Genomic DNA, 144,179 nt, shown 5'->3' on the forward strand with positions numbered 1-144,179 from the left:
ATGTGCTTTGGTACCCTCAAAAACCTTAGTTGCTATTCTTTACCTTTGAAAAGTAGTCCTCAAGCAGCCACACTCGTGGTTTAGACAATATTGATTGCAAAGACTAGTGGAGAGGGTCTAACATTGGTCAGTTGATTATGGTTCCTGTTGAGCTTGGTAGTAGCTCAAAAATGGTTAAGCCCCAAGAGAATACATTATTAAGACTATAGTTCCCAACGGTGTACCTCAAACTAAGTCCTTTTCAACCAAGATAATAGATCCCTATCCCACTTACCCTATTGCAATGAATAGGTCCAACCTTTCATGGACAACTTATGGACCTCTCTTCTTAAGCAAGAAAAGAGAAACTAATAGCTCTGATACCAATGTAATGGAAATTTCCTTTGAACATTGAGAATAGCAAAATTAAGAGAATTATAGTGAGCATTTTTATGAGACTACTTTGAGAACATAGAAGGTGAACTTAATTAGCGGTATCAACACAATCAATATACTTAATTAACTTCGCATGAACAATACTTTTGCAAGCAATGAGCTTATGATCCCTCTCTGGAAATGCCCGCAGATAGTCCTTTTGATCAGCATTACATTCGTTTGCACAATTCATCAACTCATCCCAAAGATGAGATGATACTAGTGCATGTGTATTTATACTAAACAAAACATAAGTGGATTATATGATGATATAACATCAAACATAAAAGCAATGAATAGACAAGGAAAATCCACTCACAAGTTCATGTGATACAAATTTGAAAGCAAACAATCTCAAAAACCTTAGTAAGGCTGATGATTGTGCATAGGATTTTACAATGCTTTACTTTGCGGGAACACTTTTTTTACTGTTTCTTGCCATGCCAATGCTTAGTGGTTCCCTTTCCGTACATAAAACATTTTTCCTAATAGTGACTCTAATTATGGTTGCAAGGTCAACTTATCTTCCTATTCTTTGTTAATATATTTCCACAAAGGATCTGATGTCTCAATAATGTCCTAAATGTCAAAAACAATGTTATTGAGAAAAATCACGATGCTCCAAATGATTAAAAAACTAATCAATATCATCTTAAGAACGTTATCATTTCAAGTAGTTTCATTTTTACTGATAGTAAACTTCCATGGGTGTGCTCTCTGCGTATGTGCATGTTGTCTCTGGAAAAGATTCCAAGGATTAAATGCTCACATCGGTAGTCGACTAATTGGGTTGCATTTGGGGAGGCATGTATACAAACAACAATTATGCTTGTATCAGAGTTGAATCTTTAGCAACCATAGAAGATAAACACAATTGTAAAAGGATAATTAGGCTACCTAGTGCAAGTCTGCAACCTCCCACGGCACTAATCTATCAAAATGAGGAGCATGGAAAATAAGTGCAAAATATAATTTCATGAAAAAATCCATAATTATCCGTGCCACATGCCATCACCCTCAAGCCATAGCACCCAATATAGTCAAAGAGAGTTGCATTCCATGACCTGAACCACTCTTTCTATAGCCGTACTCCTCTCTCTTTCCTCCTACTCCTGCATCAATAGAGATGAGAAATTAGCTCAAGCACCAAAAATAATTAAAAAAACCATGTTGCACAATCAACCCCAGTGACAATAATTGAACAATATGTATATCCACAAGGGTTGTCGTGTAATTTAAAAATGTCAACATATTAGAGAGACCAAGATAATGGTGAGATTCATGTGCCTAGGTGAGCGTAGAATGGGGTAGTACAAAGAGAGAGAGAGAGAGAGAGAGAGAGAGAGAGATTGATTTATCAGCCACGGAGGTCAGATATGACCTATGGGACCAAAGAAAAAATAGTACAATGATACCTTTTGAGCGAAGGTATGGGATACATATCAATTAAGGTCTGAGGCACCATTGATAGGGTAAAAAAAGATGAAAAGGAAAAACGCAACTAGAACTAAAACTAAGGAGTGTTAAGGGATGTAGTGTCGGTTTGGGAGTCCAAAACTCTTGGATGACCGCTTTACCATCTTGGTAGACTGCCCATGGTAAAGGGGACCTTTACCATAATTAATATGCAGTCAGGGAACTGTCAGGATGACTTCAGATTCCAATCAGGAAGTCATCAGGTCAGAGTCAACTCAGGAGATATTAGGAAGTAAGTAGGAAAAGACATTATGTGAAAGGATGTAACTTTTCGTAGGGGCTTTTGTATCTTTTGTGATCTTCGATGATGTAAGAAAGTAAGGGGATGACGCTGGTGTGTGATGATGATGGGAAATGGAAGGCGGCAGTTATATCTATCTGTCTATTGTCTGTTCTGATTCTGATCTATGTCTGATGAATAACTGATGAAATCCTGAGTATAAATATGAGATATATGTATTCCCTTTGATCTTGTCGAAGAAGTATCTGAAGGTTTGAAGTGCATACATACTGTGTAGTCCTGTATTGGTGGTTGGTTAAGTGTTAGGCAATTATCAAAGAATATGCAGAATCTGTCTAAGCCTTTCCTGATCAACCCCATTACACTTTGGCGATCCTGCAAAATGTTTCGGATCTGTTCCTTACCTGTGGCGTAGAGGACTGAAGTGTTTCTGATGACAGAGGAGGATGTTACAGACCTGCTATATGAATTTCGACATTGGGAGTCAGAAGAGGAAGAAGGAAATGATTTGCTAATCACATTTCGCAATTGGGTAACAGAGGAAGAAGAAAAGCAGGAGTACGACAGAATTTTTTTGCGGGAGTACTTTCCACAATTGCCTAGGGATGTGCAGAAGTGTATTAGAATCAAAGTGGTGATCCTCTTCCGGTGCATTCATCTGGTTGGCATATATGATCTCCCTGTAAGTTGGTCGTTTGTGAACATCCGGCAACTCAGGAGATACTTGGAACTTCGGAGGAAGTACGCTCTCAGCAGACAAGCAACTGGCAAGCCGACTTAATGTATGAGTGAAGAGGAGGATGGTCACCAGTCTGCACAACATCCTTATTGGACACGTTTTAGTAGCAGGCAAGGAGTAGATTCATCCGCAGCAATAGAAGAAGAGGAGGAAGGCAGTCAACTGTCAACTCCTGAAAGGCAAAGTAGTACTTCTTCTGGCAATACCGAAGATTTTGAGCAACAGAATGAGGATATTTTTAATCTGAACCTGTAAAGGTTTGTGGGAGCATTAGCAGTCAATCAGGTTTTTAGACCAAGAAGGCTGCAGTTTCAAACACACACACCACCATTACCATTTGACCCTTTGAGACAAATAAATCAAGGACAAGTACCGGTACCAGTACCGGTGAATCAACTCCAACCACAACCTGTAGTGATGCCAGCACCCAACCCGAAAGTGGGGGCGGCTAAGTTCAGCGGGAAATCCAAGGAGGATGCTGACAGTCATGTGGGGCAGTTTGAGACCAGGTGGATGGCAAGTGGATACAATGTGATCCATAATGATGCTACCTAGAAGGAGCATTTTGCTGCCACATTGCAGGGGAAGGCAATGGCTTGGTTTATGCAGTATGGTATTGCAGCTTTTCCAACATATGAAGCATTAAGAAACAGCATACATACTGTGTAGTCCTGTATTGGTGGTTGGTTAAGTGTTAGGCAATTATCAGAGAATATGCAGAATCTGTCTAAGCCTTTCCTGATCAACCCCATTACAGGCCATTTACCTTGTTTGTGGGCTTCATGTATCTTCTTGAGCTCATTTGCTTTGAGTTTCAACTAGTTGGTAGTCAATTCCTCTGCTATCCAAAACTTGGTTCCCTTGAGGAGGCGGCACTAGCACAATAGCTTCATCCGCTCCTCCTTTGTCTTGAAGTTGATGACCTAGTGTTCAAGTGGCACACGTCTATTTGTGTCGTTGATCCAAGAGACTGTGTTGGGCTCGATGGTGATTGATTAGAGGATGTCGTTGAGCTTTTCTATTCCATCCTCCAGTGTGTACTCGTCAATGCACCAAGGTGATGGAAGTCCCCCAATTCTCACTTTGAGACTGAGAGATTCACGTAGTTTGCGTTCTTGAAAGTCTGCCTGTATTTCCGTGTCGATATTCTTTGTGATTTCATGTGATACCTCTTGGACTTTCTCTTGAGCAATTGTGTGTGTGTGTGTGTGTGTGTGTGTGTGTGTGTGTGTGAGAGAGAGAGAGAGAGAGAGAGAGAGTAGGGGATTTAAAAGGCATCTTTAACCAATAGGCCTTCACAAACCCTACACTAGTCTAAACTCTAGTGGCTTCATCTAAAGAGAGAAAAGAGCAACCCTCCAAGGACTCCCTTAAGCTAGGGACAATTTTAAAAGCTTGCATTGCGGATGACCTAGCTTTCAAGGATTTTGTAATCAAATAAGATATTGCATTGTGGATTGAGATTTGAATTGGCTTCTGTAATTGCAATCATTACAAAGATAACTTTAACATTGCCCCTACCCCTAGTGCTTTTGGCTCTCCCACATTGCCCCATCTTGTCATCCCCAAAGGTGATTTTATAAATAAAAAATAAAAATTTCCGCAGCACTGCCCGAATCTGCCGCTATCAACCATGGCACTACTCTGTGTTGGAACCAGTCCATGCTCGTACTGATTAGTTTGGTGCTCGAAAAAAACATGGGTTTAGTGTAATCCCACCTACAAATTTTGAGATTTACATCTTAAGTTTATATTTGAAGGTGAGAAAACCTACAAAATTCAAAAAAAATTAGTGCAAAAACTTTCAAATTTAATCGGTTTACTTTTACTATTATTCTGCGAAGTTTTTGGGGAAAAAAATTTCTGAGCACTGGATTTTTTTTTTTTTCCAAGGCGTTCATGGTTTGCACAAGTTGATTATATAAAAAAAATAGTTCTTCGTATAACGTGCTCATAACCTTCATAAAGCATGTACAACGTGTTGAAATCAGTTCACACAGGCATCGACTGGTTTTGACAAGTTTCAACATGGCTAACCAATCCTCAAGCTCCTGTAGCATGGTGCAAATTCAGGTGTAGGGTGCGGGTGGTCTAGGGATGCTGTCCGTGTGACTGAGATCCTTGTGTGTGTGTAGGTTTGTCAGGTTTTTGGAAATAAAATATTTTGAGTATTGTAATGTTCTTTTCGAGCATTGGACATTTTTTTTGTTCTACCAAGGCGGCCATGGTCTGTGCGAGCTGATATTTAAAAAGAAATTTATTTTTATAGCGTGATCATAACCTTCGTAAAGCACGTTGAACCTGTTGGAACCTGTCCGCGCTAGTGCGGCCTAGTTTTGACAGGGTTCAACAAATCCTCAAGCTCCTATAGCATGGTGCAAATTCGTGCACAAGGAGAAGGTGATCTCTTGATGATGCGCTTGTGATTGAGATCCTTCTCTCTCTCTCTCTTCTCTCCCTCTCTCCCTCTCTCTCTCTCTCTCTCCTTCCTTCGTCCTTTCGCATCTCAAGCTGCCCAGCCTAAACTGCATGGGTTGTCTTACACACTATTGGCATAATTCCCTTCATGTTTGAGTGCTCTCTCTCTCTCTCTCTCTCTCTCTCTCTCTCTATATATATATATATATATATATATGTGTGTGTGTGTGTGTGTGTGTGTGTGTGTGTGTGTGTGTGTGTGTGTGTGTGTGTGTGTGTGTCTTCCTCTTTGTGGTGCACCCATTTGTCAAGGGTGTTGTTGTTTCTCTCTCTCTCTCTCTCTCTCTCTCTCTCTCTCTCTCTCTCTCTCTCTCTCTCTCTCTCTCTCTCTGTGTGTGTGTGTGTGTGTGTGTGTGTGTGGTGCATCGATTAGTTAAGGGTGTTGCTCATATTTACTCGGAAATTGGGTTTCCTCAGTTTTCTTTTCTCATTGAGTGGAAACCCTCAATAGGAAGAGGGTGGTGGACACACTCTATACCCTCAAAAAAGTAGGGGGACAAGGTAGCCTTACACCTCTTGATGGCCTCTTACCTAGTGAGAAGGTAGGGGAGGTGGGTAGGGGAAAGGGATGGGGGGGGGGGGGGGGGGGGGAACCATTTTGATCTCTTTTTCCCTACTTTTTGGCTCGGATTCAGAAGTACACTAAAAATTTGAATTTTTTTTAAATAAAATTTCAAATATTCAAATTTTCCCTCCTTAAAAGGCCCCCAAACCTATTTCATGGTCAAAAAAGCGTTTTTGACCTCCAAAAGTAAAAACGTGCACTAAAAAACCCAAAAAATTAAAATTTTTTATTATTTCAAAACAATCTTTCTAAACCTATTCTATAGGTAAAAAGTGATTTTTTCTCTCTACAAACCCTTTTCCAAGCTCTCCATTGCTGCAACAGCCACATGCACCACCTATAGTCCAACGATATCTCTCTGTTAGCTTTCTCTCACCTCCATTGTAGCGCCAAGAAATCTCCTCCCACGTCTCTTTCCCTTGCCCACCACATATTTACACACCAAGCTAGCTTCTCTCCCTTCTCTCACCTCCATTACATCATGAAACAATATTGTCCTTCTTCTACTTTCATTCACTCACACTACATGGAAACCTCTACTCCCAAAGGTAGCAAGAGTATGATCTCACATGACTTGCATACCATAACAACAGGAGGTGTGAATGGTGAGTGGGCATTGCAAGGGTTCACCTCCAACATAAAGATAGAATGGTAACAAAACTACCCTTGTATCTTACATTTAGAGCTTAACATCATCTCCATCTTTAAGTTTATCATACTAGAAACAACCAGCCTCTTTATGGCTTTCAATGTCTAGGGCTTCACACCTTATAACATTAGGGTGTGCTATTTTGTTGATGGCTTTGGTGTGCCATCCAAGGTTATTTAGCATGTGATTGAGTCTCACACTGCAAATAAGTTATGTTATCTATGGAGACTTATCAAATATTCTCCTTCTAATTTCTTCTTTGTATAGTTGTCATCAGATTATTAAAATGACACCATTTTGTACTTTATAACTTTGTGCTCACAAAATCTGGTGTTTACTTACAGAATCAACTTGTTTTGAGAGGACACGGACAAGCAACCATTTGAGAGATGGAAAACATTGTATTCTTGGTCCCATAGGAACTTTTCGCTACCATGTTAAAAGATTCTGATAAGAATGGTAGGATTTTTGTAGAATCTTGAACCAATATGTACTCTCTAGGAGCTCTTAGAAAAGCCCTCCATAAAGTACTACCATCTTCCCTAGTGTCATAGACATACAAATACTCTAAGTGTATATGAATCTCTAGATGAGGAATACAAAAACATCTAAGAGAAGCCAGACAACAACAACATTATCTCCCTTTGTAATTCTTTTATGAAGTTGGATCCCCGTATAAATTCTTTTGTATTTATACTCATTTAGGTGTACTGTAAATATGTTTTCTTGTTAAATGGTGTCATATTGGGTGAGAGTATTTAGTTTAGATTATATAGATTTGAGAAACATTTTTTTTTTCTTGTAAGATGTTTCAAGTCTCTGGCAACATTTTGATTTCAGTTTAATCATTAATGGTTGTTCTTATTAAAGTGGATCATAATCTTTTTCATGATGTCTTCTATCGGGGATGTTAAATATATCTTGCTTCATTAGCAACGCTTCACAAGTTGAGAAAGCTAAATTCTTGCTTTCCACCATGTTATTGTTTCCATACTATGCCTATGCCAAGGTTGACTTAGAGAAAGGACAGCTTGAGATGGAGGTGTCGATGCATAGCAGTGATTGATAGGTGAACAATTAGCTTATTATTGATTTGTGCTTCAGCATACATACATTGTAAAGCCTTTGAGTTTCCATCTTTTTGAGTAGTGTTGATAAACCTTCTTAAATATCCCTATTCATTAGTTATTTTTGTAGCTATTTCTTTGGTATTACTAAATATTCATTAGTTATTTTTGTAGCTATTTCTTTGGTATTACTAAATATGATACCAATAGCTATCACCTTGTGAAATTAATTGTTAAATTGTGGATTTGATATTTACTTTGTAGATCATTTGGATAGAGAAAGTGTAAACATAAATTATAGATGCATGCATTGTGAACATAGAAGATATGTACCACTCGAGCCTATGTAAACTACTATTCTAGAAACCTTTGGTTGGATACTATAACAATAGGGGTCACATGTGGTTTCAAGTACCAAAGAAATGGCTTTACCAAAACATTTCCAAGAACAGGGGGTGAACACAAGGAAGTAAAAGTAGGCTCCCTGTTTAGTCAATTTCTAGTGCTGAATGTTTAGTGCACAGGATTTGTGAGGCCTTTGACCCGAGGAGTTCACTAAAGTATGTAAAATGTAGCACAAGTGTTCAACAAAAGAGATTTAATATTCTTGTAGTGTTACAGAAACATGTGTAGATAAGGCCTATAAGGGGTACTTTTAATCCATTTTGGTGAACGCACATGATATAGAAAAAATTTACATAGTGAATGTTTTGGTGCCTTTGAACACAGAACAAAAAGAGGGGGGGGGGGGGGGTTGCTCTGAGTACATCAAACTGCACACTTCTATCTCATGGCCATGCATTAAAAAAAGGATGTATTTTCCATTTTAAGGCCCTAGGGACGCTCAACAAGAGGGGCCACAAGGGCGTGCAAAATGGCCAAACAGGAACCTGTTTGGCCATTTTGCACGCCCTTGTGGCCCCTCTTGCTGAGGGTCCTTGGGGCCTTAAGATGACAAATACATACAAAATTTTTCCAAAATCTCACCCTAGCAACTTCAAAAGTGGCTTCCAAAGAGTACCCTCGATCAAAATTTAAAACTGAAAAAAAAAAGAATCAGAATGAACTAAACTGTGTACAAACTTCAAAACAACAAAAATTTCTTTCAAACAAAGGTTATGGCTAAAAATTTGAAAATAGGTCCCCCTTGGACTCTCCACAATGATAGAAATCAAAGGGTTCAAGGAAAGATATGGTGTCATAAGTGCATGGTAGGAATCTCATCGAGGTTTATTCCTTAAAGATGTCTTTTACTTTATCATGTCTTCTTATGTGCAATGTTACCAAACAAAAATAAATTTACACTTTAAATGGCTACAAATCTTATTTAACTTATCAAACAATCTCAAAATATGGTAGACCTAGAGTACTCTTACACATCAACAAACACAAAAGTCAATTTTTTTTCTCAATGACTTTGATAAACATACATTCTTGAACAACTTCAAAGGGGTAGTGTGGTCATAGTTCCTGCATCCATTCCATGACATGGTATGCTCATGGGGTGACCTATCACATAAAAATATCTTTGGTGGGGATGCCCTCATGTTAGGAAAGGGTGTGTTGTTGATGGAAAGTTATTGTATTGTCCTACTAGGGATCTCTCCATGTTAGCATAATGGTTCTTGGTGTAGTGGGAGCCATATTGCTTGAGGAGAGCTTTGTGCGACCGTAAAAGATTCATGTTATGTCAGTTCCTTGATCCATTGTTGCAAACACCACCACTCAACTAGCATAGTAAGAGATTACCTTGTATCATGACGCGTTAGAGACCTGTTCTTCAAACAAAAACATGTATGAATTCAATATTTGCAAGATATATAGTAAAGATAATTGTTAAGTATATGTTGTACAAATTTGCAAGTATTTCCATTCAATTGGGAATAAATGGATTTGAAGCACCTACCTACAAGATGTAACAAAGAAGGTTGTTTTAGAGGAAAAGTGGTGACATCTAACCTCTCTAACCTTCAACCTTTCACTATTTAATACTCATCGAGTTTTAGCATAAAAGCAACCTTTGTGCCAAGAACTACAAAACAAGTAGAGGCAAGACCTTATACTTCATAGTCTATGATAAGAAGAACACAACCAAAAGTAAGAAATATAATGTTCCCTTGCACCAAGGGGTGTTTCTTTCAAATAAGTGATGGTGTTGGGAAGCTTTATAATGTGAACAACCTTTTCTTGCATTTGTTGTTGAAGAGTTTCAATCTCCCTCTCCAAAGAGGCAATACTTTCTTGTAATGTCACTATTTTGAGTTGAAGAGCTTGACATTCGTGTATCCAAGAATGTAAAAGAGCACGTGCACCCATACACAATTGCTTGCAATGCCTAACAAGCCATCTTCTCCCCTCCCAGATATTGACGGATTGTTAGGGTACAAATAGTCATTCACCCAAATGTCAACATTTGTCTCACCAACGGTACGACGTTCCTGGGATAACCTCTGCTCACCCTCATGTGCGGCCTTTGGTGCAAACATCGTGGAAAAGCGAATATTTACGCTTTTGGTGTGCAAAGTACATGGTGGTGGAGGCACACAATTTGTGATGGCCATGACCACCATGGTAGCTGCTTCTGTGTGAGGAAGCAAAGGATGAAAAGAGAGAGGGGGGACGGAGAGGGAGAAGATGGGAGGAGAGAAGGGGACAGAGGGGGAGAGAGGAGAGAACAAAGGGGTTTTTCTTTTGGGACAGGGGGGGGGTGTGAATTTTGAAAAAGTGAACTTTTAGTGCTTGTAGGTTTAAAAAAACGCAAAAAAATGTTTTTTATATGTATATATGTTGGGGGGGAGTTTTAAGTAAAAAATAAGTAAATATGATTTTTGTTTTTTTAAGTCAACTTTTGGCTCTTAGTGACCCACGTTTTTGCTGATGTGGCCACACTCCTTTACTCCCTTCACTTCCAAAAATCTAGAGAGAGAAAGCGACCTTCTACATCTTGTTGGGGTATAAAGCCCAATGTGGTCACCCAGGTAAGTGGGCGGGCCGCCAGGTATGTACACATATTATTTTGTAAAAACCTAATAAGAACTCACTATGCTCTACACATTACAGTAGAGCGAGTTTACCATATCGTCGTGCTCTTCTTCTCGCACTCTCTCTCGCGTCGCACTTCCGCTCGTACTCCTTCAACTGGTATCAGAGCTCAGATCGAGGCTCGGGGCAGCACTGCAGGAGGCTAGAGTCACCAACTCAGATTGGAGTGAAATTCGACAGGCGAAGACACGGCCCCAAATCCTGTGGGTAAGCCCGGAGGGCTTGGTGTTCTCAGAATTTCATTCTGAGGTCATCTCGGCCACCGTTCGGCTTCGACAAAGGTCTGCGCAGGCCATTTTCGACTACGTGGTCTCGACGAGTGCAGATCCGACTCTGGAAATTTGGGATTTTCGGCCTACGACTGCAGGTGCTGAGGATATCGACACTCCCAGAGTGTTGATTAGTGGCTGTGTCTACACATCGAAGGACGGCTCACAGTTCTTGGAGGCGTGTCACATAAGACACGGGCGCATCTACACACAGACTATAGGCGACATCCACTAGTTCATCAGGTTGATATTGGTTCAGAGGTCAGTTTACAGGGGAAACTCTGCCGAATTTTTCCCAGGAAAGTAAACCACTGTGAAGCGTAGCTATGGCTGGATCACAGGACACTGCTCTTTACAATATCAAGAAGCTGGATGGAACCAATTTCCCATTGTGGAAGAAGCAAATTTGGCACGTGTTGGTACAAAAGAAGCAGATAAAACCTATAAAGCTCAAGGGGATAAAACCAGAAGATATGGACAAAGATGAATGGAGCGAAATGGATGAATTGGCACTTTCTACCATTATGCTGACTTTGGCAGAAAGCGTTTACTTCAATGTAGCAGACGAGATGTCGGCTTATCAAGCATGGTTCAAGCTGAGTGATCTTTATGAGAAGCAGAGTGCAGCTTCACAGGTATACTGGCTTAAGAAGCTTGTTGACTTGAAGATGAAAGAAGGGACACCTATGTCCAATCATCTGAATGAATTCAACACAATCTATAGTCAGTTGTCAGCTCAAGGTGTCAAGTTTGATGAACCTGTTAGAGCTATGTTCCTGTTGATCACATTGCCGGAAAGTTGGGACACTTTTCGCACAGCTTTGAGTAATTCTGCACCTCCAGATGGTTTGAACATAGCAGGTGTAGAAGGAGGTCTGCTTACTGAAGAAACCAATAGAAAGACAATGGACAAAGGCAAAGGAACAGCCTTAGTTGTCAGGGGAAGGACCAAAGAAAAGTACAAAGGTGGAAAGAGGAATCAGTCTCGTAGCAAGTCCCGCAGTGCTAAAGGCAAGAGTGACATAGAATGCTACCATTGTGGCAAGAAGGGTCACATGAAAAGAGATTGCAAAGAATGGAAAGAAGAAAAAGGCAAAGAGAAAGCTGAAGACCATGGTGAGAAGAACAAGTCCTCAGTGAAGATTCAAGAAATAAATGTGACAAACACTGTTGCAGAGGATGACAGTCTAGTGTCAGGAGACATCTACTTCTTAAAGAATACAATGGACTCACCTCTTCTTACAGCATCTGATGGAAATGCACTGAGTGACTGGATTATAGACTCAGGGGCATCACTTCATGTGTCTCCAAACAAGGAGTGGTTTACTTCTTATGTGACCACTAAAGATCATGTTCGGCTAGGCAATGGGCAGACATGTGAGATCTTAGGTGTTGGAGATGTTCAATTGAAGTTTCAGAATGGCTCTTCTTTCACGCTGAAGAATGTGAGACATGTTCCCGCAATTACAAAGAGCTTGATCAGCACAGGTTTACTTGATGATGCTGGCTACGTCACCACTTTTGGACAGAACATGTGGAAGATATCCAAGGGTTCTATGACAGTAGCACATGGAGTAAAGTCTGGAGGACTTTACATGATTTATGTATTAATGTCTCTAAAAATGTAATCAATGTAACCGAGCAGCCGAACGTTTCTTTGTGGCATAGCCGGTTAGGACATATGTCCAAGAAGGGAATGGAAATCTTGTCTCGTTCTGGTTATTTGCCTGGCTTTTCATTTGATGATTTTGAATTCTGTGAACATTGTCTGTATGGTAAGCAAACACAGTAGCCACATAAGCATAGAAGCAGTAGAAGAGATACACAGTTGGCACTTGTTCATAGTGATTTGTGTGGACCTATGCCTAACCTATCTCTAGGGGAAGCTTCTTACTTTATGACATTTATAGATGATTACTCGAGGAAAGTATGGGTTTACTTTCTCAAGCACAAGGATGAAGCGTTTAGTGTTTTCAAAACGTTTGTGACACTTGTGGAGAATCAGAGTGGCAAGAAGCTTAAATGCTTACGCACTGACAATGGTGGAGAGTATGTTTCAAAGGCCTTTCAGGACTTTTGTGAGTCAAAAGGTATAAAACGTGAACTTACTGCTGCTTACAATCCTCCTCAAAATGGTGTTGCTGAGAGGATGAATAGGACCATACAAGAGAAGGTCAGAAGTATGTTGTCTAATGCACAGCTGCCAAATGGGTTTTGGGCTGAAGCTGTATCAACAGTTGTTCATCTTGTAAATAGATCTCCTAGCAAGGTTTTGCAGAAGGATTCAGTGCCAGAGATGGTATGGTCAGGCAAAATGCCCCCATACAAGCATCTCAAAGTCTTTGGCTGTGAGGCATATACTCACGTTCCAAAGGAATTTAGGAACAAACTTGAGCCAAAGAGTAGAAAGTGCATCTTTCTAGGCTATGGTAATTCTGGTGAGATGGGGTACAGACTTTGGGATCCCAAATCCAGAAAGGTTGTCCGCAGCAATGATGTTCACTTTAATGAATCCAAATATCATTCTAAACCAGAGAGGGTTGAGGAGATTAGAAGAGTTGTCTTCCAAGAAGATGGACCTGCACGTGCAAGACAAAATGTCAGGGCTCAAGAGGAGCAAGGACAGGATAGAGTGGAACCATAGGTTGTGGTTGAGCCTGAGCCACCTATTGTGCGTAGATCTGGACGTGTCACGCGACCTCCTGATAGGTTTGTTCCATCTATGAACTATGTCATGTTGACTGATTGCAATGAGCCTTCATGTTACAAGGAAGCAGTGCAAATGAAGGACTCCGGGAATTGGCAATTGGCCATGCAGTCAGAGATGACAGCTCTGCATAAAAACAAGACATGGAAGCTAGTTAAATTACCACAGGGCAAAAAGGCTCTACCTTGTAAATGGGTTTACAGGTATAAGATCACCGCTCATGATAGTCAGCCAAAGTACAAAGCAAGGCTTGTTGCCAAGGGCTTTAAGCGAGAACAAGGCATTGACTTTGATGAAGTCTTCTCTCCGGTGGTCAAGATGACTACATTGAGATGCTTTCTTGCATTGGTTGCCATATTAGATTTGGTGTTGCACCAAATGGATGTCAAGACAGCGTTCTTGCATGGTGATTTAGATGTGGAAATTTACATGCAGCAGCCAGAAGGGTTTGTTGAGAAAGGCAAGGAAGATTGGGTATGCCAGTTGTTAAAGAGTCTTTATGGCTTAAAACAATCACCGAGGGCATGGTACCATAAATTCCACAAGTTTATGCTTTCTCAAGGCTACAAACGTAGTGAGTTCGATCACTGTCTATATACAAAGAAGGCTAAGGATGGTAGTTGGCTGATCCTTATTTTGTATGTGGATGACATGTTGATCGCTGGCAAGCACTTGGAAGAAATTTCAGCTTTGAAGTCAAAGATGGCAAAATCGTTGGACATGAAAGACATGGGTGAGGCAAGTCATATACTTGGTATGTGCATTAAGAGAGACAGATCAAAGAAGTTGATTTGGTTATCTCAAACAGAGTATATTGACAAGGTTTTGCAACGTTTCAATATGGAGAAGGGAAAGGCATTGAGTGTTCCATTGCCACCATATGTGAAACTTAGCAAACAAGATTTTCCTGTGCCTGAGGAAGAACACGCTGAAATGGATAAGATTCCATATGCGTCTGCAATGGGTAGTTTGATGTATGCAATGATTGCTACTCGCCCAGACATTGCATTTGCAGTGGGAGTAGTAAGTCGATACATGTCAAACCCAGGCAAGAAACATTGGGAGGCAGTGAAAGGAATATTGAGATACCTGAAAGCTACAAAGAGTATGCGTATATGCTATGGGAGTCAGGAGCTAAGTGTAAAGGGTTTTACAGACTCAGATTATGCAGGTGACTTAGACAACCGAAGGTCTACGTCAGGGTATGTCTTTACATTGGCTGGTGGAGCAGTATCATGGCGTTCTAGATTACAAGATTGTGTTACTTAGTCTACTACAGAGGCTGAATATGTTGCAGCATCAGAGGCATGCAAAGAATCAATTTGGCTTAATCGACTAGTAACAGATTTGGGAATCAAAGAAGAGATGCATGTGTTATATTGTGATAGTCAAAGTGCTATACAATTGGCTCGCAATCCAGTTTATCACTCAAAGACAAAGCATGTGGATGTGAAGTATCATTTCATCAGGGAAATGCTCGAGGATAAGCAACTTCAGCTTGTCAAAGTTCACACCACAGAAAATCCTGCTGATCTACTTACAAAAGGACTTCCCTCAGAGAGCTTTGCGCATTTTCGCAAGCAGTTAGGTGTAGGGTAGTACATCACTTCTCTACATCTCTTTTATATTAGCTTGTATAGTAGCTTCTCTCACACTTAAAGTACCACATTGGACTTTAAGTGGGAGGTTGTTGGGGTATAAAGCCCAATGTGGTCACCCAGGTAAGTGGGCGGGCCGCTAGGTATGTACACATATTCTTTTGTAAAAACCTAATAAGAACTCACTATGCTCTACACATTACAGTAGAGCGAGTTCACCATATCGTCGTGCTCTTCTTCTCACACTCTCTCTCGCATCGCACTTCCGCTCGTACTCCTTCACATCTACATACTACATGTGCCTTAAAAAAAAGTTAGAAAAGCCTATTCAAAACTACCCTCTTTGAATGCCCTTGTCTCCTTAACCCTACACAACATTAGCTTTCCCTAAAATTAGGATTCCTTACAAGGCCCATGCAAAGTCCACATTTCTCCTAATGCACAATGAGAGTGTGTGTATGGGAGAGAGTATACATTGTAAGCAAGCCCCCTCCTTGATTGGATCAACCCCCTCTTCTAGCTCATGCCTCAAGCTCATTGTCTCTCACAAGCCTAGCCAATTACAAGCCTTGGTCTATTCAAGCAGTAGGGGTAGTCTTTGGACAAGTGTCCTCCTTTCCCCTTTGAGAGAGAGGACTTGATAAATGCTTAAATAATTAATTTAATTAGCTAAAAGATTATTGGACCCCTTTAGAGGCCAATAAATAGGCTTTAGGAACCTTATGAGGGCAACATGGTAAGGAGCTTGACATATGTCCTTGTTGCCTCTTTAGACTAGTCTTTCCTTGTGTGAGGGTGTGTGTGTTCTCTCTCATGCTCCTACAAGTAGGGCTCGCCCCCCATGTGTACGGATCCTTGTTGACTTTTGGAACACCTTAAGACCCTCAAGCACCTTAGTCATGGAGCACCTTAGTACCTCAGTCATTAAGCACCTCAAGCACCTTAGTCAGCAAGCACAACAATCACCTTAAGCTTGGGCTGGGTTCCCACCTCAAGCACAACCCTAGCTTTCCTAACGTCTAAGGACTTTTAACACTAACCTTTGGAGGTCTTTAATGAAGCTAACCCTAAGGTCTTTAAGATCCATTCTAGCATTGCTCTTTGACAAACCATCTCTCATTTGGACCCTTTGACTTTGGCCCCATGTTGAGATAGATCTATCAGCACATGTCTATATTCTAACCCTTGTTCCCATTTATTCTCCCACATGGACTGATCAGTATATTATGAGAAAATCATTTGGGCTAGTTAGATATTATATTTTATGACAACTATTGGGGTTAGACAAGGCTATCCGTTATCACCAACTCTCTTTGGTCTATGTATCAATCAATTGGACCAAGTGGTACTTGACTTTATGCAAGAAGAAGGCATGGAAGAGGTCACTATTTGCAATGCGGTAATCATGCTTTTGTTGTATGCGGATGATGTAGTGCTTCTAGCACACACTTTAGAAGATTCACAAAAGCTTATGGCTATCCTTGAGAACTTTTGCTTGCATAGTGGGCTGATTGTGAATGAATCCAATACAAAGATTATGCTTGTGAAAACCAACCATAAGGAGAAGCCATGCATTGTGTACAACCATGAGACACTTGAAGTTGTTGAGATATTTAAGTACCTTGGCCTTGAGGTTCCATCCAATCACAAGTGGCATGAATGTGCTATGTGTTGTTTGGAAGTGGGAAAGAGAGCATATCATGCATTTGAGATGTCATGTGTAATGCGGGAAACATCAAGTGTTGGGTTCTCAAGAAGTACCTTTTTGATGCATTCATGACACTGGTTCTTCTTTGTGGAGTTGCAGTGTGGGACAGGAGCATCTAAAAGTCAACTTGGAAAGAATTTGAGAATGTCCAAAAGTGTTTTCTTACAAACTTTCTCCAAGTTAAGACACAAACACCATATATGCTCCTACTTCTTCAGTTGGGATCTCTTCCAATTGAGGTTATGGGCATGGAAAGGGTTGTGGAGTACATGATATAGATGCTTCACAACCCCTCATATTGACTTCCAGCAAATGCATGGGAAGCAAGAAAAAAGTTCAGAAGACTCATAAAAGCAATATCTTGAGCACCGAATGGATGCAAGACATAAAGAAGTGGTTTGGGAGATGGGATGTATTACACTTGCTACATGATTCTTCAATTGAGTGCCAAGTGAATGAAGTTTTTCTACAACGCCAATGTATTACAGTTTGGGAGAAATCTGGTGGGTCATGCTTCATACATTACACCACCCATATTGCCCCAAACTATAGAACCATGTTCTTTGCAAAAAGAGGAAACCTTACTCACACTTACATGCTTGAGCCTATCCCCTTGTCAACGATACGCAACACTATCGCAACCATTCGGCTTTGCTCCCATTCCCTTCGATGCGAGACAAGGCATTGGGGCAATGGAGAAGTGTCTAATCGATTGTGCACATTAGGTTCAATGTAGGTTTGAGAGTCCGAGTACCACACACTACTAGTCTAAGAGTGCTCAACTTTTGGTCACATCCGAACATGCTTCTCTCACATTTTCAGCCATGACTTAGACCTACATACTTTCCTATCCTAGCCACAGTGTGGGCTCTCCATTGTAACTCTCATCACCACAATTTTGGAGCATCGAGAGTCACTCATCAGCCATACACATACTACATCACATGTAACTTTGATCCCATAGGCCATATTTGACCTTCGAGGACGATGATAAAATCTCTCTCTCTCTCTCTCTCTCTCTCTCTCTCTCTCTCTCTCTCTCTCTCTCTCTCTCTCTCTCTCTCTCTCTCTCTCTCTCTCTCTCTCTCTCTCTCTCTCTCTCTCTCTCTCTCTCTCTCTCTCTCAGCGAACCCTAAACAACAACCAAACAACCCCTGCAGTGGTTGGGTGTGAGAGTGGCACCTAGCCCTCCATGGCTGCTCCACAATCCTTGCCCTCCCAGCTGAGGAAACCCCCCACTCTGTAGCTCCATCCACCGGATCTGTCAGGTGCGCACCATCTCGCCTTCTCACAACCCAGATGCAGCCCCAAGCGCGTCTCTGTCGGCTCGCCATTGCTGCTTGCAGCGAAGGAGATGAGTAGTTGGCTAAAGTCGCGTCCAAAGGTTTGACTCCATGTCAGCTCGCCATTGCTGCTTGCAACGAAGAAGATGAGCAGCTGGCTAAAACCTGCATCCAAAGGTTCGACCCCATGGCTCATACACCTACAAGTCTTACTCGGATGCAGCAATCCAAATGATTTCTGAGCCTGCCTGCAAATATTACCGTCTAGGCCCTGTGTTCTAGGCTTGAGACAATGCTAGATTTTAGGCCTCGCCTGACAACATCTCCTACCCGAGAAAACGCACCCTCTCACCTGCTCACGACCCCACTCCTGAGCCCATCTCTTTTGACTTATACACCTGCAAGTCTCACTCGATAGCAGCAAGCCAATCGACTACCGAGCCCGCCTGCAAGTCTCACTGTCTAGGCCTATTTCACCCTCTATAGGGTTTAAAGAACGATGGCCAAAACCAACGATGTCAAGTACATTGGTGGTGCACCCTCAACACCGAGAAAGACCCGTTCGTTCGTGGCTACCCCCAAGATAGACCCGCTCGACCGTCTCCAAGCCCAAGTCAAGGAGTTGAAGAACGAGAATGATGAACTCAAAGCGCATCTGGCTGTCCTCGAAGCACGCCTCCAACTACTCAAATCTCAAAAGCTAGCAGACACTGACCTCATCTCAGCAAAGGCCAAAGAAGTAGAGCACACATTCACCCAGAATGTCGCTTCATTAGCCACCCAAATTCAAGCAAATGCTACTACCATCCCTTTCAAAGTGGAGGAGTGCCTACAAGAACATTGTCATAGGGAAGGCCTTGCATTGACCATACACATCGGTGGCTTACCCTCCTCTTGGTGGGAGGAGAATGACAATTTTCCTACTACCTTAACTGCTATCCAGCCAATCAAGTTTGACATTCCCACCATCAAATTTGTCGATCGAGATCCCCGCACCAACCAAGGGAGCCTTGTTTTCAAGACCAAAGAGGACCGAATGGCACTCTTGAAGCAAACGCATCTTCTTAAGGGCACAACCATAATGATTAGCGAGGCTCTAACCCCCACCCAACTCAAGATAAAGAAGCAAGAACTACAAAAGGTACAAGATGCACAGGTCGCAGGTAAGTATGTCGTCTATCGTGGTGGTAGAGGCATCATCGGGGAGTTTCGCGCACAGAAACCCACCTGACATCCACTCCCTCCCCCTTAGCCACCCCTATCCTCTTAAGCAACATTTGTTTCAATTTTGTTGTATCACCCTCCTAGCCCCCCACAACACATCTACATGTGTTATTGTAGCCATTGTACCCTCTTAGATAGAGGAGCCTCTATTGTACACGATTTATTGGTCCCATAGGTCATATTTGACCTCCAAGGATGATAATGGAATCTCTCTCTCTCTCTCTCTCTCTCTCTCTCTCTCTCTCTCTCTCTCTCTCGGAGTGGCCTTCACAGTGTGCGTGCTATGTGTGTGTGTGTGTGTGTGTGTGTGTGTGTGTGTGTGTGTGTGTGTGTGTGTGTGTGTGTGTGTGTGTGTGTGTGTGTGTGTGTGTGTGTGTGTAGAGAGAGAGAGAGAGAGAGAGAGAGAGATGGAATATCAAAGCAATGAAAGATCTTTGCTATCGTTTACAATGGTGGTGTGTATGAGGGAGCATTATATTTGGACCACCCCACAACCCCTCTCTCTCTTTGACATGGACATGGTAAATCAAGAGTATACAAAGATTCATTTATGAAGAATGGAGCTAGTAAAGTCAGCCTCAAGTAATTAATGTACTCTAGAAAATCTTGCACTATAACATCATTATCTACTTAATTGAACCATAATAAATAGTTTTTCCTCAAATCATAATTGATATCAAGCAAGGAGTTTGTCTATAGAGAGGGAGAGGGAGAGGGAGAGAGGAGTAGATTCCAATATGTGTGTCAAGCTACATAAATTCCAACAATCAATGTATGTCAAGCTACATAAACGACCATCATCATCAATGAAATAAGGTCATGGCAGCATCACTTGGTGTCCACACTATCCAAGGTCCAATGCAACACACATTTTGCCCAATGCAGCGAGGAGGGTATACATCTCTATCTTCCATCCGGGACAACTGTCACCATATGAATAACGTGTAGTAAGTGGGAGTTGGTCCCCACCTCATGAATACTCACATAGGCATGGCCATTATCATGGTCAATATTAACTTTAATGTGTATAATATCCCTGCAAGCCATCAAAATGATGGTAAACACCCAACAAAATATACTATCAATGATAATGGTTCAAATCTACAAAAACATACTCAACATTAAATAATAAACTACATAACAAAAAATATATAAACCATTTTCAATTAGTCTCATTTTGCCATACCAAACAACTTCAAAGTCTTCAATGATGCTTACAACATTATCAACATGTAAAAGGCCCTCTCCAAAACCAAGATTGATAACGCAATTTTATAACTCATGTGAACTTTTTTTGTGAAATAGTTGATGATCATATGCAAAATAGTCAAGTACCATAGACAAAGGTTGGTGGCTGAATATGCATCCATGTCACTGTAGAGTGGTAGGCCATCTTTAAGCCAAACAAAGATAATAAATTAATAAATTAAAAGTCTCTTAAAAACAAATTTATATTATTAAAAAATTGATAATGTGACATGCAATTAGCATAAACTTACCATAAATTTTTTTGACACACCACAACCCTTCCAAATTCCCATTGTTCCTTTTTGATGTGCAAGGGGTAAATTGATGAATATTTGAAAAGAAAAATAGAGAGTTAAAAGGGCTAAGGCCACACTTATTTACCAAAAATCAATCTCATTTAACATGTAATTTTTTTTAAGAAAGGTATAAAAGAGAGAGACATGTCACCCAACCTATACCTTGTGTTTGTTGGATGCTAGTCCAAAAAACATAGTGTTGAAGTCAAATGCAGATAAAAGTAGCTATTAGCTATTTGAGAACAAATATATATAAGGGTCAATCCCATTAAACAATTAGTTAGACCATCACATGAAACCGTGTATACTTACCTCTAGCCATTTGCAATGTAGCATATATAAGAATCCAATAGAGGCATTCTTTCACCTCTAAGGCATGGATAACCCAATGAGCTAAATTACAATCTCTTAAAGACGTTGAAACAAAATATTGGAGTCCCATTTTGGATAACCCAATGAGCTAGATTACAATTTCTTAAAGTCGTTGGATAACCCAATGAGCTAGATTACAATTTCTTAAAGTCGTTGAAACAAAATATTGGAGTCCCATTTTGAGAAAAATTGTTCCTAGAACCTTACATCATTTTGAGGAGAAATGATGTAAAAGAGGATGTCCAGTATATACAATTCAATATTCCATCTGTGCATGCTTTACCCCACTACATTAATAGCTTGCAACACTGCTTTGAATACAATGTTTGGAGTCCGAGTCAACTCTGCTCCATTATCATCCTTGACCACAACCTTTATAGAAACTGAGGTTCACACACGTGACCTTGCCACATATAACTAACCATGTGAAAAAATGGGTGCTGCCAAATGTAATAATGTCAATTCTTTTGCTTTATTTATAGTCATTCCAAATGACAGCCTTATAGGAAATTGTATATGCCTCATTGGGTAGGGTAGTCCTTGAGAATTCACGCAATGAAATCTATCCTTGGAACAAATACTCGGTCTCCAAATTTGGAACCTGTTATTATCTCTTCTTCTATGACTCAGCAATGAAACTGCCTACATATTAAACTCGTGCCATTACAATGAAATATATCCTTGAAAATACTCTACTCCAAAGTTGGAACATGGGATAATCTCTGATTCTATGACTCAGCGATGAAACCACCTACATATTAATCTTGTTCCATTACACAGTCTCCTTCTTGGATACAAATTGCACAATAGCATGACAAGAGCATTTTCTTTCAAACACAATACATGTGGTGGATAGCCTCCACCTAAATCCAAGCCATTCAAAAATTCAATTGTATACAAAAAAAGAATTATTCTCTTTTGATTCACATAGTGAATTTGCACTCAAATACTCCCTGTAATGTCCACATATCTTGCATAGAGAATAATCATTGGCCACATCAACATCCTTGTTGCAAGGTGCAAGGACTCCCTATCTTTAAAGAATCTTGCATGACCCTCGACTCTTTGAATATCTCCATAGATGCTCTCAATAAGATTTGACAAATGGTTTCTTTGAAGTAACATACTTGCAGGCAAAGTGACATTGTGGACAATTCCCCCATCATGTATATTCCCATTACTAATTATCAAGAACTCAATGTGAAATTGTTTCTCACCTGCATCCGTCATACAATTTTGCACACACATATTCTGAGTGAGCCTTAATATTATCATGGGTCTCCAAATGTACAAATGATACAATGCTGCATTCACAATATCTATTCGGCTACCTTTGCATACAACTAGTAAAATTTGCCTAAAGTCACCTCCAAGAAAAACTATTTTTCCACCAATAGGTTGTCTGTTTGTAAGATATCTTTGAGTATCCTATCTATTTCCTCAAAAGCATGGCAATGAGTCATGGGTGTTTCATTCCATATAATCAAAACTAATCTTCTTTGCAATTTAGCAAGCTGGGTATTCAATTTTATATTGCATGTTGACTCAAAATTTAATTCTAGAGGAACCTTAAATCTTGAATTTGCAAAATTTCCATTGTTAAGAAGCAAAGTTATAATACCAGATGATGCACATTCCAACGCTACCTTACATTCACCTTGGACCCATGCAAGCAATGCATTATTAAGGTAGGTTTTTCTAGAGCCTCTTGGACCATCTAGAAAGAAGATACCCCCTCCATTTTTCTCAACTGCTTGTAGCACACAATTGTAAGCATCACATTGGCCATTGTTTAAAGACCTTTCCATCTGTCCCACCACATTACATTGTTTGTACAATTTAATGCACTATTAACTTGTGTGTAGCGGAAATTGATAACATAGTGAGCATTTCATTAAGAACAAGTTCCTAATGAGCATAGAGAGAATTTGAGATAGTAACCTAGCTAATTTGGCATTGACAATACTTGAAAAAAGAGAGAAATAAAACAATTGACAACAGTTGAGGACCGGATTTACATGGAGCCGGTCCCCCCTCCATAAAGGCTTTGTATTATAGCTTCTCCCATCAAAGGAGACTTTTGGGTGAAATCATGTTAATGTGTCACACTTTTTCATGTCCCGGACAATGCTAGCTAGCACAATTTTGACATATGCTAACTAGTACAATAACATGAGCTACATCTCCAAGATCTATGACATATGATATATCGGTAGAAAGCTCCTAAAGCAAGGAATCCAAATATACAACCTCCGACAATTTTGATATTATTTGTAAAAATTTTACCGGACGCCCAAAATTTTAAAGATGTGCTAACTTGAAAATGCTAACTGGCACAAAAAGCGCAACATGTTAACATGCTTTCACCCTTTCGTACAATACAATTCTTCTGTTCCTCGACAAAACCCGTTGGTGCAATGAAGATGGAAGCTTCATGCACCAAGTTATGCTTGAAAAACACACCTAGTGTCCCTAGCCTCAGTCCCAAGACCTCCCATACCTTCAAAAATGATGAGAGCTAGCAGGGAATGAGGATAGATTGAGAGGAAGAAGAGGTATCTTACGAGAAAGAAGTATTCTCCTCACATAATCACTCTAATAACATAGCTTAGCTTAGTAATTAGCATGGTACAGGAGATGAGCATGCCATTGAAGCTTGGCTCTTAGTTGGATTTGCATTCCATAGCCAAGAGTTGTTGGTGTAGGCCTCTACTTCTCAATGCTTGGAGAAGGAGATGGAGTTCTTCTTGCACACATGAGTTGTGTGTGTATGTGGCAATGAGTTAGAGTAAAATGCAAGATTTTTCCTCATCTTGGTCGACCCCTCTTGCTATTTTCTCATGTTGGCATCCTATTGGCTCCTGCAAAGCTTAGCCAATGACAATTTAGAAGCATAATTGCTAGCCTTGTGACATGTGTCCCCCTTTCCCCTTTTGTGAGAGATTTAGGTAGTTAAATAATTCAATTAAAATCTCATTGGACCTCTTAGTCTTCTGGCCAATAGGAATTAGGCAAGCCATTGGGCTGTTGAATGCTCATTGGACCCCTTGGTAGACTGTCCAATAGTCTTCTAGGGAGCTTAATTTCAGTTGGTTCTTTATCAAGCATTTTTAAATTGATTAGACTAGTTTTACTCTAACCTATTTCTCATTGGTCCACCTCTATGGCCATCCAATAAGATTTGAGGGGAGGTTGGGGGCAACTGGCCTAGGAGCCTGACATGTGTCCACTATTCCCTTTGTGTAAAGGGGGAGCCTTGGAGTGTGTGTGTGTGTGTGTGTGTGTGTGTTCCTTTCTCATCCCCTACAATAAGGGCTCGCCCCCTCCTTCCTAGGGATGTGGGAAGACTTTTTAGTCTTCCCATGACCATCCAATTTCCCCTTGCTTTGGCATCGGATAAAAGAGTTAATTTTTGGAACCTTAGCCTATGGAAGTCTTAATGGAGCTGAACCTTAGGTCTTTTAAGCCCCATTGAAGCACATTGCTCTTTTGCAGGCTGTCCCCCTTTGGATCCTTGTTTTCCCTCCTTTGGATCCCTGACAGTGGCAGCCTAAGGTTCAGACAACCCCCTCAAGATGATTTTGGTTTACGACAAACCACTCAATGATGGTTGTCTTCTTAACATCATTGCTATTTACTAACTTTGCTAAATCATATGAATCTCAAAATTCACAATATTTTGATTGGAAAGATGAACTTTCAATTTCTAGATATCAGGCTTCTCTTCTTGCATGTCAAAACCATAAATTCACCAAATATCCTCAGATGCAGAAACATATCATGCATCAAGATAGCTCTTAATTTCATCAAAACCTTTCTCCTTGCCAAAAGAAAACTTTTGTGGCTGCTTTACCCAAATCTCAGTCTCAGATGCTTCAAGGGGTCATGGAACGCGATCCATGTTCCACCTCATCTGGTCATGAAATTTGGTTAGTTGTATGCCTTGACCCTGAAGAGGTAAAATTTTCACTTATTTTTGAGTTTGGACACCAAAAAATCAAAAAGGTGAAATTGCCCAATTTCCTTATTTGAGTGGGTTTTTAGTGTCAATTTTTTGTTAGAAGTGTATATCTAGAGATTGGGAACCCCACAAAACCCTCTGGTATTAGTTTCTACCCAATTTTTGTCAGGGGATCATGGATCGCGATCCATGTTCCTTTGCATTTTGGCCTGAAACTTTCTGGATCATCTCTCTTTAACTTGGTCAACCCCTTTAGCCACTTATTTTTGGGCTTAAACTTGCTGTCAAGCTCAAACTATCAGATTTCTAAAATCTCATAGTTTATGGTCTTGGCGACCAACGTAAAATTTTGATAGTTTTTTCCCTAATCCTTTTTGCTCAATTTGATGGTTATAGATGCTACCTAATCTACTCCTAATTGCAGAATTGAATCCTATGACCAAACAACAACAAAAGGTACAAAACTGAAAGAAAAACAAAATATGGAAAAGTACTTTCAAAGCATTAGAGAATTTGCAGAATGAAATTCTTTTGTATCTCACTCACAACTCCTAATACCTCTCAAGAGTAGACCTAGCAAGTCCTTGACTTCTAAACTTTACCAAGCACTAAACTCATGTCTAGCTACCTGACTGCTAAAGTGTAAATGAATTATAAATCAAAATGAAGAATCTATAAGTAAAAAGCTACGACTAGGTCATTCACCACCTAAGGATTGCTATCCCTGGCAACAATGCCAATGTTAGTGCGTCATCATGACAGATGTCTATAGCATAGATTTTTGGCACTAACATAATGTCAATACTCAGAAAAGCGACTCGCATGGGGCACAAAGACTTTTGAGGGTGTCAACCTCAAGAAGTGAACCTACAGAACGACAACATCTCTAGCACCTTTAAATTATCAGTCTTGGATCATCTCATACTTGCTAAATATTACTTTTTTTGACATTGTTTTTTGAGACATACTCCACATGTGGAGAATATGAGTCTTTGGGACTGACATCGGCGCGTGGATGTGTGCAACAAAGTCCCTAGGTGCTGGTCACATCCGTTTATTAGATCATTTTAAGCACATAGTATCAAGAGCAATTTTAGTGCCATAAATTATCGAGTACTAAGTACACACTTGTTGAGGTTACAAGTATTGCCAACAACATTGACGGATGGTTCTTTAAACTTATAGGAAGGCTATGCTCTGCTAATGAAAATATTCATGGTTGGTAAGGCTTTCAAGAGATCACAGTGGGCTATTTACCCATTGATTTTTCTCCTGTTATCGGAGTGCTATAAGGATAACATTCACCATATGCATTGGCAATTAAAATCATGAAAATGCAGGTTCAAGTACATTTTTTGGTAAAAGCATGCACACTAGGTGTTATATGCCCTAATGTTTAGCATAGGCTTACTTGGAGCGCATGAAAATTCATGAAATTGATAGCTTATGAAGCATTTTGCACCATATGTGTAGTTTATCTATGGATCTACCAACTACCATACAAGTCGATGGCTCGGTATGGATGCTTGTAGATAACAACTCACTACAATATTGTCACTCTTCCAAAGACGGATAGGCAATTGACAAGTGTTAATCTTGTGCTAAAGGATATGCTCAGTGCATACGTTAGCACAAAGCAACCCAATTAGAAAGATTTTCTCTCTACTTAGAGGTTGCTTTCCATGCAACAAAGAAGGTTCCGACTAAGTTTAGCCTCTTCCTGTTTAAATCAGAGTTTCTTAACCTTGAACACTGATTATGGTGGGGTTGTTCACTGATGCAGAATGATATTAAGTCAAGGACTTGTACTTTATTGATGAGTTACTTTCATGGAAAGTGAAAAGAGGTACTCTTTAGGGTACATCTTTATTGTGATAAATTGTTTAACATACTCAAGCGAGTTTTAAATGGAGTCTATACAAAGGGACAACATTGTGAAAAAATCAAGACGCTCGTCTTCATTTTATTGGACGTCCTATTGAATCGTATTCTGGTCACTGGGACAACTGGATCCAAATGCCACTGTCGAAAATATTGATGTTTTCTTTTATGATGCTATCACTACTTTTATTGTTTAGGACAAAAACACTTCTCCAAGGGGGAAGTAATGTAAGGTCAAGGACAAACCCAAGGGGGTCATGGACTCAAGCCAAGGGCCGACTGCTAGGTGCAGATAGGGGGGTTCGAAAAAAGGATGGCCAAGGGCCTATATGGCAAAGAACCCTCTATGCAGTTCAATGGGTTCTTACACATACATAGTGTCCTTTTTGTAGGATAATTGGAAGATAAAGGGAAGCCCCATGAGTTCAAGATGTATGTTAAAGGTCATGGGAGTGGAGTGAATTTGGTAAATAGGATGCGCCCTGAGGAAACTTGACCCTCATGTGCGTGCATTTTGATCATGTGCATAATGTAAGAAGTTGGCCCACCATCTGTGCACATGTGTACAATCCTTTGGTGCATGAATTAACAACTACAACCTATGAGTTCACAATTGAAAATTGACGTGCTCAAATATAGTTTTGGAGAATGTTGGATAAGATGGTGATGGATGAAGGATTTCAACAGCTAGAATTCAAAAAATTCATGGCAAATGAAGCTAATGCTAGCAAGATAATTGTTCAAGGATGGTGATGGACCAAGGACTTGAATAGCCATAATTGAAAGGATTCAAAATAGATAAAGATAATGCTATCTAGATAGTTGTTGAAACTCTTTATTTTCGAAGTGCAGAGAACACTACACCTGGTGAGGAAAGATCTTGTATGTTTCATTGGGAGAAAAGCATGGTATAATACACACTTCAAAGTGTATTCGACCAACATTTCAATAGAAGCACAAGATTTTGTGTTGTAAATGGCAGTTTGCAACCGGGGCATGCTATTCAAGGATAGATGGTGGGATGTAAGAGTAACTCATTGGGGGGCCATATCTGTGTTGAAACTCTTTATTTTCGAAGTGCAGAGAACACTACACCTGGTGAGGAAAGATCTTGTATGTTTCATTGGGAGAAAAGCATGGTATAATACACACTTCAAAGTGTATTCGACCAACATTTCAATAGAAGCACAAGATTTTGTGTTGTAAATGGCAGTTTGCATCGGGGGCATGCTATTCAAGGATAGATGGTGGGATGTAAGAGTAACTCATTGGGGGGCCATATCTGTGTCACATGATGAGTCGAGCACCTTTGCTCTTATAAAAAACTAGTCAGAAACTAAACATGCAAGTATGTGCGCTTCACTTAGTTACAAAGAGCATGCTAGTTTGTATGAGGCTACATGTGCATACACGAAAATGGTAGTGCTTCAAAGTGTAAAGTGTAATGCATACTTGAAGGGAATGCAAACATCTACCAGTCCTAGTATTTAAAACTTGGTTGTGAGATTCCTTAATGACCTATCATCTGCTGCTGCTGCAAGGAAATTTGTGGATCTTACTCAAGTACGCAAGAGATTCGCATCAACAACCCTGAACTGAATAGAATAAATGTTCGAGAGAATGTGTTAGAAAGAAAAGGCCAATTTTGTTGATGTAAATGTGCTTGAGGATAATAATCATCAACCAAAGTTTGTTACAATCACGCTACATTACTAGTCTACCACTGACATTACACATTTTTCTATTGGAGTCACATAAACATTATGAAATGTGCTCAATCCACATGAACTGATAGGGTACTATGTTCTCTTAGTATCTTTTATGCAGGTTTGAAAAATGGTTTTGTATCAACACTTATGCTTGCGAAGAAAGCTACAACTCTTATGTGGAAGAGTTGAATTGTGGTCTTGGATTGTTCTCTTCCAAAGCTACGACCCCTTTTTAATTTAAATTTAAGGTGCTCGTCTAATATCGCTTTGTTTTACAACTGCTTGAGAAGGTTTGCTCGGAGTCTGGACACCCTCATGTTGTGCATTTGAAAGCTGAAATATGTCCTTGACATGACATAATGCCATTGTCAAGATGGAATCCATGAATTCCACGTAAACAAATGTATATATATAGCTACATTAAATTGCACGTAAACATGATACAAGGGTTTTACAATGCACTACTCTTATCAATCAATCATATCCATAGCTCTTGCATTCCCTATTGGATGGCATAAGAAAACTTGTGAGTCCAACAGAAAAAAGATACCTACAGAAATATATGATCATTGAACCATTTAAAGCTTTTGGTCAACCAATATTTTAATATCTAAGACTTTTTGAAATAAAAAATACTAAACAAAGAATATTTAAGTGATTACTACGTTAGCGTACAGCTTCCTTCAAATTTCTTGCTGCTCCTTAAGCCACATGTTTCATCTTCCAACGAAAAAATCAGGTTTAATTAAATAGGGTGATGATGCGAAAATCGCATTTTAAGTCTTGCCAACCTCTCTCTACGGAAAAGCTATCCTGAAAAGCAACACTTATAAGGCTAGAAATTAAAGCAGCACAATCACTGAATTAGAGCCACGAGCCGTAGTGCATGGTGTGTACCCGGAGCCTCGAGCACAGACAACGAGAGTTGAGGAGCCTTGTGCAGGTCGAGCGTTAATATTAGCAGGAGCCTTGTGTAGAAGTCAAGCCACGAGAGTTAATAGCGCGCGGCTATGTAGCCTAATCCACGAGGGCATCCAACAAACAAAGAGAGTTGGAGTTGGAGTTGGAGTTGGAGTGTAGTAGCCAAAAGTTAATATCGACAGGAGGGACGTGATTAATTCTACAACCAGTAGAGGCGAGAGGAAATGGAGCAGGAGCAGTGGATGATTAGAGTTGTCGACATGATATGTAGCTACCGTCCAGCAATCAACCTCCTTGGATGCAAATCATGGGCATTTCTACGCACGAAGACAAAAAAAATTGCATCATGTAAAACGACAGCGTGACACTAACAAGGGAGCTTTGATTTTTTTTTTGGTGGAGCATGCCACAGTGCAATTCTCACATCATTCTTCAAGGACCAAAGTAAGCACTTATGCTAGAGTGTTGTTCTTTTTGTCCATATGCTAGCAGTGTCGACAATGATAAACGCACAAGCAGAGCTATTCAAAGAGACATGGCAATGCTTTGGTCGCACAAAGCACGGTGAACATAGAGACCAGACCTAGTCAAGGCCATTCTATACATACAATCAATATGCTAGTAGTGACAAGGATGATCAACATAGAGATCCGATCTAGTCAAGGGCTATTTAGAGAAACATGTTGTGCTTGGCAATGCTTTGGTCACATAGGGCATGATGATCGCAAGGATAGGTACAATCGATATGCTGGTAGTCAAGGAAAGCCTCCAGAATGCGCGGCATCGAGCAAATGACAATCACATGTGGAAAGGATATGTAACCTATGTCAATATCCATTCATACTCAGTGTCCTTTTTCTAGTACAATTGGAAAATAAAGAGTGGGCCCATGTGCTCAATATGTATGTAAAAGGTCATGGGAGTGGACTGAATTCGGTAAATAGGATGCATGCTGAGGGAAGTTGGCCCTCATGTGAGTGCATTTTGATCATGTGCATCATGTAAGAAGTTGGCCCACCATATGTGCATATGTGTACAATCCTTTTGTGCAGGACTTTTAATCATTACTACCTATGAGTTCGCAATTTGAAAATTGATGTGCTCAAACAAAGTTTTGGAGAACGTTGGATAAGATTGTGATAAACCAAGGATTTCAATAGCCAAAATTCAAAGGATTCATGGAAAATGAATCCTCCGAATTCAGAGGATTCATGGCAAATGAAGCTAATTCTAATAAGATAATTGTTCAAGGATGGTGATGGATCAAGGATTTGAATAGCCAATATTCAAAGGATTCATAGGAGATGAAGCTAATGCTAGCTAGATAGTTGTTCAAACTCTTTATTTCAGAAGTGCAGATAACATTACACTATTTGGAAGGTGAAGATAACATTACACCTAGTGCGGAAAGATTTTCTATGTTTGGAAAAATACATGGTATTACACACTTCAAAGTGTATTCGACCAACGTTTCAAGAGAAGCACAAGATTTTGTGTTGTAAATGGCAGTTTGCATCTACAAAGAATGTTGTTGAGGTGTGAAAAGGATAAATACAAAGATTTTGGATGGCAAGGCATGGGGGTCATCTGGTTCTACAACACCAATGACATGCACACTTGGAAGATTCATGGCATGATTGTTGGGTCATCGGATTGCGCACCAAGTGTATGGGTTACAACACAATATCAATTGCAAGCCAATGGATTTGTGTTACAAAAGGAAGGGGGCATTGCACAGATACATACAAAAAATAAGATTAGTGCTTTCTGTCCAAAACACATAGATGGAAAGATAGTGACATGGAGGTCAAAATTAGCAAGACTTTAAAGAAAGGGTCAATTTGGGTAGAACCATGAGTGTACAATTGACGAGAGGTGACTGTAGTGTGCAATGAAACACATCTTTTCTATCTCAATGGACAGGGATCTAGTGCCAAGGGTGAGACTAACTACATCACATTCTTAGATTTTCTTAGATGCACGTGAAAACATTTAAACGATTTACATATGTGCTTTATAAGCACCTTTATTGGATTCTTGCAAATATTGGTTTGGACTCTCAAGTTAATGATTTATCCATCAAACTAACGTTGAGTTGTTTCAACACTAGAAGATGCAAGGGTGAATGTGTAAAAGTAATATGGTGCATGGATCTACAATTGTAAAAGGAAATGGAGTTATGTTAGTAGCTTATTTTAGATTTATAGAATTGTTTTGAGTCTACCTTTCTACAAATGTAAGTAAGTTGTGATAAGAAAAATCTCCTTTTGTGGTTGTTGCATTGCATTGCATAAACATCTACCACTGTTGTAAGTGATCACGCTACACCACTACTGAAATTACACATTGTTCTATTGGAGTCACACAAACATTATGAAATGTGCTCAATCCCACATAAATTGATAGGGAAGACTATGTTCTCTTAGATCTTTTATGCAGGTTTGAAAAATGGTTGTGTCACCACTTATGCTTGCGAAGAAAGCTACGACTCTTCTTCGCTCTTCCAAAGAAGAGTTGAATTGTGGTCTTGGATTGTGCTCTTCCAAAGCTGCGACCCCTTCTTATTATTAATTTAAGGTGCTTGTCTAATATCGCTTTGTTTTACGACTGCTTGAGAAGGTTTACCATGAGTGTGGACACCCTCATGTCGTGCATTTGAAAGCTTAAACATATCCTTAACATAATGTCACTTTCAAGATAGACTCCGTGAATTGCATGTAAACAAATGTATGTATATAGCTACATTGATTGGGGAGACCTAATAGCACATAAACATATTACAAAGGGTTTTACAATGCATGACTCTTATCAATCAAGCATATCCATAGCTCTCGCATTCCATATTGGATGGGGAAAAAGGTACCTACATAAATAAATTAAATTGAACCTACAAAATCTTTTGGTCTACCAATCAATCGAGAAACAATTGTGATTGACTAAAAAAGATTGACTCGTTCCCCAAATATCGATCATCATAGACGCACTTAATGCAACATCAACTTAAAGAATAAGATGTTAGTCTAGGAAAAAAAACAATGACTAAAAAAGATGATTTATATCCCCCAAAAACCTGGAAAACGTCATAATGGATGACTAATTACAAAAAACACCACAGCTTCTTGCTGATTTGTGGTAAGAGAAAATTCTCTTAGCCAAAAAAGAAACACAAATCTCACACAACAATGCTCTGTCTTGTCATCATTGAAACTCCAAGCAAACCATCATTGTTCTTTTAAGTGAACATGAGAGACAGCCCAAGAAAAAATATGAACGGGCATTTGAAAATCTCAAAGCATAAGAAAATACTCTTACAGTTCTTGTTTGTCCAGGGTTGTGCACTCAACTCTCATGCTTGAGAAGATGATTAAGAAAGATTGGTTTCCAAACATTAATACCAACACTCGCATCATCCGACAACCCGACAAAATGCCAGCAACAAAGGGTTTGGCCCAACACACTAATTCTAAATATTCGTAAGTCAAGTCGTGATGAGCTACCATGGTCTTGCTATTGACAACATACAAAGATACCTGCAAAGACACAAAACCTTATCAGGATTGATAATGCATGACATCAACGACGATCAAAATGAAGCTTCAAGGTTCTCTTTCCTATAATTCAACAGCTTCAAAGCCACAACTTTAACAACCTTTTGTGACAAGTGTTGGCATTTGACCTGTTGTATGTTATGACATCAGATGACATTGATACTTTGTACCTATATTTGTATCTATATCTACAAATATCTACACACGCACATACATTCATACATACCTACCTACATACATAAGTGTCAATTCACATTAATTTTTCATTCTTTTAGTTGTGGTTTTGAGCTCACAGAGAATCTCCATGTTCTCTTAGCAAATTACAAAGAAAACAATATCAACTATGTAATGGAACGGCACCAAGTGCCAACTAAAAAGAACAAACTAGAACAGACTTTTAGCATTTCAAAACAATTGACTGAAAGAAAGAGAGAATCCACGCGAGAGACATGAAGTGGCAGAGTTTCATCTCGAGAAAACAGTAGCCCCAAACTATGGCTCCCCTTTTGGTATTTCTTTATATTGCTTACATTGCTCTGCTTCTCCACGTGGTAGAATGCCAAAGAGAGAGAGAGCCCAAACAACATATTTAGAGGCCCTTGGCCTATTCAAAAACATCCCACATGAAAAGCATTAGTTCTAAAAGCATTTGGTCCAAAAGCAAGCACCTTGCTTTCTTTTAGGGTTTAGGGCCCTCGGCCAATGATTTGTAAGTTGGTTATAATCCTGATCCCTTTTTTCTTTTAGGCCCCTCGGCCATCTTTAATAAGTTGGTCTTTTATTCTTTTCTTCTTCTTCTACTAGAGTTTAGGGCCTCGGCCGGGATCGGGTTAGGCTCAAGGAGTCCTAACCCCCTTCAGTGGTTGACACGTCAGCAATTTGTGACAAACTAGACAACTCAAATATGGAGAGAAAGATGATACTCAAGACCCAATAGCAAGGAAGTAGCTCGGGTCGATCAACGTGCCTCTAGTGTGAGGAGAATGTGAGCTCTGTTGTGGTAGCTGCTCCTCTGGCTGCTCACCACACTAAAGAAGTCTCTGATCCGTCTCTGAGGCTGGCTAGCCTCGCCTCTCATCACGCTCTCTCTATGTCTGCGCAGCTCGAGCCAAAACATACCCAGACATCTTTGGTCCTCATACTCCATGACTCTAGAGAGTGGTCCAAAGCCCTCTCTGAACAAGCAGTGAAAGCGGCCTCGTATCTCATAGTAAACTAGGCAGTGGCATGTGTAGTGCAACTCTGTCTCAGGGTCCATGTGACATAGGGGACATGTCTTGGCCTCTGCTGGTACTACGCTGTATCTACCAGTCTCGATCCGAAGCTGGTGTGAAGATGTGCGTATCTGGCCAATAGCATATCGTATCCCATGAGATAAGTGGGTGTCCATGTATCTGGGCCTCGTCACAAAACCATCCTCAGTAAGCTGGAGAAGATGCTCTCTATAGAAAGCCATCTTCGTGCCCAACTCCTATGCCGGCTGAATCCAAGTTCTCCTAGTATCTAGCTGAGTCAGGTCTTGGTGAATGAGCCTGGTGATCATGGACTGTGTAAGAGTCAGAGATGGTGCATCCAATGAGTACTGGAAGGGGGGCAGTCTCTCCATGCTGAACCCATGTACCTGAAACCATGATGCCATATCCCCATACCAGCATGTTGTGTCTCCCTGCAAAGCGAGCTGTCAAGAGGACTCAAGTGCTAGACGGTCATAACTGTCTCTAGGGAGGTCCCACAAGCGGTGTAAAAAGGAGACTGGTCTGGTAAGCGCCTCAACCACTAGTGGGGGGGCAACTAGCTTTGCTCGAATAATGTCATGTGGTACAGAAGCCTTGGCTCTAATAAGCCGCGATATCATAGAGACTAGAGGCTTCTCCATGTCTCCCCATCCATCAATGCGACCCGACCTCCCGTGATGGTCCAATGAAGGCCCCGATACCTAGACTCCATAGAGCAATGCGGAAGCCACCAAAGTGTCAAAAAGCCAGAGCTTCATCCGAGGCTCTTCAAACTGAATCTGTGAACACATCCTCTTCATCCACCCAATGCTGCATGTGCTCTAGTCAGTCTAGTGTCTGCTGCTCTCCTCAATGAAAATGCTGGTCCACAAAAGACCACTCCAAAGTAGGTGTAAGCATATGTATACTCCACTGTCTCATGGCCGTATGTGAATGTGGGTGCTGATCTCCTAGTCCACTGATCAGTGGTGTTAAACACCATGACCTTGGTTTTACCAAGGTGGACAGACAAACCACTGTCGTGGGCAAACCTATGCAAAGCATCCAAGTGACGTTGCATCCCCTCCGGAGAGTCGGAGATCAACACAATAACATCAGCATATAACAATAGTGGAATCCATATCCCTGCCAACTGTGCACACAGAGAGAGAGAGAGAGAGAGAGAGAGAGAGAGAGAGAGAGAGAGAGAGAGAGAGAGAGAGAGAGAAATGAAATGAAATGTTATATTAACGTCTTCAAAAGGCCAAAGTGACTGTGAGACCAAAAAGGTTACAAGTGGTGAATCTAATACAATGTCTGAGTACAACTGAAAAGGGGGGGGTTGGGGCGGGGGGGGGGGGGGGGGGAGAGGGGGATGAGAGCTGATACAATGGTACAATGGGTGGGCTCATACAATGGGTGATATAAAAATGGTAGGCGGATCGGGAGGGGGGGGGGGGGGGGGGGGGGGGGGGGGGGCGCGATTCCTCATCGGTCGGCGGCGAATCTCGTCAATATCCTCCATAGTCAGTACTCTGACTAGCGCCTTGCATGTCGAGTTAGGGTGATCTGGATCCTCTGCCTCAGCCTCCTCCGATACTGTGAAGCCCCACGTGATCGTGGTCGTCTGGATCTCCCAAGCTCAATCGCCCGATCGATCAACGTACTTCTGAGGTGGGTGTGATCTGAAGCTGAGCTCTGCTGTGGTGAGCACTCCTCTAGCTGCTCATTGTCCGGTGTAAAGAAATCTGTGATCTGCCTCTGAGACTGGCTCTCTCTTGATGTCCTAAGCGAAGCTCTCCCTGTGGCGCAGCTTGAATCAGACCAAAATGCTGCAGTCATTTCGTCTATCAATTCCTGCACTCACAAGAAGTCAAGAACAAATCAGTATCATTATCAGGAATTCCATTTCATAAAGTCATCCAGCAGAATACTGTCAGCTCTCAGTATCCCTGAAGCTCAAAGAGACATCAGTGACTTTAGTATCAAAATCGAGGCACCTGTTGAAAAGGGAGCGGAGCGACTCCCCTCTTGTGCATCCCACTGCACCAGATCTCCGGCCAAGCTGAATTCTGGGTTCCGTTTGGAGTAGACTATGCTAAACCAAAACATCGAGGTAAAGTTTCACAATCCGAGGAGTATCTACTAGGTCCTCCTCCTCCATCCACTTCGCATCAAATGCAGGAAAGTTCTTGAACTAAACCAAGAACCGCCTTCGGACTTTACCTTTCTTCGTATCATTATGTGCCAAAATCTATTCAAGAACAAGGATCTCCTCGTTTTCTTCCACTTAGGGTTGCTCATCAGGCTCCCCATCATCAGGCACATCACCCTTAACAGGTTTCAAGAGACTCACATGCAATGCATTGTGAATCCTCCAAGTATCTGGCAGTTTCAATCGGAAGGAGACATTATTTATCTTTTCAGTTATCTGGAAAGGTCCGTAGTATCGCATACTAAGCTTTGGAAAAAGCCTCTCCTTTCCCTTTTTCTTTCGTAGGCGTCCCTTCTCAAAACGTAAGAGCACCCAATCATCCTCCTTCAGTTTCAAGTCGCGACGATGGCGATCCGCTGCCTTTTTCTGTCGTTCTTGAGACTCTTGCAAAGTCTCGCGAACCTTGGCAAAAGCCGTATCCAAATCTCGCGAATATTCATCCGCTTCAAATATCTAATCTTTCGTGCTCAGGAAGGATGGAACCTTCGCAGCACTTCCAACAATCTCACATGGCGTCTTCCCCGTCGAAGAGTGTATCGTGTTATTATAGGCAAATTCCACCAAAGGTAAGTTCTTTTCCCATTGAGTCTTCTGATCCGAGATACAAGACTTCAATAAATCTAAAATCACTGAATTGGCAATCTCAAATTGCCCGTCAGTCTGCAAGTGGAACGATGACGAGAACTGCAACCGCGTGCCAATGTTCTCCCAAATTGCCTTCCAAAACAAACTCATAAATCTGGGGTCTCTGTCGGAGACAATTGTCTCAGACGTGCCATGTAATCGGAAAATCATCGTGATCATTCTGTGTTCTTGGGAGATCAAAAATGAAATCCATTGCAATACTTTCCCAAGGGTGGGTGGGTATGGGTAAAGGCTGTAACAATCCCTGTGCCTTATGCCTGTCAAACTTGACCTTCTGGCATACCAAGCAACTGCGCACAAACTCTTCCACATCCTTTTTGAGTCTCGGCCCAAAGAAGTATCTCTCTACCCCCTTCATGGTGGTAGCAATGCCGCGGTGACCCGTAAAAGGTGGACAGTGGCATTCAGTCATAACCCTTTCCCTCAACGGCTGTGTAACGCACAACATAGTCTTTTTCATCAAGTAGCCTTCCCGAAGGGAGTATCCAGCTACTGTCTCCCCATCCCGTATCCGTGTGAAAATATCTGCAAAATCTGTATCTGTGGCATACTGATCGACCATATCCTTGAAGCTCCTATGATGTATGGCGGAAATAGCCAGAACCAACGGTTTCCGAGACAAAGCATCTGCCACCACATTCTTCTGTCCCTACACATGGACAATCTGGAAGTGGAACTGTGACAAGATGTTTGCCCACCGCATCTGCTTTTCCGAAAGCTGCTTCTGTGACAAGAAGTAGCGCAAACTCTGATGGTCTGTAAAGACAGTAAAATCCGCTCCGAGTAGGTAATGCCGCCACTGAGTAAGAGCATGGATAACCGCCAAAAGCTCTTTCTCATAGATCTGTGCTGTCATCTCCGGCCTAGAGAACAAACGGCTCTCGTAAGCTATGACATGGCCTTCTTGCATCAAGACCGCACCCAGACTACGACCACAAGCATCACAATATACTTCAAATGACTTCTGCAAGTCCGACAAAGTCAAAATAGGTCCCGTAGTCAATTTCTCTTTCAATGTCCGAAAGGCAGTCACCTCTGTGGGTCCCCACGAAAAAGGTACTCCTTTCTGTGTCAAGGTATGCAAAGGGGAAGCAACCTCTGCAAACTTTCGTATGAACCCCCTGTAGTACGAACACAGTCCCAAGAAGCTTCTAACTTCATGGACATTCCTCAAATCGGGCCAATCACGGATAGTCTCTATCTTGGCCGGGTCCATTTGCACTCCTGCTGCTGACACAATGTGTCCCAAAAAGTGTATCTCTGGTAGGAAAAATTCACTTTTCTTTGCATTAATCACTAGCGTGTGATCTCGTAATGCCTGAAAGACTTGAAGCAGATGATCTCTGTGTTCTGCCTCATTCTTGGAGAAAACAATGATGTCGTCAAAGAAAGTGCCAACAAATAGCCTGTACTCTCAAAAAATCCTGTCCATCATCCGGTTAAATGTCGCAGGAGCATTGGTTAAGCCAAAAGGCATCACCAAAAACTCAAATAACCCAAAAGTCGTCCGAAAAGCTGTCTTGTAGACATCTCCTGGCGCTATCCTGATCTGATGATATCCACTCTTCAAGTCAATCCTGCTAAAGCACGAGGATCCCTGTAACTTGTCGAGTATATCATCGATCCTAGGAATCGGAAATCTGTTCTTGATGGTGATTTCGTTGAGAGTGCTATAATCGATGCACATTCTCCAAGATCCGTCTTTCTTCAAAAACCAACAACACTGGAGAGCAATACGGTGAAGTACTAGGCTAGACAAGACCCTTTTCCAAGAGGTCTTTCACTGGGTTCATAATCTTTTCATTCTGTACCAGTGTGACATGAAACGTTTCGTGGTTTCGCCCGTTTCGGGGTTTCGAGGTTTTGAAACGTTTCGTTTCAGGGCACAAAAATTATGAAACAGGTTTCGTAGAAATATATTTAAATAAAGATATAAAAATATATATTTATTTATATATGCATGCATGCATGTATGTATGTAAGTATGTATCTATGTATGGATGGATGGATAGATTAAAGATTCATGTGTGTGTGTACATACGGACTAGTAAACTGGTTTTATTATGTACTCTTATTAGTGTTTATACACATACATATGCATATGTATAAGCACACGTGTATAATAGACATACATACATACATATACGTGTGTACATATATACATATATGTACGTATGTATATGTATGTACAATGTGCATAAAAGAGAGGCAATAGTGCAAAGAGAGTACAAAAAAATCTTTTTAAACTACTGAAATTTTAAAAAAATCGCTAAATTTTTTCAAAAAATTGACTTTTTTTTTTCGGGCAGTTTCCCGTTTCGTGAGTTTCGCCGAAACGTTTCGTCCGTTTCGGGGTTTCGAGGTTTCATACCTATGAAACTCGTTTTTATGTCACACTGTTCTGTACTCGGCTCACACGGTAAGGTGGCCGATTCGGTTGCGTGCTTCCAGGTATCAGATCAATGGTCTGACCTTCAGGCCCTCTGGAAAGCAATCGGCATGAGTGTGGAGAAAAATCTTGGCGTTCTTTTGATCAGGTCAAAACATATTCAATCTTTATCCATCGTTCAGTTCTCTCCCAAAAGAATGAGTAAGAAACTGAAGTTCATCGAGTACAATCTCTAAGCCCTTCATTTATCAAAGTCGCTTTCTCGGCCCGGTAGCAACCATGGCGTAGTTCTTGTGGTACCAAGGGATCCTGAGTAGAACGTCACTCGCGTGCCCTGAACACCCCTGTCATTGCAAATGAAGTTTGCCAATGCTCGGTGTAATGGCAACATCCCATCCGGGTGCCAGTCGAACTATTTCTGCCTGTGGCGTCAGTCTGTCGAGCGTAATTCCAAATCGAGCCGCCAATTCCAAGTGAACAGAAGTTGACCTTGGCTCCTTCAAAAGAGCTTCCTGATCCTTCACTTTGCCCCAAAAGCGGCAAAGTTTGTACTTTCATTCATTTGATTCGGTGCAAGTCCCACACCATGTGGTACCAGTTCTGCTTTTCTATCTGCCTTTTCTGCCACGTTCCTCAGCTGCTCTCGAACTCTAAGGCCTGTCGTCGTCTTTATCATTCTGTTCTTTCTGTGCCTTTTTAGGGCACTTCGCGGAGATATGTCCATGTTCCCCGCATCCAAAGCACTTCCCCTCTCTGATGAAGCAAGCTCTCTCCTCAGGAGTAAGCTTGGGTCGTGCATCCTTTTTCTCTGGGTTGCTCTTTTTCTTTCTACTTTCATTCCCACAAGTCTGTTCGGCTCGTTGTGTCATGGCCTTATCTATGGGGTAGGTCAAACTGCCAGAGTGAATGGCAAAGCCCCGCTTCGCATGACTCATCAACTCCTAAATAGAAGCTGACTTCTATTCCAAGCAGTGATCTCGGATCTCTGTAGATAGACCCAAGGTAAACCGTTCAATCTGTTCTCTGAACAAGATCTTCTTGAATGAAGAGGCGGGTAGAAAAGAGTTCAAGAATCTTTCACAATAAGCATTGCTTGTGTCTTTCTTGGTCATCCGAAGATGGTTCCAAGCAACTCGTATATCTCGTTCATATTCTTGCATCAACCAAGAAGAAATAAAAAGCTTTTTAAATTTCAGCCATTTAACTGGCGCAGTCTTGTTTAAAAGAAGCGTGGACCACCAAGTACGAGCATTCCCCTTAAGGTAAGAGGTAGCTCTCCGAATCTTGGAGTGCTCTGAATAGTGTCCTCCCGCGAAAGCAATGTCAAACTGTTGTATAAAAGACAGCCTTCGAAGCATATGAGTATCCGGAAAAGTATCAAACTTGATCGAGTGGCCACCTTCCTTAAACTCTCGGACTTTCTTGCTTTCATCTTCGAGAAAGTCATACTGGTTGGCTTTGTAAAAATTCTTCTTGTTCGCATAAAAGTTTCCATGATCAGAATCTGAGCTGTCTGTAGACAAGTCCTCAGTAGAACTGTCAGTCTCTGGGCGAGATGTAGCCTTCTTCTTGCCCTTTCCGAAGCTTTGTTTCTTGCTTCGCCTTTTACCTTTTCTATCTTCTTCGCTCGAATCTGAAGAGCTAGAAGAACTGTCAGAAGAAGAAGAAGAAGAAGAACTGGGTACTCCTTCAAATCGAACACGCTTCTTCTGTTTCTTTCCCTTGTCAAATGTGGACCGACGATCCAAATATCCCGGGAAGTCAGTGCCTTTCTTCTGCTTTTTGCCGTGCTTTTTACCTTTCTTTTGCACATCGAAAAAGCTGAGCAATCCATGCATCAACCACGTTCTCCAGTTCCTTCTCCGTATATTTTTTTGGAGGCAGAAGGTTTCTTGAGAGCGGGTTTCGGGAGTGGTGTTGTGGTTCTCTGCCACTCCATCTGTACCTCTTCCAAAGAGGTCTGGTTCATATATTTTGCCATCTTTGGGTCCTTGGCAAAATTGAGCATCATCTTTGTTGCATCGCCGATCAATTGACGACGCTCCATCTCTGTTTGCTCCGCTTGAGTAGGCCGAGGCGGGCCATACTCTCTGTCTGAATCTTCGTTGTGATCCCAGCCCGCATCTCAAGATGCAGAGGGAGTCGACTGATCATTGCCTGAAGCCATAGGAGCCGCAGAAAGAAATTCGGGGATTTCCACGATTAGGGTTTTTGGCAGAAATTAGGGTTTGCAAAAATTTTTCAGCCTCCGCGATTTTCGGAAATTAAGGTTTCTACTATCCGCCACGTCATCACTTTGTGACAAATGCCTCGACCACAAGGGGAGGAGCAGCTAGCTCAGCTCGAATAATGTCATGTGGCACTGAAGCTTTATAGGAATCATCCGAGAAATCATAGAGACTAGAGGCCTCTCCATACATCTCCATCCATCAGTGCTAACAAATCTGCCATGGTGATCCACCGAGGGTCCCCATATCTGAACTCCATAAAGCATAGTTGAAGCCACTAGAGTGTCAAAATCTAGAACTTTGTTCGAGGTTCCTGAAACTGAACCTGCGAACACATCCTCTGCAGTCTCCCTAATGCTGCGTAAGCTCTGGTCAGTCTCGTCTATGTTGCTCTCCTCAAGGAGAATACTGGGCCACTGAAAACCACCCCAAGATAGGTATATGCATCTGTATACTCCACAATCTCTCGACCATAAGTAAAGGTGGGACCTGACCTCCTAACCCATTGTGCCGTGGTGTTAAACACCATTACCTTGGTCTTACCAACGTTCACTAACATTCCACTATCCTGGGCAAATACCTGTAATGCATCCAAATGACGTTGCAACCCTTCTAGAGAATCTGAAATCAGCACAATATCATCAGCATATAACAACAGCGGAATCCATGTCCCTGCTAGCTGAGCATCTCTATCTCCCTCTCGCTCTACGTAGTTTGAAAACTCATCCACATACATCCCAAAAAGAGTCGTAGATAGGGGGCATCCCTGCTTCACCCCAATAGTGGAGTGGACTCACGAGGACGTGGCAACTGCTAACCTTAGTTGTTGGTTTCTTTCCAATGATTTTTGTTTAATTTTTGAGACCCTCTTTTTGAAGTTGCAAATGGTCGGACATTGTATGGCCAATGTGAACGGTAGTTTCACCCGCACACGGGAAGTTGGTCGGCACTAGAACTCGTAAGTAAAAGAATGTCTAGGCTCAGTTCAAGATCATGTAGGTCCTCCCGTCGCACTTAGCAAGTTGGTGGATACTAGGAAGTGAACTCAATAAAGCCATAAAGTCAAGGTGGGATCACCAACAGAAAGTATCCGATAGTTGGGCCACATTGCACTTTTGGATGCGGTCCCAATGAGGATAGATGGTCAAAAGACGAGTGGGAGCCCAACGGAAGTATCCCCTAAAATTTAGGGAACTGCTATTTTGGGCCACGAAATCTGTTCGTGTCATTAGCTTCAAAATGACAAGGGGAACATTTTATTACCATGCTGCAAAGTCAACTGATGCACCAGTTGAGAGAATTTTAAGCAGGAAGCCCAATGCGGCAAAATTGCATATATGAGTGCCAAGTGGCACTTTTTGGCCAATTTATCAAGTTTGGGAGAACAAAACTCGTAACTGACTTTTCGAAGCAGTTTTGGAGGCTGATAACTCTGATTTTCAGCCATTTCTTTGCATTTTTTAGCTTCCCATGACTTTACCTTGGACCAAGAAGCTCATTTTCAACATTGGAAGGCATCAAATGCGTGTTTACAGGGCTGTTTTGCTGCGTTTTCAGCGATACGCAGGTTTTGGCAGCCATGGAAAACTTCCCCTTTTTGCATCTATTTGTTCAAAAATACATTACAAGTCAAGCACAGAAGAGGGGGCACTCGATTTATGCTGGGGGGATGCTTCATTGAGAACCAATCACAGGTTAAGAGCTATGGAGTGCTTTCTTTCCCTCCCATGTACAGTGTGGTGCTAGGAGTGATGCCCTGCACGCTACACACTGCTCTCTCTCCCCCCTAGGTGCAGTTATGTGATGCCCCACAAGAGGGCTCTTCATTTGACTGATGTACAGCTGTGTGGTTTCATGCTTTTGTGCTGAGGCAAGAGCCTTCTTGAGCAAGAACAGGGGTAGCTAAAGCAGGCACCGGTGAGGGTAATAACCTCACCGTACTGGTGCGTTTTCAGCGTTGTGTATGCGCTGTAAATTGATTTTTTTTCAGCCATACGGAGGCCAAAACCATTGGGAATCGAGCCCCACTGGCAGAGGACAGTTAGGGGACTGTTTGGGGCTGAAAACAGGGCAAAAACCAGTAAATACAGCGTGCTGAATTTACTGTTTTTGGGCAGGAATCAGAGAACCAGTGGAAGTGAGTTCTAGTAGGGCAATTGTTTTCGCGCAAGTTTGGGGCTGTTATGCTGCCGAAATTTGGCCAAAACAGATGGGATCTAGCGGGATACAGGTAAAGGGATTCCCAGGACTCTACTTGTTAATTTACCCTCCTAAAGAATAAAGAAATACCAAAAGGGGCGCCAATTTTGGGGCCTACAGGTTGTCGGCGTCTGCTCGGAGCATTCTCGCTTCCGAGCCGTGTGTGTGCTTAAGTGTTAATTCCCGTCGCAGGTTACCCTTGCAAAGTGCTCTGTGTCTCAGGTAAAGTAAAGAATTTCGGGTGAAAGCCAAAGCCTACCGCCCCACGGGCCAGTTTCAAGGTTCCATTGCCAAGACATCAGTCACTTTTTTATCAAGAAGTGAGCCTCGGTTGTTTTGGGTAAAGACACAGAGTACATGAACGTGGGATCACTATGGCCGACAAAGAGCATTATGGAAGAGAGTTCCTCTTCACAGGACAGACAAAAAATTCCGCATGTTTGCCCTGCCAAAAAGTGGTTAAATTAGGGCTGATTTTCTGCTGCTTTTCTAAGGTTTGCAAGTATGAACCAAGATGAGATAGGGAGAGGTCTCACGGTGGTAGATTGGCCACTAGATCTCCTTGGGAGTGATGTGGGTCTGCCAAGTGGCACATTGCTCGCCGATTCTCTGAGGCGATTGCTTGGATTCTTTGACGCATTGGTAAATCATCTTGAAATTTGAGCTTACCGTGTCGTGGATAGTACGCTACAGTGTTGTGGAAATATGCTCGTTTGCGAAGGCAAGAGCCTCTTGCAAAGGTAAAAAGTTAAGGGACAGGTTGCAAGATGCTATGTGGTGAAGTTCAAGAACTATCCACCTATGGACGGAAAGTGGATGGAAGAGCATGAACTGTCAGAGTCACCAAATGTATTGCAGCTTTACCTTGAGGTCTTTGGGTTACAGCCTACTTATGCCCCAACCCAACGTGTGCAAAGGAGGGGTAATGATAGAGCTAGCACATCATATGTACATATGAATTCAGTGTAATAGATGGAAATGACAAAAGTATGAAGGTCTCATTAAGTCATTTGTATCTATGTGTAACGACCTTTCTTGCGGATACATGCGATGATAAAAGAGTGCTAACAACACGAGATCATCAGTGGCATGTATTTATGGTATGCAATCGAGGACGTTTGCGATTTCAAGAGGGGGGTATGTCACGAGGACGTGGCAACTGCTAACCTTAGTTGTTGGTTTCTTTCCAATGATTTTTGTTTAATTTTTGAGACCCTCTTTTTGAAGTTGCAAATGGTTGAACGGTAGTTTCACCCGCACACGGGAAGTTGGTCGGCACTGGAACTCGTAAGTAAAAGGATGTCTAGGCTCAGTTCAAGATCATGTAGGTTTTCCCGTCGCACTTAGCAAGTTGGTGGATACTAGGAAGTGAACTCAATAAAGGCATAAAGTCAAGGTGGGATCACCAACAGAAAGTATCCAACAATTGGGCCACATTGCACTTTTGGATGCGGTCCCAACGAGGATAGATGGTCAGAAGACCAGTGGGAGCCCAACGGAAGCATCCCCTAAAATTTAGGAAATTGCTATTTTGGGCCACGAAATCTGTTCGTGTCATTGGCTTCAGAATGACAAGGGGAACATTTTATTACCATGCTGCAAAGTCAATTGATACACCAGTTGAGAGAATTTTAAGCAAGAAGCCCAATGCGGGAAAATTGCATGTATGAGTGCCAAGTGGCATTTTTTGGCCAATTTATAAAGTATGGGAGAACAAAACTCGTAACTGACTTTTCGGAGCAGTTTTGGAGGCTGATAACTCTGATTTTCAGCCATTTCTTTGCATTTTTGAGCTTCCCATGACGTTACCTTGGACCAAGAAGCTCATTTTCAGCATTGGAAGGCATCAAATGCATGTTTACAGGGTTGTTTTGCTACGTTTTCAGCGATACGCAGGTTTTGGCAGCCATGGAAAACTTCCCCTTTTTGCATCTATTTGTTCACAGATGCATTACAGGTCAAGCACAGAAGAGGGGGCACTCGATTTATGCCGGGGGGATGCTTCATTCAGAACCGGTCACATGTTAAGAGCTATGGAGTGCTTTCTTTCCCGCCCATGTACAGTGTGGTGCTAGGAGTGATGCCCTGCACACTACACATTGCTCTCTCTCTCCCCTACGTGCAGTTATGTGATGCCCCACAAGAGGGCTCTTCATTTGACTGATGTACAGCTGTGTGGTTTCATGCTTTTGTGCTGAGACAAGAGCCTCCTTGAGCAGGAACAAGGGTAGCTAACTGCTACTCCAAAGCAGGCACCGGTGAGGGTCATAACCTCACCGTACAGGTGCGTTTTCAGCGCTGTGTATGCGCTGTAAATTGACTGTTTTTCAGCCATACGGAGGCCAGAACCATTGGGAATCGTGCCCCACTGGCAAAGGACTGTTAGGGGACTGTTTGGGGCTCAAAACAGGGCAAAAACCAGTAAATACAGCGTGCTGAATTTACTGTTTTTGGGCAAGAATCAGAGGGTATACGCCAGTGGAAACGAGTTCTAGCAGAGGAATTGCTTTCGCGCAAGTTTTGGGGCTGTTATGCTGCCGAAATTTGGCCAAAACAGATGGTATCTAGCGGGATACAGGTAAAGGGATTCCCAGGACTCTACTTTGTAATTTACCCTCCTAAAGAATAAAGAAATACCGAAAGGGGTGCCAATTTTGGGGCCTACAGGTTGTCAGCGTCTGCTCGGAGCATTCTAGCTTCCGAGCCGTGTGTGTGCTTAAGTGTTAATTCCCGTCGCAGGTTACCCTTGCAAAGTGCTCTGTGTCTAAAGTAAAGTAAAGAATTGCAGGTGACAGCCAAAGCCTACCGCCCCACGGGCCGGTTTCATGGACCGTGTCAGACATGCCCTCAATAGTGCGTACTCGGCCCATCACTGTCCTATAAAAGCCAAGATCCCCCAAATTAGCTATGTGGGCACTCCCATGTCCTGTAGTCTACGTATAAGTCTGGCTCTTGGCACTGTGTCAAAAGCTTTGCAGAAATCTACAAAGCTACAATAGATCCTCCTGCCATGGTGTCTACCCTTCTCAATAATAGCTTTGAGTGTCAAAATCTGGTCAAGGGTAGAGAAACCTCTCCTGAATTCTGCCTGCCTTGATGCTCGTATGCCCTCTCTCTCTGCCCATCTACTTCCTGCTCAAGAACAGATGTATATAACCTAGCCAATGTGTGACCAACCATGATTGTGCGATAATTCCTAGGAATCATGGGATCTCCTCACTTGAAGATAGGCACAATCATGGACATACTCCAAGTCCACGAAAACCCACATACATAAACATCATAGCAAGCTCTGCAAGCACATCACTGGCATGGATGAAATGCTCTGCTACCAGACCATCATGATCATGTGCTCTCCATGTCTTTATCTTGTCAATGGCTTTCCTTACCCTTTCAGCAGTAAAGAAAATACACGTCTCTGGGCATGTCTCTGGTGGGTCCACCAAAGGTGGCTGCCCTGATGCTGTGTAGAGAGATGTGGCATATTCCCCCCATGTCTCTGTGGAGGTGATGGGCAATGGTGGTGAATGCTCTTGAAATAGCCTCCATGCCTCGCCTGAGTCCTGACTCATAAATAGATGATACAGATCCCGCTCTAACTGAGATATATAAGCCCTCTTCTTTCGTCGCACTAGGCAGCGAAAGATAATCCGTGACTCTATGTGTGGTAATAGCCATGAGGACCTCCCTTTGTAGTCTGATCCTCGTCTCTCTACACTCCTCATCATACCAGCTGTTCTGGGGCATGCTCGCTCCCGCCAATCATCTCCGTGTAGTCTGACTGTGGGGATATGTGTCACAAACTGGTGATGTGACATGGTGACACACACACACACACACTCTCCTGAAGCAGTCCCGAAATCTCCGCAGAATCGCTGACGTGACAGTGACGTGGCAGAAGTTTACGAAAACCCGCAAATTGCGGCAAAAATCACGGAAGCCTGTACGGACAGCTGACATGGCAGTTACGTACGGAAAAAACAGCTTTTGCGTGGCTGGTTTCTACGAGAGAGAGAGAGAGCTTTTGAGGATTACTTGCTTTGTTCCCAAGAGAGCTTGTGAGATTAACTGCTTTATTTTTGCAAGGCTTTTTATGGGCAGATTTTGGGGCTCCGCTTTTGGCATCCCTTGTAAACCTTTATAAGTGTGGCTTGGGCTCCCACTCTGCAGAGCATCTGGACATAGAGTCCGAGAGTGAGAACCCTCCCACTCCCTTGAACTTTGAACTCAGATTAATACAAAAAGAAATACCGAAAGGGGCGCCAGTCTTTGGGGCCAATATCTCTAGGCACGGAACTCCGCCGGGCCGTGTCGAATCAATTGTGAACTGTTTTGAAGTAAATCTCTGTTGTGTTGCGGTAGAATCTTGACTTGGAGTGTCCAAGTTTGTTATAGTGGTATCAGAGCGCGGCCGATTTCTCTTCTACTGGGAAATCCGATCCTTTTCTCGTGACACTTATGGATTCAAATAGAGATCAATCGACTTCCTCTGCAGCTGGGGATGCGGGAAGAGATCACGAAGAAGATTCTCACGAGTATGGCCCGCCTCGGCCTACTCAGGCGGTGATTGAAGAGATGAAGCGTCGACAATTGGTTGACGATGCGACAAAGATGATGATCAACATTGCGAAGGATCCCAAATTTGAAATTTTTTTGACGCAGACATCCTTCGACGAAGTGCACTCTCAGTGGCGGAAGGCCATAGAACCACCCCTCAAACCGGCACTCAAGAAACCTCCTACTCCAAGGATGTTTATAGAGCAAGAATTAGAAGAGGTGGTCGATACGCAAATTACACAGCTTTTTGACGCAACCAACAAAGCCAAAAAGCACGGCAAAAAGCAGAAGAAAGGAACTGACTTCCCGGGTTATTTGGGTCGTCAATCAGTTTTTGCCTCCGCAAGAAAGCAGAAAAAGCATGTCAGATTTGAAGGAGTATCCAGTTCTTCTTCTTCTTCTTCTTCTTCTGGCAGTTCTTCTAGCTCTTCTGACTCGAGCGAAGAAGACAGGAAAGGAAAAAAGCGAAGCAGAAAGCAAAGCTTAGAAAAGGGCAAGAAAAAGGCAAAGAAGACTAAGTTTTGCCCAATTTCTGACAGTTCTACAGAGGACTCGTCTTCGGATTCGGACTCCGATGATCACAGATTTTATGCAAAGAAGAAGAATTTCTATAAAGCCAACCAATGTGACTTTCTGGAGGATAAAAGCAAGAAAGTTCGAGAATTTAAAGAAGGTGGATTTGACATAGCTTTCTCTAAAGGGCATTACTCAGAGCAATCCAAGATTCGGAGGGCTACCTCTTACTTCAAGGGAAATGCTCGAACATGGTGGTCCACTCTTCTATTGAAGGCTTTTCATTTCTTCTTGGTTGACTCGGGAGTACGAACACGACATACGAACTGCTTGGAACCATCTTCGGATGACCAAGAAAGATACCTTGGACGCATATTGCGAGAGATTTTGGAGCTCTTTTCTACCCGCTTCTTCATTAAAGAAGATCTCGTTTAAAGAACAAATTGAGCGGTTAACCTTGGGACTTCCTATGGAGATACGAGATCACTGCTTAGAGCAAAAGTCAGATGAGTCATGCAAAACGGGGCTTTGCCATACACGCAGGCAGTTTGACTTACCCTACATATGAGATCATGACACAGAAAACCGAGCAGACTTCTAAAAATGAAAGTAGAAAGAAGAAGAGCCCCCAAGATCAGAAAGATAAGGATGCACGACCCCGGCTCACTCCGCGGGAGAGAGCCAACCACATCAAAGAGGGGAAGTGTTTTGGATGCAGGGAACAAGGACACATCTCCGCGAAGTGCCCTAAAAAGGCACAGAAAGATCAAGATGAAGAAAGGCCAAAGAGTTCAAAAGCAGCTGAGGAACATGGACGGAAAGGCAAGATGAAAGCAGAACTGGTTCCACATTGCATGGGTACTGACCCAACTACGATTGATGAGAGTACAGAACTTTGTCGATCTTGGGGCAAAGTGAAAGATCAAGAAGCCCTGATTTTCTTTGATGGAGGAGCCAAGGCCAACTTCATTTCACCTGAATTGGCGGCGCAGCTCGAGATTACACCCGATCGAATGGGACCACTAGCAGAGGTAGTTCTAGCGACACCCGACAGGGACGTAGCCATTACACCTATCATTGGCAAACTTCGGTTGCATTGCCAGGGGTATTTGGGTCACGAGGACTTCTACATAATTCCCTTGGAAGGTTGTGATGTCCTCCTGGGAATTCCCTGGTATCATAAGAACAACGCAGTGGTCGACTATCAGGCGAGAAAAGCGACTTTGACTACAGAAAAGGGCCGAACCATTGTACTTGATGTAAAACTTAAGGGCGAGTCTGTTCCTATTGTATCGGCTTCGGCCGTTTCAATATCAATGAAATTTAGTCTGTTTGTTTACTCGATCTTTTTGAAAGAGTTGAATGATGATCATAGGACAAATATGTCTGATCTAGAAAAAGAACGCCAAGATTTTCTCCACACTCATGCCGATTGCTTTTCTGAGGGCCTGCCAGGCAAGTTGCCACCAGCTCGTCCTGAGGATCATACCATTGATCTGATACCTGGAAGCACACCACCGAACCGGCCACCTTACCGTGTGAGGCGAGCCCAGAATGAAGAAATTATGAACCAAGTGAAAGACCTCTTGGAAAAGGGTCTTATCCAGCCGAGTAGTTCACCTTACTGCTCTCCAGTGTTGTTGGTTTTGAAGAAAGACAGATCTTGGAGAATGTGCATTGATTATATTCTAGAACGACTACATGGATCCTCTTGTTTCAGCAAGATCGATTTAAAGAGCGGATATCATCAGGTCCGAATTGCGGAGGGAGATGTCTACAAGACAACTTTTCGGACGACTTTTGGTTTATTTGAGTTTTTGGCGATGCCTTTTGGCCTAACAAATGCTCCAGCAACATTTAACCGAATGATGGACAGGATTTTTTGAGAGTACAGACTATTTGTTGGCACTTTCTTTGACGACATCATTGTTTTCTCCAAGGATGAGGCAGAACATAGAGAACATCTGCCACATGTCTTTCAAGCATTACGAGATCACAAGGGTGATTAATGCAAAGAAAAGGGAATTTTTCCTACCTGAGATACACTTTTTGGGACACATTGTCTCAGCAGCAGGAGTGCAGATGGACCCGGCCAAGATAGAGACTATCCGTGATTGGCCCGATTTGAAGAATGTCCATGAAGTTAGAAGCTTCTTGGGCTTATGTTCGTACTACAAGCGGTTCATTAGAAAGTTTGCAGAGGTTGCTTCCCCTTTGCATATCTTGACACAGAAAGGAGTCCCTTTCTCGTGGGGATCCACAGAGGTGACTGCCTTTCAGACATTGAAAGAGAAATTGACTACAGGACCAGTTTTGACTTTGCCGGATTTGCAGAAGTCATTAGAAGTATATTGTGATGCTTGTGGTCGTAGTCTGAGTGCGGTCTTAATGCAAGAAGGCAATGTCATGGCCTACGAGAGCCGATTATTCTCAAGGCCCGAATTGACAGCACAGATTTATGAGAAAGAGCTTTTGGCGGTTATCCATGCTCTTACTCAGTGGCGACATTACCTACTTGGAGACGATTTTACGGTTTTTACAGATCACTAGAGTTTACGCTACTTCTTGTCACAGAAGCAGCTATCGGAAAATCAGATGTGGTGGGCGAACATCTTGTCACAATTTCACTTCCAGATTGTCGATGTTCAGGGACCGAAGAACTTTGTGGCAGATGCTTTGTCTCGGAAGATGTTGGTTCTGGCTATTTCCACGATACATCATAGGAGCTTCGAGGATATGGTCGATCAGTATGCCACACATACAGATTTTGCAAATATTTTCACTCGAATACGGAATGGGAAGGTAGTAATGGGATATTCCATTCGGGATGGCTACTTGATGAAGAAAACGATGTTGTGTGTTACACAACCGTTGAGGGAAAACGTTTTAGCCGAATGCCACTGTCCACCTTTTACGGGTCATCGCGGCATAGCTATCACCTTGAAAGGTGTGGAGAGATACTTATTTTGGCCGGGACCCAAGAAGGATGGGATGATTTTGTACGCAGTTTCTTGGTATGCCAGTAGGTCAAGTTTGACAGGCATAAAGCATAGGGATTGTTACAGCCTTTACCCATACCCACCCGTCCCTGGGAAAGTATTGCAATGGATTTCATTTTTGATCTCCCGAGAACACAGAGTGGTCACAATGGTATTTGGACTGTTATTGACAGATTTAGCAAGCAAGCTCATTTCATTTCAGTGAAGAAAACAGTCAATCCGGATCACTTAGCGAGACTGTTTGTGGCCCAGATCTTCAGATTACATGGCATGCCTGAGACGATTGTCTCCGATAGAGACCCTAGATTCACGAATTTGTTTTGGAAGGCTATTTGGGAGAACATTGGCACGCGGTTGCAGTTCTCGTCATCGTTCCACCCGCAGACTGACAGGAAATCAGAGATTGCTAATTCAGTGGTACTAGATTTATTGAAGTCTCGGATCAGAAGACTCAATGCGATTACCATTGGTGGAATTTGCCTACAATAACACGATACACTCTCCGATGGGGAAGGCGCCATTCGAGATTACTAAAGGTGCTACGAAGGTTCCACCCTTCCTAAGCACGAAAGATAAGATTTTTGAAGCCGACGAGTACACACGAGACTTGGACACAGCTTTTGCCAAGGTCCGGGAGGCTTTGCAGAAATCTCAAGAAAGACGCAAAAAGGCAGCAGATCCAAAGCTTAGCATGAGATACTATAGACCTTTCCAAATTTCGAAAAGATAAATGATGTCTCCTTTCAACTGAAGATGCCCGATACTTGGAGATTCACAATGCTTTTCATGTGAGTCTCTTGAAGCCTTTTAAAGGCGATGTGCCCAATGATGGGGAGCCTGATGAGCAACCCGAAGTGGAGGAAAACGAGGAGATACTCGTTCCAGAACAAATTTTGGCACATAAAGAAAGAAAGGTAAAAGGTAAAACGATAAGGAGGTTCTTGGTTAAATTCAAGAACTATCCTGCATTGGATGCGAAGTGGATGGAGTAGGAGGACTTGGCAGATACTCCTTAGATTGTGAATCTTTACCTTGAAGCATTTGGTTTAGCATAGTCTATTCCAAAATTGAACCCCGAACTCAGCTGGGCGGAATTTGGTGCAGTGGGTATGCACAAGAGGGGAGTCGCTCCACTCCTTTGTCAACAAATTACCCCGATTTTGATACTAAAGTCACTGATGTCTGTTTTGAGTTTCAGGGATACTGTGAGCTCACAGTATTCTGCTGTATGACTTTATGAATTGGAATTCCCGATAATATGATACTGATTTGTTCTTGACTTGTTTAAGTGCAGGAATTGATAGACGAAATGACTGCAACATTTCGGTTTGAACGGTCTCGATAGACATGGTTGCAATAAGGATTAGTCAATCGGGCATCTATGAGGTCCCAAGTGGATGTAGATGCGATTGCTAAATACGCTGCCGATTAATCATGGTCTAAGATCCAAATGAATTTTCAATGTGATTTGTCATGTGATGTCCTGTGATGTCAAGTGATGTGACTGTCGATTGATACATGTGCTAGATGTGTGTTCCTAGTGCGTCGGTACTAACAGTCAGTGTCTGCTAAGACAGTTTATGGCCTCTTACAATGCTTTCAAGAGGGGGATATGTCACAAACTGATGACGTGGCACGGTGACACACACACGCTCTCTCCTGAAGCAGTCCCGAAATTTCTGTAGAATCGCTGACGTGGCAGTAGTGTACGGAAACCCGCAAATTGCAGCGGAAATCACGGAAGCCTATACGGACAGCTGACGTGGCAGTTACGTACGGAAAAAACAGCTTTTGCGTGGGCTGGTTTCTACGCAAGAGAGAGAGAGAGAGAGAGAGAGAGAGAGAGAGAGAGAGAGAGAGAGAGAGAGAGAGAGAGAGAGAAATGAAATGAAATGAAATGATATATTAACGTCTACAAGAGGCCAAAATGACCTATGAGACCAACTGATTACAATGATGAGTCTAGTACCAAGTCTGGGTACAAACAAGAAAACTACAAACAAAGAACTGATAGGAGTGCTACCGACTCCTATGGGTGGCTGGTAGGCTGAGCAATGGTATCACCCTAAAGGTACAAAATGGGGATAAGTGTCACCATGATACAATATAGCAGTAGAATGAAGCCTATCCCGATCGACATTCTGGGTGTCGTGCTAGAATCCTGTGGATCCTCTGCCGCAATCTCCGCCGGTGCTGCGTGGCTCCCCTCCTCAATCGCGGTCGTCTCGATCTCCCTAACTCTGTAGCTCGATCAATGAGAGTACCGCTGATGTGTGTATGGGTGGGACCCGAGCTCTCTGGTGGTGGTGTCCCCTCTGACTCTGTGGTACTCAGACTGAAGAAATCTGAGATGCGTCTCTGGGACTGTCTCTGTCTTTGCCCATTCAATAGAGCGTATCTATGTCTCTGAATCTCAAGTAGGAATAATCCGAGACATCTTTGATCCTGATATCTCATGACTCTGTCTAACGAGTCAAAACCATCTCTGAATAGACAATGAAAGCGTCCACGTATCTCATAGTAGACTGTGCAGCGACATATGTAGTGAAACTCTGTCTCTGGCTCTGCATGGCATAACTGACATATCCTACTGTCTGCTGGTATGCCTCTGAATCTACCTGTCTCAATCCCAAGCTGGTGTGAAGATGTGCGAATCTGGCCAATAGCACATCGTAACCTATGAGATAGATGTGTGTCCATGTAACAGGGCCGTGTGACAAATCCGTCTGTTGTGAGTTGAAGAAGATGTTCTCTATAGAAAGCCCTCTTCGTACCCAGCTCCCGTGATGGTTCTATCCATGTCCTCTTGCTATCAAGCTGGATAAGATCCTGCCGAATGAGTCTAGTAGTCTCCATCCGTGTAAGAGCCAAGGATGGTGCATCAAGAGAATACTGGAAAGGGGGCAGCCTGTCCATGCTGAAACCATGCCTCTGAAACCATGAGCTCATCTGTGCATACCAACATGATGTATCTCCCTGTAATGCCAGCTGTCTGGATGACTCGAGAGCAAGCCTGGCATACCTGTCCCTGGTGGTGTCCCATAAGCTGTGTACAAATGATACTGATCTGGTGAGTGCCTCAACCTCCATAGGTGGGGCAGCCAGCTCCGCTCGTATGATGTCATGTGGGACTGAGGCCTTGGCTCTAATCAGCCTAGAAATCATAGATATCAGGGGTCTCTCCATATTAGTCCATCCAGCACTGTCAATAGACGGTCCCCAAACCTGAACCGCGTAGTGCATAACTGAAGCGACCAAAGTATCGAAAAGCCAGAGCTTTGTTCGAGGTTCCTGGAACTGAACTTGCGAACAAATCCTCTCTAAACCACCTAGGGCTGCATAGGCACGAATCAATCTAGTGTCTGCTGCCACTTTCAGTGTGAACCTTGGTCCACTAAAGACCACCCCAAGATATGTGTATGCATCAGTGTACTCCATACTATCCTGTCCATATGTGAAAGTAGGTGCTGATCTCCTAACCCACTGTGGCGTGGTATTAAATACCATGACCTTGGTTTTACCAAGGTTGACAGACAATCCACTATCCTCTGCAAAACTATGCAATGCGTCCAAATGTCTCTGCAAACCCTCTGGTGATTCTGATATCAACACGATATCGTCAGCATACAATAAAAGAGGGATCCATGTCCCTGCAAGCTGAGCACCTCTATCTCCTCCTCTGTCAATATAATCAGAGACCCCATCAACATACATACCAAATAAAGTAGAGGACAGTGGGCATCCCTGTTTCACTCCGATGGTGGAGTGAACTATGTCGGATATCCCCTCTGATGTGCGTACATGACCCATCACTGAACTGTACAATGCCATGATCCCCCACATCAGCTCTGTGGGTACCCCCAATTCCATAAGCCGGTGCATCAGTCTGGCCCTCGGTACTGTGTCAAAGGCTTTGCGAAAATCCACAAAGCTGCAGTATATCCGTCTACCATGTGCTCGACCCTCCTCAATGATAGCTCTGAGTGTAAAGACATGATCTAGTGTGGAGAAACCCCTTCTGAAACCAGCCTGCCCAGGTGCTCGTATGCCCATAGTCTCTGCCCAACTGCTCAGCCTATGCTCGAGGATGGATGCATATAACCGTGCCAATGTGTGTCCTACCATGATAGTACGGTAATTCCCCGGCACTGTGGGGTCACCTGTCTTGAAGATAGGTACAATAGTAGATAATCTCCAAGACTCAGGGAGACCCTCACACATGACACGGTTGAATAGCCGTGCAAGCATCTCTGCCAACAAATCCCCAGCATGTATAATGTGCTCTACTACCAAACCCTCACGATCCTGTGCCCGTCTGGTCTTCATCCTGTCAATGGCCTCCTGTACCATCTCAGTGGTAAAGAAGGTGCTCGTATCCGGACATGGCTGTGGTGGGTCTGGTAATGGTGGTTGTCCAGGTACAGTGTATAAAGAGAGAGAGAGAGAGAGAGAGAGAGAGAGAGAGAGAGAGAGAGAGAGAGACAGAGAGCTTTTTATTCCCAAGAGAGCTTGTGAGATTAACTGCTTTATTTTTGCAAGGCTTTTTATGGGCAGCTTTAGGGGCTCTGCTTTTGGCATCCCTTGTAAACCTTTATAAGTGTGGCTTGGGCTCCCACTCTGCAGAGCATCTGGACGCAAAGTCTGAGAGTGAGAACCCTCCCACTCCCTTGTACTTTGAACTCAAATTAATACAAAAAGAAATACAGAAAGGGGCGCCAGTCTTTGCGGCCAATATCTCTAGGCACGGAACTCCGTCAGGCCATGTCGAATCAATTGTGAATTGTTTTGAAGTGAATCTCTGCTGTGTTGCGGTAGAATCTTGACTTGGAGTGTCCAAGTTTGTTATAGATATGCCTTTGATGTTGCATCATGGAGCGTCTCTGTCAATATCTGAGTAAGCTCATCTAGTGGCCGTCCTAGCTCCTAAGTGCATAGCTTCCTCTATATCTCATCAATGTACACGGAATTCGTCTCCCAAAGCGGGAGGAGTGATAAAAGGTACATTCTCCTCACGCTCAAGAGGAGTGCAATAGATGTGGAGGTCTTCATCCCATTGGTGGGGGATGTCTCTGGAATAATTCTGTTGAGAGAAGATCCCCTGTGTCTCGCTCCCCATGAGGATCGTCTCAGGGAACGTGCAGGGACTAGGTGGGCCCCAGTTTCAGCGTCAACGGGACCGACTGCGTCAGGAGCTTCAGCGTTGCCTTGTGGGAGGAGAGATTGATCTCCTTATGCTTCAGGAGCACCATCTGTGTGAGAGCCGCATTAGACGTTGTGGTCAACTCTTGCGTGGACGATATGATACTTTTTGGTCAGCTGTTTTTGACCTGGAGGCATCCAGGGTGGGGTATGTATGACTATTGCGGACTCTTTGCAGCAGGCCATTGTGGGCAGAGGGATTATTGTGCCAGGCAGGGCTCAGTGGATTACTATGCAGGTTCAGGGTGGCCTAGTGGGTTTCCTGAACATCTATGCGCCCAATGTGGCGAGTGCTCGTGCAGAGTTTTGGTCACAGATAGTTGAGTCTCTGCCGCAGGCAGAACATTGGTGCATAGGAGGGGACTTCAACATGCTGGAGGACCCTTCTGACAGGATTGGTGGTAGCCATGCTACTATGCATGGAGTTGAGTTGGCAGCTTGGGAGAGGTTTTGTATGACTTTGAGGGTCTCGGATGTTTGGCAACACTCTGGTTTTGTGAGGGCCCCAGACAGCCTTGCCTTCTCTCGATCGGACCGCAGAGTGGGAGGAGTGAATCTATCGCGGATAGATCGCTTCTACACTAGTGACCACTTCAGTGACTTGGGAGGGACAGTGGGCATCCTGGCAGGGACCTCCTTCTCGGACCATGCACCAGTGATCCTTACAGTAGTAGCAGACAGGCAGAGGAGTGGGAGCACGATGCTTCGCATCCCAGAGAGGGTCTTGTTGGACTCAGCAATCAGAGAGAGGGTAGAGGCTCTCTGGACAGAAGGCTTGGACAGGCAGGACTCTCCTGCTGACAAAGTGGCCTCAGGCCTAGCTCAGATTAGCATTTTTTTCTCCAGGAGTCTCTGGCTCGCCGGGCTGCAGCGAGAGAGGGGGAGCAGCGTCTCAGACGGGGCATTGCTTCGTTACAAAGGATGCAAGAGCAGCATCCAGACAGTCCTTGGTTGGAGGAGCAGTTACAGCAGGCTCGACAGGAGCTTGCTAGCACAGAGGAGAGGCGACATGAGTTTGATTTCCACCGACAGGCATTTCAGTGGACCCAGGTGGGCGACAAAGTGACTGGTGCTTTCTTTGAGGCAGTGGGACCTCGACACTCGTATGCCAAGGTCAGTCAGTTGAGGAGGTCCGACGGGTCAGTTGCTTCTGAGCCCGAGGATATGCGTGCAGTTGCTACTGACTTTTACTGTGAGTTACTGTCTGCAGAGTCCCAGTCAGAGCGTCAGGATGCATGCAGGGAGCAGGTTTGGGCACAGATGCCTTGTCTTGTGACTGAGGAGATGCGTCAGAGGCTTGAGCTGCCACTTCAGCTTGAGGAGCTGCACACGGCTCTTAGGGCCCTCCCCCGTGGTAGTTGTCCAGGTGAGGATGGATTGACTCCCAGTTTTTTCTTGGAGTATTGGGTACTGCTTGGTCTAGATCTCTGCAGTGCTTTTCAGTACATTTTGCACACAGGAGTGATGCCTGACAGCATGATTGAGGGCCTGATCTACCTCATTCCCAAGGAGGGTAGCTCCTTGGATGAGATTCGACAGTGGCGCCCCATCACCATCCTCAACTCAGCCTACAAAATTCTTGCCAAGGCTATGAGTTTGAGGATTCAGCCACTTCTAGAGAGCCTTATACATGGGACTCAGACAGGTTTTGTCAAGGAACGCAGTATCCTTGACAACATCTTTACTTTTTGGGAGGCTTCTGCCCTGGCACAGCTCCGTGGTGAGGACCTCGTGATTCTTCTTCTCGATTTTGAGAAGGCATACGACAGAGTTGACTGGGACTTTCTAGAGGGCACTCTACACAGGATGGGCTTCTCAAATGCTTGGATCAGAGGGGTGTCAGCTTTCTACAAACAGGCTCATAGTCAAGTACTCTTGGCAGGAGGTAGAGGTGATCGCTTCATGCTTACACGCTCGGTCAGACAGGGCTGTCCTCTTGCCCCCTTCCTCTTTCTGTTCTATGCGGAGGCGATGAGCAGGTTTTTGGTGTCGCAGCAGGTTGGTCTACGGGGCTTAGCACTCCCTATTCGGGGAGATGAGCTACTGGGTTTGCCGACGACTCAGCCTTGAACCTTCACAGTGTGAGCAGGCCCTGGAGACCTGTTGTGCATCGGGCGCACTGATCAACTGGAGAAAGACAGTGGCTTTCTCGGTTGATAGTGCTCTTGTGCCAGATTGGATGCCAAGAGAGGGTTTTAGGTGGATTCCCCCAAGGACTGCAGTTCGGTACTTGGGCTGTCAGGTAGGTTTGGACTTGTCTCCTGAGCAGCAGATTGCTCCCCTTCTCCTGTCTATCAAGAGAAAGTTGTTACACTGGAGCTCAGCACGACTTTCTTTGGCTGGCAGAGTAGTAGTTGCCAACCAGGTGTTGTTGGCGACTATGTGGTACATCACTTCCTGCTGGATCTTCTCGAGTTCTTGTATCAGCCAGGTAGAGAGGCTGATCAGGAACTTCCTTTGGTCAGGACGTGACACTCAGATAGCCCGAGCCAAAGTGGCTTGGCAGGTCATCACTCTTCCTTGTTCACAGGGAGGGCTTGGGATCATTGATCTAGCACAGCAGAGTAGAGCCCTTCTTGGGAAGTTCATCACCAGAGGACTTCTTCCAGGTGAGGAGCCCTGGAAGGAGTTCTTGCTACAGCGGCTTCGTGCTAGGGTGCCTCAGGCAGGAGGCCCTTGGCAACCTTCAACCAGATGGATCTTTACAGAGATGCGCAGAGTTGGTTTGAGCAGGAGACTCGAGGACCGCTTCGCTATGAGTTTGCTTCGATCTTGGGAGCACTTGCGGCGTGGCCTAGAGCAGAGACAACCTACGTGCACGGAGGAGCGCCTACAACAGCCCCTCGTCTGGAACCCCATGGTTAGCACTCAAAGAGCCCACTTGGTTGGTAGTCGGCCTCATGTTTCCTTGGGTCCCATGGCAGCAGGTCCAGCGCGCTCTTTAGGTGACTGGCTAAAGTTCACAGGTTTGTCAGAGGAGGTGCAGGGTCTCCAGCTATAGGGCATGAGAGGGGTGCAGAGCATGTGCCAGGACATCTCAAAGTAAGTTCCAGCTGAGTGGCTCACACCTCGCCTCTCGAGCCAGTAGCACCCCAGTGGATGGGAGCCTTCACACGACTGGAGGTTCTCATCTCAGTCAGGGCTTGCTCAGAGACTGTCCCAGCCCTTTTCTTCGAGCTTCAAGGTGGGGGACGCCTTCAACGAGTTGCAGTAGAGGCCCTGCAAGTAGCAGAGTGCTGTTTTCAGAGGATCCGAGTGATGGGCATCTGTGGGAGGACTTGTGTCATAGACCCTGACCCAGCAGCTCTTGAGACTGGACACTGGAGGCTGTTGGCTTGGGAGTGTTGTCCACTGGCACGAGTACAGTGGGATCCTGGTGAGTGGCTATGGACGGATCCCTTCTCTTCTGCAGACCACCCAGGAGTCCCGTTCTTTCAGTACACTGTTCGGCTTGGACGTCATATACTAGCAGCATAGAGAGAGGCCCGCCCCGCTGCAACACCTCATTGGCAGGAGGAGGGACTCACAATTGAGTTCTTGGCAGCATTTTGGGAGAGGTTATGGGACTCCAGACAGCCGAGGCGAGTCACCTTGTTTCAATGGCTGGTCGCACACAGAGCTACAGCAGTTGGGAGCTGGCTAGGGCATAGTGGTCTCTCGGCCGCATGTGCAGCTTGTGACCACCTTGTGGAGAGTCAGTGTCACTGTCTTTGGGATTGTCCCTCGGCCCAGCAGGTGTGGCTACGAGTTCTTCGGCTGATGCCTGCTCTCTCCACGGCTCGACAGTACACTTGCGGAGCAGTGGCTTGGTCCACCCTTCAGGCCCGGCACTTCAGTTTGAGCTATCTTCCACCAGCAGGATGATAGTGATGGAGGAGGGGCGACCTACACTCCAGCCTGCTACAGAGCTTACTCCACAGGAGTGGTGGCCCGTTGCTTCCGCATCTTTGAGGCTCACCCCGTGCCACCAGCAGAGACTGTTCGCGATTTTTGGCTAGAGCTGATCCACACTCTCAGAGGACAGCTCGAGGGACTATAGGGCAGCTCCGACCGCATGCAAGAGCGTAGAGAGGCTTTCCTTCGACTCTGGCGTCCTGGGCCTTTCTACACCATGGTCCAGGGTGTACTCCGATGGCACTACCGACCACCTGTGTGGCTTTTCCCTACCCCCATTTCTAGATTTAGCCCCATTGTACATATGCTGGTTTTTTCATTGGGAGAGTCTCCCACCATGGTTGTTGTAGCCCTCTCTTGAAGAGGTGGTTGTAGCCCTATGGGCAGTTTCAGTAACTAATAGAAGGACCTTGTTCTGGAAAAAAAGAAAAGATCCCCTGTGTGGCCTGCTAGATCTCAAGACTGAGGAAGAAGTGTAGGACCCCAAGATCTGTCATTTCAAAAGTCGACTCTAGTGACTGCATGATGCTCCAAAAGGTGCCAAGCCATGAGCCTGTAAAGATGAGGTCATCAACATAAATGATAATGACGGAAAATTGTGCACTGTGGGGAAACAGCGTAGCAATTAAAATCCCCAAGAGTACGTTGAAGCCCGATATGTGTGAAGAGATCGTTAATCCTTTGGTACCAAGCTGCTTGAGGTCATACAATGTCTTGGGTGGTCCGATATACATGATCCTCTTTAATTGCAACTCTAAAGCCAGGAAGCTGCTTCGCATAAACCTATGTAGTGTGAGTGCCGTTGAGAAACGCATTGTTCACATCTATCTGGTGGATAGGCCACCATGATGAGTTGCTAATGAGGTCACCACTTGAATCGTAGTCATGCGAGCGCTAGGAGAAAAAGTCTCATCCAAGTTCACGCCAAAGTGTTGTGCAAAGCCCTAAGTCACAAGTCTGTCCTTGTGCTTCTCTATGGAGCCAGAAGCCTCGTACCACAGGCTGGTTCTCTATGGAGAGCATGACGAGAGCATGCTCACTAGAGGATATGTTGCATTACCAATGCTATAGCGCTGCTCGTACCATGCGCACTCTAGGAGCCCCACACAAAGGGGTTTTTTTTTTGACACCTTCCTTACCATGATGTTATGCTGGCGGGTGTGCTGTGAGTTGGGCAGGCTCCTTCTCGGGGACAGAGGGGATGGAGACGGTGCAGATATTTGCCATGAAGAGGCGGGGCTCTTCTCCATCAGCTCTTCTCGCCACAAGGTGCAGGGCCTGGCATATCTTGTAGAAGGGCCCCTGGTGGTGGTTTCCGGCACATGGCAGTGTTCTTGCGGAACATTATGGTGTACCTTATGTGCCTTTGGCGGGAGGGATCTGAGTTCTCTGCTGTGGTACTTCTTCCATGGGTTGCTTCGGTTCATGGGCCTGCTCCATCTTGGGCCGTTCAAGTGGTGGTTGGGAGTTTGCTCCTTGGCGTTCCTGCAATGGTACAACTTCTTTTGTCCTATTGTGAATAGTACTAGTTTCAAGCTCGGTGGGCAAGTTGGGGCAAGGTAGCAGATCCCCCAACTTGGTGGCTCCCTCGAGTTGCTTGCTTGGCAGCGAATCGTTCCATGACGGTGAGACGATGGATCTTCTGCTTCCTTGCTGTGGATTTCAGGTTTTTTCAATGTACTGCTGTCTGTAGTGGACGTCTCCAGCTTGGTGTGAGTGAGTAGTTATCTAGTGGGTGAGAGCATATGGCAAACAACAAAGGGAAAAGCCGGCATCCTTGCTTGATTGACCTTTTGACCGCAAAGTCGAGAGATTTAATGGCATCCTCAATGATCGGCTATGTAATTCAGTCGTAGACTTTGTCCAGATCACACTGTAGCAAGATACACTCTTGCTTGGTGAATGTTGCGTGTTCGATGCCGACCTTGCTGCCAAGATGTTGTCATATATTGACGTTCCTTTGATGAATCCGTGTTGATGAGAAGTAATGGCTTTATCCAGGATGGGAGCAAGCCTTAACGCTACGGTTTTGGCAATAATCTTGTATGCCACTGACGTCATGGTTATAGGTTGCCAGTGTTTCAATTGAGAGCAGCAGATTTGCTTTGGAATAGATTTTATGAGGCCCCTTTTAATGCTGAAGTCTAGGACTCCATTGGCCAATGTTTGGTTTGCCATACACGTCATTGGGACTTGAGATCCTCGCAAAATTCTTTGAAGAACTCCGTAGTCCACCCGTCCCACCTAGGGGATTTCTCTTTGCCTAAAGCCTTCAAAGTGTAGGAGCATTCCTCCTCAGTAAAGTCCTCCAGGAGGTTGGCTTCTGATTGCAACACCGTCTTCTTGACACTCCTCAATAGATTATCCTTGGCTTCATCCACTTCAGGAGAGGGGGCCTCAGGCGGCCTATGATCTGGCATAGGTGATCTAGCATCAGCTTAGCTATTTCATCTTGGTCCTTCACTTCATTTCCCTCCCCATCCACTAGCGAGTGTATCCGGTCTTGACCTCTCTTGATTTTAAAGGCTCTGAAAAAATGCGCTTGATTAGCCACCTCGGGTTGTAAGTAGGTTTCCCTAAATAATAATCTGGCCTTTCTGACTTCCTCCTGCTGTTGTTTGGCCAGGTCAGTTTTTGCTTCAAGCCACCTTGTGTGCTCAACTTCGGAGGATGTCCCCACGCGCTTATCCATTGTAAGCCGTTGTAAGCCTCTCTACTTCAACTTCAAGTTGCTTCAAGCGCTCCTTGCGAGGCTTCTTTAATTCAGGGCTTGTGATTTTAACCGCTTTTTGCATGCTCCTCGCAAAGGAATCCCACGCTTCAGGGTTATCCGAATTAACATCCTTACCGAGGTTGCGCAAGGATTTTTTGGCCAGGCTTCTGAAAAGAGGGTCTTTGAACAGATACGCTCTGTTGATAGCAACTTCTTAGGCCCTTTTGGGTGTTGACCTTCACCTTTGGCTTTTCTAAGATTAATATATAGAGGCAGGTGATCTGACAGAGACTGTTAGGTTACCACTTTCATATCAAGTAGCGACGGAATCCAATTGGCTTGATGAGAGTAGTAGCACCTGTCCAACCAGGAAGTCGTACAGGCATACTATAGGTTGGTATACATGAAACCTGATGTGTTGCTCCAAGGCCGAACCTCCCACATGTTCACGAACGCCCACTTCTCACATAGGAATGCCTTCAATGATGTTTACAAGAATGACAAGCAATTGGGAGTTTTAAAAAAATTAAGCTTGTTTTACGAATTTTTGGCCAGAAATGAGGAGTGCTTTTGGAAGTATGGAGATTTGAGGGGTATTTTGGAATTTTTTTTACAGGCATTTTGGTGGTTTCTCTTAAAAGCTTATTTTGATTTATACATTGACTATACAAAATACCATATGCCTCATGCACAAAAAGGTTACCTCTTTGGTCCACATTTGAGCAAGGCATGCCAAAGAATTTTCTAGCCAAAGAGGAAAAAGGGTGAGAGCACAGTTGAAACTCTCTTGGTTTCTAGGTTAAAATTTGAAGGATTTGCCAGTTTTTACAATAAAAATCGTAAACTTTTACTAGTCTTCTTCAAGGCCAGCATGGAATTCAACCGGGAATTTGCAATTTTAGCAGGTTGCAAATACATTTAAGGCCGTTTTTTGGCGATCGCTAAATCTAAGAGACAATAATGAAAAGAACTCTACCTTAGCCTAGTCAGGTAATCTAGGTGTGAATTTATTTAAGGATCTGCCGGTTGAGAGGACCCACAATTTATGAGGCCTAATCTCAGTTGTGGCCCTAGAAACTAAGGTTTATCGTATGGTACCACGTGTGAGAGGGAGGAGGGTCATTCAAGGGAGATAAGGTGCAATTTACAAAACATGATTCTATTAGAGTTTGCAGGTCATCTCCTGAGTTTCCTTGTCTAGATCTATCGAGCAAGAGCTTCTCTTTGTGGCTGTCCCTGGATTTGTGAGGCTTTTCCAGATTCTAGGCATGTGCAGGGGACTGTTCAGATTTTGTCATGGTTGGCCACTCGCTGGCCTTTGTGCTGGGCGCTCTATTTTATGCCTAGTTTTTCATTTATTCCATATTTTAGGGTTGTATGGTATTTGAAGGTGGGTCAAGCATTTTTGTTTGCCCCTTGTGTTGGGGAGGGGGGGGGGGGGGGGGGGGGGGGGGGGGGGGGGGGCATAGTTTGTAACATGAGTGCCTCGTAGTCTTTCTTGTATCCCCTGCAGGGCTTGTCTGTGCTACACTTTGACATGGCATCAGAGCCTAGGCTTGTCGACGCCTAGTAAATCCGCCACGGGGGAGGGGGATGATTCTGGCTGCATTTTTCAGTCAACTTGTGGCTGTCATTTTGTCAAAAAAACATCCCCTGGACCAGCATTTTTGAATCAAGAGGGGACTGATTGGTTTGTGCTGCATTTTCGTCGGGAAGGATATTTGTGTACCTGTTGTTTCCAGCTGATAGGCCGACTGAGGAGTGTTGCTGATTTTCAGCTAGGAATTGGATGAGATCTGGACGCCCTTTTGAGCATCAGAAGGGACTCAAGTGCGACGATTTGTACCCAGTAGCTTTTTAGATTTGCAGCTAGCTGGTCGGAAGCTTGTGTGCAACAGAGGGGGACTGATTTTGAAACAATTTGAGCTGGTGTACTTGCCCTTGTGAGGAGTTTAGAGATCCCTTTCAACAAGAGGTTGTAGCGTTGAAGCCCAGTTTGTTCATGTCTATGGAGGATTGCTTTGTGACCTTGGAGTGTGTAAACAATGCATCGAACAAGAATGTTGAAGAGAGTTTTCATGATGTAGAGAGAGAAATAAACATTCAAAGATACAATCCATGTCTCTTTGGAGCGTTGGTGAAAGCCTCTTCATAGCGAGGAGTTGCATGAGTTACTTGAGAGGAAAGGTACCCGTGTTGCCGGTGTTTCCATAGAATCAAAGGCTGGATGTCACCAACTACCAGAACTGGAGGTGCTAATGGAGGCGGTATTGAAATTCTATTACGTTGAGTTGATGATACATGACGAGATTGGGTGGCCAAAGGCTCTTGCCTACCAGTCTATTTCTTTCAAGGAGTTGGAGAACTTTGCAGAACTTGAATGCTCTTTTGTTGGCTTAATGAGAGGACTTGGTCTTTCATCTTTCGCAATTATACTCAGCAAGCTGTACACTTCGAGAAAGTTTACAATAGAGCAGGTGTACGGGAGCCAGTTTAACAACCTTTACAAGGACGCCGAGCGCTTTTCTTCTGTGTTGCAGTGTTAGCAAGTCTGTTTAGCGCAAAACGTGCGCAAGGCGAAGGGCAATCTGCAGCAAAAGCCTTGGATGAAATGGCGCCTCTGACAACGAGCACAACAGGAGTGTAGCATTTCCCTTGTAAAAATTTCGGGTGCCAGTAGAAGGACAAGGGGGCTACTCAAGTCCAAAGGCGCCAGGGGGGATCGAATGCGCTGTGGTCAATCAAACATCAGATTTACTTTGTGTAACCATGCCATCTCTTGAGCTTCGGTACTCCAAAAATGCTGTTGTACCATCTTAGTTTATAGTTGACTCGCTCCGTCTCAGAAAAGGGGGCCATCCCATTATTGGCCCCCGTACGCTACCACTTGGAGAAAGTTTACAATAGGTGACATGCAATGGGTGATTCTTTAGGTAGAAAAACTAATCTCTTCACAAGATATGGTCGATGATGCATTTGTCTCCCAAGTATAGTGATTTTAATTCAACTTTGATTACTTTAGCAAGGACTAGTGATTTAACCTTGGAGATTGTTACCATGGTGTGGATCAGGATGACTAGTTACGGAGGTTCGGATTTAGAGGGGGCTCAGAGACCCTGATTCGATAGTCTCCAAAGAAACCAACACATAAGCAAAAGGCACTGACTTCTAGGACTAGTGAGAGACCCAAGATGGACGATGACATGACATAAATGGGGAGTACAAGGGCATATTTGAAGGAATTCAGATTCAGATTCGAAGACTACTGAGGCGGTTACTACTGCACTTGTGCCGGCTTCGGAGGTCATCTCTTGGGTTTCCCTATATAGATCTAGTGAGAGCTTCTTTGAGGTAGTAGCCGGTCTTGTGAGAGCTTCCCTGTATACTGCAATTGTTCCAGCTTTGGAGGTCATCTCTTGGGTTTCTTTGTATAGATCTAGTGACTGAGAGATTCTTTGAGGTAGTACCTGATCTTGTGAGGCTTTCTGGTCATGTGGAAGGATTTTATTCTGGTGGGCCACTTGTCGGCCTTTGTTTTGGGTGCCTTGTTGGCACTGCCTGCTTGCAGGTAGTGATATAGGCATTGGAGGTCATCTCTTGGGTTTCTCTATATAGATCTAGTGACTCAGAGCTGCTTTGAGGTAGTATCTGATCTTGTGAGGCTTTCTGGTCATGTGGAAGGATTTTTCGGGCGGGCCACTTGTGGGCCTTTGTTTTGAGTGCCTTGTTGGCACTGTCTGCTTGCAGGTAGTGATATAGGCGTGGTGCCTATCAAATCTTGTACACATTTTCTATTTTTAGATTCTCCGATGCTTCGTAATAAAAATAGTGCTGCTTTGTAATAAAAATAGCGCTTGCGTAAAAAAGGCTTTGCCGAGAGCAAGCTGACACGCATACCCGATACACTTTTACTTCAGAGGCTGATTTTGTCTACATAGAGGTATTTACAGACCCTTATGCACAAAGGATCCGGGGAGACCTTTAGGGAAGCTCACTTATATATTGATAGAGACACTACAGGATGCAGCAGCAAAGGCATACCCACACATTGAGCCTGGGCAGCAACGACGTTTTGGGAGCATACCCCAAAATAGCCGGTATGATGAGGAGTGCAGAGAGACCAAAGCCCGACTTCAGAGGAAGGTACTTCTAGGAGTCATTACTAACGCGCAGTCACGCATTGCTTCTCGACGTTTGGTACGACGGAAGAAGAGGGCGTTTCTAGCTCAACTAGAGCAGGATTTATATCAGTTATTTTTTAGCAAGGATTCAGGCGAGGCATGGCGACTCTTCCATGAGCACTCCCCCCCACCAATCATCACTTCTACGGAGGTATGGGGTCAGTATGCATCATCTCTCTACACAGTCTTGAGGCAGCCACCTCTTCTAGATCCAGCCAGAGCCATGCCCACATACGTGCTTTCTTTACCACCGAGATGATAAAGAAAGCCATTGAGAGGATGAAGACTAGGAGAGCATATGATCACGATGGCCTAGTCGCAAAGCATTTTATACATGCCAGAGATTTGCTTGTAGAGCTTCTAGCAGTGATGTTCAACAGTGCCATGTGTGAGGGCTTCTCAGATGACCATGTACAGTTTTGGGGGTTTTATGCACGTTCGCCAAGGCAACAGCCTTCTGTACAAGAACCGGATTAGCTAATTGCTAATCCCCTTCAGGTACGCACAATTCCATCGTGAAGGAATGCAAAAATGGAGAGTTTTCTTGCGTGAAAACTCCTCCGATTTACAAGGGAACTGTCCCATTGCGTGCGGGAGCACTTGAGACATGCGTAGGCGTGCTCGCTCCGCTCGAAATGGTCCAAAACAAAGAATTACAGCCTGCTGTGTTTTTCTGTAAGTTTAGGTTTCGCAGCTAAACTGTAGGGAATTGCTAGGGGAGCCTCGGAAAGGCCTTGGGATGCGTGTACAAGGTAGTAGGCACCTAACAGTGGTAAAACAGAAAATTACAGCATGCTGAAATTGACCTGCAGCTCACTAGAAAGCTTCCATACCGCAAGGGAAAGTGTTCTTGACGTGTATTTTTGACCTGCAGGGATTTTTGCGCCGTTATGTTGGCAAAATTGGGTCAAAAACCTGCAATTCCAGCCATGGACAGGTTTGGACAGCTTGGTGAGGGTTAGGTGCAAGCGTTCAGATCGTTTATTTGCTAGGGGAGCCTCGAGAAAGCATTGGGTGCTTGTACAGGACAACTTGAAGAGAATTCCCGCGAGGAATCTCGTCTAATTCAAGGGGCAAGTGACCCTATAGGTGCGAGAGCTCGAGGGCTATCCACAGAAGTGGTTGGCACGCAAATCGAAGCGTAAAACAGAGAATTCAGCGAGCTGTAATTTCTCGCGAGGTTTTGCAAAGTGCTCTAAAGTGCGTGGAAAGTCAATGTTTACTTAGGATTTTGTCCGTGGAGACTTCTATTGTGGGTATGTTGCCGAAATCGGGTCACACTAGAGGAATTTCAGCCCGATAAAAGTGGGACAGCTTGTAGAAGTTTACAGGTTTTTCTCGTGTAATAAGAACAAAGAAATACCGAAAGGGGCGCCAGTCTTTGGGGCCTACAGGGTGTCGCTATCTGCTTGGGAGCACTCTAGCTACCAAGTCGTGAAATGTCTTGAAGTGTTGAATTTCAGTCACAGGCTTATTCGTGAAGTTCCTTTGTGTCATAAAGCTTAAAGTAAAGTTTTGGGTGAAAGCCAAAGTCTACCGCCCTTCGGGCCGGTTTCAGATCACTAGACTTATACGTCAGGATTTGATTCAACTAGATACAAGAAGCACATGGATACAGCCGGTACAAGAGTTGGACACGAAGATGGCTTTCTATAGAGAGCATCTCCACTAACTAACAGAGGATGGATATGTGATCAAACTGGCCTTTATGGACACTTGTTTATCCTATGCGATACAATGTGCTATTGGTCAAATGCACACATCATCGCATCAACTAGAGATTGAGATTGGCAGATTGAGGAGAGTACCAGCAGGAAGCCAGGATATGCCAGTTGTGTCATATAGAGCTAGAGACCGAGTTACATCACATTTGTCATTGTCCAGTATATTATGAGATACGAGGCCGCTTTCCTTGTCTATTTAGAGAGGGCTTTGGACCGTTGGCTAGAGTCAAGAGATATCAGGATCAAAGATGCCTCGGGTTGTTTTGGTAGAGCTACGCAGACACAAGGAGAGTCTCTTGAGGAGACCAGGCAATGGGAGACATTCACAGAGGGAGATCACTGACTTCTTTAGAGCAAGGACTCAACACCCAGATGAGCATGCTTCACAGCAGACTTCAGAGCCCACTTCTACCAGAGGTATATTAGTGGTCAGAGCCACTGAGCTCGGGAGAGCTAGACGCTCACATCTACGGGGGCGACCACGACATTGATGGAGGCTCCATCAGAGAATCAAGACTATTCTAGCACGACATGGGAGACTCCCAGTACGACTATTTACAGAGGCAGACATGGACGAAGCTCTTCAGTGACGGATGCAATACTTTCTCAGACAACGCCCGATGTCGGGCATCCTCGGGCATGGATGATGATGATGATGATTTCAGTCTGACAATTTTAGTCTTTTAGTTTAGTATTTCACTTTACTTCATTTTATTTATGTACCCCAGATATTAGATTAGATCCACAAGGATTGTATCAGTTTGGTCTCATAGGTCATTTTGGCCTTTTAAAGACGTTTTAATATAGCATTTCATCTCTCTCTCTCTCTCTCTCTCTCTCTCTCTCTCTCTCTCTCTCTCTCTGTATAACAATAGGCAATGCCCCCATCTGTGCGATAGTGACGGCCCTTGTTTATTTTAGGGTCGTCACGTATTTGGAGTTGGGTCGGGCATTTTTGATAGGTCCCTATATCAGGCTGTAGGTTGCACCCCCATTTTGTTATTGCCCCCGCAGAGCTTGTCCAATCTCTCTCTCTCTCTCTCTCTCTCTCTCTCTCTCTCTCTCTCTCTCTCTCTCTCTCTCTCTCTCTCTCTCTCTCTGCCACCTTCACAGCAGCAGGAGGACAGGTTGATGTAGTCACCTCCTATGTCTATCTTGGCATCACATTCACCAGTCTACCAGGACCCTTCACTATGAGGCAGGCTGCTGCTGACAGGCTCACCCGAGGATATGCAGCTCTGACCATGCTAGAGCGGAGATGCCACCAGGCACACTTTCAGGAGCCCCACACGAAGGGCTGGCTTTTTGACACCTTAGTCACCCCGGCCCTGATGTACTCGGTGGCAGTATGGGCACCAGGATTGACAGATGACCAGTGGACACAGCTTGAGAGACCACAGGTATGTATGATCTCACGCTTGCTCCGCAGCAAGAAGACAGTGCCACATGACATTATTAGAGCCGAGCTCGCCACACCACCTATGGTTGTAGAGGCATTATTCCAGACAGTCTGCTTCATCCAGAGGATGAGAGAGCTACCTCCTGACAGACTTACTCGTAGAGCATTCGAGGCAGCTATACAGCTATCAGAGAGTGGGCATGCGAGAGCTTGGTACTCACAGGTCAGAGCATGGTTTGAGGGACACGGTCTTGACATGGAGAGCCTACCACCATTCCAGTACGACCCCCACTCACCATCTGTTCACCTCTCTCGCAGTGAGAGAAACTTGGTATTGAGACAGGATCTGTGGCAGCTATACACTAGGAGAGTCTGGGAGTCACCTGGCTTGGGGACGAGGATGTCAGATTACAGAGACCAGTTTCTCACCATATTGTCTGGGGGGTTCATACAGAGACCACGCTATATGGACACATATATGCCACATAGCTCACGGGTGGCGATTGGTCAGCTGAGAGTGGCTTCACACAGGTTAGAGATTGAGATCGGGAGACATACTGGTGTTCCCAGGGAGGAGCGAGTCAGCAGAGCCTGCACAGAGGAGGTGGAGAGTGAGGAGCACTTTGTATGTAGATGCAGAGCATACACTGAGATCAGAGGCAGGTATGAGGCCTTATTCAGAGGACAGCCCACTCTCCGAGAGATCATGGACTCTCGAGATCAGAGACAGCTCGGACGTTTCTTACTAGAGATACAGAGCCATCGAGACACACTACTACAGCCACGCACAGCTACACAGACAGAAGGGAGACAGTCGCAGCTCACAGACTTCTTTCAGAGGATTGCCACCCCTACCTCACCAGATACTCAAAGAGGAGTGACACTCCCACAGGCGGAGGTGAACCGAGCTAGACGACGACCACGAGTCACAGGCTACAGGGGCGTGAGCTCCCACCACCGACAGATCGAGGAGATCCGAGCCCGAGAGCGCCGTGCCACTGAGGAGCGAGTAGCTCAGATGAGGGCCGACCCGACAGCTTTCATCCGGGTAGCCTTGGCACCAGCCCCGCCCATGTACCACATCTTACATCCCCCCATTTGTACAGGATGGAGCTAGAGAGCTTGATGCATTCTCATGATTGTACTACCTTGAGCATATAGACATGCATATACCCCTAGAGATAGAGCCCCATCCCTCCTCAGATACTCCATTACCTACATTCAGTTCAGTTTTGTATCAGTTTTGTTTCATTTGTCTTTCCGATAGACGGATGACATACACGCCATGTACATTTGATTTGTCTCATAGGCCGATTTCGGCCTGACATAGACGTTAAAAATCTTTCTTTCTTTCTTTCTTTCTTTCTTTCTCTTTCTCTCTCTCTCTCTCTCTCTCTCTCTCTCTCTCTCTCTCTCTCTCTCTCTCTCTCTCTCTCTCTCTCTCTCTCTCTCTCTCTCTCTCTCTCTCCCCTTCAGTGAGATAAGTAAGGGGAATTTGAGTTGTGAATGAAGAGTCGAGAGCTCACTGCTGCTGCGCACCCCGCTAGCCTGCCATCGCCATCGCCTCCCCTCATGCGTTGCCCTCTCCTCGCCCCCCCACGCTGCCCCCCGCCCTCTTCACCTTGTCCCCCTTCTTCCACAACAGCACACAGAATGGCGTCCTCTGCTCCATCACACAGGAACTCCTCAGTAGCCCCCTCGCCCATCCCCGCAGAGCCGACCCTTTGACTTGCTCTTTCATCAGAAGGGATCTGCGTATGAGGAGGAGTGGAGGATATGCATGCATTGCTACCTCACGCATATCCTCATCTCTCATGGAATGTGCAAGGATTAGGTGGGCCCCCGTTTCAGCGTCCGAGGGTTGGTTGCGTCAAGAGCTTCAGCGATGCCTAGTGGGTGGTGAGATTGATATTCTTATGCTGCAGGAGCATCATCTGTGTGAGCCGCATTAGCACGTTGATCAGATTTTGCGTGGTCGCTATGAGACATTTTGGTCAGCTGCATTTGGACCTGGAGGTATCCAGGAAGGGATATGTATGACTATTGCGGATTCTTGGCAGCAGGCCATTGTAGGCAGAGGTAGTATTGTGCAAGGCAGAGCTCAGTGGATTACTATGCAGATTCAGGGTCGCCTCATGGGTTTCCTGAGCATATATGCGCCCAATGTGGCAAGTGCACGTGCTGAGTTTTGGTCTCATGTTCTTGAGTCTCTGCCGCATGCAGAGCAATGGTGTGTTGGGAGGCACTTCAACATGTTGGAGGACCCCTCTGACAGAATAGGAGGTGGCCATGCTACAATGCACGGGGCTAAGTTGGGAGGCACTTCAACATGTTGGAGGACCCCTCTGACAGAATAGGAGGTGGCCATGTTGGAGGACCCCTCTGACAGAATAGGAGGTGGCCATGCTACAGTGCACGGGGCTGAGTTGGCAGCTTGGGAGCGGCTATGTATGACTGTGAGGGTTTCTGATGTTTGGCAGCACTCAATTTTGAGAGACCCCCAGGCAGCTTGTCTTTCTCGCTCTGACGCAGGGTGAGAGGAGTGAATCTATCTAGGATAGATCGCTTCTACGCCAGTGACCACTTCTGTGACATGGGAGGATCTGTTTGCATCCTTGCAGGGACGACTTTTCCGACCATGCGCCAGTGATTCTCACAGTGACAGATAAACAGAGGAGGGGGTGTAACATTTAATGGCCTAGTAACTTGTGTGTAGCGGAAAATAGCATGAACATAGTGAGCATTTCATTAGAATAGATTCCTAATGAGAATAACAAGAGTGCTTGGGTGGAGAGAGCAACAAAAAGTATAACACCTAGTTAGATAGCATGAACAATACTTCAAAAGAGAGAGAAATTAAGCTATTGACAACAGTTGAGGACCGGATTTACATGGCCTCCAAAAGGCTTTGTATTATGGTTTCTCCCATCAAGAGAGACATTTTACAATACAATCCTTTGTGTTCCTTCAATACTAGCTAGTGCAATGAAGATGGAAACTTCAAGCACTAAGCAAAACACTTATAATACACAACATCAATTCCCTCACGGTCTCAAACCCAAGACCTCACACACCTTCGAAGATGGTGAGAGCTAGAGGGTATGAGAGTAGATTGAGAGGAAGGAGTAGTCTTACGAGAAAGATGTACATCTCCTCACATAATCACTCATATTAGCATAACTTAGCTTAGTAATTAGCATGGTAGAGGAGATGAGCATGCATTGAAGCTTGGCTCTTCGTTGGATTTGCATCACAAAGCCAAGAGTTGTTGGTGTAGGCCTCCCTTCTCACAAGCTTGGAGTAGGTGATAAGCTTTCCATTAAAGCTTGAGAAGGAGAGAGAGAGTCTTCTTACTCCACACATGGACTAGTGTGTGTATGCCATAATGCCTTGGGAAAATCAGCCCCCTCTCTCTCTTGGTCGACCCCTCTTGCTATTTGCTCATGCTCACACCCTATTGCACCTCTCCAGGCTTAGCCAATGGAAGTTCAAGAGTATAAGTGATAGCCTTCTGACATGTGTCCCCCTTTCCCCTTTTGTGAGAGCTTTAGGTAATTAATTAATGCAACTAAACTCTCATTGGACCCCTTTGTCTCCTGGCCAATAGGAATCGGGCAAGCCATTGGGCTGCTGAATGAAATTAATAATAAGAGGCATCTTTGTGAAAGAGAAACGAGAAAGTGACACTAGCATTTTTTACCATTTGTTGTCACAAAAAATATTATGCTCTTGAAAAACAAGTGTAGCAATGAACTATTGAAATTATAATACTTTATAAAAGCGTAAAAACTAATGATTGAAAAATACTTGGAATCATTGTAAGAAATTAAGGAAAAAACAAGGTTAAAGAGGATGAGCAAGATTGTATGTGACCCAATACTCAACGCCCCTCTTTATAGAGGGAGGTAAACAAATGTCAACGCCCTTTCACAAGGGCCTACAAGAAATAGTAAAATAAGAATTTTGTCATCATTAGCTTGCCATGTTGCACTAATTAGCAAACATTATCCAATGGTCCACAATTGCACCCAAGATGCAACGCTTACTAGTAGTGGGTTACACATTGTTTTCATCCTCTTATGTAGGCCATTGTGACTTTTCACCTTGTTGGACTACGTAAGTGCTGAGAGCAAATACCGAAGCTGACTTCCACATCCAAAAAGAAAATGGACTCGTTAGATGGTGTAATGAGAAGCAAGGTGGCGTTGACGCGGGACACGAGAAATGGAAAACAAATGTAAAACTATCTCTCACAGTGGCCTACATATACATATGTCATAAACCTTGCTTACTTATCACCCCTCTTACCAAAAAAAAAGGCTTGCCATGTGGCACTAGTCGCCAAGCTTTATCCAATGGTCCACAATTGTTCCCATGAGTTTCATGCTTTAGTAAGATCTTATGTACTCAATCTGGTCCAACTTTTAAGAGTTATAATAACTTTTTTTCACTCTTTATTTTTGAAGGCAAAGTTACATCGCTCAGTAAAAACCATTTTGTTGGCCTTTGTAACCAGCTTGGAACCGACAAGATTATAATCTCTCAAAAACACACAAACATACATAAAATTTAACGCCTTAACTTCAATACTCAAAGTAGTTGAGACGCGAAGCAACGGAGTTCTGCTTCCAGATGCAACGCCTCCACAATATGTTGCCCTTCTAAGTGATACTTTAGCACTAGGTTGGTAACCTGACATGAGATAAAAGTGTCCTTTCAAGGTTTTTTTTTAAATTTCCAAACTCATATGAGATCCCTTCTTTTTGAAAAATAAATTTATTGTGCTTGAAGTTAAGATACCTCTACTTATGTCAAGCCTGGATCCCGTCGATGCTAGAGATGAAGGTGATCTCAACAAAAAGTCTATCGGATCACATGCCCTTACACATTCAACTCAAGAAAGCTAAAGGGGAGGGGCAGACCCCAAAAGGTGAGAAACATCTTCTTATAACAGGGACACACCGCTTCAAAGACCGTCTTTTCAGAAGCCTCACCAAGAAAGCATTAGGTAAGCTCAAGCAAAATGTGGATCTCAATAAACCTAATGCTTGGGATCTATTCTCTCGAAGCATTCAAAAAGCAATCAAAAGCTCAAGCCCTGGGATTAAAAAAGCCAATGAGGCGCACCTCAAGCAACTCACAATGGAGGTGGCTCGGCTAACCTCAAGAAAGGCTGTTGGGCTAGCTACCAACGATGAGCACAAGCGGTGGTTCGAAGCTAAACCTAACCTGGCTAATGAACAGCTTGAGAAAATAAAACAGGCGAGATTTCTCTCTAGGAAGACCTTCCTAAAACCAGAAGCCTCTATCAAACATATATTTTTAGGGCTTTGAAAGTCAAGAAGAGTCGGGGCCGCATCCACTCACTCTATGATGAGAATGGGAATGCAGTTCAGAACCAAGATGAGATGGGCTGGTCTAATGTTGAACTACACAAGCCAGATTATTGGCCAGCCAGAGACCCGGTCCCAGGAAGTGGATGAAGCCAGAGCGACTTTGCTTGAGAGTGTCGAGAAGAAGGTTCCTCAATTGGAAGCCATCGGCCTGGAAGTAGCATTCTCTGAAGATGAATGTTCACTAGCATTGCAAGCTCTTGGCAAGGAAAAGTCCACCGGTTGGGATGGGATGATGGCTGATTTCTTTAGAGAATTATGAGATGATCTCTTTAGAGAATTATGAGATGATCTCAAGGTCCCAATCACGCGGTTGGCTAACCAAGCCATTACCACCGAAGGGTTGTTGGATTCAAGTGTGAAGAGAAGGCTTACCAAACCCATCCCCAAAAACAGGTCTGTTTCTCTCAACCAAAGCATTGGCGCCCGATTACTATGATGTCCGTTGCTTACAAAATTATTGCCGAGGCAATCGCCCTCAGACTAGCCCCCCTGCTAAAAAGGATCATCTCTCCCCATCATCATGGGTTCATTAAAGGAAGATCCATTTATGACAGCATCTTGGTAGCAATGGTGGGCATCGAATACGCAGCCTCCACCAAGCAAGAGTGCATTCTGCTACATCTTGACCTTGACAAGGCTTATGACAGAATAACATGGTCATATATAGAAGATGTCATGGAAGCTCTGGACTTTGGGCCTCGCCTATGTCGCCTCATTCACACACTGGCTGCTGGCAGCCAGTGAGAGCTCTTGTTTAATGACAAAATTGTGGGCTCCTTTGAGGTCAAAAGGTCTATTAAGCAAGGATGCCCCCTGGTCTCCTTGCTTTTCGCCATCGGATCACATCCTCTCATCATGATGCTCGAAGCCAATGTTGCGCAAGGGGAAGCTCTGAACTTTGGGCCTTGCCTATGTCGCCTCATTCACACATTGGCCGCTGGCAGCCAGTCAGAGCTCTTGTTTAATGACAAAATTGTGGGCTCCTTTGAGGTCAAAAGGTCTATTAAGCAAGGATGCCCCCTGGTCCCCTTGCTTTTCACCATCGAATCACATCCTCTCATCATGATGCTCGAAGCCAATGTTGCGCGAGGGGAGATACATGCTTAACTTTACCGGGCAATGACCAAGTCCTAGCAAAACTGTTCGCAGATGACTCGCTCCTCTTCTTGAAGGCGTGCCCCCAAGTTGTCAGGAAAGCTCTGGAGATTGTGCAAACGTTTGCCATGGCCTCGGGTTCCAAATGTGATATAGAGAAGTCGAGGTTGATCTCCCTACCGGAAAACGACTCCTTCGACCCCTCTGACTAGACAGGGGAGATTATCGCAAAAGGAAATATCTTCAAGCACCTGGGAGCCCCCTCGGGGGTGGATGTAACTCACAAACAAAGATTTCATTGGGTCCTTGAAAAAGTCAAAACAAAAATGAGAAGGTGGGAGTATGCTCTTCTCCCATTCCAGAACCAGATTAAAGCGATTAATTCATTTATTCTGCCCGATATTGCCTTCACCAGCCCACTTCTCAAGATAGTCGAGTGTCACTGGAAAGAGTTTCTAAAACCAATAAAAAGATTTTCATGGAAAAACACATAAAAACCTCTAGACCATGGCAGTGGGCCAAATGGGAGTCCCTCGACCAATGGACCACAGAGGTCTCGGAATTCTTAACTTAGTGCGCCAAATTTATTGTCTCATTGGCTAAACAGGAACAAGATTGGGCTATCATGACCAAGGATATGTTAGATGCAGCTCAACTTGGTTCGAAAGGTGGTAAGTGTAGAGGGGTAGAGTTTCACGACAAACTTTTAGCCCCAACGTGGTCTAGCCTAAGTTTGGGTGGCATCTCATGGGAACTGGTGAGGAAGTGCAAAAGAGCAGCTGGGGTATTGGAGTGGGGGGAAGAAACCAGGGACTTCAAGAACTCCATCTTGCACTGGTCCCCGTGGCTCTCTAAAGTCCCACAAAGCCCCTGTTGGATAGAAACTGCCAGGAAAGTGAATTATAAAGCCCCTATTTTCTGACCACCAAAAAGCCTCTATTGGATAGAAGTTTGAAAATGCCAGGAAAGTGAATAATAAAGGTTCAAATAGGCTGCTGCCTGCACACACGCCCTCCATACCATCGCTACCTCTCCCCTTCAACTCGTGCTGTCCCAGCCCCCTCCCGCGGGCTGCACCCTACCCTGCCCCTGCGCCCGCACGCCATCACTGCCCCAGCCCACCCACTCCTCTACTTCTCCCTGCTCGCGCTCGCTGCCCCAGCCCAGGCCCCTCCTCCACATCTATCTGTCCCTGCGCCCCCACGCCCTCACTACCCCAGCCCGCCCCTTGCCCTCAGCCCACCCCCTCACTCTCCAGCTGCTATTCTCTTGTCGACCTCCACCTGCTTGTAGGCTGTCCTCTTGCAGCCTCCTGGTAATCCTCTCGACGCCAACACCCTCTTCTTTCCAGATGCTCAGAGGGAATTTACAGAAGTCCCCCTCGCCCGACACCGTGGAGCCAACCCTTCGACTTGCTCTCTCGCCAAAAAAGCAAGCGAGCTTGATAGCGGAGATGGAACGCTTGCAAGCCACCTCGGTTATCTGCAAGATCATTGATACTCGACCCAACCGACACGAGGTTCGGGATTTACTTCACGCCCGAATCCTCTCCGATGTGGGCAAGAACACCGATGTCCAGATCCTTGGGAGAGAATATTTACCAGATAGATTGAGTCTCAAGAGATGACGGCCAAGGTGATATCAATGAGCTCACTGGGTATTCGAGCAGCTCGAGCTTACTTCAGACAATGGCATCATGGTTTCGTCCCTACTACAGATGTGCATGAGGAGGAGGCCGCCTTGCCTATTTTGGTCTGCTTCCTAGGCCTAAGGAGTTCCCTTTACTTCCCAAGATTGGTTAGCTGTTAGGGACGGTTCTAGAGTCACCGCGCACTGCAGCTTCCGCTGTGGCCAAGGCTGCAGGTTTGCCTACTGTGCGGGTTCTTGTTCGCGACACATACTCCCTCTCGAAGGTGATACTGTTGCCTCAGGTGAGTGGAGGTTAGATCAGACAGAGTGTGGAGTATTCGGGTCTCCCGAACCAATGTTTCATTTGCAGACAGATGGGCCACTTAGCGAGAAGGCCTGTCCCCCCAGGAGATCTCGACCCACAGCGCCTGCGCAGCCTCCCAAGGCTGAGCAGGCCCAGCAGACAGATAACCAGGACACACGGGCTGGTACCTCGACAGAGGCTAGCGACCAGCCAGCTGATGGTTGGCAGCAGGTGCCTGGCCGTCGCCGATAGGGATGGGCTCGCCACACTGCTCCCCCTGGTGGCCAACCTCCTGCAGCTCAGCAGCATTGGGTTCCGACAGGGAACCGTTTTGACCCCCTTCAGTAGGACCCCCCTGAGGATGCTCTTTCCACCTCACGCCAACAACCACATTTGTGACATGGGGCGATCTGTTTGCATCATGGCAGGGACTACTTTTTTTGACCACGCGCCAATGATTCTCACTGTGACAGACAAACAGAGGAGGGAGGTTGCGATACTATCCATTCCCAAGAGGATCTTGCTGGATCCACATCTCAGAGAGCGAGTGGAGGCACTTTCAACAGAGAGTCTGGACATGCATGACACCCCTACTGGTATGCTGGTAGAGTGTCCTCTGGACTGACAAAGCTTAGTTGCTTCTTCCTTCAGGAGTCTGCAACTCGCTTAGCTGCAGCCAGGAACGGGGACAAGTGTCTTCGACGAGGCATTGTTTCCTTACAAAGTATGCAGGAGCAGCATCCAGACAGCCCTTGGTTGGAGGAGCAGATGCAGCAGGCTAGGCAGGAGTTGACTATCATTGAGGAGCGGCGTCACAAGTTTGCCTTCCATCGCCAGGCAGCTAGTGGACCCAAGTGAGTGACAGAGTTACTGAGAGTTTTTTGAGACAGTGGGGCCACGCCATGCGCACACCAGTGAGGAGACCTAACGGATCAATTCCTTCAGAGCTCGAGGATATGCATGCAGTTGCTATTGACTTCTACTGTGATATGTTGTCAACTGAGCCTCAGCCAGAGTGCAAGGATGCATGCAGAGTACAGGTTTGGGCACAGATGCCTTGCCTTGTTACCGAGGAGATGCGATAGAGACTTGAGCTTCCCCTCCAACTAGAGGAGCTCCATGAGGCCCTCAGAGCACTCCCCCCAGGTAGTTGTTCAGAGTAGGATAGTTTGTCTCCCAGCTTCTTCTAGGAGTACTGGGACTTGGTTAGTTCAGATCTTTGCAGCACATTCCAGTATGTTTTGCACACTGGCGAGATGCCTGACAACATGAGTGAGGGCTTGATCTACCTCATTCCCAAAGACGGTGGCTCCTTGGATGAGATTCGACGATGGGGACCCATTACCATCCTCAACTCATCCTACAAAATTCTAGCAAAGGCTCTGAGCTTGAGGATCCAGCCACTACTAGAGAGCATTAGTCATGGGACCCAGACAGGTTTTGTCAAGGAGCGTAGTATCCTTGACAACATCTTCACTTTTTGGGAGGTGTCTATCCTCGCGCGTCTCCGAGGAGAGGATTTGGTGATAATCCTCGATTTTAAGGAGGCCTACGACAGAGTTGATTGGGAATTCCTGGAGCGCACTCTTCGCAAGATGGGTTTCACAGATGCTTGGATCAAAGTTGTGTCAGCTCTCTATAGGCGTGTGCACAGTCAGGTGCTCTTGGCAAGGGGAAGAGGGGAGAGCTTCTTGCTCACGCATTCGGTCAGACAGGGCTGCCCTCTTGCCCCCTTCTTCTTTTTGTTCTATGCTGAGGCAATGAGCAGATTTTGACTTCTCAACAGGTTCGCCTACGTGGTCTTGAGCTCCCTATTAGGGCAGATAAGCTTCTTGACGCTGAGTTTGCCGACGACTCAGCTTTGTACTTGCAAGGCCAAGGGGCCAATCTGCACAGGTGTGAGCAGGCTCTTGAGGTGTTCTGTTGTGCATCAGGCGCATTGATAAACTGGAGGAAGAAAGTTGCTTTCTGGGTTGGTAGTGCTCCTACACTTGATTGGTCGTGAGGCGAGGGTTTTAGATGGATTCCCCCAGGGGCTACAGCTCGTTACTTGGGTTGTCACGCTAGCTTGGACTTGTCCCCTGAGCAACAGACTAATCCCCTCCTCCTGTCCATCAAGAGAAAGCTACTACATTGGAATTCGGTACAGCACTCTTTGGGAGGCAAAGTTGTAGTGGCCAACCAGGTATTGTTGGCTACTATGTGGTACATCACATCTTGTTGGATCTTCTCGAGCTCCTGTATCAACCTCTTAGAGAGGCTGATCAGGAACTTTCTTTGGTCAGGGCGCGACACTTAGTTAGCCCGGGCCAAAGTAGACTGGCAGGTCATCACTCTACCATGTTCTCAGGGGGGGCTGGGGATCATAGACCCAGCACAGCAGAGCAGAGCCCTTCTTGGGAAGTTTGTTGTCAAAGGATTGCTTCCAAGGGAGGAGCCCTGGAAGGAGTTGTTGCTTCAACGGCTTAGAGCTCAAGTGCCTCATGCAAGAGGCCCTTGGATCCTTTCCATTTGGTGGATCTTTACAGAGACGCGTAGAGTTGGTCTAAGCAGGAGACTGGAGGATCGATTTGTTGCGAGCCTACTTCGCTCTTGGAAGAAGCTACAGAGTGAGCTACGGAGTGGCCTGGAGCAGCACCAGCCCACTTGCACGGAGGAGCACTTGAGACAACCCCTTGTTTGGAACCCCATGGTTAGCACTTAGAGAGGCCACTTGGTTGGTAGTAGGCCTCATGTTTCTTGGGTCCCATGGCAGAGGGCCCAGCCCGCACTCTAGGCGACTTGCTTTAGTTTTCAGGTTTGCCAGGGGAGGTACAGAGCACCCAGGTACGGGGCATGAGAGGGGCGACACATACTGGCAGCACGGAGAGAGGCTCGTCCTGCTGCAGCACTTCATTGGAAGGAGGAGGGTCTCATAGCTGAGTTCTTGTCAGGCTTTTGGAAGAGGTTGTGGGACTCTAGACAACCGAGGCGAGTCACTTTGTTCCAATGGCTAGTTGCACACAGAGCTACAGCAGTGGGGAGTTGGTTGGTACATAGTGGCCTTCGACAACCTGTGCGTCTTGCGACCATCCTTTTGAGAGTCAGCGCCACTGTCTGTGGGACTGCCCCATGGCACAACAGGTTTGGCTTCAGGTTCTTCGGTTAATGCCAGCTCTTTCCACAGTGCGACTGTACACTTGGGGTGTTGTTGCCTGGTCCACCCTCACGGGCCTGACACTACAGTTTGAGCTATCATCCACCAGCAAGATGATAGTGATCCAACAGGGTCGTCCTACACTTCAGCCTGCTACAGAGCTTACCCCCTAGGAGTGGTGCAGTGAGAGAGAGGTGTGTTGGGAGCTCGTCTGTGGCCTAATACTGGTTCATTTGGCGGGCCCGTTGCTTCCGCATCTTGGAGGCTCACCCTGTGTCACCAATGGAGACTGTTCGTGACTTTTGGTTGGAATTGATCCATAGTCTCACGGGTCAGTTCGAGAGACTTCAGGGCAACTCCGACCGCATACACGAGCGTAGAGAGGCTTTCCTGTGACTCTGGCGCCCAGGGCCCTTATTCACCATGGTCGAAGGTGCACACATATGGCACTACCTTCCACCTGTGTGGCTCTTCCCTCCTCTCATCTCGTGATAGGCCCCATTGTATATAGTTTGTTTTCTCACTAGGAGAGTCCGTCTTGTTTTGGTGTATCCCACTCTTGTAGAGGTGGTTGTAGCCCTATGGGCACTTTAAGTAACTAATGGAAGGGGGGGGTCTTAATCAGCTTGTTCACTTCTGGGACGTTAATAGTAAGAGATGGAAAACCATTGATTTTCTGAAAACCCACTGCTACGAGATATCGCTAGTCAACAGAGTGATAAAAGAGCTAGACAATGTTGTAAATCCAATTTGTGAATCCGGATTGAGTGGAATGCCTAGAGATGGCCCGAAAGTAGTCTTTTTTGGAAACCCCAATATGGAGGAGACAATGGCCGGAAGAACGGTGGGAGGAAGTCATGAATCCAAAGTGGCCGTAGTTTATGAAGATATTTTTGTGGAAGGTGATGTGAGGTGCTCTACTGACGGGCGTAAAGATCCAAGAAAGAGGAATTGGGTCCAATCGATGCTTAGGGTGCAAGATAGCTAGTGAAGATCTAGCCCACCAAATCATGGAATGCAAGGCAATCATAGGAGCTTCGAGGATATGGTCAACCAGTATGCCACAAATACAGATTTTGCAGACGTTTTCACACGGATACGGAATGGGGAGACAGTAGCGGGATATCCCATTCGGGATGGCTACTTGATGAGAAAAACCATGTTGTGCGTTACACAGCCGTTGAGGGAAAAGGTTATGACCGAATGCCACTGTCCACCTTTTACGGGTCATCACGGCATTGCTACCACCATTCAAGGGGTAGAGAGACACTTCTTTTGGTCGAGACTCAAGAAGGATGTGGAAGAGTTTGTGCGCAGTTGCTTGGTATGCCAGAAGGTCAAGTTTGACAGGCATAAAGCACAAGATTGTTACAACCTTTGCCCATACCCACCCGCCCCTGGGAAAGTATTGCAATGGATTTCATTTTTGATCTCCCGAGAACACAGAGTGGTCACAATGGTATCTGGACTATTATTGACAGATTTAGCAAGCAGCCTCATTTCATTCCAGTGAAGAAAACAGTCAAGCCGGATCACTTAGCGAGACTGTTTGTGGCCCAGATCTTTAGATTACATGGCATGCCTGAGACGATTGTCTCGACAGGGACCCCAGATTTACGAGTTTGTTTTAGAAGGCAATTTGGGAGAACATTGGCACGCGGTTGCAGTTCTCGTCATCGTTCCACCCGCAGACTGACGGGCAATCTGAGATTGCCAATTCAGTGGTTTTAGATTTATTGAAGTCTTATATCTCGGATTAAAAGACTCAATGGGAAAAGTATCTACCTGTGGTGGAATTTGCCTACAATAACACGATACACTCTTCGACGGGGAAGGCGCCATTTGAGATTGTTGAAGGTGCTGCGAAGGTTCCACCCTTCCTAAGCACGAAAGATAAGATTTTTGAAGCTGATGAGTATACACGCGACTTAGACACGGCTTTTCCAAGGTCCGCGAGGCTTATCAGAAATCTCAAGAACGACAGAAATAGGCAGCGGATCGCCATCGTCGCGATTTGAAATTGAAGGAGGATGATTGGGTGCTCTTACGCTTTGAGAAGGCACGCCTGAGAAAGTAAAAAGGAAAGAAGAGGCTTTTTCCAAAGCTTAGTATGCGATACTACGGACCTTTCCGGATCTCCGAAAAGATCAATGATGTCTCCTTCCGACTTAAACTGCCTAACACTTGGGAGGATTCACAATGCATTTCATGTGAGTCTTTTGAAACCTTTTAAAGGTGATGTGCCTGATGATGGGGAGCCCGATGAGCAACCCAAAGTGGAAGAAAACGAGGAGATCCTTGTTCCTGAACAGATTTTGGCACATAAGGACTCAAAGAATAAAGGTAAAGTCCGAAGGCGGTTCTTGGTTAAATTCGAGAACTATCCTGCATTGGATGCGAAGTGGATGGAGGAGGAGGACCTAGCAGATACTCCTCAGATTGTGAAACTTTACCTCGAAGCTTTTGGTTTAGCATAGTCTATTCCAAATGGAACCCAGAATTCAGCTTGGCCGGAGATCTGGTGCAGTGGGATGCACAAGAGGGGAGTTACTCCACTCCTTTGTCAACAGATGCCTCGATTTTTGTATACTAGAGTCACTGATGTCTCTTTGAGCTTCAGGGATACTGAGAGCTGACAATAATCTGCTGTATGACTTTATGAAATGGAATTCCTGAAAATGAAACTGATTTGTTCTTGACTTGTTTTAAGTGCAGGAATTGATAGACGAAATGACTGCAGCATTTTGGTCTAAATGATCTCGAATAGACATGGTTGCAATAGGGGTTAGTCAATCGGACATCGATGAGGTCCCGACTGGATTTAGATGCGATTGCTAGCTACATTGCCGATAAATCATGCTCTATGATCCGAATGAATGTTGAATGTCATGTGATGTCCTGCGATGTCTTGTGATATCGTGTCGATTGGTACATGTGCTAGATGTGTGTTCCTAGTGCGTAGGTACTAACAGTCAGTGTATGCTAAGACGGTTTATAACCTCTGTCTGTTGTGCAGGCGTAATCGAGGGCGATTACAATGCTTTCAAGAAGGGGGTATGTCACAAAGTGATGACATGGTTGTCCTAACTGGGAAAACTCTAACCCTAACTGCAGAGAAACCGAAACCCTAATGAGCAGGTTGCGAGATGACACGTGGCGGCCGGAAACATTGCTGACATGGCAGCCCGCGATTTGCGGCCAGCCGTACAAAGGTCCAGCTTTTTGGCTGCTTTTTCCTACGCTTTGGAGAGAGGGAGAGAAAAAAGCCTCTTGCTTTATTTTTAGCAAGAGAGAGAGAAAGCCTCTTTGCTTTATTTTAGCGAGAGAGAGAGAGAGAGAGAGAGAGAGAGAGAGAGAGAGAGATTACTGCTTTCTTTTTACAAGCTTTTGAGCTTTTGATTTTCAGCTTTTGGGGCTCTGCTTTTGGCATCCCTTGTACCTTTAAATTTGTGAGTAGGCCTCTCACAACTCAGAGCATCTGGACGCAGAGTCTGAGTGTGAACGCCTGCCCGCACTCTTGTACTTTGAACTCAGATTAATACAAAAAGAAATACCGAAAGGAGCGCCAGTCTTTGGGGCCAATATCTCTAGGCACGGAACTCGGCCAGGCCAGTGTTGAATCAATTGTGAATTGTGAACTGTTTTAAGTGGTTATTTGGTGCTGTCGTGGTAGATTCTTGACTTGGAGTGTCCAAGTCTGTTACACTGGACCAAGCTGCAACATCCCAAGTGTACCATCGGGCTGTAGAAAGGGCTGGCATCAACCGGAGAACCCGGAGCCAAACATGTTGTGCCATGGGACAGTCCCACAAGATAGCCACAGGCTACACATGTTGCCGAGAAGCTGCTGTGTAACACCCAACTCCCAATTGTTGTAGCCCTGTGTACTACTAGCCACTGAAACATAGTAACTCTCCTCGGTTGCCAGCTGTCCCACAATTGCCTCCAAAAACCTGACAAGAACTCAGCTGTGAGACCCTTCTCCTGCAAGTGAAGTGCTGCAGTTGGGCGAGCCTCTCTCTGTGCTGTCAGGATGTGTCGTGCCAAACGAGCTGTGTACTAGAAAAAAGGAGTCCTTGGGAGATCGACTAATGAGAAAGGATCCGGCCAGAACCACTCTCCTGAATCCCACTGCACTCGTACTAGAAGTGTCCTGAGTCAAGATCTATTGATCGATGACACAAGTCCTCCCACACATGCCCACAACTCTAATCCTCTCAAAAAAACAGTCTGCAATTTGTGGTGCCTCTACTAAAACTCTTGTGAAGCCGACCCTCTCCCTGAATCTCAAAAAACTCTCCAAGCAAGCCCAAACCGCAATGAGGACCTCCAAGCGCGTGAAGGCTCCCATCCATCTGGGAGATGCGTCCTCAAAATGGGTGTGCCACTCAGCCGATATAGCCTCTGCAATATCCTGACACATGCTCTGCACCCCCCTCATGCTTCGTAACTGGATGCTCTGAACCTCCTCGGGAAGATCTAGAAACTGCAGCTAGTCACTGAACGTGCAAGCTGGACCTCTGTCATGGGACCCCAAGAAATGTGAAGCCTGCAACCAACCAAGTGGCCTCTATGTGTGCTAACCATGGGGTTCCAAACAAGAGACTGTCTCAAGCGCTCCTCCATGTAAGTGGGCTGGTGTTGCTCCAAGCCACTCCTTAGCTGCTCCCAAGACCTGAGCAGACTCACAGCAAAGCGATCCTACCTGACAGCCTAGATATCGTACAGAAGTCCTGGGGGGGATCCACTTGAAGCCCTCTCCCGGAAACCAATCGGGCGTAGGAGCACTGCCAACCCAAAAAGCCATAGTCTTTCTCCGGTTGATCAGTGCGCGTGATGCACAACAAAATACCTGAAGAGCTTGCTCACACATGTACAGGTTGGCCTCATGGCCCTCCAAGTACATGCTTGAGTCGTCATCAAACTCAGCTTTAAGCAACTCGTCTCCCCTAATAGGGAGCTCTAGACCACGCAAACCAACCTCCTTTGAAGTCAAAAATCTGCTCATTGCCTCAGCATAGAAGAGAAAAAGGAAGGAGGCAAGAGGGCAACCCTGTCTAATCAAACGTGTGAGCATGAAGCATTCTCCTCTTCCCCCTGCCAAAAGCACCTGACTATGCGCGCATCTATAGAGAGCTAACACCCCTCTGATCCAAGCATCTGAGAAGCCCATCCCGCGTAGAGTGCCCTCCAAGAAATCCTAGTCAACTTTGTCGTAAGCCTCCTCAAAGTCGAGGAGGAGTATCACAAGATCCTCTCCTAGGAGACGTGCGAAGGCCGACACCTCCTAGAAGGTAAAGATGTTGTCAAGGATACTACGCTCCTTGACAAAACCTGTCTGAGTCTCATGTATAATGCTCTCAAGTAGTGGCTGAATTCTCAAACTCAGAGCCTTTGCTAAGATTTTGTAGGCTGAGTTGAGAATAGTGATGGGTGGCCACTACCGAATCTCATGCAAGGAACCCCCTCCTTGGGAATCAAGTAAATCAGACCCTCACTCAAACTGTCAGGCATCTCTCTAGTATGCAAGATGTGCTGATTGGCGCTACATAAATCCGAACCAAGCAACTCCCAGTACTCCAAGAAAAAATTGGGTGTCAAACCATCCTCCCCTGGGCAGCTACCTCGGGGTGGTGTTATGTCCCGCTCACAGGAGAGGGGATCTAGCCCAAATGCCATCACGATGGGCGTCCAGTGTCCGGGCGGACGTAGTGTGAACATGGCCAGTGTGGCCGGCCATTATTATAAAAGGAAGGCCAAGGCCTCATTTGCAGTTATCGACCCCCACTGGCAAAGTGCCGGTGGTTAGCCCGCGAGGCTAGGAGAGTGCGAGGTAACCTCGAGGAGGTGAGGCCGGGTAGTATGGGACGCTCGGTCTTATAGGTGCACGCCTACGTCCTCGGACGTTGGCCCCAACACGAGGGGAGCTGCCGGATGGTGGCTATGGTCAGGTGGTTCGTCCGACGCGTGTCTGTAGGCGGTCCGTGTAGCCGGGAGATTCACTCTCCTCGTTCGTTACATGGTATCAGAGCCGGCTTGGCTGCACGAAGGACTGTGTGCACACCTACGGGCTGGTTAGAGTCGGATAATTACCATTTCATGCAATTTTTGATGAATTAACTGTTTAATCGATTATTTTCTTTACATGAGCATGTTTGCAGGTGAAATTTAATGTGTTTTTCACTGATTTTTTATAAAATTCAGCAATTTAGCAGGTGGAGGTGCTGAAAATCAGTGGATTTTTCTTGCTTTTACTGATTTTGTAATGAAAATCAGGCTTTTACTTATGTATTTGCTGATTTTTATTGGCAAATTATTGATTTTCAGTACTCTGTTAACGCTTCTACTGGTTTGAAAAGGGAGAGAAAGCGTTGGTCTCTGTAAACTCAGAGAGAGAGAGAGAGAGAGAGAGAGAGAGAGTGCTACCTCTCTCTTTGCTTGGGGGTGACAGCTGCAGAACGAAGAGCCAGGGCTGCGTTAATTCTCCAACGTGGAGGAGTTTGTATGCGCCGGCTCCAGGGTGGAGCCTATGGCGTGTGTTGGGCACGGAGGGGCACGCACTCGGTAGTTGCTTCTCCTTTTGCGTCTCTCTCCACGCGTCCGTACACAAAGGCAGCCCGCTGATTTTTTTAACGCAAAGCCATTGCGGTGGTCTCCTCACGCTACTCAGTGTTTTGTTAATTAGCAGACCTTTTTTTTTATTAAAGATGGCCAGGACATTTGGGATTTTTTTTATACAAGGTATGAAACCTGCAAGTTATTAAAACAACCCACTTACAGTAAGTGATTTTTTGCAAAAAAACACTCGGGTTTCCCCTCTGCTTCTCTCCCATTACTCCCCTCTCTCCCCTGCTCGCGCTCCTGCGCTCCTGCCATCACCTGCTCGCCTTCGGACGCTCACGCCGACGCGTAGAGCTCCTCGAAGTTCAACTTTTCGCGACCAAAAAGTGCAGAAAAGACCCAGTTTCGCGTGAAACTTCTAGTAATTCACGCATTTTGCCATGGATTCCTCCAGCTCGGATGTGCAGCGTGACGATGTGCCAGGTAATGTTCAAATTCCATTCACGCATGCTCTCTACACATGGATTACAAGTACTTTCCAGAGTTTCGACCAACGTGTTACCGCTCTGAAAAACGCGAACGTTCAGACGAGCATTCGCTTGGCCTCTCTCGAAGGGGTCGTGCAAGGGCTTAGTTCCCGGCTTACTACTCTAGAAAATACGGCTCAATCAACGACTGGGCGTATTTTCGAGGGCGAAACCCATCTCCAGCAATTGTGGACGCAGATTGTTGCTTTTGGGCGTTCACAGGGTGGTCCGACTGCCACGATTCCGTACAAAACTACAAATTTCTCAGGGGAAGAGAAGGAGTGTACAGAAGAGAAGAGAAGCCGTAAATAACTGGCTGCATCAGTGGACCACGTATTTTAATCTCCATGGGGAGCATGATGAACGGAGGATTCAGACGATTCCTCTCTATTTGCGCAGTAAGGCGCTTACCTGGTGGCGCGACATGACAGAGAAGCCTACGACATGGGTTGATTTCAGTGTGAAATTCAAGAGGGATTTCGCCATAATGGATCCTTTGAAAGCTTACGCCAAACTGCAGAGTCTTTCGATGAAAGCTTTGTCTTTTGATAAGTACACCACGGCTTTCAAAGAAGCGCTCACCTTCTGCAAGGTGGATTCCACACACGCTGTGCACATGTACTTGCTGGGATTACATGAAAATTACCGTTGGGCCTTAATCAAGGACAAAGCCCCAACTGACGTCGAGGATGCAGTGGCAAAGGCCAGGACGTTCCATTTGATAAATGGAGCGAACTATGAGAAGAAAAGAACTGCAGACCACCAATCCGGTGAGGGCGCTTCGATGAAGCGACCCCGATTCCAGCATAAGTCCAAATCACCACCGAGATCTTCTCAGGAGAAGAAGAAAGCCAAAAATGCTTCAGTTGCTGATGCAGTGAAGAAGGGGGCTTGCTTCAGATGTGGCCAGATAGGTCACCAAATCAAGGATTTCCCCAAGAAGAAGAAGACACGGAAACCGCAAGGTCGTCCTTCGGTTCAGATTCACGAGATCTCAGGTAACTCTGATGTCATTCAAGTTGAAATCCATCATCTAGCGCACAGTTCATGCACTAATTGTACTTTTAGCACCAAAGTGTTTGATAAGCACGATCTTCTCCGTTTCCCCGAGAAGATCAATGGTCACGACGTGACCGTACTCCTTGATAATGGAAGCTCACACAATTTTGTGGATGCAAAATTGGTGCAGAAACTAAGCCTGCGGACGCGGGACAGTGACCATGAGTATCGCGTGAAGATGGCTCATGGCGAGGATACGGATGTATGGAATCGGATGGTTCCAGATTTGTCGCTCGAGCTGGCTGATTACAAAGAGAACTTGGATTTCCACATCATGCGCCTGGACAAAGCAAATGTTATTTTAGGAATCCATGGTTTTATGATAAACAAGACTCATACATTGGCCAAGAATGCGCTCTTACATAGAGAGCTATGTGAAGAGATGCGCTCAATGTCAGGTCAATAAGGCAGAGCGCCTTAGGAAAGCTGGCCTACTACATCTATTGGGAATCCCAGATGCCAAATGGCAGAGTATTTCCATGGACTTTATTGTTGGTTTGCCAATACTAGTCGAGGCAATGACGCTATTTGGGTTGTGGTCGATAGACTCACAAAAATGGCGAAGTTTATACCAACGAAGTTGACAGTAAAAAGCCATGAGTTGGCGGTTTTATTTGTCGATCAGCTTTATAAGCTGTATGGTCTACCAGAGGATATCGTCAGTGATCGAGATACTAAGTTCACTGGCCGATTTTGGCGAGATGTGTTTGCTCATCTTCAGACGAAGTTGAGTATGTCGTCTTCTGACCATCCTGAGTCCGACGGACAAACTGAGAGGATGAATCAGACGTTAGAGGACATGTTGAGAGCCTGTGTCTCTCACAGGCAGTCTGATTGGGAAGGTATCTTCCACAATTAGAGTTTGCCTATAATAGTAGCAAGCATTCTGCTACTGGATTTAGCCCGTTCATGCTGATGTATGGATTTGAGCCTAAATCCCCAATTGCTATTGGCTTAGAGAAAGTCAAGGAACGCCAAGCTCGTGATTTCCTGTATGGCATGCAAGAAATGCTCGAATTGGCTAACGATAGTATAAGAACGGCTTGTGATCGAGTCACTACTTATGCTAATCAAAAGAGATTTCCAAGGACTCTAGACGTGGGACAATGGGTCTATCTAAAGATACCCAAGGATTCCAAGACTATGCGAACTGGAAAGCATTATAAGCTTTCAACTAGATATTGTGGTCCGTTCTTGATCACAAAGAAAATTGGCCAAGTTGCCTACAAGCTGGCTCTTCGTTCGGATGTTAGTGTACATCCAATGTTTCATGTCAGCCACCTTAAAGTAAAATTAGGCGAAGCCGACATTGTTGTGCCTATCGAGGAAAATGTATAGCAAGATATGCAAACTGAGTATATTCCTCGAGAACCAGAGGCAGTTTTAGATCATCGTACTCGTCATTCGCGCCAAAAGGCTTATGACGAGTACTTAATTAAATGGAAGGGTCAATCTGAAAGGTTTGCTACTTGGGAACCAGTGAGAGCTCTAAAAGCTTAATATCCCCACTTCATTGATGAGGACATCAATGGTTCTTAAGGGGGGAAGTATGTTATGTCCCGCTCACAAGAGAGGGGATCTAGCCCAGACGCCGTCGGGATGGGCGTCCAGTGTCCGGGCGAACGTATTATGAACACGGCCAGTGTGGCCGGCCATTATTATAAAAGGAAGGCCAAGGCCTCATTTGCAATTATCAACCCCCACTGGCAGAGTGCCAGTGGTTAGCCCGCGAGGCTAGGAGTGCGCAAGGTCACCCCGAGGAGGTAAGGCCAGGTGGTATGGGACGCTCGGTCTTATAGGTGCACGCCTATGTCCTCGGACGCTGGCCCCAACACGGGGAGCTGCCGGATGGTGGCTATGGTCGGGTGGTTCGTCCGACGCGTGTCTGTAGGCAGTCCGTGTAGCCGGGAGATCCACTCTCCTCGTTCGCTACAAGTGGAGAGGCATCTCTAGTCTCTAGCGCGTCTCCTCAGTAACTAGGCAAGGCATTTGTGCCCAAAACTGCTCTCTGCATGCTTTGATACTCTAACTGATTCTCAACTGAAAGCAACTGACCCATCAGGTCTTCTCAATTGGCTAACATTGGTGCGCGCATGGTGAGGCCCCACAGTCTCAAAGAACTCCCTAGTAACTCTGTTGCCCACCTAGATCCACTGAGATCCTTGTCGATGAAAGGAAAACTCATGGTGCCGCTCCTCAATGGTGGTCAGCTCCTGTCGAGCCTAGTGCATCTGCCCCTCTAACCATGGACTGCCAGGGTGGCGTTCCTGCATCTGCTGTAGGGAAACGATACCTCGTATGAGCCGCTTCTCCTCCACCTTGGCTGTAGCCCAAGCGAGCTACAGACTCCTGAAGGAAGAAGCAGCTAAGCTGAACAAGTCCAGTGGCCACTCTACTAGCAAGAGTGCCCTGAGTGCCCAAGCTCTCTATCCAAAGTGTTGCCAACCGCTCTCTCAGCTCTCTATCTAGCAAAATCATCTCGGGGATGCGCAACATCACACTCCCACTCCTCTGTCTGTTTGTCAGAGTACGAATCATTGGCACACGATCTGAGAAAGAATTCCTCGCAAGAATGCAAACGGATCCTCCCATGTCACAGAGACGGTCACTCACGTAGAAGCGATCTATCTGAGATAGATTCACTCCTACTACTCTACGTCAGAGTGAGAGAAAGCCAAGCTGTGTGGAGGCCGCACAAAACCTGCATGTTGCTGCTAGAGAACTAGGATTAATAGTTTTCAACATGTTTTCACTACAAGAATGTTTTAATTTTGATTTTATGCCAAATTTTACACTTTCATGATATTTTTAGTGACTTTAATAAAATCCAAAGACAATTTTGCTTATGTACATGGGTTTCATAACATGAAACTATTCTTCCTGGAGTTCTGGGGCACTCAATACCCCATATAGCGAAAGATACAAGGGTGGTTGAGTTTTTCAATTCAACAAGAATTAAAGCCATTCTACATTAACAACTTCAATCTTCATAGTATTGCTAATTTCAACCGCCAACTATGCTTACTTTGTAGCTTATATCCATATCTAATCATGATCTCTAAATTTGCCTATATATTGAGCATTCTCTAGGGGATTGTAAAGATCAAAACGTGGAACCTTGTTTTTTCATTTTTGCTATTTTAGTACTTTTGTATTGTGCACAAAATTATCAATGATGAAACTTTTCTAAAAGTTTTTGAAGTCGTCCATGGCTACTTATGAATGTCAAGTCCCATGGGGACCTAAGAAAACATGCACTTAGTAGCACCAACGAGCGTGGCTATAGAATCTTTCATGAGATGTCAGCAAAATGGAAAAAACACAACTTTTATGAACCTTATTTTTTGTCCCAAAACAAAACTGGTGAGGCTAAGAGAACGATATGGTATGATCACTAACTCAGTGAAGTTTATGAGAAAAATTATGATATGGTCGTCATCACTCAACTCTTTCATAAAGATCGAGTAGAAAAACAGACTAGATTTCATTAATTTAGAAATGGCCAAAGCCGATACAATAGGGACAGACTCGCCCTTCAGTTTAATATCAAGTACAATGGTTCTGCCCTTCTCTGTAGTCAATGTCGCTTTCCTCGCCCGATAGTCGACCACGGCGTTGTTCTTGTGGTACCAGGGAATTCCCAAGAGAACATCACAACCTTCCAAAGGCACTATGTAAAAGTCCTCATGGCCCAAATACCCCTGACAATGCAGCCAAAGTTTGCCAATGACACGTATAATGGCTACGTCCCTACCGGGTGCCGCTAGAACTGCCTCCGCAAGTGGTCCCATCCGATCGGGAGTGATCTCGAGCCGCACCGCCAATTCTGGTGAAATGAAGTTGGCCTTGGCTCCTTCATCAAAGAAGATCAGGGCCTCTTGGTCTTTCACTTTGCCCCAAGCTCGGCAAAATTCCATACTCTCGTCCATCGTGCTGGCATCGGTACCCATGCAATCTGGAACCAGTCCTGTCTTCATCTTGCCTTTTCTTCCACGTTCCTCAGCTGCTCTCGAACTCTCAGACCTTTCGTCGTCCTTGTCATTATGTTCTTTCTGTGCCTTCTTAGGGCACTTCGCAGAGATATGTCCCGTTTCCCTGCATCCAAAGCACTTCCCTTCCCTGATGAAGCGAGCCCGCTCTTGAGGAGTAAGCATGGGTCGGGCATCCTTCTTTTCTGGGTTGCTCTCTCTCTTTCTACTTTCATTTGCTAAAGTCTGTTCGGCTCGTTGTGTCATGACCTCATCGGTGGGGTAGGTCAGACTGCCAGAGTGAATGGCAAAACCCCGTTTCGCATGACTCATCAACTCCTGAATAGAAGCTGACTTTTGTTCCAAGCAGTGATCTCGGATCTCTGTAGGTAGACCCAAGGTAAACCGCTCAATCTGTTCTCTGAACGAGATCTTCTTGAATGAAGAGGCAAGTAGAAAAGAGCTCCAAAATCTCTCGCAATAAGCGTCCACTGTATCTTTCTTGGTCATCCGAAGATGGTTCCAAGCAGCTCGTATATCACGTTCATACTCTTGAGTCAACCAAGAAGAAAAAACAGCTTCTTAAATTTCAGCCATTTAACTGGTGCAGTCTTGTTTAAAAGAAGCGTGGACCACCAAGTTCGAGCATTCCCCTTAAAGTAAGAGGTAGCTCCTCGAATCTTAGAGTGCTCTCAGTAGCGTCCTCCCGCGAAAGCGATGTCAAACTGTTGTACAAAAGACAAAGCCTTCGAAGCATCTCTATATCCCGAAAACGTGTCAAATTTAATTGATTGTCCACCTTCCTTAAACTCTCGGACCTTCTTGCTTTTATCTTCCAGAAAGTCATATTGGTTGGCTTTATAAAAATTCTTCTTCTTTGCATAAAAGTTGTTGTCATCAGAGTCTGAACTGTCTGTAGACGAGTCCTCTGTAGAACTCTCATTCACTGGGCGAGATTTAGACTTCTTTGCCTTTTTCTTGCCCTTTCAGAAGCGTTGTTTCTTGCTTCGCTTTTTGCCTTTGTGGTCTTCTTCGCTCGAGTCAGATGAGCTAGAAGAACTATCAGAAGAAGAACTAGGTACTTCTTCAAATCGAACACGCTTCTTGTGTTTCTTTGCCTTTTAAAATGTCGACTGATGACCCCAAATAACGCGGGAAGTCAGCGCCTTTCTTCTGCTTTTTGCCGTGCTTTTTAGCTTTGTTTTGCGCGTCAAAAAGCTGAGCAATCCGTGCATCAACCACCTCTTCTAATTCCTTCTCTGAATATTTCTTGTGAGGAGAAGGTTTCTTGAGAGCGGGTTTTGGGGGTGGTGTTGTGGTTTCTGCCACTGCGCATGCACTTCCTAAAAAGAAGTCTCACTCATATATTTTGCAAATTTTGGGTTCTTCGCAAAATTGAGCATCATCTTTGTTGCATCGCCGATCAATTGACGACGCTCCATCTCTTGACGCTCCGCCTGAGTAGGCCGAGGCGGGCCATACTCCTTGCCAGAATCTTCGTTCTGATCCCTTGCCGCATCTCCGGATGCAGAGGGAGTCGACTGATCCTTGCGTGAAGCCATAGGTGCCGCGGAAAAAAAAATTGGGATCGGATTTCCATTAGAAGAGAAATCGGCCATGCTCTGATACCACTGTAACAGACTTGGACACTCCAAGTCAAGAATCTACCACGACAGCACCAAATAACCACTTCAAAACAGTTCACAGTTCACAATTGATTCAACACTGGCCCGGCGGAGTTTTGTGCCTAGAGATAATGGCCCCAAAGACTGGCGCCCCTTTCGGTATTTCTTTTTGTATTAATCTGAGTTCAAAATACAAGAGTGCGGGCAGGTGCTCACACTCAGACTCTGTGTCCAGATGCTCTGAGTTGTGAGAGGCCTGCTCACAAATTTAAAGGTACAAGGGATGCCAAAAGCAGAGCCCCAAAAGCTGAAAATCAAAAGCTCAAAAGCTTGTTAAAAGAAAGCAGTAATTTCTCTTTCTCTCTCTCTCTCTTGCTAAAATAAAGCAAAGAGGCTTTCTCTCTCTCTCTCTTGCTAAAAATAAAGCAAGAGGCTTTTTTTCTCTCTCCCCAAAGCGTAGGAAAAAGCAGCCAAAAGCTGGACCTCCGTATGGCTGGCCGCAAAACGCGCCGCAAATCGCGGGCTGCCACGTCAGCACTGTTTCCGGCCACCACGTGTCATCTTCGCAGCTTGCTCATTAGGGTTTCGGTTTCTCTGCAGTTAGGGTTAGAGTTTTCCCAATTAGGACAGCCACGTCATCACTTTGTGACATCCACTCTCACAAACCCAGCACACTTCACTTTGAGTTGGCTTTCACCAACAGGATGATAGTGATCCGGGAGGGTCGACCTACACTACAGCTTGCCATAGAGCTCATCCCTTAGGAGTGGTGCAGTGACAGAGAGTGGTGTTGGGAGCTCATCTGCGGTTCATTTTGGCGGGCCTGCTGCTTTTGCATCTTTGAGGCTCGGCCTGTTCCACCAACAAAAGATTGTTTGGGACCTTTGGTTGGTTCTCATACACACACTCAGGGTCAGTTTGTTGAGAGACTTTAGGGAAGCTCTGACCGCATGCGGGAGCGCCACGAGGCATTCTTGCAATTATGGTGCCTACGCATAGTTACCCGGAACGGGAACGGGGAACGGGAACGGGAGGGTCCGGAACGGGACGGGAGCGGGAAGGAGGAGGGGGAGCCGGAACGGTCCACCTAAAGTAAGGCTTGAATTACCTCCATTAAGCTTAGTCCCAAATAAACTCCTAAACAACCCCAAAACTGCCCCCAAATCTGCCCCCTAACCTGCCCTCTAACTGCACCAAATATGTTCCCCCGAACAGCCCCAAATCTGCCCCCAAAAGCCTTCTTTTTTTCCTCTAAATGCCTACTTTTGCCCGTTCCGCCCCACGTTCCGCCTGTTCCCCCTATTCCGGAACACCGTTCAGGTTACACCCCGTTCCGGAACGGCGTTCCGTTCCCATCTCCGTTTCGAGAACGGGACTCGTCCGGAACGCCGTTTCGGAACGTTTGGGCTGTGTTCCCCTCGTTCCCTGTTACAGTGTGCCTAGGGCCTTTCTTCACCATGGTTCAGGGTGCCCCTACATGGCACTACCGGCCACCATTGTGGCTTTTTCCTCCTCCCATCTCGTGATTTCGCCCTCATTGTACATATTTTTTCAATGGGAGAGTCTCCCCGTGTTTTTGTTGTAGTCCTCTCTCGTAGAGGTGGTTTGTAGCCTTCGGGGAGTTATCATTAACTAATGGAAGGATCTCTTTTCTAGCAAAAAAAAAGATCTCTAAAGAGTAAATTGGGGTAACTCTCACTGCCAAGTGTATGTCAACTTGAAGTTTGCGAGGTTGGGGTTCCTTGTGAAAAGCCTAATCATTCGTATCCTTTGGAATGTACGTGGCCATGGCTCGAATCGAGCATGGTGCTGATGTAATGGTTTTCTCTTATTACTATAACCTCTCACATATTGTGAGATCTGCGGAAAATAAAAGGAAAAAACCTATCAAGTAATTTATACCTAGTATCCTATTTACACATTAACTACTATGACTATTATTTACACATTTTACCAATTCAAACATTAACTACTATTGCAAGGCCAACAAAGTAAGACTAGTTCATATAAGACACCACTTTGGCAAAGATGAGCGTTAGAGTTTCTTAACAGCACCAGCTTCGTATAGACTTGCTCCACCAATTGTGACCGTACGCACGATCAAGGTTGTGTGTACTTAGCATAGGGCGTGTAAAAGAGCGTAAGTCTTTGCATCACAACGATAGTTTCAAAATTGTTCTTGTCATCCTCAAAAGTACTTAGCATAGGGTGTGTAAAAGAGCGTAAGTCTTTGCATCACAACGATAGTTTCAAAATTGTTCTCGTCATCCTCAAAACCGCGGGTCATGTTGAATATTTTTTCTGCTTCCTCCTGCAACTCAACTGCATAGCGAAGAGTTAGTGTCCATTCGCCTCTCAACTCACCCATGTGAGCCCAAGTTCTGCCATCTCAATAGTGAAGGGTGCCACATCCATTTAAAGCCATATATTCTACCTTATGCAATCCGGGGGGAGAGATAGAGAGAGAGAGAGAGAGAGAGAGAGAGAGAGAGAGAGAGATGAAATGAAATGATATATTAACATCTACAAAAGGTCAAAATGACCTATAAGACCATTAAGTTACAAATTAATGAATCTAATAACCAATCTGTGTGCTGAAAGACAGACTAACATCCTAAACAAAATGTTGCAGTGAACTGTGAAAGTGAAAGTGGGAGACAGACTCTCTAGTCAATACAAAGTACAAAATAATGAGAAATGGAAGAAACTTAAGCTACTAAGAAGGGAATAATTCTCCAACTCAGAGTAAATCCAACATCGATCGGTGTCGGATCTCCTCGATGTCCTCCATGGTCAAAAAACTGATTGGGTATCGTGCGTAGTGCGCCAAAATAATATACATCCCTTTGTAATCTTCGTTTGTGCTAGGATGCCCTCCTCTATAATTGTGGACGCCTGGATCTCCCTTGGTCCATCGCACAATCAACCAGTGCCTCTAGTGGAGGTGTGATATGAACTCTGTTGCACAACCTGTCTGTCTAGTTATCTAGTGGTAATGCAACCTGTCTGTCTAGCTATCTAGTGGTAATGGCTGGCCTGAAATAGTCCGTAACCTACCGCTTAGTCCGTCTCTCTGGTCGTCTCAACAAGCAATCTCTATGTCTTCTCAGCTCAAGCAAGAACAAACCCAAGCATCTCTGATCCTGGTACCCATAACTCTCGAAAGTGGTCCAAAACCCTCTCTAAATAAGCAATGGAATCGCACGCGAATCTCATAGTATGAGGAGCAATGACATATGTAATGCACCTCTATCTCTGGCTCCCTATGGTTTACACGACATACCCTAGCCTCAACCGGAACTGCTTTATATCTGCCAGTGTCAATCTCAAGCTAGTGTGAGGATGTGCGTATCTGGTGAATAGCACACCCCACCCCATATGATAAATGTGTATCCATATAGCTGGGCCTCACTACAAAGCCATCTACCGTGAGTTGAAGAAAATGTTCTCTGTAAAAAGCCATCTTCGTGCCCAACTCTTGATTAGGCTCTATCCAAGTCCTCCTGGTGTCCATTTGAATTAAATCCTATGGATAAGTCTAGTAATGTGGGGTGTCCAACACAGTGACCTAAAAAAGCAGCACTTACTCCTTATTCTTCTATGTATAAAGAATAAGTGAGTGAGCTAGGAGAGTCAGTGAGCAACGAACACTCCATCCTGGGCAAAGGCACATGCCGCCTTTTACCCCAACGTTATTATCGTCCTTGGAGGTCAAATATGACCTATGGGACCAGAGTTACATGTGAGGTAGTATGTATGGGGCTGTTGAGTGATTCTTGATGCTCCAAAATTGTGGTGATGAGAGTCACAATAGAGAGCCCACGGAGAAAAAAGTGTGTAGTTGTAAGTCATAGCTAACAATGTGAGGGAAGCAAGATCAAATGCGACTAAAAGCTGAGCACTCTAGTAGTGTGTGATGCTTAGACTCTCGAACTTGCAGTGAGCATAATGTGCACAATCGATTTGACTCTTCTCCATTGCCCCAACGCTCTGTCTCGCATTGAAGGGAGTGAGAGCTAAGCCAAATGGCTACTATAGTGCGTATTGCTGACAAGGGGATAGGCTCAACTATATAAGGGTGAGTACAATCTCCTCTTTCAACAAAGAACATGGTTTTGTAGTTGGGTGCAATATTTATGGTGTAATGGATGAATTGTGACCCACCGGATTCCTCCCAAGCCGTAATACATTGGCGTTGTAGAAAAGCTTTACTCACTTGGGAAAAGGTTTATACAAAATTGTATTTTAGAAAGAACAATCCCATATATAGCGGTGACAAAGGGGCATGTAATGCATGGAGGAAATCCTTTTTTTACTATCGGTGAATCCTTCCATTTATACAAAATTGCATTTTAGAAAGAACAATCCCATATATAGTGGTGACGAAGGGGCATCTAATGCATGGAGGACATCCTTTTTTTACTACTAGTGAATCCTCGCGCACACACACACACACACACAGATTTTATTAATGTCTTGTGAAGGCTAAAGAGAATCGGCCTATGAGAAAAAATCATGCACAAAGTATTAGTGTCATCCTTTTTTTTTTTTGTAAAACTCACAACGGTGAGTAGATTATATTAGCATAACAAATTCTTGCCATGCTTGTGACGAGTCATGTCATCTTCAAAGGATCATAGATACATCGGCTGACAGGGAGGCCACCCCACGACAATGAATGAGCCCTCACTTTTACCCATCCAGGTCAGTCACTGCGACGCCCATGGTCTTGTTCCACTCATCAGAGGTCATTTGTTTCCCAATGGCAATGATCGCCCCCCTGCTTGCTTAGATTATCTTCGTGAACTTAGCTATTTCCATGGTGTTCTCGAAGATCCGACAGTTCCTTGCCTTCCAAACATGTTTAAAGTAACAAAATCTCGTCGTTTGAGCAACGCTTCGCTCTTGAATACCTTCCCTCCTAGGAAGAGATCGCTCTTGAAGAATTCTATTTTCCACGTCTATTGTACCCATTTGCAAATGTTCCCCAAGAGGCCATAGATCGTCAAGCATTCCTTGAGGAAGGTCTTCACTAGATGTTCTGCATTGCGAGCATCTATCTTGACGGATTCCCCTAGCGAGAACCTTCACACCAGTCGGCATGGCTCCCCATAACACCTTTCATTGGAAGACCTTCATCCCATGCAGCCATTGAGGGCGCCATATGTTCTTCACGATTGTCTCCCATCTTGATCCCGGCCAGTGTTTGTCCCACTGCTTGTTAAGCGGGGAGAACCAATCTTTCGAAGCCATAAGGGTGAGGTATACTTCCTTGTTTGCGGTTTCAGGAAATGTCTGTTCGTAGGCCACTACCATGCTTTCCATTCAAACAAGGATTCACAGTTCGGCAAACACCACCTGTTAAGCCGTTCCAAGGCTCTACTGATCAGCAATCTTTCTGTCCCACTGAGGTTAAATTGGAGATCCAGTTGGTTCGTTTCTTTCCAATTACTACTGGTGTAATCCCAAAGTTGGCCTAGACGTGTAATACCTTTGTTATTAATCTTTTTGGTACCTTCCCTCCAAAAAGAGGTCAAAAGGATGCTTCCAGCCTTAGAGAGCCAAGGGGACCAATCAGTTTTAGAATTGTGAAAATACCTTGACAACTCTCCCCATTCCAAGGACTCCGTTGCTCTCTTGCATTTCCGAGTGAGCGCGCCTATCGTACCCCCAAGTTTCAAGACAACCCATCGAGGGGCTAGTAGCTTGTCGTGCACCTCAACCCCTTACCACTTGCCACCTTGCGAGTGAAATTTGGAGTTGTCCATCATAGCCTTAGCCATAATAGCTTGGTCTTGCTTTGCAAGTGCTACCACAAACTTGGCACATCAAGCCTCCGCATGAGTGCTAGGGTTAAGAATCCCAAGACCACCTTGCTCCACAGGTCTCGCAACTGTCTCCCATTTAGTCCGCTACCAAGGCGTCGAGTCTTTAGTATTCTTCTTCCATAGAAATCTCTTCATTGGTTTCAACAATCCTTTCCAGTCGCATTTGGCTAGCTTAAGCAACGGATCATTAAAGGCTATATAAGGAAGCATAAATGAATTGATTACCTTCACTCTGCTCGGAAAGGGGAGAAGCACATACTCCCATTTAGTCCGCTACCAAGGCGTCGAGTCTTTAGTATTCTTCTTCCATAGAAATCTCTTCATCGGTTTCAACAATCCTTTCCAGTGGCATTTGGCTAGCTTAAGCAACGGATCATTAAAGGCTATATAAGGAAGCATAAATGAATTGATTACCTTCACTGTACTCGGAAAGGGGAGAAGCACATACTCCCACCTTCGTATCTTGTCCTTGCTTTCTCCGGAATCTTTGCTTGTGAGTTACGTCCACCCCCAAAGGGACCCCAGGTGCCAGAATATCTTCCCTTTTGACACTTTCTCCTCGGTCCACACCGACGGATCAAGAGTCAATCTCGAATATAGATCAATTTTGATTTTTTTATACTACACTCTGACCCTAAAGCTAAGACATACATTTGCACAATTTCAAGAGCCTTTCTGATAATCTGAGGGCATGCTTTAAGGAAAAGCAAGGAGTCGTCCACAAAAAGCTTTGCCAGAAGTTGGTTGTTGTTAGGCTGAGCCAATCCTTGAATCTCCCCTTTAGCCGCACTGTCTTCAAGTGATGTCACCAGAGGATGGGATCAAATGGGGAACATTAGAGGGGCAAGTCGGAAACCCTCTTTTACTGATCTTTTGACCCTGAATGCACCCACAATTCTCTCATTGAATAGGAGCTTCCGGCACATCCGCAGCCCAAAGACTAGTGATGTCACAAATTGCTGACGTGTCAAGCCACTGAAGAACGGAGCCAACCTGCACATTCTGGAGGAGGGGCCTAAATCCTAAGAAGAAGAAGCCGAACCTACCAAGTGGTCCTTTTTTTTTTTAAAAGAAGAGTTCCCACCAACTTATGGGACCCCGTCCAATGGGGTGCAAGTGACATGAAGGCTTTAAAAATAAAGCAAGCCCACACGCACACGCAGAGAGCTGATGATGTGGCAATTGTACGGATTTTCGCAATTCGCGCTAACCTAATGACGTGGCAATTGTACAGATTTCCGCAATTCGCACTAACCTGATGACGTGGCAATTGTACGGATTTGCGCAAAACACACTGGCAACTTCTGGGCGGTAGTGCTTTTGAAGACCAGATGCTTTTGAGTTTAATGTTTTTCATGTAACTGCTTTTCAAGGCCAAGGGCCTTTAAATGTGTAGAGGACTCATTCTCTCACACGATCCTGGGTGAAGGTGCAAAGTGTGAGTACCGGCATTGTACCGAGTTCAAGTAATATAAAGAAATACCGAAAGGGGCACCAAGGCTTGGGGCCAGTACTCTCTGGGGTGGAATTCCGCCACTCCGTATCATGTGTGCTCTCTCTCTCTCTCTCTTTCAGTTCAATTGTTAATGAAGTGCTAAAAGTCTATTCAGTCTGTTCTTTTTCGTTGGCACGTGATGCCCATCTCGTGACAGTGGTATCAAAACTTCATGCGTGTGCTTTTCTGAAAGCATACCAGTCCCATCAGAGATCAGACAGAGCAAACTGACGCTTCCAAAGTCTATTGGAATTTTATTTGAAGAATCTTTATGTCTCAATCTCGGACTTATTAACCACTCCCACCCTTACTTCATCGCACATCGAGCACGCTCACGTCTTCACCGCTCTGTCTTACAAGGCATAAGCCATAAAGAACCCAAGACATGGCGTTCATGGATTCAACAGAATACTTGCAGTTTCTCCTCGACGAGCTTCGCGACATTCTTTCACGGCATCCTAAGCAGAATCTTCCGATGCTGCAAAGTTTTCTACAATTTTTGCATTACATGTTACCCCCTCTAATGCCCCAGATGGTACCTTCTCCTCCGGCACTAGAAAGTACGGCAGCTTCCAACCGGCAACCTTCCCATCCGTTTGTTTCAATCAAGGGAGTCTTCATAAATATGGTATAGCCATCTTACCCTGATCCTATGTAGCCGCCTTTGCCCCCATCACCATCGCCACGAGGCTACAATGGGTGGAGCCCATATGGAAACCCTTATTATATCCATACCCGAGATACACACCTTACGAACCAAAGGATTTTTTTCACCTTTTTTGGGATGAAAGATCGAAAGAAAGCATTGCAATTCATTCAGCAATTCAAAAACATCTATGCTTTGGAGAACTATACAGAAGAATCCAAGATTTCTCGAGCAGTGGGATTTCTTAAAGATAATGCCATGCAGTGGCGGAGTTCCATCGCGACACAACCGCGTGCTCCAAGGACCTGGGAAGCTTTCAAGACAATGTTTGCACGCAGTTATATGACTTCTTTCTTTGAAGTTCGGATCTTGGCAGAATCGGGCAACTTGAAAATGCTTGCCACAGAGACCATGGACGATTATAACCAAAGGTTTCTCGACGTCTACCTGCCGGTGTCCTTTAAGTTCATTTCCTTCGAGGACCAATGGGAAGGATACACCATTGGACTACCATCACCGTTGCAGGGATATTGTCTATCCAAGCAACCATGCAAGAACTTATGAACCATGCCACGGTCGGCTACAAACTGATAAAGAGAAAGTTGGAGTTCTCCATAGAACCAACTCCGGTCACCAACCAAACCTCTCTGCAACAACGAACAAATTCTCAGGAGTCTCATGAAACCCAATCTTAAAGGCCTTGTCTCACACAGCGTCAACGAGAAACCCTTTTATAGGAAGCCCAATGCTTCAAATGTTTCCAAACAAGGCATACATTCACTACATGTCCTGAGCGAGCCTCGACGTCTTTAAGGCAACCTTCTGTTCCCACAACAGAAAGATCCCCAGGGCCAACTCGAGCTAAGAGAGCTAGACCTGCTATTGGACTAGTTCCTGATATTTATGGCATACACCTTGAAAGTACAAATGAATTGTGTTGAGCATATGAAAAATTCAACGAGTTGAAAGCCCTTATTTTCTTTGACCCCGGAGCTGCAGAGAACCTCATCCATCCAGAATTCTTGAAGCAGATGCACTTTCATAATGATGCAAAGGGTGGAGAAATTGAAGCCGAGTTAGCCACGGGACAAACTCAGAAAGTGGTACCCCTCATTGGTGCTCTTCCAGTGACTATCCAAGATTATCATGAAAAAGCCGATTTCCACATTATAAAGTTGGGCAATTACGACATTCTCTTGGGCATTCCTTGGCACGACAAGAGTGATGTGACTCTCCACATCCGGAACCGAACCATTACCCTGATGCAGAAGGACAAGCCAGTCGTCCTCAAAGTTCAGTTATCCGAACAAAAGCCTGAATGACTTTTCGAGTTGTTTGTAGTTAGATACTTTTGAACTCTGTTTGAAAAAGTATTGTTTGAAACTTGTTTCAAATGGATGGTACCTATTTTAAACCCGTCTTGATGCTGATTTGAACTGTTTGACTCTAGTTTAAATACTGTTTCATTGATTGGTAATTTACTCCCGGGTGGAGTAGTGAGAAATGTTGTTTTGGTATTGTCTGATCCTCGGAACGACGCAGACGGGATGTCTGTGGAGCATTTCATTGTATACTAGAAAACCTCCAAAAGACGTAGACAGGATTTCTACCACGACACGGCGGGGGAACAGGGGGCAGCGCGAGCAGGGAGTAGGGGACGCTGACAGGCTGGGACAGTGAGAGCACGAGGGCATGGGGCAATGGCGGGCTGGGAACAGCAAGGGCGAGGGGGTAAGAGACAACGTGAGCTGATCGGTGGGGAGTAGCAGCGAGCGCTCCCGGTACTCAAAAAGTTATTTTGATTTATCCATATCTAAAGAAGGTAATGTATTTTATTTTTAATTCTCAAAAATACTTTTAGTACACGTATTGCACGCCGCGTATTAAACGTCCCATTCCATACCTTGTTGCTATGTCTAAGTTAGTGCTATCAATATGGTCTAGGGTACTGCGTGCCTGATTCAAATTTCCATCTTTGTCTGCGTGATTCAATAAAATGAATGCACTCAATCATCCCACAACGAAAAGGCTTTTCTTTAAAATACTCCTCTTTGTCTTTTAAGAGAAGACAGAACATGACCCCTCTTTTAAATGTTGCATCTCAACACATGCAAGGTGCTTTAAGGTATCTAACCGTGGACCTCTTCTTTCAATGTACACCTTTTTATACGCTCCGTTGACATTAGCACCAGCAACATCAAGCTCTTGTATACCTTAGTGAAATCAACAAGAAAAGTAGCACTCTTAAGGTCATCTCCTTGCTCTTGTTGTCAAGTGACAGGAGACAAAAACTTGATGTCTCGCACAAGTATGCAGCTTGTGAGCAACTTATTTGTCATATTGTAGGGGCGCTAGCTTCTAAGGAAGATTGTTTACGATATGTTTGAGAGTTTTTTCCTTTTGGGCCATGTCTAGTTACATGGTGTCTTCGAAACATTTCTAACTGCACTTGTTCGTCTAGTTTCAACCCTTGTGATGGTTGAAAGCTAGATTTTTGAAGCTGCACCTGGGCCTCGGCTAGTCATGTTGAATCTCACAAGTACTTAGTTTTGATTAATGCTTACATTGACCATTTCAATAACTTGGAGTATACATGTTAGTCCATATAGTGGATTATTTGAGATTTTCTATAGCTCTTTTATCTCTAGAGACATATGCTCAAAGCAAGTAGTCTTTCTCTCAATTGAACACATCTGCATGTTTTGTGACAATCTTAACGCAGACTGATGTAGACTGAGATAGTCATGGGGGAGTTGCAACTTGCTACCAAGTGAGTGAGAGTTCTCTACAAAGTTCGGCATCATTTAGCTTCTTCTACAAAGGTTGTGCTCTCAATTGTTGAAAAGAGCTATCATTTCAACTTAAGGACCAGTGAGATAGATAGCAGTGTTGTGGACATTAAAGACCCGATAAAGCAAAAGCAGGACCTGGCTATGGATCGTAGAGCAAGCCTAGAGCAGACCAGACAAAGATTTCAGCACGCACCAAGCAATGTATTTATTGGAGTCTGGAGATGCTTGGCCTCACGACTCCCATGCTTATGGTGAAAGTTGCAAATTACGATAAGTACAATGGGATCATAGTTGCATTACAAAGTCCAATGCCCATGCAAGTCTTCAATTATTGAAACAACATGCACTAGATAGTTGTAGCAAAGCTGATTTCTCTCAAATTAACACCACGTTCTTACTCTGTATATTTATTGAAGATGCAAAATGACATGCACTAGATAGTTGTAGCAAAGCTGATTTCTCTCAAATTAACACCACGTTCTTACTCTGTATATTTATTGAAGATGCAAAATGAGATAATTTTGCCTATCTGATAGCCGAGCACCTTGTTTTGTTGGTTTTGCATTTTGCAAGAGTCTAGTGAAACGGGCACATAAGCCAATCCTTAAAAAAAATTCACATGTATACAAAATCTTCTATGGGCAGAAATAGCTACTGAATGGTAAGAAAGGGTTTAGCTGGCCTAAGAAAAGGGCAGGAGTTACATGCTCATGACAATTCTATGACCATGCATGAATATTAGTATATTCCATTGTCCACAAAGGACTCGTGTGTCTGTAGACTCTACAGTTCAAATTGCTTGTCCAAACAGCCGTCTAGAAGGTATTGTAAGCATTTCAATATACAACCAAAGGCCTGTTTTGAAGGTGGCACCCAAGAAAGACAAGCTAGACTTAAGCTTATCTCAAAATGTGACCCTTCATTTGGAAGGTAGGTTTATTGCTTGCAAAAGCTTAAACACTAGATTGGTGACAGGACACTTTTGTGTCCTCTTAACTCAACAACTTCCTAGAATTATTGCTTGAGATGCCAAGGAGGTTCCAAATTGCTTGAGTTAACAAGACACTTTTGTGCCCTCTTTAACATTTTCCTAGAATTATTGCTTGAGATGCCAAGGAGGTTCTAAAGTGCTCTATATCCACAAAGTTAACTTCTGACCTAACAAAAATTTGGATTTTCTTTTTGGGCTACTGATTCCACATTAAGAGTTGGGTTTGAATAACATTTTTAAACTTAAGTCAAGCTAAAAAGACGTGTGTTGTTTTTAGCCAATTTTCATGAAATTGACATTAGATCACCCTAAAACATAGCTTAGTGACCTCTAAAGTGTTACATAGATAGCATAGGTAGTTCTAAAGGTGTTTTATGCTTTGAAAAAATGGAAAGACTATGTATTGAAACATGTGGCCCATTCCTTCCTTGCCCTCTTCGTTGCTTTAGATTCTGGTGACCACATCAATGAATTTGCATTCATGGGTACCCACTGCAATTCCAAAAGCATACTTGCAATTGTAACTCGGCCTCATAGGCCACGCGTTTCTATTTTCTCGAGGGACTTGTCTTCTCATTGGGCACGTTTTCTTCAAGAGAGATCTCTTTGTTTTTCTTATTCCTCTCCTCATATACCTTGCGACGCATACTTTGTTTCTTAAAAGTGCAGTCTTTACATACAAAACATTTTGTATCCCTCAAACAAATCCAATTATTATCAAAGATAATTGGCCGTTCTCCTGAGCCTTAGCTCTTGACATGCCAAAGTGGGTTTTGAAGGAATCTTTGATAACAATGGCAAGAAAAGGAGATGTCTCTAACTTCTCTTTGGGAATGCCACAAATAACAATGTTCTTGGAACGACGCTCCCGTTTCTTCAACTCCTCTACATCCACATTCTCAACATTCTTTGTTTGAGTCATAGCTTGGATGAGGGAAGAATAAGGAACCACATTGTTACCACATACATTAGCCCAAGACTTGTTTGTGCATACATTTTTCATGTCGCATACATCCCGGCTCATGGTGTCAAATTTCTCCTCTTCAATACATGGTCATGCTCTACTTTGGTCATGCGCTCCTTCAAAGCATTCAAATCCACAAGAGAGCGTTTACGTTCCTTGACTTCCTCTTCAAGTTGCATCAAACATGTTTGCATCTCAAGTGTCCTCTTTAGATTCTCATTCTCAACCACAAGAATCCTTAGCGTGCCACTCTCCATTGCAACTGCCTGTAAGTCTTCACCTTGTTTGTTTACGATCTCTTGGAATGATAGCAAGTATGACATGATCATGGTTTTCGATGTCGTTGGTTGAGTGATTGTGTTGCTACTTCCACATTTAGGAGATTTTGGATCATTTTCTACAATGGTTGTGGCCCTTGTTGAAGAAGAAGAACCCTTGCGAGTGTCGGAAGACATTGTATGTAAACTAAGAGATGAGAGTCAACTTGCCTGAACCTGTTCACTTAAGAAATGTTGATGCAGAAAAGCCTGCAATAACTTTGAAATTTTTTGTTTTTACATCAATGCGTAGAGGACGTCTTGCTCTTCCATTAGGATATCGTTTGAAAGCCGGAAAGAGAGCGTACTATGCATTTGAGAACATGTGTAATGCAAAAAACATCAATTGTTGGGTTCTCAAGAGGTACCTTTTTGACACATTGATAACATCGGTTCTTCTTTGTGGAGTTGAAGTGTGAGGCAAGAGAGAGAGAGAGAGAGTATAGCCAATGCCTGTGAAAGCCATCATTACCTAGGTATAAAAAGCTCCCATCGCTTTCTTGAGTCTCAATCCACCACCATAGCTAGTAAATGAATGCTTCGCAACCAAGAAGAAGAGAATTTTTAGCGCCGCCAAGGGGAGAGAGAGAGAGAGAGAGAGAGAGAGAGAGAGAGAGAGAGAGAGAGAGAGACTACGCACATGCAATGCAACGGTAACTGCTTCTGATGCAAAAGTGCACAAAGCCCACTTGAGCCCCACCATGCCACTACACTCAGCCACCGAGACTCTCACTAGTACCACCACAACGTCAGGATAAAAGCCTGATCGGTCACCCCGAATGGAAAGCCGTTTTTCGGTGGAGAAAGAAGCCTTATTGGCTATGACACGAGATAGCACAACAGGTGGGAGCTGATCATGCTATCGAGGAGAGTTGGAGCTCCAACATTTATGTAGACTACCGATAGGTGGTGATCATTCACCCTCAATCATTCCAACATCTATGTAGACTACCGATAGGTGGCACCAACGGAGCAATGCATGTGCACATAGAGAGAGAGTAGCAATTGCTTGTGGGAGCCATCGTTGGCTAGATTTAAAAAGCTGCCATCAATATTCAAAGTCTCAATGGCAATGGTCGCCAAAAAAGAGGTGTAGTGTTGCAAAATCCTACTAGATTTGGGGCCGGTAAAATATAGTGTAGTTACAGTTTATCGGCAAATGCTTCAAATTTTGACCTAAAAACCAGAATAGTTTTAAGTCTACCCTCATTCTCTTCGGTTACAAGAGAAGTTGCTCACATGGCATGGGGGAGGGAGTGAGACCAAGGCGTTCTATTGTAGGAAAATGCCAATACCGAGAGCTGCACATGGTGAAGGGTGGATTTCAAGCTAAAGAGCAACCCCATCAGTGTTGAGGAAAAATGTGTCTCGGCTTAATATCATGTCATAATTTTCAATTTTAGAAATGTCGGTTGAGGGCGAGGGGAAAAGGATAAATTCCGTGCCAAAATAGAGAAAAATAGTCTAAAAATATAAAAAATAACAATTTTTTTGAAATTTTCTCTTGGAAAATTTGAGGAGAGGAATTTTGTATGTTTGAGAAAAAAAAATTTCCTGAACATTGAACCCCATTGACCAACAGTTATTTCACCAAGATGATCCAGTCCAATCATTTACAAGGATTCACTGACAGAGATAAAGGCAAAAGGTAGCCATGGTGGCCAATCCTGAGCGAGGAAAGAGATTCCTCACCTTTCATGCTTGTTTAGGCTATGGGTACTGCTACGAGGCATCGCCGATTTGACAGATCAAGAGTTGAAGCGGAAGCTGATGAATCAAAAGGAAAGGTACTCAAAGAACAACCCCATTGGAGCTTCAAACTTATACACGCATGAATGATGACAACAAACAGACGTGGCTTACAGCTTTGCAAAGTGTCCATGACACCCCGGCCACGGACTCAGCAGCTAATCAAGCTCTTCAATCGCTAGTTGGTCTAAGCTGCAGCCAAAATGAATGCAAATAAAATCGCGACAAGAGTATACTGCTGGGTGTCTGTACCTGAAGTGGTTCTGCAAGTTATTAGAAAGGCTAGACTTGAGTGCATCATCAACTCTGCGTTCCTCTGTGGTTCCGGAATCGAAAGGCAAGTCTGTTGATCGAGTAAGACGCCTCTTTTTGGCCTGCCCCAAAGGCGGGAGGCCTTGGTGATGGTTTTCCTTTTTGCTAATGAAAAAGAGAAGATTATTTTAAAAAAATATAATGTTTTATTTTTAAATGTTTTAAAAAACACTATATGTCATGATTAGATTTTTGGCTCGTTAAAAAATGCATAATTTTTTGATGGGTTAACAAGCATAACCTATATAATCACGCATACGCTTAATCATGTAAAAGAGACTCATGAATCCTATTTATGTAGCTCTGGGGATAAGGAAATCTATCTATTCTATTCTATGATTAAAAAGAATGGGGACTTTATACGTGTTTGGATATCCGAGCTTGGGGGAGGACTGACGAGAGAGAAAGAGCGAGAGAAATCAATGCTATGTACGTATCCTCTTGCATCTGCCACGCTGGCAAAACACGTCCTTTTTCTCATTCTCCACAACGTTTGTACGCTCTGCCTTGCCTCTGAATCCTGATGTTCTTTTGCTAAAGGTCACGCTACAGGTGCTCATCGATGACATGCATGTACTCCCACTCTTGCAGCTAGTAGTAGAGACATGAGTTTGCATAAATTGCAGAGGGCGCTATATGAGCATTTGTGGGGGCAGCGAAGGTGCCCATGGTGGAGGCCACTGGCCAGCACAAGCAAAGAAATGAGCAAGGTGCCATCTGAGGCGTGACTGAGGAGTGATGGTGCTCACTGCTGAATCTCAAGAAGCCGCACACATCAGTATTATAAGTAAAGAATTAAATCTTTTCTATAATCAAAGAGAGAGGTATCTATGTATCACTTATTGAATCATTGCAGTTCTCTGTCCTTTGTAACTCTCTTCTCCTCCATCGCGTGCAACTTACTACTCCTTTGTCGATGTAGTCTTCCATCACAAGCAACTCGCTAACTTCCTCCACTCCACATCCATCATCTTCCAACACTCTCTCTCTCTCTCTCTCTCTCTCTCTCTCTCTCTCTCTCTCTCTCTCATAGGTTTTTGCTCCTTTGACTCGCAACCACCACTTCTCCTGGAATTATATGGCAGCTTTCCATCTTGCAAAGAGAAGGCTTTTCTCCCACGCTTCTCTGCATACTTCAGAATCATGAACATCGTGTGTCGGTGAAGCACATATAGCAAGTTGCTGCAACTGGTAGCAGCATGCGAGGGTGCAGTTGGAGAAACTACAGTTGTGGATGGAGAACATGTATGTGCAAGTCGGGTGTAGGTGCGCATGGAGACCTCTGACAGCACAAATGTGAGAGGTGTGCAGTGTGGGTGTGTGTGTGTGTGTGTGTGTGTGTGTGTGTGTGTGTGTGTGTGTGTGTGTGTGTGAGAGAGAGAGAGAGAGAGAGAGAGGTGAGTAATAAGTCGGAATGGTCGCATGACGGGAGCTATGAGAGATGCAAGCTGATTGTGATTACTCATCGAGTGGAGAGAATGGAAGTGATTTATAATGTGGTAGGAATCATGAGATACGGACCATGGAGAAACGCTCTGCTAGGCATATGGTTATGGAAAATCCACTAACCCATGGCATGAATGTTTTCATGGAGTACCGGAATAATCTAACAGGATGTACGGGTCATGAAGCATTAAAGCTTTAGTATATACCTGCTCTTGCGGGAACCTGCATGCCATTTAATCACCAATCTGCCAGACAACCCTAACAGTGCTCGAAAAATACTTTGAATATGAAGAGCTGGAGCCTTGCAGAGAAGGTGGCTATACTGACTACTGAAAATGACACTCAGATCTGATGTCAATAGACTAGCTCAGCAGGGAGCTCTGCATAGCAAGGAGTTTTAAGTTCTACTTGCTCTATTCTTCTCTAGCATGATTGTTTTCCTTGCACGCCTTCCTACACACACACACACACACACACACACAGATGTAAGATGAAGCATGGTATGCCATTGAGCATGACAGTGACTCACACCTTGAAGAATAATTATTGATGGTGTCTATTTTTCTTGTTAAGTGGATCGTTTTTGTTCTCCCTTCGCCTGTATATGAATTTCCTGAGTCTTGGTTTCATCTTTCATGGTTTGTGTGTGTGTGTGTGTGTGAGTGAGAGAGAGAGAGAGAGAGAGAAAGAGAGATGTAGCGCGCACATGCTACGGCCAATCTGGCGTTCGGTAGCAATAGGAACAGGGTTGGCCGATTGCCTGTTCGCTCACATGACGTGCAGAATCGGGCATTCGTTCCTGCCACTGTCCAGTTGACAAGCTGCGTGCAGGGTGCAGAGTGTTGCAGTGAGAGCCACCTCAATCGGCAGCAGCTTTTACAGGCTCTGCATGTATCCAGCTTCATTCCCGCCAGTTGAATGCTCAACCATTCACGTGAACGTGTTGGAGGGGGGCGGGATCATTGCGATGAGGTCGGCGACTGAACCGGTGCTTTGAGATAGGGGTGTGGTGGGTCTGGTTGATGTGGCAGGCACTTTTTGAACGAACACCCTTCATGAACGGCGCATGTGCGCACCATAAGAGAGAGAATTTTACACAACAGGTGTATACACTTGTGTAGGTGTGTAGATATTCATGGATGCCACGAGTTGAGAGAGGATTGGACAGTTATGTACATGAGTTGGAGTAGCCGGCCCTTGCATCCAACGTTGGGCACTACAAGAACCGTGCTCACCATTTGTCCGCGGGAAGCACGATGAAGGCCCTTGTATCTGAAAGTTGTAGGCACCGTATGTATTATGCTCCAATCGTTAAAATGTACTTTTTAATGTACAACTAAAAGATGCAATCATGACTCAATGATGCATGTATTGCAATTTTTTCTAACAACACCTTCCTCAACTTATTTAATTTAGATTAATTCATACTTTAATAATACTTTAGCGAGCAAGAACTTCAAGAACAGACTAGTGAGACTCATGAGTAATACTGCCAAATGTGGTAATGCTGTAGCCAAAATGGGAGCCTACAGGAGCCCTATGGGATTAAATGTTTTCCTCTTTTCTTCTCTCTCTCTCTCTCTCTCTCTCTCTCTCTCTCTCTCTCTCTCTCAATCGAAGAGCACGAAGCCCTCTACGCATTGATGTAAAGACAGAATTTTTCTGTGTAATGGAAGGCTTTGCTGTAACAGCATCTCAGAACTGAAAAAACTGTCAAAACTTTGCGTTTTTGTTGCCGACTTGAAGGCAATGTCAGACAAAACTCGCAAGGGTGGAAAAGCCACACTCGCCATGGAGAATGATACAAAATCTCCAAGGAATTTGGATGCTAATCCAACCACATCGTCTACAACAACGGAAGCAATGATCATGGCTTACTTGATCTCGTTACAAGAAACCGTCAACAAGCAAGGTGAAGAGTTGCGCGCACTTGCAATGGAGAATGGTACTTTAAGAGTTCTCGTTGTGGAGAATGAGCACCTCAAGAAGGTTCTTGAAATGCAAACAACACGCTTGATGCATCTTGAGAATGAAGTTCAAGAATGTAAACGCTCTCTTGTGGACATGAATGTAGTGAAAGAGCGCTTGAGCAAAGTTGAGAGTGATCATGTATTGAAAGAGGAAACGATAGATACAATACGACATGATGTATGTGAGATGAGAAATGCATCCAAATCATGGGCTGATATATGTAAGGATAATGTGGTTTCTACATCTCCTATCACGCAAGCCGTTGTCCAAGCAAAGAATGTAGAGAATGTGGACACTCAAGAATTGCAAGAACGACAAAAACGCTCAAAGAACATCGTCATTCGTGGAATCAAGGAGGAAAGCATGGAAACACCCCAATCTCTTGCGGTTGCTATTGAAGAGTTTTTTGCTACACACTTTGGCATGTCAGGAATCATGGCTTATGGTGCACATCGAGTTGGAAAACAAGGAGTCCCTCGCTCGGGAGAAAGACCTATTGTATGTACCATGGCTGATGAGGTAAAGAGAAAGATCATCCTTGACAATGGTTGGATCTACCTCAAAGGAACGGGTTGTAATGTATATGAGGATCGCACTCTTATGCAACAAAATGTACGTCGCAAAGCATACGAGGAAAGAAGCAAGAAGGTTAAGGTATCATCTCAAGAAGAAAAGGCACTTGAGGAGGATGCAAGTCCACCCAACAAATAGGGACACATGATCTATGAGACCAACTCACGCTTGCGAATATGCTTTTGGAATTGTAACGGGTATCCATGGAATGCGGGAATTGGCATTGATGAGCTTACCAATGACTCCGATGTGATACTTCTTGTCGAAACATGGGAGCATGATGCGCAACGAATTCTTGGATTTGACAAATACGATGTACATTCTTTGATGTGGGCCAAAAATGCAAAGCAACGAAGAGGCCAAGGAGGCATAGCATGTATGACCAAAAAGGGTTTGAAAGATGTTTCCATTGTCAAAGAAGATAAGTATAAACGCTACTTATGGCTGAAAATCAGCCCACCAAATGGTCAAGTCATGTTTGTGGCCGGCTGCTACATTCCTCACTATGACTCCAACTTTTATGCTCGCTTGAATATGGATAGAGATCAGCCCTTTGTTGAACTAGAGGAAGACATTGCTTATTACAAGGATCAAGGTGAAGTCATTGTTTTTGGAGACATGAATGCTCGCACAAATATGTTACAACACGACACACAACAAGTCGACATGCCGCATGTATCAAGAAGAGTGGATGACTCATACATGTATAATCGAAGTTCTAATAATGCAAAAGAAGTGGATCACTATGGAAAGTCACTTCTACATATGTGCAATAGTACCGGAATGCTCATTGCAAATGGTGTATCTCTATGGCAAGGCACCAATGACTTTACATGTAGAAAGCACAATGGTGCTAGTGTGATTGACTATATGTTGTTCTCAGAAGCCACTCTAGAATGCATACAAAGCTTTACACTTGGTGAATGGAATCCGGAATCGGATCATAGGATGTTATGTATTGACCTCAAGTGTGGTAAACGGCCCGAGCATGTAGCCTCCAATCATGATGTGAATCATTTGTACCTACGTCTAGACTTCAAACGAGCACTTATATATGCTGATATGGTGGACCAAATGTTAAGCATGATAGAGCATCAAGGGAGCCCAACATTAGAATGCAAGTGGAAAGTTTTCAAAGAAGTAATTTTCTCTTGTGCGAAGGAATGCTTTTCGGCGAAACACATGTCTTGCAAAAGGTCTAAGAAGGGTAGCACCAAGAAGAAATGGTTTGACATGGAATGTAGTCAAGCCCGAAAACACTTGCTAAGATTGGATGCAATCAAAGACAAGGAAGTTTACTTGGAATGTTCACACACATACAAAGCACTTGTTCAAAAGAAGAGGAGAAGGTGGGAAGTCGAAAAACAACTTCTTTTAGCACAAGAGAAAGCACATGCATGTGGCAAGTTTTGGCAAAATCTAAAAGGCAAGCGCGTTGAGAGCTTTGGTGACTTGACTCTTGAGGATATGTATATGCATTGTAAGAACCTCTATGAGCAACCCAATGTTGATAAGATGGAGGGTTGTAGCTCCCTTCCATTTATGTCTCCCTTCTTTACCATTGAAGATGTATGCCGCGTGCTTGAGAAACTTGCTACTCGCAAGGCAGGTGACCTTCAAGGTGTCAAGGCTGAAATGATTAAATGGACAAGCAAGAAAACACGATATTGGATATGCGATATGTTTAACCTTGCACTTCAGTATGGCATGCCTCATGATTGGAGTGCAAATTGGATCAAACCTTTGCACAAAGGAGGAGATGTAAACAATGTGAACAACTATCGCACTATAATGGTTGGTTCTTTGATGGCAAAGTTATTTGGATGTATCATGGAGATGAAGATAAGTGAATGGGCTGAAAAGAATGGCAAACGTGCGCTTGGCCAAGCAGGTTTTCGAAAGCATCATAGCACTATTGATCACCTTGTCACTCTTCGAGTTCTTATGGAAGCGTCTCGATTGAAAGGAAAAAAGTTGTATTGTTGCTTTGTGGATTTCAAGAAAGCTTTTGACATGGTACCGCGAGGAAATCTTTGGAGACGTATGCAAAGCCTTCAAGTGCCGAGAGAATTTATGCATGCAGTCTTTCGCATCTACCAAAAAGTGATATGTCGATTACGTATGGGAGATGGAATTTCAGAATTTTTTGCAAGCACTATTGGTGTCAAACAAGGATGCCCACTTTCCCCAACCCTCTTTGGGCTACTCATTGATGAATTGGAATACATGGTTCTTGATTGTATGCAGCAAGAAGGCATAGAAGAGGTTAAGATTGGAAATGCGGTGATCATGCTTTTGCTTTATGCCGATGATGTAGTGCTCTTGGCACATACCTTAGAAGATGCACAAAAGCTTATGAGTGTCTTGGAACGCTTTTGCCTACATAGCGGGCTGATCGTGAATGGATCCAAAACCAAGGTTATGCTTGTAAAGACCCTCAATGACGAAAATCCATGCATTGTATACAACAATGAGAAACTTGAAGTGGTAGATCACTATAAGTACCTCGGCCTTGAGGTTCCATCCAATCATAAATGGAAGGATTGTGCAATGCGTCGCTTGGAAGCCGGAAAGAGGGCTTATTATGCATTTGAGAACATGTGCAATGCAGGAGAGATCAAGTCTTGGGCTCTCAAAAAGTACCTCTTTGACACATTGGTGACACCGGTGCTTCTTTATGGAGTGGAGGTGTGGGGTGGAAGCATCGGGAAGTCTACTTGGAAAGAGTTTGAGAATGTCCAAAAGCGTTTTCTCACCAACTTTCTCCAAGTCAAGACACAAACACCCTACATGCTCTTACTTCTTGAGTCCGGATCGCTTCCCATTGAGGTCTTGGGCATGGAAAGGGTTGTGGAGTACATGCGTAAGACACAACGTAGCCCTTTGCATCGACTTCCTAGAATCGCATATGAAGCAAGTCAAAAGGTTCAAAAGACATGCAAGAGCAAAATACTAAGTTCGGGCTGGATGCTTGATATCAAGAAATGGTTTGGAAGATGGGATGCATGTCACTTGGTCAAGGATGCGTCGATCGACTCCCAAGTTAATGAGGCCTTCTTACAACGCCAATGTATCATGGCTTGGGAGAAATCTGGAGGTTCTCGCTTCAGCCATTACACCACACACGTTGCCCCAAACTACAAATCTCTCTTCTTCTCGGAACGAGGTAACCGAACCCATTCCTACATCCTTGAGCCCATCCCGTTGAGTGCGATCCGCACCATTGCCTCCATTCGTCTTAGCTCCCATTCTCTACGCTGCGAGACAGGACGTTGGGGCACTGGCGAGGAGTGTCATCGACTTTGCACCTTATGCCCTCGTCAAGTGCGAGAGAGTGAGTACCACACACTACTTGAGTGCTCAGCTTTTGAGCACATTAGGTCCTCTTTTCCCCATATATTCAGCCATGAGCTCTCCCTACATACCTTCCTCTCCCAACCACGATGTGGACTCTCTATTGCGACGCTCATTTCAGCCATTTTTGAGCATCGAGAGTCACTTATGAACTCCACTCACACCACGTGACATGTTCATTTGGTCCCATAGGTCATATTTGACCTCCCAGGACGATAATAGAACTATCTATCTATCTATCTATCTCATCCATCTGTGACATTAATTAACTATGCATGCCTCGTGATTTTATCACTTGTTACATACCAAAAGCTTACAAAATTGCTAATATGCACTTTTTACCCCACCTCTTCTATGCCCTCTATGTGTGAAGACGTAAGATCACATATTGGAAAGCTATGTGCTCGAGAGGGAGGTGCAAAGCCTAGACTCAAGCTATCGACTTGAGAGGGAGAGATAGACACAAGCAATATGTACAAAGGTTCTTACATATATTTCCTCAAGTTTTAGAGGGATATAGAAGTGAGACTACCAAATCTAGGTTTTCCTTGAGCATGGCAAAGACCAAAAATCATTCGATGTACTCCTATAGATACCATTCCAAAAATAAGGCTTGTAAAGCACTTCTAGTTCTTCATGAATACACCACATTTGGCATACATATTGACCAAAGCAATGCAAACATGATTTTGTTTTTACAAGGCCCCCTATCTAACAATTTCCTCATGGATTTCTTTGCACATGCCAACTTCCTGAATAATTCCACATGCCTTCAAGTGCAAGCATAGGTCATTGCATTTGGACAAAAACCTTGATTTACCAGCACTTCACATTCCTTGGGGGGGCAAAGCTTAAATCGATGCATTCAAAGAGACCCTTCAATTTGACATTGGTTTCAAAGAGCCCTAGACTTTTTTTATCTCACCATGCATATGGTTCCCCAATGTCAACTTCTTGCATAATGGTACATGCTTTCAAGTTGCACGCATAGATCATCACATTTGGAAAGAAGCCTTCCAATGACCAAAAGCTAGAACCCCTTACGTACCCATAGTGGACATATTCTACAATTTTTACAGCCAAGAAGAGATGACGTATTGGACTAGAAGTTCATCGCTGTGAAAGTTCTCTTGTAAGTACATTACACTTGGCATAGGAAGCCCAAAAACATGCATATTTGGGTCCCAAGAAAGATTGTGTGAGGGTAGAAGGGACAAAAAATGATTGGATTCCGAAACTGAATCATGTGCATGCCAAAGATAAGCTAGCTTCCCAAGTAAGGTGTACACCAAAGGCCTTCAAAGAACCCACATACATCCAACCAACAAGATAGATCAGGTTACCAAAAAGCTCACGCAAACACAACCAGGTAATGGGCATTTTTGGATCCCTGAATGCCAATGCACGCCACCAACTTGGTCTAGAGGCCCAAAGCAAGAGAAAACCGCCAAAGTCAAGCAGTGACCAAAGCCACAGGTAATGAAGGTATGGAGGCCCTACAAACAAAATGACATATCCAACAATGATTCCAAATGGGGTACCCAAGCTTTTTCCAACTACGATCACCAACAAGCAAGTTTGGACTCCAAAGATCCATGTCAAAAAATCCAAATCTCAATTCAGACACAAAGAAATCATGGCTAAGCTTGCCACCAAAGCTCTTACGAAAAAACAACTCTTAAATCTATGAGTTAAGCTATGAAGGAGTGATTCTATCTAAGGAAGATAGAAGAGAGACAAAGTCATTCTAATCTATCAAACATAGAAGATCCAGAACATCATTTTTTCTTGGAGACATTAGACGGATGCCTCGCCATCAAAAGCCCATGAGCATATCGCTCATGATCCCCATCTTGCAAAGCATGTTGTCCTAAATGCATATTCTGGGATATCGTGCAATAGGGCCACATTACACAACCATGCATAAGCACTTTATGTTTCAATCCCATGCACATGCACAACCATCTAGCCACCCATAAAACAAGCTAGGTGGGGGGGATGCATTTCAAATGCGGACCCTTAATTTTAAATCTATTAAGGGCATTGTATTTTGCATTAATTTTTACATTTTTGTTGGATTTACTTCTCTATTTTAATGCCAATAGAATATCTGCAAAAAGATCGAGGACTGTGCTATATCTTGATCTACATAGGTGTGTGTACATACAACAATAATTTTTACATTTTTGTTGGATTTACTTCTCTATTTTAATGCCCATAGAATATCTGCAAAAAGGTCGAGGATTATGCTATATATTGATCTACAACACCAAGTTCAAGAGTAGAATATAGGTTAAATAGGCCAAATGCTAGACACATGAATAATCACTCATGAAATAGCTATATGTGGTGTTGAAAAAGGTCCCAATTTACAGGAATACAGGTCAGCTAACAAGTCTAATAGGTTAAAGATCCCCAACATGCTATTTACTTCCAAAATAGGCACAAAAAGGTTACAGGTAAACATGCAACAAGAGATACTATCACAGGGAAAACCAGTAAATGGCTCTGTGGATATACCACTTTAATAAGTACGTTTCATATGGGAATATGCAACAACAGATTATATGAAACGCCATTAATGACCTTCCTTGGTGTAATAGATGATTTGTGCTTCACATTTTTCATATATAACTCTAGGATTGAGTTGCATGTAATTTGCATGTGTTGCATTAAATGCATTAACACGGGCTAGTTGGAAATTCTCACTTGAATTTTCCACCTATCTTTTGCAAGTGGATCCTAAAACGATAAAAATGTTGCAAGACAATTTCTTGCTTTAACATGCAGCCAGGAAAACATTCTATGCTCTAAAGAGCAAAAGAGAGACCATGTAACCCAGCAGCTATCACAACTGGCCAATAAATCCCGAAAAAGTAAATCATAGGTCAATGACATTGAATGACAACACCAACGCAAAGATACTTCTCAACGAGAACTGGGATTTTCTCGTGAGAATAGTCCAACTACCAGTGTCATATGTTTGATTGCATGCATGTAAGCTCATGTCTTCTTTTTCCTACTGTAAGATGCAGGTCAAGTCATCTTCTCACCAATTGTGACCAAGGTGCTATCAACGCCAACATCCAAAACACCTTCAACTGAAGCATCAAAGATAACCACCAATGGTCGATCCTCAAAAACGTTTCCACGCACTCAAGGACGTGTGCGGTCCGAGTGGGGGGGAATGCTTTAAGGTCTAAAAAGGCTGCCAAAGTGTTTTACGAACTACCTCGGAAGCTGCGGCCAAATTTTGGATTTTTATGATGTGGGCCCCACAGCCTCGGCCGATCTGAATTGGTCCTGATAGCCAGATTTAGATAGAATTGAGTCAAGCCAGGGCTAGAATGTTGCCAAACTGTATAAGTTGTCCATATGTCTAGTGTTGGTTAGTTCCACATGCAACATCATGACTTGCCTACATAAGTGAAAATCCGCTCATTTGTAAGAGTCTAGGGAGTTGTGTGAGAGCTAAAGTGAACGCCCTCATCGTTAAACGCTTGCTACAATCGCCATGAGGCTCCAAATTTGATTTCAATTTGACAAGGTTTCTTTGTGTCTTGTGCTCTTTCTTTCCATTGTCATTTTATCAACGTTTGATTAATGATAAGATTAGTTGAGTGATTAGGATTCTAAACTATGTTTAGCATATATAGAGCAATTGGGTTATCTGATCGCTACCAAACTTAGTAGGCTTAGTCTAGAGGCCAAGTCAAACAATTAGAATCCTCTCTTGCTCCATTCCGACTAGTGGAACTCTACTTTAATTCCGAGTTCATAGCTCATGGGTGAGTTCGTAGCCAAAAAGTGATTATAGAAGTTTTGCTTGTCTTCTTAGCATCCTGAGGCTTACACGGGGTTGGGTTAGTGAGCGGGGTAGCTTAGGTTCATCTCGTATGCTCTAAAATAGATAGTCTATCTTAGATCCGCACCACGTGGATGACCTCAACACTGGCAGATTAGTTGCACTATGGTCATATGTCCTTGAGATGGTCTCTTGACACTTGCACCACTACTTCCATGCACTAGTCGGGTCACTAGGTCTTCATAGACATTATGTTTGACAAGTTCTCACTAGGCTACACACTAGCGGAGGTCCGCAAACATTAGCATCATTGTTTGGGAGCATTCACTCTTACAAACACCTGTAGAATTTGAATCCGCATCCGTAGGTCCACAATTACCTAGATTGGTCAAACCAAAAACACATGTTTAGATGTATGGTGCTTCAGGCCAAGATAGTATATAGGAGGAAGATTGTGTAGCTGATCGGCTCTTGGAAGATGTGTACATCCCTGAACCTTTTCCTAAAGATGAATTTGAACCATTAGAATGGAATCAAATTTTTCCCACATTGGATGTATGTACCAATGAAGCAAAATTCTGCTATAAGAATGGCATGCCAATCATAGTGATCAATTGTTTTTGAGGAGTGGCAATAGAAGAAGAAGATGGTGATGCAATAGGTGTACCACAGAGGAATCAATGTGAACAGCATGTACAAGAGATCAAAATACATAATGAAATTTATGAGGATGGTGCAGTTGGATTAGATCCATACATCCTAGTTCAACTTGGCACTAACAAGAGGTCTCAATATGCACTATTGGACTCCATGGCTCATCACAACTCCATGGCAATCAGAATTTTCAAATACATAGATGGAGCTCGACTCATTCTCATAAACGTGACATTAGTGGGTTCTTCTTGAAAGAAGATCCACATGATGGGTTATGCCGACATCCCAATGTCTCTCAATGACATTAAGTGCACTCACAAGTTTCATGTTCTGCCACCACACATAGCCGATATAGAAATCATTCTAGGCAAGCTATGGTAGAACAAATACAAACCTTGCCTAGATTGGGAGAATAACAGAGTAAATTTTAGCAGTGAATCTCACCAATCTTATCTTGAATTCACTCCTAGACACTCATATCACATGCTCAAAAATTTAGAGGAAGAGGACAGTATTCAAGAACAAGAATTAGATTCTTTACTCCCACAAAATTTTGAATCACAAGATGAAGTGGAAATAGAAGACAATGAGGTCATATCTATATTCATAGTGTTCTCATCTATCAAAGCTTCACAAAAGTGGGTACTAAAGAGAGCATCCGTGGAATCAAAGTCAATACTTCCTCCATCAACAAAAACTTCTTCACAACTTACAACTTTGAAAGTGGTATTGAAGCAAGTTTGGTTGCCAAATATCAATGCCAATGTGACATATAGCCAAAGTTTCAATCACCAACTCTTCACAAAGATAGGGCAAAAACTACAACAATGTCACATGTATGGTGCCTAAGGGGGTGCTAGCAAAAAACCCCGAGCAGATTTGGATTCTCAAATCTATCCACAAGTCAACTCGACATTCGAGGAATACATGAGATAAGTATTTCCAGTGAACTTCAAAGCCAACAACACAAAGATCAACCCACAAGAGAAAAGGTGCCAAACAAAACAGTCAAAAGAAGCCCAAAAACACGCATATTTGGGTCCCAAGAAAGATTGTTTGAGCACAGAAGGGACAAAAAATGATTTGGATTCCAAAACAAAATCATGTGCATGTCAAAGATGTCCCAACTTCTCGAGTAATGTGTACACCAAAGGCCTCCAAAGAACCCATGTACATCCAACCAAAAAGAAAGACCTGGGTTGCCAAAAAGCTCATGCAACAACCAGGTAACAGGAAGTTGTGGATCCCTGAATGCCGATGCACACCACCAACTTGGTCTAGAGGCCCAAAGTAGGGGAAAATTTCCAAACCAAGCAACGACCAAATGAGAAACCACATGTAATGAAGGTGTGGGAACCCCTACAAACCACATCCAATACAAAGGTAAGAAAGCTGCAAATGATTGAGCTTAGTACAGTGAAGAAGGAAAACTTGTCTATTAATGATTACTCTAAATGCAAATATGGCTTATGTGGAAATGTTGTTTGAGCAAAGAAAAATTGTGCTAAATCTTAGTGTAACAACATTGTTTCCATGTAGCTCATGGTAAAGTTGTCTCGCTCACGCTTGACAATGTTTTAAAACACGACCTTGAATAGCAAGACCCAATAGGAAAAGGTTTCATATTTAGCTAACTTGGTAGAGGCAATGATATGTTGAGTCCCCTGTTAGGAGCGTCTAAATACTTCCTTGTCCCTTCTCCGTCTCTCGTTTGTTCCTCGTGCTAAATCAATTTTTTTGTAACTCTCAAATCAACACTAAAGCAAGCACGGACATCTTGTGTTAGTAAAGGAGCTAATTTTGTTTGGGAGAGACTATAACATCCTCTCTCTCTCTCTCTCTCTCTCTCTCTCTCTCTCTCTCTCTCTCTCTCTCTCTCTCTCTCTCTCTCTCTCTCTCTCTCCAAATAGAAAATTTTATCTCATGATATTGACACATCGCAAAGAAGGTAAGCAATAGAAGTATCAATAGAAAGAAAAATGTGTGCACTTCTTAGAAATTATGGTAAGCATGAGGACATGAGGCGATGACACGCTAGGATGTTGATGTAGATCCAGAGCCCAAGGTCAATGTTGGTGTTCATGAGACAACCCTGACTGTCACGAGTTCAATGTTGGTGTTCACAATCTGACCCTGGCTATCACAATACATACATTAGCTTGCTAGTTTTCTCTTAGCGCAGCTTGCTAGGATGTTGATGCAGAACTCAAGGTCAATGTGTTGGTGTGTTGATGCCCTTGGTTAGGGTTTTGTCAAGGAGGATGTTATCTGTTTGTAGGACATACATACACACACATACACATGTACATAAATAAGACAGATTTTGCAATGTTCAAGATTTTGCCAAGATGCGTATTGTTAAGATGCATCTCTCTTTTAACAATTCTGCTAAGATGCATCTCTTTCTTAATTGGGATGGGTGAAATTTGTCGAATGCATCTTACCAATTTTCGTCCTTCTGGTCTTTTGGCATCTAGGATGGCTAACTCATAGGTTTTATAGATTTCTGTTCATGGTTCTTTGTCCCTGTATTTTGGTATGCTTTTTTTTTTTTTTGACATTATTGGTCTTCAGCACGATGGGGAAAATTTGCAACGATGGATAGAAATGTGGTGGAGAAAGGTCCATAGTTTTTTTTCATTGTGATTGTTCGATGTGCTCCTTTTTTGAAATGTTGATGTGACATCTTATGTGGATTTGTTTCAGCACAAGAATGTTGCGGATTGGGAAAGGTTAGACCTACCTATGTTTTTGCTATATTTGTGTGTTTTCTCTTGTTCATAGTATTGATGTTGTCTGTTTGTAGGATGAATCTTGCCATGTCTCTTCCTTCTCCTCTTTTGGCACCCAAGAGGGTTGTTTGGTAGGGCTTACATACTTATTTTGTTATCTATTGTTATCCCACTTATCATGGAGAGGCAAGCCATGATGCAAAAATCAATTTTCCAAGCTATGTCAAAGAGGAAGCAGACAACACCAACAATATCAAACCAAGTATGTAGAGAATAGTGAGGGCTAACTTCAGATTTTACCCCATGAAAGTTATTGTTGCTAGTGTAGTATCTTACCAATATAACTGCACTTTATTGCCAGTGTAGGATGTTACCAATGCAATTGAACTTGTAGTTGAGCTCTTATAGCTCCTTACAAATGCACTTCCTTGTCATGTTTTTCTCATTGTAAATTTAAGTACGAGCTAGACCTTGCAACATCCTCATTAACATCATGGCCACCCAATTGTGGGGGTAGAACTTGATCTAGATGCGTGCTTCCACACACCCCAACCCCACCCATACATAAGGGCATGCATTGACATTTTTATCAATGTTTTGGAGAAGAATTAGTGCAACAAAAAGCTAGTGGACAAAAAAAAGAAATAACAAAATATTAACTTGACATGTTACTCAATATGAGCTTCAGCCTTCCATAGTAACATAAGGTAACCTCCAAAAATATACAATGAGAAAAACATAACAAGGAAGTGCAGTTGCAACAAGGATCTGTACGATCTCAACTTAAGTGTGATATATCTGGTTCCCTTAATTGTAGCATAGGCCTCAACTCGAGAAAATTCTATACAACCTTTGTTTGAATTATTTTCAAAAGTAGACTCAGTCATGGTCCCAATCAAGATAAACATTGTATTAGTGTTGCCAAATTTTTCCCAAGACTACTTGAGTGGAGAAGAATTTTGTGGGAAATACATGAAACCTGTGAGGGCATGGAATCCCATTCACGTGCTTTTCTATGTCCACATATCCCAAAGTGGAGACCAATTCCTTGAAAGGCTAAGGGAGTTCTAATGTGTTCTTGTGTCTACTAATGCATACTTAGGGTAATTATACTTAGATAGGCTTTACAAGGATATAAGGATCTAAATCCTTATCTTCTTCCTCAATTTTGTTGAAGAAGCATCTTGATTGATCAATGATGTAAGCAAGGCTTTTTGACCCATCTTGTGTCCATATTTTCCCTTGAAAGTTGTCCTTTTAGGAAAGCTTTCCCTTTCCTTTTCCCTTTTCCTTGAATCTCCTTGCATGTGCCAATTTTTTATGTGAAAAATCAGAGAAGTTGTCCTCTCTTACCCGCCTTAGCAATATTTTTATTGTTTTCTCAGGTCAAGCTACGTCAAAGGTACTGCTCTGCTCATAATCCCCCTCTTGATTTTTATGGTTATCTAGAGAGTTGTAGAAGATATCCTCTTCCTCTGCAAAATCTTGTTCTACACCTTGGATCAAGATCTTGTCCTTGATTCTAAGAACTTGGATGGATCCTTCTAGCTCCTAGGTTTCTTCTTGATTTGCTTCCCCAAGAGTTTTCTCAATGGATTCTTCAAGAGCTAAGTCCTGGAAGGTTTTGATCATCTTGATTTGATTCCCCTAGAGGTTTCTCAATGGATTCTACAAGATCTAACTTCTGGAAGTCAGTACAGTAGCATACACATTTTTGTTATAGGACTCTGTGAGATTTTGTATATTATGTGCATATCAACAATGGTGAGGATCTATAAAATTTTATTTAGGAAGCTCAAAGTCAACTTTTGGGAAAGGTCTTGGAAGATTGTCCTCTATCTTTGGCCATCATTTCTACGACAGTGCTACTACTCTAGGTTGACATGGTTGCTTCAATCACCAAGCTAGAGCAAGCTTTGATGCTGGTTCTCATCTCATATTATTCTCTTTGCAAGATTTCTTTTTCTAAGACACCACACATCCAAAGGTATCTCTCTTTATTGACCCATGATGGTGTCTCATCCTCCACGTTTGTGGCTATTCAAAACCCTCTACAAGGGTCCTTGCATCGTCCTTATATGAATTATCTTTGAGATTTATCCTTGTGGTAGAACCCTCTTGCCATAGGTATAGGTAATCACAGCCCTAGTATTGGATAGCCTATAAATAGCCTTCCCAAGGTCAAATCATACGATTGGCTTCTTTCTAAAGCCCACTATAGCAAAGGCATACTCCATGTTACACAATTTTGCTATTACTGGCTTTAGGAGCTCTAGTAATTTCTCAGTGTATCCGTCTACCAATTGTAGCTTCAAGCGTGTCTTTTGGATGGATGGTCTTCCCCACTACTCCCATATTTGTTTTGTAGCTATCGCCACTCTTGCACCACTATCTAGTATGGAGAGAGTCTTCATGCCCGTGTATTCCACTAGGATATCGGCACTCTTGCACCACTATCTAGTATGGAGAGAGTCTTCATGCCCGTGTATTCCACTAGGATTGTAGTGTTTCCATTTTCTTCCTCACATTAGTCTCCTACTTTGTTGATGGGAATAGGCTTCATGCTAGGGTTTGTCATTGCTCTCAACAACCTCCTTGGTCATGGCCGATACATCACACTCTATCCCCATCTTCTTGAGACATCTCCCAATGTCCATCCTTAATATGAATTTACCTTTAGCATATCTGCCAATGGTATTGTGCATTTGATATGCATAGACATAGTCTTGTGAAGGTTTCTAGTATTGGGGGTATTGTCCTCTCGTGTGATGAGAGTTTTTTTTATCGTAGAAGAATTTTCCATTCCTCACAATTTTTCTTACCTTGCATCCCTGTACAAGAATATCAACCCAAGGTTCATTGGCTCTTTGTCTGCAATGAACTCTCTTAGAGGAGCCCATTCAAAAGTTTGGCTCCCATCTCGTGCACCTCGTACTTATTTCTAGCTCATAGGCCCACATTTCCTCTACTTATTGTATGGTGTTCAAAGGCCCTGGTGTAGTGTTTTTAACCATAATTGGAAGCTCGATTAGGGTCCTCAAGAGCTATCATCTCTTCTTGTAGTCGTTTGGTATCTTCCAAAACTTTGAGCCCTGCATTTTCTTCTTTTTGTTCCCTAGATCTAGTGGATTGGTGATTGGAGGTGGCTTCATGATTGCTTGTGTAACTTCTATGAGTTATCTTCAACCTTCTAATCTCAAGTGAGGGATATGGGTATCTCTTTTCAAGTTTGTCCTGGCTTCAACCTCGCCTTAAAATCTAGTAAGGTTGCAGTTGATGTTCTTGATTCAATCTCGGAACGGGTTTTTATACGAGTTTCTAGAGCTTTTACTTGCCTCCACTAGTAGAATCGTCTCCTTCTCCTGGCTTAGCTTTCTCCTAGCTCGGCGTTCTCACCACGAGTCTTGTTGACTTCTAGTCTTCTCACTAGGAGCTACTCTACTTGCTTATCGCTTTCTCGATCATCTTTTTTTTTCTTTTAAGCCTGTGCTTGTGTGACTATGTTGAGTGGGATGGTAGCCTCACTTTTTGATGTGTTTGAGATATTATGACCTCAACCATGTTCATTGGCTTTCAGTTTGTCTAGATAGTTTGGGCACTCGATAAAAATGTTATTTTCTCCATAGTCTATGCAAAACGCTCCTAGTGGTATGGTGTTTTTGAGTGGGAAATCTCTCGTGTAATTTAGCTCCCTAGCTTTTGAAGTATGGGCCTATGGCTCTGGGCATGGGTGGTCTTGGCCTCTTATCTTGGATCAAATCCTATCTCATCTCTTGCCTCATCTATGGTCTACCCACTCCGACACTAGCTATGAACATGAAACTTCATTTTATGGTCCATGGTGTATGCTTCCTTATATGGAGTGATTGATGCAGGCAATCTAGGTTGATTAGACATTTGGTGGGGATCAATACTCTTGCAAGTCTTCTCTATGTAGGAAGATACTTTCTTACTATAAGGGGTGTTTGGAACCAAGGCTAGCTCATTCTCTTAATTGGTCTAAATGTATCGAACCACAACGCTTGAGTTTTTGGCATCCTCCCAATGCCCTTGCCATGCTCATTAACTGCTTGATGACCTTGATTTATTCATGATTCAAAAAAGGATTTTTGTGCTTTGTTTGTAATTTTGACTGATTTTCTTGGTGATTGGACATACAAATCACACGGTCATGATGTGCATCACTGTCTAAACAATAGTGCTATGGCAATTTCTTTGACTCGTGACTTTTTCACCTCATAATGTAAATCAACGATGTACACCATCATATTTGAAATTGGGATTTTTTTCCTTTTGATCTTCGTTAGTTGAGGAGCTTGGTGCGGAGACTTCCTTGATCAGTTCATATATGTGATAGGGTCTGTCCATCATGCTGGGGATCACCTCTCGATTTGTTTGTTAGTCTGTTTCTAATTTTCTTGATGTGTTTGTAATAACCATGATGTTAGAAGGGCTTACCTTTCTATCCATGTGCTCAGTGTGCTCGCATGAATGTATAGATATAATAGAAGCTCGGCCTCAAAAATCTCCACCCCTCCCTCCCTCCCCCCCCCCCCCCCCCCCGCTCTCTCTCTCTCCCCTCTCTCTCTCTCTCTCTCTCTCTCTCTCTCTCTTTCTCTCTCTCTCTCTCTCTCTCTCTCTCTCTCTCTCTTTCTTCTCTCTCTCTCTCTCTCTCTCTCTCTCTCTCTCTCTCTCTCTCTCTCTCTCTCTCTCTCTCTCTCTCTCTCTCTCTCTCTCTCGCTCTCTCTCTCGTTATCCTTCTAGAGATAATTGGTCTCTCTATCCTATTTACCATAATGAAACCCTCGGGTATACTTTAACCCTTGGCAATTATTGACTTTCAAAATCTACCAACTGTACGTAGTATACCTTGCTCTCCTAATAAAAAATGCTAGTAGTATGCTCCACCACATGGGTTACATGCATGAACTGCTACTTAGAGTAAAGAGCCTTGTGGTTACTTTTTTCATTATTGGTTTGTACAAAAGGATTTAACCAATATTATGTGACTTTGGTCGACGTGAGTGCCTTGATTATTATGATGATCTGGAAGTGGGTGATGCATTTTCCCCCCCCCCTTTCTGACACGCTCTATTTTGGGATGGTGGAAGCATGTACGCCACTCTGTACTTGGGGGAATCGGTGGTGATTAAAGACACTGCTGCTGCCGTGTGATCCTTTCCCGGATATAGGCCTGATAAGCAGGATTCGAGGAGATTACGGTGCTATATAAGGTGAGCTACAAGCTCACTTGGTTTTCATTCTGCAAGTGTGTGCGTGTTCTCTCATTGTGTGTATACTCTATATTGGTCTGGTCATCGTACAAAGCTACACTTGAGGGTCTACAAAGCATGGACCCTAGCAAGAAAAACGTGGTGGATACTACTGAGGTAAGGAGGAAATAATTTTTTTGCTTCATTTTTTATACTATTTCGGGTAAGGCATGATATGTTCTCCCAAGGGGAGGGAATTTGGACTTATTGCTACAGCAAGTGCTGGTGGTATTGCAAATGAATTTAATGAAGCTTGTAAGTTTAGGAATTGAGGGGGTTATTCTCGTACTACTTCTCTTTGGGTTCTTTTCTGATAAAAAGTGTTGCATGGATTCGTTTGGTTGGGGTTTTGGCTTGCCAACCGATCTGGTACCAACTGGCTACTGCTTTATGCAGCCCTATGTAGGGAAGTTTTTGCTGGTCTCGGGTGATACTAAGAGTTAGTATCCGCTAAATTGCATACTATTTATACGGGTGTTATGATTGCCTTTAGTATCCGCTAGCTTGTATACTATATATACAGGTGGTATGTATACATGTGTTATGCATACAGGTGTTATGATTGCATACTATGTATACAGGTAGTTCTGGATGTATTAAGACAGTTGGAGCCATTGGTATTGATGACAAAATGGTAGTAATGATCAGCAATAGCTTCTCTTACTGCTCCTGTTTTTGGGGTTTTAGTTAATGCTTGACTTGCTGATCAAGGCATTGACAAATGACGATTAAAAATCTTAATGATGCTCATCTGGTACTGGTCTTCTCAGACATCTGAAGGTAAGTATACTAGCTGGTCTTTGGCGACAGCTAGCTTGCATAATATAATTATTATTTTTGAACCATTTGGCTTGCCTGTATCTTAATGGGGTAGTCTCCCCCACCTTCTTTGCTGGAAGATGAAAACATAATACTATACCTGCTCTGGAGGAGATTTTATGAACTGGAGTATTGAGGTAAGGCCTTTTTTTCATGGCTAGGATAGATGTTACATATGTGAACAAGTACTGGTTCTGGTCTTTTTTGGCCATTGGAAGGTAAGTGTATTTGCTGGTCTCGGGTGGAAACTAGCTTTTAGAATTGGAGTATTTTTTTTGAATCGGATTGCTTGCATATCTCTTGATATGGTGGTGTTGTTCCCCCACCTTCTTTGCTGGGATGAGTAAACATGATACTGTACCTGCTCATAAGTGCATTCTACAAGCAAGAATATTGGGGGTAGATTTTCTTGGCCTGGCTATAAATAGATTAGCTAGATGTTTCATATAAACACAGGTTTGCATTTCAAAACATTGGTTCCAATTGGTGGCACCAATTATTGACCCAGATCAAGGTGGATTTTCGGTATGAATATAGGGCAATGAAATATGGGAAACTCTTTGTACGTGATGGTTTCTTACAGTTGCTGCTCTTTTACCATAATCAAACATTTTTAGCTGTAGCTTCATTTGAAAATAATGCTGTATCTGGGACTGTGATATAGTATTCGCCCTGAATTTTGGTCGGGCTCGACCATATAACCAGTGATTTTAGGAGGCTATTAATCGCTTGTGTGCAGTCTCTTCTCCTCTTTATGGTATATAGGAGATGTTGTTACTGATTCTGTTTCACACTTACTTCTCCTTTATATGGTATATATAATGTAATTGTTTGAGTGGGACTTGTTTATTGCAGTTACTCTTACCTACTGCTTGGTTTACCAACAACTAAACTATCCAGCTGGTGCTTCATATGCGGATGATGCTACAACTGGGACTATTGTGTTATATTCATCTCGGTCTTAGGTATGGTTATTGGAGATATAATTTCTTTTACTACTTTTTTGTTGAGAAAAATAGTTATGTTGCATGTATACATTTGGTCGAGGCTTGCCTTGCCATTGCTAGATACCGGCAAGAATCTCTTACTGATGCTCCTCCAGTTCTGGCTTTTTCGGCCATGCAAGTTTGACTACAAACTGGAGTATTTGGGAAAATACTTCTGGCTTGGAGGTGAGTATTACAATTTCTCTTACATGTTACTCGGTTTACCAGCAGTAATTATGTAGAGCTGGGATTTATTTTGTCAATGATGCTATATCTGGGACTGATATACAGTTTCCAGGCCCCGAATTTGTTTGCGTGTGACCATATATCCGGTCATTATCTGTTGGTATAAACCACCTATGGGCTTTCTCTTATCCTCTGTATGGTATATAGGACTATTGCAAAGTATTCGGCCCAGGATATAGTGTGGGTTGACCTTATATCTGGTCTTTTTTGTTGGTATCAACTGGCTTTCCACTTCTCCTCTGTATAAATTGTATAAACCTTTTATCTACTTGGATATGGTTGGGAAGATGATGGGCTTTCCACTGGTTTATCTGGTATGGAATAATGAGTGATTGGTTCTAATGGTGTTTGCAGAACAGGTGGGTAATGGGCTCACACTATTGATCGAAAAAGTATCTCTTCTAGTGCTTGTCCTTGAAATATTCTCTAAATTCCGTTTGCTTTTATGTTCGCTCTTCATCTGGGTTGTATGGGCTCCTTTATCGGCCTAGACTTGGATCTCACATAAATTTAACCCAATTGGCTATTCGGTGGTAATTACCTGGAGGAAGATATTAACTAAAAAACTCTTTTATTCTGCAGAACAAAGAAAGGTTTACATAGAACTTATTGGTGCTCAGGCCACCGCAAAAACCACGCCACAAAAGTTTCCACCGTGAATCAAACAAAGAGTAATCAAGGTAATACCAAGCGAGCTGGTTTCTAAAGCACGAGATGCCAAGAGGAGGAAAAGAATGAGGGAGATGGAAAAGAAAGAGGTAGCTACGAAGGAAGCACAAAGAGTGCAAGAAGAGCAAAGAAGATAGAGAGAGCAAGAGGAATGGTAGAGAGCCGAGACCAAGAGAGAGCATTTGGCAAACTTACAAGCATGAGCAGAGGCAAAGAGAAAGGCGGCAGAGGATAGAGCTCAAGCCACCCAACAAGCAAAGGCTGGGAGCTCAAGGCCTTCAAAAATACCTCAAAGAGCCAAGCAATGTGCAAAGACAAAAAAGGACAAGGTGGCACCTGAAGAACAACATGCCCAAGAAGAGGAGAGGAGGAAAAAGTATAAAGATGATCCTCCTCAAGGGCTAGGCAGGTGGCTCCTGCACCACCACCAATAGCGCAAAAAAGCAGAGATGGAAGCCATGCGCAATTGCTTTGCGGGAGATTAGAAAATATCAAAAGAGCACTGAGCAGTGAGCCAATCATACCCAAAGCAGCCTTCTCTCAAGTGGTAAGAGAGATAATGGACGAATATAGCGACTCTGCTACACGTATACAACGTGTAGTTTTACTGGCCCTATAGGATGCCGCCGAAGACATTTTGGTGCAGCTGCTTCAGGATGGCGTTTTGCGTATGGTGCATGCTAAGCGTGTAACATTGAAAAATACGGATGTAGCTTTAGCAATCAATTTACGAAATAAAGGATGCCTTTATCAAAAATAGTTTATCCCATGTACTCTCTCTTAATGAGATTTGTAATCTTTTCATATAATGTCAAATGTCCAATTTCTACCATTCCCTGGAATTGTTCAACTTGATTTTGTACATTGTTTTTTATAAGTATTTGAATTGTTGGGTATGTTAACTTTAAATTGACCATCATGGCACACGGTTCATCCAGTGGTGTCGACATGCATAGAACCTCGAACATGCAGCCACCCGTCGATCGGGGGGCACATCTTAGTGATTCTTTTGCGAAACAGGGAGATGGGGGGGCGTACGGGGTCAACCAAACCAAATATGACCACGGTGGTGCTTGATGGGGTTGGACGGGGCACAAAAATCCCCTGTGTGCCACGGCGCGCTGGGAGAAGATCCAAAAATGTTGGATCTGCTCCTTGTACACTATGGCGCACAGGGGATTTTTGTGCCCCGTTCGACCCCGCCAGGTGCCACCGTGGTTATATTTGGTCCGGTTGACCCCGTACGCCCCCCTCGTCGCCTCCTTTCGCAAAAGAATCACCGAGATTTTCCCCCCGGCCGACGGGTGGCTGCATGTTCAAGGTTCTGTGTATGTATTGCAGAAATGAAATTTATTGGACAATATGAATCTGGAAAAAAACAAGTACCCAATGTTGACAAAGATTGTTGACAAAACAATTATTCTGTATTGATTTGGATATTGCATCATGGTCGATTAGTTTTACTACAAACTACATATGTGGGTATGGGTTGAATGGCTGACTTGACGCCAAGGGATTTTACAATTTCCTCTAGGTTTGTGAGCCCTTGACTTAGGCTCAAGGCATAGTGGGAGAGGACAGAGCCTGAGTGCTTGCCTGTAAAGGCGTACAATGCTGCCTCTCTGTCCACCAATATACATTTGTGAGCGTTTAGGGTGAGGGAATCTTTAGCGAGTATGGCACTTAATGCTTTGCACTTTAGCAGCTCTGCAAAACCATTCTTGGAGAAGTGAGAAGCTCTAAGAATCGATGGCCCCAGATGGCTCAGGTAGTGCCAAAGCGAGTTATCCCTACCCATGGGCACGTTGCGTGAACCTCCAGTACGCATTGCAAACTTATCAACATGGTATGCTGTTTGCAAAGCATTTTAATTGACTTTAACACTTGAAGTAAGGAATAATAGACAATCTACTAGGTTAAGATTTGTTTACCTCAATTTCCTCATCCTTCTCTTCAATATTTCTCCTTGTAAGATCAATGCTAGATTGATCATCTCTACCAATCACGATTAGTGGTTTGTGTGGATGAAAAGCGTTTTTCGGTACGCTTTCGTAGAAAGAGGCACATGATTTGATTTCCACAAGTGTACTTTCTACTGTTTGCACCAACTTCTGTTCGTTTTCATTGGGGAGGAAAGAGAGGCTTGCTGGGAGACCTTGGTCTTCAAAGTCAATTTGGAAATTGACTTTCTCTTCCTTTCCATTGGGATCCTTCATGCCCGCATAGATAGCAAGCACTGCGAGCGACTCATCTTCTCTGAGTCCTAATGTTTTGGCAATGTCGTCAAGGAATAGAAAGTGACAATCATTGACCACCACTCCATGCAAATTCAGAATTTGGAGGTCTGGGACCTCTTCCAGCACCTCATCTCCCTCTATCATCCGATCTTCCTCCTTTGTGGAGCTGGGATCTTGCAAGAGGACGAGTGCCATAGATGCTTCAGTCTGCTCATCAAACTCTTTGATAACTTCATTTCATTCCTCCACAATGGTCACAGGTGGTCTTTTGTTGACCTTTTCCTTTGATTTTCCATTATACATGTCTTCAAGCACAAGTAAGACCAGAACCATGTCCCAAGATATGAATTGGGTGCCCATGTACCCCTAGCCCAAATCTATGAGATCATCTTCATCCCTTGTCCTGTAGTCCCGTTCCATGAGGCCTTTAATAAACCTCAACAAGCAAAAGCAAAAGTTTTTGTCAACCACGCCGTGTCAGATCCCTCAAAGATTATGGCATATTCTTCCATGTGCTGTGCCATGTAGTCAAGAAAGCTTTTGAATGCCTCTACATGAAGGGTTGCAGTGGCCTGCATGTCAATTGTCCCCTCAAACACACTGAGTAGTTCTTGTGCTCGATTTGCAAGTCCTACCTTTTCTAATTGTGTGAGATCAGTAGACGTTTCCATGGGTTCGTTCGTGAAGAAGATGCGAAGAGAGCTTAGAGCTAGAGTTTTGTGAATGTGAGAAATGAAGTTTAAAACCTAGAAAGTCACTTATATACCCAAAGTCACTTTTTAAATAGCACTTAAAATTAATGTCAAAATAACTTAAAACTATAATTTTAAACAAAATCACGCAACAACTAATTGAAAGACACCAACATTGAAAACATTTGTGCTCCACATCAAAGAAACTACACGTTTGAATCAAAAACTTGAGCAAGTTGAGAATAAACAAGTATGCACAGAAACAAGATTCAAAAGGCCGTATGTATTAATGGGAGCAAAATCTCTGTCAGTTACGAAATTTTACAATTATACATCGCAAAAACGGAACGTTTTCACACAGAAAGCTCTTCTCTTTTCTGGAGCGAACGACCTTTTCATTGATTACAAAGAGATATTGCTTGGGCAAGGTATACTTGAGGTTTACCCGCAAAGGTGATTGAGGTGCCAATCATTATTCACTGTAATGTGGTGCACCGCATCGTCGTGGAGGCATATTTGCAAGTTAATTGATTCTCTCGCAGCAACAACAGAGTCTAGTGCCTCCCATTTCCCCATCGTCAACTTCCATCTTCTATAGGGAAAGACCATCGATAAGATTTGCTTCACAATATGGTATCTGAACACCACATTGTCAGCTACTACAGAGCACTTGATTCTATCTCCTAGTGGTTGACCACCTTAGTTTCCCATCCAACTGCAAGGAATCCATTGATCGCAAATCCCCCTTGCAAGTCCACATTGTTGGTGTCCTGTGAACACTCTGAAGTCGAAATATGAACACAAACACATGAAGAGACATAAGCCATGTTATCGTGGCTTTGTGGGAACCATAGGTGCACTTCATTACTGCTTGCACATCCACCTCAATTCTCCTTTTGGTTATTGTGATCAAGGCACTGTCTAGCTTATGCCATTCCAAACTCTCTAAGTTTGGCGAGTGAACAGGGAAAAGATTACCATACCCATTTCTCCTAGGTGTGACATGATTATAAAAAAAAATTCATGTGAGGCAAGCTCTGAGGATGGATAACCATCATAGAGAAACTTGCCAAGCTCAGTGTGGATGGCCTCAAAAGTTCTTATAAAGGACTCTATTGGCTCTCACTCAACAAAATCAGATGGAAAAACATTTGCAAACATGAAGAAGCAATGAAAAATTTACAGCCATCAAAAGCAACACACAAGACAAAAGTACCAAATAGACGACCGAAAAACTTGAAAGAGGAGTAAGATTACAATTTGTAGGGAACCTCGATGGAGCCACTGCTGTCTCTAGCTTCAGTTGTGAAGCAACATACAAATGATGCACCTTTGCAAGCCTCTTGCCGTCTTGTGTTTGATGGAACTCCATGATTCTTCCCTTCCAATGGTGTTTAAGAAGCCATGTATCTCCTTGAGACATTGTGTGCACCTCTTGAGTTGGGCTGCGTTGTCACGCACATCATTTATTTAAACTCCATCATCACCGAATATCCATTGTCGTCTTGTAAATTGCTGCATAAAATGGAGTCAATGACACTTGCAGGTCATCGAGTACCTGATGATGCCATGGGAAATAGTGGCACAACCTGCAGACAAACACTATGATTAGACATTGCACATCCATGTTCTCAGTTGTATAAAGAGCAAGATTCTTGATGGTACACAAAGGTGAAGGATGCCACTTATTGCTATATTGATCCACCTGCTTGTTGGCTTAATGGGGAAGATAATGTTGCAAATCTTGAGAGGGTAGTAGAATCTCTCTAGAGAGCTTAATGGAGAACGAGCAAGAAACCTGTTGAGGAAAGAAAGAGGGATGATCTAGCAGAAGGATATGTTGAAGATGTTCAGCTTTAGCTAGAGGTGTTTAGTGAGGCCCATGGAGAAATGGAGAACTTAGCTTGAGGAGAATGCAACCCTCAAGAATGCAGTAAGCTTGAGGAGGGAAAGGAGGTTCAAACTTCTGTTGCAGAGCTTTTGGGAGGGAAAATTGAAAGGAAGGAAAGAGAAGCAACTTGCAAGGTGAAGTGAAGAGAAGTGGGAGGTGGTACAATAGAGAGAGAGGAAGGGAATGATCATCACATTTTTGGAGGGAACCCCTTTTAAGAGAGAGGGGGGAGAAACTGGCAGCCATTAGAGAGAGAGAGGATTGGTTTTTACTCAACTATTTAGAGAAAAGTTTAGTTTTTTGAATTTATAAGAGATTTTCTCTTTATGTTTTATAAAAGAGTTTGACCACTTACTTTTAGGCCCTGCCATACCCACCATTTCAGTCCACATGGAATCCACCCATTTGCCCCTTCCATAATCTCCTTTTTAATTCCATGGCAAGTAAAGAGGCCCGCTTAGACCCCATTCCCTTCTTAATGCCAATACTCTAAGAAAAAATTGGAACTGAAACCATCCTCCCCTGGGAAGCTGCCTCGGGGGAGTGCCCTGAGGGCCTCATGTAGCTCCTCCACTTGGAGAGGCATCTCAAGTGTGTGACACACATCTCCTCAGTAGCTAGGTAAGGCATTTATACCCAACCTGCTATCTGCATGCATCCTGACACTTTTTCTGACGCTCAACTGAAAGCAACTCTCGATAAAAGCCAGTAGAAACTGCATGTTTATCCTCAGACTCTGTGGCTACTGATTGATCAAGTCTCCTCAATTTGCAAACACTGGTGTGCACATGGCGAGGCATAGTGTCAAAAAACTCACCAATAACTTTGTAACCCACCTAGATCCATTGAGAGGCTTGGCGACTCGCTCCTCAATGGTGATCACCTCCTATTGGGCCTACTGTATTTGCTCCTCCATCCAAGGACTATTGAGATGATTCTCCTCCATCTGATGTAGGGAAGCAATGCCTTGTGTTTCTCCTCCTCCTTGGCTTCAATGAAATGAGCTATAGAATCTTGTAAAAAAGAAACAACTAAGCTAGCAAGTCCATTGGCCACTTTACTAGCTGGGATGACCTATGTGCTCAAACTCTCTGTCTAAAGCACCACCACCTGCTCTCTAAGCTTTGTATCCAGTAAAATCCTCCCTGGGATGTGTAGTAAGGTACTCCCTCTACCAAAGTAAGAATCACAGGTGCATGATTTGAAAAGCTGGTCCCTGCCAAAATGCCTTCAAATCCTCCACTGTCACAAATGTGGTCGTTGGGATAGAATCAATCTATCCAAGATAGATTCACAACCCCAACTCTATAACCAGAACAAGGTAGCACAAAGCCTTCATGCTGCCAAACACCTAAAATCTGCAAGGTCATACATAAGCGCTTGAGGCTTCCAAATTAGCTCCGTGCATAGTAGCACGACTGCCTCCGATCCTATCCAAGGGGTCCTCCAAGACGTCGAAGTCCCCCCCATCACACCACTGCTCAGCATGGGGAAAAGACTCCACAATGTGTGACCAAAATGCAGTCCATGCACTCGCATTGTTAGGTGCATAGACATTCAGGAAGCCAATGAGGTTACCGTGAACCTGCATAGTAATCCACTAGGCCCTACCTAGCACAATGATACATCTGTCCACAATGGTTGTACATACGCCTCCCTGGATGCCTTCAAGCCCAAAACCAGCTGACCAGTCTCATAGAAACCATGCAAAATCTGACCACAATGCCAAATGTGGCTCTCACAAATATGATGCTCCTATAGCATACGCACATCAGTCATACCGCCCACTAGGCATATCTAAAGCTCTTGATGCAAGCAATCCCTCTGACACTAAAAATGGGATCCACGTAATCCCTTCATATTCCATGAGACAATCCTCATGGGATCAATGACAAAATCAATGTTGCAATAGCAACCAACCTTGCTATCTTTGAGGGATGCTTGTATGGAGAGTAATCCGCATTCAAGTGACTCCGAGATAGGTGTGATTGTAGTGACTGTCCAACCCAACCCCAAGAAGAGCGTGCAGTCCTTAGGGCTACCTTCTCTGTCCAGGAGTCCTTATGTACATACACATAAAAGGGTGTACTCTGTGTGTCATAAAAAAAGTGTACGTAAATGTGCCTATTGTTACCATACATATGTGGTAGTGATGTGTGTGAACACACTTAGGACCGTTGAGGTCTTTTTTCCCTCACTAGGAGGTTTTTTCCCTTGTGCATTGTATATACACCCATCACTCTAGGGCTAACTCATATATCCATTGCACACTAAGTATTACTATTCTTTGTTGTGTGACTTGAGCTTCTTCATCTTCTCCAAGGTGTGTGTGTTTCCTTGCAATTAGTATCAGAGTAGGTCTCGTCCTCTCAGGTATAGTCACCAGCATCATAAGCACACGCTTGCTCACTTTGTCAAATTTGGGTGAGCTTTGGTGAGTGTGAGCAGGTTGACAAAGACTTCGAGTGTGCTCGTAGATCTCAATCTGTTGGAATTTTCCATTCGGGCTCATTTCGGCCTGTTTCCACTACATGCAGTGTTGTGTAGGCAATTGTGCAGAATTTCTATCAGTGCCGTTTTCTACATAACAAGTCCCTTACAAATTCTTTGGGTTGTGATATATAGCACACGTCCCACTTCATTTCTCCTCTTTTCGGCACTTTTCACATCAAGTGCATGCATTCACCATGGCTAACAACAACACATATGTGTTCAAGATGTGGATGGGGAAAATTACCCAATGTGGTCTTACATGATGCAACATGTTCTTGTGTCAAAGGGCGGTTGGAATATTGTGTAGTCTGAGGATACATGCAATGTTGAGGATGTTGCAGGTTTTGGTGGCAGGATGGATGTTGCTAGAGATGTTTTGCCTATAGCTGAGCAGGCTCATTGGGATGTGAGATATGCGCAAGTTCATGCATTGATTGCATTATCTATTAAGTGCACTACTAATCCTCACATTTGTTCAACTAAATCTGCAAAATAGGCTTGGGATATTGTGGCTGGTCTTTATGCAAGTCGCCAATGAGGCTAAAATTGCATTGTTGCATAAAGAGCTAGAGCCAAAAATTATGCATGAGGAAGATGAAACGGAGACTTTCTTTGCTTGTATCAAGGATATTAATGAGCATCATTTCTAATAGTTCCCTTGTGGAGACTATTCTTGATGCTTTTCCAGATTCTTACCAAACTTTATGGTAGTACTTGGAGACTTATGACCCAAGGAAATCCTAAAGTTGTCAAGTTTAATGCATTATACACATTGCTATTGCAAGAGTCACTTTCAAGGAAAAAAAAGGGCTAAACAGGGTGCATTTCAAGAGGCCTTTATTGCTGCTCAAAGAAAAAGTAGTAATAGCAATGTAGCCACTTATCATGGTCCTTCAGAGAGTGGAAAATCACTTGTTTCCAATGCTTCTACTGGCAGCACCTTGTCTAGGAATTCTGGTGAAAAGGACAAAAAAAAGATGCGTTTCCATTATTGTAAAGCTAATGATCACTTGATGAAGTAGTGTCCTAAGTGGAAGGCGAAGGAGGCTAAGAAGAAAGAGACTGGTTCCACTACAAGTGCAACTATTGTGTGAAAGGAGATTGTGATGCTAAAGTAGATGTAGAATGGGCTTTTATTGCATATGCACTTATGATCCTTCTATCCATGGTGCATGTATGTCAATTGTTGTAGATACTCATGTGTGGTACTTTGATAGTGGTGCTACAAAGCACATTACCTCTCATCGTGACTTGTTTACCTCTCTCAAGGATGTCCCTCATGGAAATTAAGTCACTTGTGCCGACAATGCCTCTTATTCGATCAAGGGAGTTGGAAAGATTGTGTTGATTGCTGCGAATGGAAGTTCTTTCACACTTGTTGATGCACTTTATGTACCAAGGATAAATAAGAACCTTTTGTTTGTATATGCACTTTCTAGACTTGGCCTTGTTGTCAAATTTGTGGATGACAGATGTACAGTTCATGATCTCAACTTTGGTGATGAAATTGCATCTGGCATTTTTATACCGTGGGCTATAGAAGATCACTTTGAATGACAAGTGTGGGTAAGATTTTGCAATTGCAGTTGTGGATTCAAAGGCTATTTGAGATGCAAAACTTTGGCATGCACATTTTGGGCATATGAATTTATCTAGTTTGTTGCATTTGCAGAAATCAAAGATGGTTGCTTAAGCTAGCATTCTTGCGAAGCATGAAGCTGCTTTAAAAAGGACCTTGCCTCCAAATACCCTTTAGGGGCACATTCCCACCGCCAACATTCAAAGATTTTTTTCAAGTACTTTGAACCTCGAGCAAGTCAAAGCCTCGATCATAGAGGGCAATTCACTTTCATAGTGAAGAGCTACTTCACACAAGCAAAGCAAAGGATAACTGCCGGACTTCAAAGTTTCCAAATGGATTTTGACTTTGAGATTCAAGCAAAGGCAAAGTCACCACTACCTAGTGGAGGGTGACTTCACGTCCGAGTGAAGAGATACTCCGCATAGGAAATCAGGAAAAATTCTCTTTCTCTCTCTCTAAGATTTCTTCAAAACCCACTTTGGCATGTCCGGAGTTATGGTCTACGGAGCACATAGAGTGGGTAAACAAGGAGCTCCTCGCTTGGGAGAATGGCCAATTGTATGTACCATGCCGGATGAGACCAAACGAAAGATTATCCTTGATAATAGTTGGATCTATTTGAGGGATATAAAATGTTTTGTATGTGAAGATCGCACTATTAAGCAACAAAATATGCGTCGCAAGGCATATGAGAAAAACAATAAGAAAAACAAGGAGATCTCTCACAAAGAAAATGTGCCCAAGGAGGAGGCAAGTCCCTAGAGCAAATAGGGATGCGTGACCTATGAGACCGAATTACAATTGAAAATATACCCATGGAATGAGGGGGTTGGCATTGATGAACTAACAAGCAAAGCCGATGTTGTACTTCTTGTTGAAACTTGGAGCATGATACAC

At 43.9% G+C, this 144,179-nt stretch overlaps 1 protein-coding gene and 1 long non-coding RNA gene across 4 annotated transcripts; one reads left to right on the plus strand and one right to left on the minus strand.

The window, feature by feature from the left end:
- The first annotated feature begins 2,564 nt into the window (after positions 1–2,564).
- Positions 2,565–3,125, plus strand: LOC147456776 (uncharacterized). Its single transcript, XM_086513446.1, has 2 exons — positions 2,565–2,779; positions 2,981–3,125. Exons 1-2 carry the CDS (start codon positions 2,565–2,567, stop codon positions 3,123–3,125), a joined length of 360 nt encoding a protein of 119 aa, XP_086369572.1.
- A 29,895-nt stretch (positions 3,126–33,020) lies between these two features.
- On the minus strand, positions 33,021–111,952 carry LOC147456777 (uncharacterized). Of its 3 annotated transcripts, XR_015188261.1 has the most exons (5): positions 111,800–111,952; positions 111,662–111,739; positions 111,491–111,565; positions 64,865–64,905; positions 33,021–33,378 (listed from the first exon to the last, which is right to left on the minus strand). It is a non-coding gene; the product is annotated as an uncharacterized LOC147456777 (long non-coding RNA). The 3 variants fall into 3 exon arrangements; XR_015188260.1 differs by having other exon boundaries at positions 111,662–111,952; XR_015188262.1 differs by lacking the exon at positions 64,865–64,905 and having other exon boundaries at positions 111,662–111,945.
- Between the last annotated feature and the right edge of the window lie 32,227 nt (positions 111,953–144,179).

This window comes from Adiantum capillus-veneris, chromosome 5 (genome assembly GCF_014529385.1).
Source record: "Adiantum capillus-veneris isolate H3 chromosome 5, ASM1452938v2, whole genome shotgun sequence".
Lineage (NCBI taxonomy): Eukaryota > Viridiplantae > Streptophyta > Polypodiopsida > Polypodiales > Pteridaceae > Adiantum > Adiantum capillus-veneris.

What these genes read in the sequence shown, in the direction of transcription:
- LOC147456776 (XM_086513446.1), top strand. Translation starts at nt 2,565, where the DNA reads ATGACAGAGGAGGATGTTACAGACCTGCTATATGAATTTCGACATTGG. An exon ending in AAAGTGGTGATCCTCTTCCG is followed by an intron (nt 2,780 to 2,980) that starts GTGCATTCATCT and finishes TTTTAGTAGCAG; the next exon opens with GCAAGGAGTAGATTCATCCG.